Source organism: Zonotrichia leucophrys, chromosome 2, assembly GCF_028769735.1.
Source record: "Zonotrichia leucophrys gambelii isolate GWCS_2022_RI chromosome 2, RI_Zleu_2.0, whole genome shotgun sequence".
NCBI classification, from domain to species: Eukaryota; Metazoa; Chordata; class Aves; order Passeriformes; family Passerellidae; genus Zonotrichia; species Zonotrichia leucophrys.
The window spans coordinates 25,082,014-25,226,192 of record NC_088171.1 but is presented as its reverse complement, the minus strand read 5'-3'; the positions used below and the strand labels follow the sequence as shown (position 1 = coordinate 25,226,192).

Sequence of the window (144,179 nt, the reverse complement as noted above, 5' to 3'; positions counted from 1 at the left end):
ACATGGAAATATCAAATTTTTGCTCAATTTTGGAAAGAAAAAAGATATAAAGATGAATCCAAGTCTCCACTATGCTTTCAAGTGACTATTAGTTCCAGATCTTTTATGCCTTAGATATTTGTTTGCCCGGAATTTATACTGACGAGGCAGAAAAACAGCAATAAACTAACAGTCATTTTTGTTTGGTGCATTATATGGAAATGTAGCTAAATCTTTATTTTTTTCTGCTGACATAGAGAAGAAAAGAATGTGGTTCTCAGACAGAAATAATAAATATATGTTTCTGTGAGAATCTTATCATGACTGGAATTGGGAAGGACCAGATAGAAATGGAAGAAATTCCATGAAAACACTTGTAGTTACAACTACAAAAGTGTGTAACTACACCATCACTCAATGGAAAAAGTCTACCTTGTCAATTTAAAAAACCCTCGTTGCCTATATTTAATGATTGTCCTTGTTTTTTCAGTTTGTTAGTAGCAGATTAATTTGAATCACAGTAATAATGTATAGAAAGCATAACATACAGAAAAATATCTGGATTTTGGCTGTAGACCTCATGACCTCGTTTTCTTATCTTTATTTCTCTTTGTTAACTATTCTCCTCCTTTTAGTGTTTTTGGTTGAAATTTGCTTGATTACTAAATATCACAAAAACCCGAAGAAAAAACCTCAAAATTCAGAAATTATTTCAGACTGTTAGATACAACCCAAATAGAAATTGTTCTGAAAAGGATCAGGCTTGAATTTCCCACCAAGTCAAGGTGGCTTTTTCTGTACGACTCTGCGATTTAGGGTTTCTTTTCAAGCTGATGGTACCTCACAGCAAGTGAGTGTTTTCCCCATTAGCAAGACAGTGAAATATTTAGTCCAACTTTGAAGTTGTAGTGGCATAGGAATGAATGCCACTGCTGCCAGTAAGTTTTTGAGATATGCTGCACACTCAGCATAGGAAATGGCCATGCTTGGGCAGACTTTTATGTTCCTGATGATGCACCTGGAAACACAGTAAGTGGAAGGGTTGTGGTGTTGGCCAGCTCTTTCACTAGATGGCAATAAGGGCCAGCCACATTTAGCTAGTGTCTGTTGTGCTTTCCACAGTGCAGAAGTCACTTGATTTTTGACTTGTCTACTTGCTGTTATTTTACAGACACTTGAGCTTTTTTGGGGCATTAGTCAGGTGTATGGGCTAATGGTTCCTATCTTCCTAAAACCGTCCAAGCTCAGCCAGATGAAAGGCAAGTCCAAAACTAGGAATACAACCTAATCATTTTTTGTAGACGGGAAACAAGTTATGTGCAGAGAGGAACGATGCAGACTTCAGTTGCTCTTATACCTAAAATTGGCTCCATTTTAATGTTTGGGAGCAAGTTTTAAATCTAGGCAGGGTACAGAAGCTTCTACCTGTATCTTTTTATACCTGTGTCTTTTTCCTATTATTTTTACTTTGTGATCTGGTGTCTAAGTGGGGTTTTTTTCAATAAGGCTTCTGGCTGTTTCTTCTGTGTATTGGTTATGAGGTTTTTGCTGGTGAGATGCATTACTGAATTAGGTGCATTACTGCAGGCTTTTCTCCATTTTGATAAATACGGTCTCCTGAGGGTGAGCAGAAAAACAGTGTTTACAATCTTCCTACAAAAACATGTAGGAAGATCATAACATTGCAGTAAGCAGAACAGCCACTTCACATCATAAAATATATGCCAGCTTCTCCTGGTCTGTGACAGGAAAGTTAGGAAACTGTCTTAACTGCTGTAATTTGAAGCATATAATGCAAGAACCTTTCATGATAGAGGTAAAGTTCTGCAAGGACAGCTGTGTCCGTGTTGCTGTGTAAGGTTCCATTTTACCTTTTTGTACTCTAAGCACATGGCTACATGAGAAAAAAAAATTGTACATGCAAATCAACAACCCATTCACTAATCTGAAATTAGGATATGAAACAGACATAATATTGGACTAAAAAAGCCTGAAAACTCACAGTCCAAAAATAATTGATTTATCAGACTGCATTATTTTCTCTAAGCTATTAGGGAAAATCTCCAAGAAGTATACCTCGTGTAATATCTTCCCTGTCTGTATCAGAAAAAACACAGAAATAACCTTTCTGGTGTCTTCCTCACAGTCTCAAACTGTGCAGACAAATTTATTTAATAATGACTACACTCATTGTCCACTTTGTTGCAGGAGAAATTCTACGGAAGTTTTTTTCACTTTTTGAACTTTGCAAGGAGTGCAGTGTCTAGAACCATTTATTGTATATGAAGATGTACACTTTTTTTTTAAGCTAATCCATTTCCCATACTTCTGAATATATAATAAACTTTTTATACCTTCTAGGGGGGAGACAAAAATATTGCAGAAACATTTGATCCTTGATATTGCATCCTGTCTTCACCCAAAGTAAACACAAATGATAGGACTCCATGAAAGATCATATTAATGATTTTTGCTTTGTGAAGCCCAGTTAATAAGTATGTAACAGTGGTGATGTTATTGATATTATTTTAGACCTCCTGCTGTCCCGTTAAAAATTTCTCATTACAATTGGTTTCAGTACATTTATTTCGTGGTGCTGGTAATGATATTGATGAGACCAGAATGGAATGGAAGAATAGCTGGTCCTGTTTCAAATGTTTAGAGGCAAGAATACAGATGCAGTCTGCTGAGATCAGTCCCATTTCCAGGGCAAAGGCAACTTTGTCAAAGGCACATTCTATTCCACACTCTTGAGCTGAATGTAATTACAGGGAACATTTCCATAGCTCCCAGAACCTGGAAAAGGCAATTACAAATAACTAAAGTTTGGTCTCAATGAGGTTTGAATAACTAAGATTCATGAAGTAAACTGACAAAAATCTCAAAGGATTCAGGCCTCCCTTTAAGCGTTTCCAAATTTAAATATATTAATTAAAGTAATTAAACTTGAATTAGTAAGCTGTGCTGCAGCCATGCATTTTCCAAAATGAACACAATTTAGTTGTATTACTTGGTTAAATTAGATGCCACTCTATTGCATTGTATTTACGGTAATGATGTTGGATGTTTTGATGCAAATAATAGCTTGTTTATATTAAGGATAATACTTTTATTCCTTTCAGAATGATCTTCTACCAGAAAAGATGCTAAAAGAAATTGCTCTTGCTAATTCTATTGCACAAAATGACACAGCCCCTCTAGACCTCCCTCTCCTTGCGTTTACGTCCTCTGATGCATCAGAAAAGTTGCAATAACCTTTTACTGCCTCTTATTTATTAACATTTAGTTTTAAAAATGGTAATTACAGAGGAATGAAAATCATGAACAATTTTAACTGATGATTAGAAGCATTTATATGCCAGTGGGAAAAAACCACAATATGCCAAAGAAAGTTAAGTTTATCTGGCCTTTCCACTTGTCTTACAAATCATTTACAAGTTAATAACCACTGACAGTTACTTGAAACAGTGTCAATCTTCATGATGAGTGGCTGCTGCTCAAAGAAAAATGAGTGTATAAAAAGGTTGCATAGGCATTTTTTATTCAAAAACAAGCACAGAAGGAGGGGAAGGTAAGACAAAACAATGGAAAACACTTACACCAGATTTTAGCTTATCAAAATAATTATTATTTAGCTTATACCAGTGGAGTAATTTGGCTACATCAAAATGAAAATCAAGATAAGTAATAGTTTACCAGAAAAATTGAGAAATCATTAATATAAAACATGGTGGGCCTCCTCAATAGGATCACTGTATCCCAGTCATTAAAAACTACTGTGGTAAATCAAGGTGATGTCTTGAGATTTTTGGCTAGAGCAAACATTAGGAAGGCCATGCACTTTTTGTCAATGCATCAAAAGCTCATCAATTACAACAGGAAGGCAACTATTTGCATTTGATAAATATTTTAGGAAAGGGCTTCTTATAAGAGCAATGCAGTAATTACCAAAGTGCAGAAATATTGTTCTTTCCACTATGTTGGATTCTATATCTAAACCTTTCTATTTCCAGCTTATCCCTTTCATTCAATTTCATTCTAACATGTCATTAACATGTTTAACCAAATGTCTGAAATTATTGTGAACCATTCCCAGTACAGTGACTATTATCTTAATGAAGACCTGGAAAAGAGAACTCCCTGTTGAAAAAGGAATGCTTGGAAATAAATGGACCTTTCATGTACAATGATTTGTTATGCTAAGCTTAATCACTACCTCAGGGCATTACTATTTCAAATAGTCCTGTGACTGAAGTGTGGCAAGTGCTAAAATTTTGAAGCTGCACTATAGTATTATATTGGATAGAATCTCAATAAAGCCTCCCATTTCCTAACAATTCCACCCATACATGCACAGTGTGTATGAAAGCATCAGTTTAGCTATTGCCTCCCAACATAATACATGTTTACAGCAATGTAAGTTTATATGTAGGAACCATATTTAATGATCCTAAATATTTTTTAAAATGTCTCCATTTATGACTAGGTATTTTATTGGTTGAACTTGAAAATTCCAGTTGAGTTCTGATTCTTTCACAGATAACCCAGGTCTGCCTGGCTAGGATTAAGCTCTGCCCTGGTTTACTACTTGTGTTTGAACTAGCCATCTTGGAATCCCTTTAAATCAGCACAGACCAAACTGGTCCTGTCAGAGTAAAGTGAGCAGTGCTCCTCACCCTAGAGTGCATATCCAAATTAGGTCAGGTAAACCAAATTCTCATGTTTTTTCTAGTTCAGCCAGAAGTACCCACATTGTGATCCTCAGAAGGTGAAGTCAATGCAGGCTCTGACAAGAAGGTGAAGTCAATGCAGGCTCTGACAACTTCAATTCTACTTGTACATATCTGAGATTGTGCAATCCTAGCGCTCCCAGTAGATGCTGTGCCTGTGGAAATGCTGGTCACTTGGGCAACACTTCTGTTGTTATATAAGAAGTATCAAGTTTGACTCACTAACCACTGCAAGAAATAAGTGAGAAAGTTGAGAAGCTAAGAACCTATTTAATGATTAAATCTGTTGAGTAGTGAACTTTTGCATTTACATAATCACTTTCCATGAGACCTGGACATTCAAGAACAGCCATAGGAAAAAAAAATAGCAGGAAAAAAGACTGTGAATAACTAAATTTTTTAAAAATTGTTTTTCCTCCTTTTTATTTTCTTTGCAGCAATTATCACTGTGATAAAGAGAATGAGAATTGCCTGTGGATGTAATTTACCTGTAATTTAGTAAAGCTTTCTGTGCAGTCTCACACAGCATTCTCCTGGAGAAGCTGGCAGCCCATGTCTTGGAGAGGTGCACTCTGGATTAAAAACTGCCTGGATGTGCACACCCAGAGGATGGTGGTGAATGGAGTTACATCCATTTGGTGGTGGATAACTGGTGGGGTTCCCCATGGCTCCCTGGTGCCAGTCCTATTGAAAATCTTCATTGATGATCTGGACAAAGGTATTGAGAGCACCCTCACTCAGTTTGCAAACACCAAGCTGGGTGGGAGTGTTGATCTGCTGGAGAGTAGAAAGGATATACAGAAGCATCTGGATTAATGGGCTGAGGTTCAGTAAGGAAAAGTGTTTTTGGGTCACAACAACCCCATGGAGCCCTGCAGGCTGGGGCAGAGCATCTGGAATGTGGTCCAGCAGAAAAGGACCTGGGGGTGCTGGCTGAAAGTGGCTGAACACAAGTCAGCAGTGTGCCCAGGTGGCCAAAAATGCCAAGAAGGCCACCTTGGCCTGTGTCAAAAATAGCATGGCCAGCAGGACTAGGGAATTGATCATCCTCTGCAGTCAACTGTGGTGATGCTGCACCTTGAGTCCTGTGTCCAGTTTGGGAGGTCACTTCAAGAGGGACATTGAGGTGCTGGAGCATATCCAGAGAATGGCAATAGAGCTGGTGAAGGATCTAGAGAATGAGTGAGATGGGGGCATCAAGGGAGCTGGAGTTTGGTCTGGAGGCTCAGGGAACACCTTATCACTCCTTACATCTACTGAAAGGAGGCTGTAGCAGGGCTGGGGTCAGTCTCTTTTCTCAGGCAACTCTTGATAGGACAAGAGGATATGGCCTGAAGGAAAGGTTCAGATTGGACATCAGCAAGAATTTCTGGTGGTGTTTGATCAGCCTTCTGGTGGTGTTTGATCTGGTGGAGATCTTTTCCAACCTTAATTATTTTATTCTATTCTAATTAGAGAAAAAAAAATCACAAAATGAGATGGTGGGCTTGTGTGATTCTCACACAGATTCTGTCAAAACTGAACTAAAAAAATACTGAACTGGTTGAACTGTTCAAAAAACACTGTCTATGTCCTAATTCTTTGTGGAGAATGAGAATCTTATTGTGTTTTATTTCTAGAGGTAAAAAAAAAGTTGTTTACATGTGTGTCAAATAATTAAAGCATCAGCCTATTTCACCATGGCCAGCACATTGTCAACCTGTCAAAATTTTGCTACTTGGGCAAAATTTTTCTGACTTCAGAGGACCAGTATAGATCCAAAGAACTGGTTCTAACAGTTGCTGATTTTCATTGGTATTATTTTTCTCAGCACAGTACTTCACATACATCCTCACTGAATTTCATTTATCTGCTTTTGAGCCATGTCATGTGAATTTTGACCCTGTTCTCCAAACCCTCCTAATAACTTAGTACCAGATGAAATCCTTATAAACCATGCATTTCATTCCACTATCCAAGATGCTGATGAAAATATCAACCAGTTGTTACTCCAGTTGGGACCTTTGTGGGGCCTCACTTGAGGCAGTCTTCCAGACCAACATCAAACTGCTACAAACTGCTCTCTGTGCATCTGTTTTTATGGTTGTTCAATTCAGATCCCTTTGCTGCATTGCCAGCAGCTCTTTTTAGCTCCAAATGCATAAAAGTCTGCTACTGACCCCTTTCCAACTGAGTTATTTTGCCTGTAAAGAAAGACATTGTTTTGACTGTGTTTATTTCTGACAAACATGTTTAACCTCTTGATTTATCACCTTATTATCCTCTAAGTACTTGTAACTTTGCAGCTTCACAGTTCCATTTAATCAGATGACTAGCTGGCAGACAATATTTTGCTCTCAGAGGTTTTCAAGATGGTATCTAATTACAATAAACTGCTGACAGGCTATCGCTGTCTGCATGGATTTAAGCACAGGGGCCCCCAGGTCATGCTGGAACTAGACCAACACTGCTGAGTAAGCTGCTCTGGAAGTGGCCCCAGTGCAAAGATGAGCAATAACAGAGCAATTCTGACCCAGGGCAGCTGCTGCTGATGGGTGCTGCGTCTGTGTCATGCAGATGCACCTGGTTTTGGAAACCAGTTCATGGTATCTGCCTCCCTGAGGCCAGCAAGAACACCAGTGCACAACCCTGGCCATGCCAGGAGTCCATATCAAGAAGCACACACGAATCAGAAAATGAAAAATACAAAAGAATAGTGTAGTGGCAGAAGCCAGCCAATGCAAGAGCAGTCACAGTAGCTTCTCCTTAGACATGGTCTAAGAGAGAAGAAACAGACTTGAACAACTGAACGCTGCAAAAACTTTGAAACCACTCCCAGACATTTTTCTAAAGAATGCATTCACAGTTCAGCATGGATTTCAGTACAGCATACATCTTGGAGGAAGACCAATTTGTAGATAAAAGTATTCGCTTGTGGTCAACAAAATTATAGAACCCAGAAGAAATAAGGTAGGGAACTAAATTATCCCCAAAACATTTTCAAGTCAATCAGTTTCCTTAGGTGATGATAGTACTGATAACTAATTATGTTCCACATCATATCCTGAAAAATATCCTGGTTTTCTGCTATGGCCTGGAAGTAGTATCTAAGATGTTGTGACACATTTCCCAGCAAAGTTAATGAGGGAATTCCACAGGGCTGACACATTTTTAATGGGGAGCATCTGTCTCTGAATAGAGCTAAGTTCAGTATCCCAGGGAAATGTTACAAAACATCTGCCTTTTTTCCCCCTGCAGACACAGTATCCTTGCTAATATTCTACTCTAATCCTTTGTTTCCTTAAGCTAGAACATGCTCTATGCCTTAAAAGAGGATTTTCTGTTTTCCTTGCTGCCAAAGATCTTACATAGCTTTGCAAGTAGGCAACAGGTCAGTAAAGCAATGATTTTTTAGTTTACAGTGCACTTTGTAGACACCTAATCTTTCCTTTTGCACCTTTTTTGTTATTTCTGAATGGTATTTGAGTAAAATACCCATGTTTTTAGACATTTTAGTAGACATACACACTTTAAGGATATCTGTAGAATCCATAAAGTATTGATTGTGGTGTCTTGCAGAGCTTCCCACTACAATGACAGCCTCAAGAATGGATCTCATGAGAGCTGCTCTGTGTCATTAGGTGGCACTGTACAGCAATGCTGGCAGTTTTAAGACTTCCTCTGCTCAAAAGGGACTTTTCAATTATCTAATCTGATTTCCTACATGCTGTAGGCTATAGAAATCCAAGCAAGAGTTCATGCCTCACTCCAAAACTGTGCTTCAATGAATATATATTTTTAGATATAGCTTTTAACTTCAAGAAAAATTAAAACGAACAATACTGCAAGTCCCTAATTTCTATTTCTGATAACAGAAAATAGTTTGTGTTTCAGATCTTAATCTCTCCCTTAAATAATTTGGAGCTCTCAAACATTACTGAGAAAAAATACCTGTTTTAATTCAGAGTAAGCAAAAGGATGTGTGTTCCTAGCACTGCAGTAAAGAAGACCACCATTAAATTCAGCTTGACATTATAATAAAGTGTCTCCCTATGGAAGCACCAGTCTCAGAAAGGAGTATATGCTTTTTATGGATGCTGATACTCTGATGCCCCTACAATTTCAGCTCCATTTAAGCCACTTTTACTTCTGACTGACTTCATAATCCCCAGCTTGTCCTTTCTGCTAACAGCCTATTTTCTACTTGCTGTGTAGAAGGTTGGGGCATGTCAATTTTTTAATTTAATTCCCCCAAGTGTGACTGCACACAATTTTCACTAGTCAGAATGGCATCAGGCTTTGTGCTTTCCACCAAGAACTCTGGAGCTTCATACAGAAGGGCAGATTATGTTATGCTTTTATATATTGTTGTTTTATATCCACAGTTCAGCCCCTGTCTTTACATAACTGCATTACAAGAGCAAGTGTGTGCTAAAATGTCCTCAGTTTTGTCATAAATTCAGATCTTTCTGTCCTTACTGCCAGTGTTCAATAAATACTTGTGGAAGCAGGTGAGGAGTGCTGATGGACACTGTTACAGGAGCAGGTTGGAAGAGCTGGTTCCTTTGGTGGCAGATGAAAACCAGTGGGACACCACAGGCTCCAATGTTCAGTGGCTCAGCCTCATCCTCATGCAGCTGCCTAAGGCAGCCTTGATGTCCAGACCTCAGAAGTGCTTCAGAAAATGGCTTTTGGGTGGAATAATGACCAAAAGCCATCTGATGGTACGAGATAAAAAAAAAATACTCAGTGAGTTCCTCCCACACACAAGAAAGAGAGATTCAGTATGTATTTATAGATAAACAACACCTATCAGTGAAACTGGAAACTGGACTTGGTTGTACACCAGTTTTTCTTAAATTGAGATAAGCTGTACAAACTATCAAAATAAATAGTCAGTATTTTACAATAGACATGTTTTTAAAAATAATTTTTAAAGTAGCTTTCAAATAGAAAGATCAAGGCATACCATTCTGGAATGTCAAAAGTGGCATGTATGAAAATATAATTATATTTTCCATTTTGAAGTGCTTTGTGAAGTCTACTACCTGGTCTTAAATCTTTTTCCTGAATATTTTAGAGCCTTCTGGCTGGGTTAATCAGCTTTTATGACCTTCTCACATACAAAGTGAAGAATTGTCTTTGATTTTCTGTCCAGAAGATATGAGAGGGGTTCCTCCCCCTGGTGATTAGCAAGGGAAATCAAAACACTTTGAGTTACACTTTTCATTTCTTCCTGCGTAATTTCCAGAGCCACGGTCTATTTTTGTATGAAGTCCCTGTGGATATCTGTGAGCTAAACAAATACACATTCAGAGCTTGCTTATTGTCAGTAATGAATTAAAGGTCAATCTTTATATGAAGCCAGTGCTTGTGACTGTCAGAAAGAAAAAACAGCTTTTATCATATAATATCAAAAGCAAGAGATGGCAAATAAAAAGGTGTGCTAGGAACAAACTCTCTTTCTCTCGCTTGAACTAAAAGTGTGAAACCTGTGGGAGCCAAATCAGAGTCTCTGTGTTGTCTCTGTGATACCTGGTTCTGGAGGAGCACCCTAGACAAGACTGATATTTTCTGGCTGGTTCCACTCAAAAAAGCAAGTGGACCTGGCAGGCTGGAGGAAGCAGCTGTTGGCATTCCTCAAGGAATTAAGGCTGAAAGCACAGCAGGAGAAAAAAATCAAGCCTGGTAAAAAAAAGACCTTGCCCAAGAATCCTTGGGAGACAGAATCCCATAGTGACCCTACACATTTATTATTTTCATCAATGACCCTGGCTCCATTAGAAATAAGGGAACAAAACCGGCTGATGACAGAAAATGCAAGATACTGTGAACACAGATGAACATCAGAGTATCTTTCCGCAAGAACTAGATGACTCAGAATGCAAAAATAATAGAAATTATAAATGTAGCAATGCTGCCTGCAATGCCATGAATTTAAGAGTAAAAATTTTTTGTTCTAAGTGCGAGAAGCTTATTAGCTGAGAACAGCAAACACAAAAAGATCAAATTACATGAGTTTATCAAAAGATACTCAACATTTGTAAATATAATGTCATGTGAAAAAAACCCACATGATAATAGGATGTGTCAAGAGAGGGGTTTCTAGCAGAGCCAGGGGAATGACGGCATGCAAAATTTCAAAAGCAGAAAGTGGAATGGAAAAAGGAGTGTAGAAAATGTAAATATTGAAGAAATATAAGCTCAACATAATGAAACAAGATCTGCAAAGAATAAATATTGAGACAAAATCCATTGATGTAAATGGGAATAGTTATTCCACTGAATTCAGTGGAGGATGGGGAGGTCTCCAGACTCATGGATGAGGCTTCCATATGCCACATATATCACATGGAGAAAAATCTCATGTAATGTGTTTTAATCAAAACCACCTCTTTTTTATTTTAATCCAAAGTTTGCTTAAATCACAATATTCCAGTAGGGAATATAGGCTGGTTTTTTCAGTCTTTCTAATAGTCTGACTCAAAAAGTTTATGAAAATGATGTCCTGGAATGCACTATGGTATTTATAATGCCTCATGTTCTCTCTTTCAGCATTTGCAATTTGTCAAGCAATAGCAAACTGTAAAAGGAAAGATCACTGATGCTCTCCCAGCATATTGACTGACCTTTATGTCTACTTTTGCTATTTATATTGGCAGGGAACTATGCAGGACAAAAGTAGGCAGGAAAATTCCCAAGTTTTAGGAAAATCCTTTAAAACCTTGTGATTATATTGACGTCGCTTCTTACTTTATCTCTTCAATTTAAAATTTACTTGGTAATTTTCTGTTTGTAAATATAGAAGTTGTTTGGTTTTTGAGTAGGTTTTATTTTGCTACATATTGCTGTACTGGTAAATAGTTTCTAGGATGAAATAAATAACAATTGCCAGTTTTGTTTTCTTGGGCCAGAACAGAGCACAGTACCTTCTTTATAGGCAAAGAGCAATGGAACAAGATATGAAAGTGTAAAGAATTTCATAATCATTATTGCACATTGTTATGTTCTATTTGCCCTATACAAAGATATAAAGCAGAAAGGAAAAAAAACCCAGAAAACCTGAAAGTCACAAAGTTCATTTTCCATTTTTGTGAATTATTATCTATTACAACTTTTAATCAATTTCTAGGTAACTGAAATTATAATAAATTTTATCTAAATAAATTGAGTTTTATTGTAAGGTTTGGTGAGCGTAACTAAGCAGCAATTGTTGCTTCATTAAAGAGAAATGTCACAGTGAGTATCACCATCCCTTTCTCTTTTTGTTATTTCAATTTTTGCTTTCACTTTTAAGCTGGCGATATTTGCTTTGAAAAATGAGTGAGGTGGTACACATCTTTGCTTACTTTCACTTCTTCCACTGCAGATCAAATCTTCATTTCCCTATGCAATCTGAGCACAGCAGTTGTGAAACTGAGCCCTCCTTGCTTTGCACTGCATTTTATGGCTTTGGATAAGCAGGCTCTAAGGGAGAAGAGGAGCCTCCAGAGCCTGGACTCTGTAAGGAGTGAGTGCCAAAGGAGACTGGAAAGCAAAGCAAAGGCTGACTGAAATACTGTGACAAACATCTGGGGCAGTAGGGAGTAATCTGATACGCTATAAGGATGGAGGAGGAGGAAAGGAAAAACAAAAGGAAATTATACCTCTTTATATCTAGCTTTAAGAAATGTCTTAGTCTTCCCTTACTATTATTTAGCCTTATGTAGAACTACTGTAGATTTAACAGGGATGGACAAAGAAGAGGCCTGTACCTATACATGTGGAAGAGGATGTTATAGAGAGTCAGCTTTAGGCTGTAGCCTGTGTGACAAAAGAACTGAGAAACTGTGAAGTAAAATTTTTTGCACTCTCAGCAAACCAATTTGTTTTTATGCCTACAAGGTATAAACTTTTAGCTTTGAGATGTGTCTGGGTGGCTGTCATGGGCAGAAATAGGAGCTTCAGACAATGTTTATGAGAAGCCCTCCAAGATGCAATCTAAACTCCTTCTTTGGCAGGAGCCTAAGTGTGGCTGAATTCAGTATTAGACTCAAACTTTTTCAATGTTTTATATTTAAAGGAGTATATAGGATTGCATAGGTGTAATTTGTCCTTTAAACAACTTCGTTCTTCAGGATTAAGGATGACAAACCAGATATATCTATATAAAAATAAATTATTTATTATGGTAATGACTAGACTAAAAAAATCATAACCAGAATTATTTGCTACACAGCATAAGTTGCTATAACTAGTAGCATAGTGCACTCTTTTTGAAGTTATCTTGTGGCAATAAAAACCCAATTATTAAACAGAGATTGATGCCCACGACCATAGGAAAATCTTTTTCCCTCAGCCTTGAGGAGTAACCTTGGGGAGCATCCCCACTCAAGCAAGGGAAGAATCTCCACACACACTCCCAGAATGGGTTTATGAGGAGACCCCACCATTAAAGAGTTGGATGAGACTTTTGCAGTATAAAGTGATTGACTGTCACTCATGTGCCTCTGGTCCAGCTGAGTGAGCTCAGCATTTCTAGATGAGTTATCAACAGCATCAGATGTGGATTCCTGTATCAGGTACTTCACCACTTCTGTCACATCTTCCCCTCACTGTCAGGGTGCCTGACTTTGGAATTGAATCAGGCTGGTTTTAGCAGTATTCAGCACCAGAAGCAGCAAGACAACCCTTTCTCCATTCACCACTGACAGATTTGCAAATTGAGTGTTGTTTGAGTTGTTCTACCCCAATTCCAAGCAGACAATACTGCTACAATGGCTTATAGTTTAATTGCTTTAGTTTGCACATTTAATTCAGAAAGAGTGATTCATTGTAAATTTATATCTCTCTAGGGCTGTCAATTTTGTTCTTCCACTTAATGAATACACAGTATTAATATAGCTACAATTTTCAGTGTTCTTAGGAGATTTCAGTAGATTATGTAAGTATTTTTGTGTATGTTTGTTTTTATAAGAAGTTCTGAATCACTGTTTAGATCTAGATGAATAATACACACTTATTATGATATTTTTTATGGTATTTAAACTTCCATTAAACACATGGACATTGAGCTGCAATTTTCTCAAGCTTTCACTGTCAAAACCAGTCATGCAGTAGCTAAAATGGGTGTATATATTGTGTGCTTGTATCAGATAGCCAAGATGCTGGTTTGTATATATGCTGCAAGCCATTTAACTTCTACTTTTTTTTTTTTTTGGATGTATGTTTCCAGTATGAATGTTTATAGGTTTGGAGGCTTTGGCTTTTGCATGTATCCAGCCAGACCTCATCAGCTGAGTCCCTAATATTCAGCCTAGCAGGTTATATTGGTGATGATGTTCAGAGAGAGAGCATAAAGTAGCCAGAGCACTACAAAAGTTCAGTCCTTAACACACACCAGTGTTCTTGCAGCTCCTCCTTTTACCTCTGCTGCTTTTATCAATGGCCAAGCCATATACTGTGCAAATATTTAGAGGCTTAAGGCTTTCATTTTTTTTCTTTCCTGAATTGTCTAAATTACAGCACTAAAAATCCAAAAGAATTTCTAGGTTTCAGCACAGTTTTTCATACCCACATCTATGTAATACACAGAAACCTGAGAATCTTGTCTCGACATGTAAAAGTTATGAGCTTGCACATAATGAAGGTAACCCCAAAAGCTATTGTCACCATTGGTAAATATGATCTCAATTAAAAGATCTTACTCTTCTAAATGTCAATGCACATTTTCACTGAAGCTGTACAACTAGAAAGGATTAATTTTTAAATTTAAATTCAAGTTCTTTTTACCCAATGATTTGGCTGTGCTAATAAGACAGTTTCATTAGGATTCATGTGCTAAGACTACAGTCTCTTAGAAATTTACAGAATAGTGATTTTGTATGAGACAGGCTATGAAAGAGCTGAAGAGCCTCATTCAGATGCCAAATATATGATTCCAGGACTCAATCCTGCATTTTTCAGCAGTCTTTTGAACAGCGTTTGCCACTTTGAAACAGGTTCTTTCCATCTTCTATCTATAGATCTAGGAAGCTAGTGAAAATCTCCATGTATGTGAAAAACAAGCACTTAGAATAAGCCTGATTTCAAAGTATACACATTGTATTTTCATGATGTTCACCATGTCCCCAGCTTCTCTGTTATCAGAAATATTTTCTAATAACTAGATGAATATGTACAGCCTGGAAATTTATTTAAAAAATCAAACCAAAATCTGTTTTCTGTTGTTTTTGAGATGAAACAGTTAAACTTTACCAAGCATTGTTGCCATTCTGCTTAAGGTTTCCATTCTTGCTCCAAGATCCTAGGTGAAAATGCAGAAAACTCAGCAGGGCTGTCTTGTATCTATTTAATTCCCTGTATCTTGTCATGTTGTTATTTAAGGGCCAGGACATTTCCTGGATCACTTAGCATGAGGTTTACAAGGCAGCTACATATCACAGCAGCCCTCTCTTAGGGCTGCAGCTAAGCTGCTGAAAGATTTCTTTTCATTAGACTATTAAAGTAGCGTAGCACTACGCTGACAAGAAATTTCTCAAGCTATCTCCTTTGCAATTTACTTTTTCAAATTTTTGTGCTGCTGTTCTGAAACTTAATGTCATTCATATCAGGCATCTTGGAGAATTTATTTTATTATTCTTTGTGTTTGCTAAATGATCTTTTGTTTTTCTGTGACTGACATCACAGAAAAACATATCAGTATAGCTAAAAACAGGTATTTTAAATATAGAGGGAAGGAAGAGGTATTTTTCAGGTTAACTAACTACTGGGCTTTTCTGGACTGAGTCCTCATTCACCTTGTATCAACACAGATATACCACAGAAATGCTTCATCATTTGAATCTTCTGTATTCTTCCAAAAATATTACTTTGCAACAGCAAACCCAGAGGATATGACACAATTCGTGTTGGCTGAACCGAAGGCTGAGGAGGTGGGTATTCAGTGATGAAGGAGAATGAAATAGAGGCAGCATACAAACACATTTGCAGGTGATATTGTAAGAACTGAGTGGGATTGGATTAGCAGAGAGAGTAAAGGACAGCAAACTTCTCAAAATGTGAAAAGATTAATAAATTATTGTTCTTTAACAAAGCTGTTTTACAGCATCCAACTATATTACCAGAGAAGTGAACCCACAGGTGACATGGTGACCTGGTCATGACAAGGAGATGTGGAATGGAAAGTTATTTATTTTCTTCATGGAAACTATAATATGTTGTGGCTCCATGAGGAGTATGTGAGAAAAGGCAAAATTCAAGGAGAAACTAATGTTTAATGTTCATTCACTTTAGCTTTAAATTTAGAAGCTAGAAATACTAGAAAAAATAGGAGAAATGGAATAGCAGAAAGCTATGGAATGCAAAGGAATTGTCATTCCACAAATGCAAAACTAATTAAAAGTCTTCATTTTTATTCCAAGCTCATACAGTGTGACAAATGGAGAAGGATCTGGCCACCCCTGGGACTGTAGGTCCCCGTGAGTTCAGCCATATATATGGCACCATATATGCAGCCACCATATGTCCTTGAACCCAGGTTCACATTTTGGCAAAGTCTGTATCAGGCAGAGATAATTTACCAGATTCATGCTACAGATGTGACATCTGCCCTCTTGGGCACTTTTTGATTGTTGGACATCATATTGGAGTTATTTAAGCAGTTTCCCTAAGGAGTTTTTCAGTTCTTTATACAGTGTCTGCTAAAAAGACCTGTTGCTACATCTTTGGCTGATTCTTGTTGAATATTCATTTTCTGTCTGCAGTAAAAGTTTGCCTGCCTGTTGCACTGAACTTCATGGCATCCCCTAAATAAGCTGTCAGCTTGACTACTACAAGCACTAAAATCAACCTAGCTATGTATGTCACTCAAATATGACACATTCCCTGCAGTATTTAAGATGTCTCATTTAGAAGCAGATTAGGTACCTCTACACTGTTATGCCACACAGACAATTTGTCAGTACTAATGAAGCTATGGGAAATGCCAATATTATCTTTTAAACACAGGTACATCTAATATTTGTCTTTTTAAGGGTGACAAGAGACCACAGTTATGTCATTAAATGCAGAGATAGGAAGGTAATTATTTTGTCATTCAGGATAATTATTGTGTTACTCTCTGTTGCTCCATAGAAGCAGGTTGGCTGCACAATCACTGCACCATGGTGATAGCTGGTTGCATGTGGTAGGCTGGAATCATGGAAGCAGTAAGGTTTTGATAATGCAAATGAGAACTGCAGTCAGCTTCTTTAAAATTGAAATTAATTACAGCTGTGAGAATTTTTGCAGAAGATAGCAAATCTGTGGTCAAATTTTTGTTGCAGAAATAGATATGCTCCACTGACATTTCATAGAACCATAAAAAAGTTTCTGCTGAAAGGTACCTTTAAATATCATCTAGTCCAACACCCTTGCAATGTGCTGGGTCACCTTCAACTACATCTGTTTGATCAGAGCTGCATTCAACATGACTTCGAATGTTTTCAAGGATGAAAACAACCCCTCTCAGGGAAACCCATTCCAGTGTTTCACTAACACCATTGTAAAAATTATTTCTTTATATCTAGTCTAACTCTATTCCTTTTTAGCTTAAAATCATTACTCCTTGTCTTCTTGCTACAGGCTCTGCTAAAGTGTTTGTCCCTACTTCCCTATAAGCCCCCTTTAAGGTCATCCTGCAGCTTTCCCTTCTCCAGGCTGAACAACCCCAACCTTATCAGCCTTTCCTCATAGAAGAGGTGATTCATCCTTCTTTTCATCTTTGTGGCCCTCCTTTGGACTTGCTCCAGCAGGTCCATGTCCTTCCTGTGCTGGGACCCCAGGGCTGGGTGCAGCCCTGCAGGCGGGCAGTGCGGAGCGGAGGAGCAGAATCCTCTTCCTTGACCTGCTGGCCATGAATCTTTTGATTCTGCCAGGATGTGTCTGGCTTTCTGGGCTGTGAGAACATCTGTATGTCCAGCTATAATTTGGCTTTTAATATAGGTTTTCATAATAGCTCTTAATAATAGCTGTTAATTTACCTTAAGGTTTTTCAGTTCTAGAATAAGTTTTGTGGTATAAGACAGATACAAGCACAAAACCCTAAGCAGGACACTGTGACTCCTCTGCCTGTGACACACACTCTGGTACAAAAAAGTACTTTGAAATGGAGCCTCTTCCAAAGGAAAACACCAAGCAGTGCTGACTTGGATAAACATGCTCCAGTTCTTGTAGTTTCTGAAAGAACTGACTTGGAACCTGATGTGAAGAGGGTTTGGGTTTGTGTCATTTAGAAATCAATTCTTTTCATTAAAAGGAATTTCTTATTCAGACAATGTATAAAAATTTATATTAAATAATTTAAAAGGTTTTCAGAGGTTTTCCTGCCATCAAATGTTCAGAAATGTGCATAATTATAACTGTGTATAATATCATCAGAAAGTCCTTTCAGGATCTCAGGTTCATATCAGGCTAGACAAGGTCCCTAGGTCTTAACTTTCATATGAGACTATTTCCAACAAAAACATTTCCAGGAATGATTTCTTCACAGCAGCTTTTTGACCTGCAGTTTCATTCCTTTTGGTATCTGACCTTGTTCTATCTATCTCCTAAAAATCCTCAAACTAAACCCTTCAGACTGATTGCTAAGCTCTGGTAATCAGAGATGGCATATGACAAATTTAATTATGTTGCATTATTACTAGCACAATTTTCTGTAAGAGGGATTGTACATGGTGGAACACACAAAAGAAGAATGCTAAGCAAAATGAGATAAGTATTTGATTGTTCAGCACAGCTAATAATTAATCTACCCTTGTTGAAATTAATAGAATTGCTGCTACAGACTAACAGATATGAAGAGTCTGTCCTGATCTAAATAAAGGGGGGTAAAACCATATTGCCTAAAAGGGCCTGAGACTCTCACAGATGCTTTTCTGTCTATGCTGCTGATAACACAAACCCTCTGTTATTACACTGACATGCTCTGCTTGTTTTTCTTTTCAGAATAAAGGAGATTAAGAAATGTATAAATTATTGCATTAAGGGGAAAAGAGTAAAAACAGGTGGTAGGAGAATAATTGGTATCAGTGACTGACTTTATAAAGCTGACTTTACAGGCATACAACTGTGTTGACAGAGCCTGATCTTCACAATGGCAATGACTTTTTTAGCAAAAGCTTTACTTTACCTTCACTGCATTGTCTCTTGTCCTTCTTTTGCAACTATACATCAAATAAAATCCAGCAGTTTTAGTACTTTATTTTTATGTTACTTATACCTGAAATCATTGCTGTTTCCAGTTCCTTTTTAAAATGGTGGGTGCTCCCTTTCTGTCCTTGTGCTACAGCCACAGGTTTAATCTACAGCAGAGCTCCCAGCCCAAATTCATCTGCCCCTGCTGGAGAGGCAGCTGGTCCCACTGCTCTCTGCAGGATTGGCCACATCACTGTGCTGACAACAGGCCTGGAGCTGCAAGCCTGCTGTCCCCAGCAGCCAGGACAAGGTACATGTGCAAATGGATTTATTTTACCTCATATCTGAACATCATAGATGTCATCTCCAAGAGCAACCTGTGATGCAGAAAGAAAGAGAAGTTCTTAATTCAAAGGGTTTTGCAAAATGAATTTGAAGGGAGCACTAAATCCAAGCTCATGGTGAGGTACGTACCTGTATTGATTAATGTGCAGCTACTGATCCTTCCAAAACCTGGCATTTATCTAGGCATTCAGCAAAGAGCTCCTCTGGCAGAGGAAGCTATTGCTCCTTGTATCTTTCAGGACAGTATCAGCACTTCTATAATCACATTTGCACGCATTGTTTCGGAAGAAATTAACTATTTATTCTTGAAAAGGAGAAATATGTTTGGGCACGTCCAGTGAAAATTGAAGTTTTATCATCTGTTCCAGTGCAGTGAGGCTGCCTTCAGGCACCAGTGACACATAACCAGTAAATACACAGTGAACATGCTGATAAGAGTGTCTGCCACGGTCAGGTATGGAGAAGCTGAAGAGAGACTACAGACCATATTTACTTCTGTTTTATTTTACTGTAGAGGGTTAAAAGCCTGAATCTTAATAATCTGTAGTATCTTTTTTAAAATAAGAGAAATATTTTGTTGAGCTTGCTGCCCAATTTTGATCAGAAGAGGTAGAGAACTCAATGATAATTAAGTGACTACAAAATTTATAAAAGGGAGCAGACAAAAGGACCTTGTGTGAATATTTGGAAATTCACTCCATCATCTTTTGGGTGTTATTTTGCTGGCCACTCTCCTGTGACTGCAGCAGCCTGTGCTCTACAGAAGGATGCCACAGGGGCATGGGCATAGCCAATGGCTTCTGACCAATGCTCCCATCAGATCTTTCATCAAGGAACAAGCCATGGTCAGGTTTCATTAGGCTTATTGTACTCAGGAAACCAATTTTTTCCAGACACAATTCTTCTAAATTCAGAGCTCTGGGAGCAAGAAAGAGCTCTGAATGGGCTTTGACCTGAGGGTGCCATGATGGGATAAAGGTTCCCATAGCAGCTGGACATTCCTTTGCCTTCACTACCCCTTGGACATCCTTGGGACAACCTCAAAATGTGTCTTATCTGACATAGCTATGCTATTTATCACAGAAGTTCCCTTTCCAGACTGCTTTCCATAGCCCTGTAGATAACTTCTTACGTTGGTGTTATGGTTTCCTTACTAACCAGGTTCTACTACTTTCCATAGTCTTGGAACCTCTGGTAAACCAATCTTGCAAATAATGGACCACTGTACAGTTTATAAAACCCTTCTATTAAAATACATTTAAATATGAAGAGCAAGAAAGATATTTGTAAATATTTTTCCTCTTTGAGTGAAAATAAAATGTATTTTTTGTTATTGCATCTGTGAAAAGACAGCCCTTCCTAAAAGCAGGAAAATCTCCTTGGTTATGTTATAGTGAGAGAGCACTGTGTAATTTTTTAACATAGATACATATTTTGAGTTATTATCCTCTTTTCTGTTCTTAGTTTCCCCTTCCTCCCACCACTCCCCCATAATTTTAATATCTTAATTGCTTGGATATTTCTGTCATTGAGTGAATAAGGAAGCATAGCTTGCCAAGAATCACAGATAGAAAATTAATGACATTCTTTGCAGTTAATAGAATTTCAGTATTTCCAGAATACCTGATGTTTTAGTGACCTCAAAATTTATTGCATTCATGGAAATAGCTGTGATCTCTTCAGAATACCTGCAATGGATATAAAAGCTTAATGATGTTCATATATCTGCATAAAAATAAGGAAGAAAAATTTGATTACTATGTTTCTTTTATTTTAAAGGGTTTCAAGTAGTACTAGAATTATCCTGTCATACTTTTTCTTTTTGGTTGTTTCAAAGCAAAAAAAGTTGATTTATTAAGGAATAAAGTCTTTCCATGGAAAGACAGATACCAGTTGCTACTATTTGAATATTCAGAGTACTCATCTTCGCATAACTAACAGAAGAGATTATAAGAAACTGGCTGGGGAGATAATATATCTCTCCTTCACACCCTGGTTTTGAGAGGAGGAAGCTTTTCTAGACATACTGATTTAGCTTAGTGGTACATGAAAAAATGAAATGAAAACAACGTAATAACAAGATCAAGAAATTCTATAAGGTATGGTTATCAATTGTAACTTCTAAACAACATAAAAATTACAGAAAATTAGAGCTTGACAAAACACTTTAAACCTTTGAATATTGACAGATTTTTTGTGGTAATTGATTTTGGTCTGAAATCTCTTGTATTTATGAATGACCAATGAACCATATTGCCCTTGCAGCATAATGAGTGCTACTTGGTGTTATCTCACTAGGATAAAGGATTGATGAGCTTCTTTGGTGTCACTTTATACAGATGCAGCCTAATTGTTCTGTCTCACCTACTGAAACGTTTTTGGGTCTGTTTCATTCTGACATTCTGAGAACCTCAAAGGAAACTGAGGAGAAATGAAAAATGAAGCTGAGAAGAGAAGCAGAATTCGTGACAAAAGGCATTCCCCACAGAGAACTCAAGGCAGAGTCTGCAGCCCCACCAGTTTCTTCACAGATTGCTTGATAGACACAAAAATTACAAAACTAATTTGATGTTTGGCTGTAGTCAGCCACCCACAGATAACAAGGAGTACCAAAGCTGGCTGAAAACAAGCCCAAAATTGTGTATGTAGGTACATTTTTTACATGACATTTTAATACATTATGTGTCTTTGTATGAAAAATAGCCTCACTTCTTTAATTTTAACTAATAGCCAAGAAAAGCATATATTTGTACAATTAGCCTTTTTTTTAATCACAGAATTTTTCACCCATTCCTAGAATTTGTGCGCTGACAAAAGACAAAAAAAAGATTGTAGACAATGAATCATCACACAGAGGTAAAAATTAGTGATGACAACCTACACAAATGGCACTATTAACCTTCTGTAATGAGAGGCTGATGAATGATAACAACATAGGAAAAATAAACTTGTTGGTTGATTTATTCCTTACAGTAAGGTAACACCTCTGAGCTATAAAACCATGACTCCACTGTCTTCAGCACATAGCAAAGACTATCATCTCTGGTCCAGAATGCCTTTTATCAGTGATATCTCATAAGATCTTTCATCTTTTTCTTCAGCAGTCATGCTGAAACGGTTCAGCAGCAGGTATCAGGTACCAAAAATGCTCTAGGTATTACCTATTGTATTACCTGTAATCTATGTAAATTACTTATAACAGGTATTATAGGTATGAGTAACACCTAACGTCCTCTTTATATCAGTAATTTTTCACTGAAAGGCAAAATAATGGATGTACAAAATACATGTACATCCTTATGTATGTATCCTCATGTAACATCCCTTCTGAAAGCTGTCATGAAGGGAACTGCAGAATTGTGGACTAAGATGGATATTTGAAATTGAGCTCTGAAGAGACAGTAAAAATACATAAGCTCTGATTCCATAACACTTAGTAGGGAGAAAAAAACCCAAAAACCCAAATACCAAAAATCAAGCAGAGGACTGTGTTAATGAGGAACACTTTTCAAATTAAAAGGCAAACACTGATCCTCAAAGTCTCACCCAAGCGACTGGCTCAGCTTGTTCTGAGCAGAAGCCTCTCAGCCCTGAAGGAGACAAAAAGAAAAGGGACTGGAAACCATAAAATTAACTCTTCTGAAGCACTAAGGACCAGCTTCTATTTCTTTGAGGAACAATCTGACATTCAGTATTCCTGTAGTAAGAAGTTACTGGCCTGCAACACTTAACTACTGCGCCTGAAGCTCTCCATGGGACACTGAGGAAACAAGAAGCAGACAGCTGGGGAGCTGCAGCCACTGCCAGAGTACAAAGGGGAGCTAACCTTAAATTGAGATAACTGAAAAAATAAAGCCAGGAGTACATGCCTTCAGAATGGAAAGACTTCCTGGAAAAGCTGAAATAGAAAATCCTCTTGGGCATTAACAGTGCTGCTTCAAAATTGTGAAAGTAGAGCTGTTCACAAGAGACACTTCACTTGTTTGAGTAATGCGGTGTGAAATGTAACATCACCGATTCTCATCACATGGGCTCCAGCATAAAGAAAACTGCCTGATGGAGAAATTGCATAATTTTCAATATAAGATTAATAATTAAAATGAAAGGAATTACCTAGAAGGACACTATTTTATTTCTTTTCCTCACAATTAAAAAGGAACAGGTATGAGCAGTCAGGAAAACACTCATCTGCTACAACTGGGAAAATCCCCATGTAGAGTTATGTACTGTCAGTTCTAGAAGGTGAGGCTGTTTTCAAGTCACTCAAGACAAAAGGCATATCTCAGGCAATCAAGAGAATTCTAGGTGATAAGGTATTAAAAAATTTCCAGTAGAAGATGAAAGCAACAAGAAGGAAAACACAAGGGAAAAATACTCCATGTGTTGGCAAGTGGAAAATTGCAAAGATTAGAAATGAATGTGGATTTATTTGAGAAAAGTGTACTATTCAAGGTAGGAGACATAAAACTTTTTTCTCAAGGGAAACAGAGGTATAAAAAGCAGACCAATGTCAGGGATAACAGAGATGGAAGTAAGTGCAAGAGAAAACCATTGGTTCTTCCCAAGGCTACCTCAGTTACCAGAAGTGACCATGATGGGAAGAATTAGACCTCCAAGATAGAGGATGTACTTGTAATACAATACAATAAGCCAAATCTGTGACAGTGACAAATGCATACACAAATTTGCTCTGGGAATTTGCAAAAATAAATCACACTACATTCAATTTTGAATATAATACATTAGGAACCAAAAGCCATTTATCACTGTAACCAAAAAACCTCCTTCCAGACTTCCCAGGCCCTTCATGACTTCCAACTCTTTGATTAAACTGAAAAGTTTTCATCTGCAACTTCTGCTTTCAAAGTAGAGTTTACAGAACTCAGTGTGTGGTTCTCCAGTAGTCATAGACTGAAGGGCTGGTAATCTGAGGACACAGAGTACTTGCTTCCCTATTTACTTTGCTTTTTAATTCAAGACTTTGTGATAAGTCTGCCAACATTTTTTCCTGAAGACAGTTTTTTTCTTCACACCAAGAACTGGGCCTTAAAACAGAAATTCTGAAAATATGTCCTGCTTTTGACTGAAGAATACCTTAAATGTACTGTTAATAATAACCCATTATTTGTACTCTCTAAATATAAGAATATACTAATGTGATAAAGTATTGCATGTACTTCTCAAAACTTATTCTTAAATGGAATATTCTCTTTTTTGTTTCCTGAAGCCTTTTTTTAAAGAGCTGTCATCTATATATCCTTTAAGTCCCTTGGTGCAAGGTAAAAACAGTGGCATTGTCTTCCCATTCTTCCTTAATCCTTACAGGATTTTTCACTTTTGTAACAAAATTTGGCCCCTAATAAACTAAAATATTACTACTTCTACCTTCCCTATATATTTTTATGCATTCATACCAGTATGTATGCAGTACCTAAATTAATCTACATAAGGTGTTTGCTTCTTCAGTCTGTTCTCAGAGATAAAAACTTTTTCCTCCTCAACTAATTATTCATCTATTTATTTTGATAGAGAAGGAAATAAAACCTGCAATTTTGTCCTGGTTCCAGCTAGGGTAAAGTTACTTTCTTCTCAGTAGCTGTTACAGTGCTGTAACAGTTTTGGATTTAGAGGGAGAATGGTGTTGAAAGCACATTGATGTTTTGGTTTTTTGCTGTCGTGTTTATCGTAAATAAAGGACTTTTTTTTGGTGTGTGTGTCCCATGCTCTGCCAGTGAGGAAGTATGGAAAAGAAACTGGGAGGGAGCATAGCTGGGACAGGTGACCCAAACTGATATTCCACAGCATAGAAAGTTATGCCCACTGTATAAACTGGGGGGAGTTGCCTGGAAGGGCAGCTAATCTGGGTTTGGGAAGGGATGTCTGGCATCTGTCAGTGGGTGGTGAGGGAATTCATTGTTCATCACTTGTTTCTTTTTCCTTTTTCATTCTCTTTATTATAAAAAATTTACAATTGTTACCATATTTTATTTATTGAACTGTATGCTGTGCTTAATTTCCATCTGGGCTTAAATCCCAACAAATGGCCATAAATTACCTGGAAGCACCATTCAATCTTGAACAAGAACAAATCTGTCAGACATTTTTCCACGTGTAATAGAGGTGATATCATTGCAAGGAGTTAATGCTGATTAGTCCTATGACTGATGTTACATGGAAAGTTACAGTGCTCTGCTGTGACCTTATAATGAAACAGAGCTTTAAACTGACACACCAAGAGTGGCAGACAACTTAAAGACCATCATACCTCTCATTATGTTCTGTTCCAAGTTTTCTTAATTGTCTGATCAAATGCCCAACGCTTGCATAACAAGGAAAAACTGTCCTCCCAATGAAAAGTAAATGGAATAGCAGTTCTTATCAGATACAGGTGGAGTAAAAGTACTCATAACAATACATCAAGGACATTACACAAGGCTGTGTAATAAAATAAGGCATCCATAGGCTGCAAAGTAGAATAAAACTGAATTAAATAGTAATTGACACGTGACAAAGCTGCCCAAGACCTCTTAAGGAAAGTGGAAGAGAGTATTTCGGAGCTTAGATATTTCAGTCAAGGGCACAGAAATACACTTGTAGTTTACATTTGACAGTTGTCAGAGCCTTCATTCTTGGTCCAATGAATCTCCTGACACCCTGTTGACGTGCTCAGGCCATGATCTGTGGCTATGCCTCAGAAGGCTGGCAGAGTGCTGTTTGTGTGCAGCTCACTGGTCCCACAGCACACACCAGGGAGATCTCCCTCATCACACCTCCCACTGCAGGGTGGGCTATTTTGCTAATATCCTGTTCTTTAGATATCAGTCTTTTCAGGCATAATCTTACAGAATGACAGAGGACATCAGCCTGAGGCAGGGCAGTTGGCTATTTCAGTGTCTCATTAATTAGAGCTTTAACTTGGCAATGAGAGTGGGCCTAATTGTACTTGGTGGCAAAAATGAGGCAGTAATTCATTGGACTACATTAACCTGAGCCCAAAAGACATCAGGAAGGGAGTAAAGAGTCCAATCTCCCCACTCGAGTGTCAGGCTCAACTTTTCTCATCTCATAGTAGGTGCTAAAGAGTTTACCTAATTGTCTTTCTTGACTATAAACTGATCTTAGCATGATTGACTTAGATGGAACGTGTTATATCTGAATTAAGCAAGATGAAGGCCGCTCCTCATTTCAGAACTCAAGGAATTTGGTGGTTGATCTGTGCTTAACACAATAGTGTTTGCTTCAAACCCATGTGCCTTCCCCTTCTCCATGGCTTATTGTGAATGCAATAAGCCATGCATACATACACTATTTGTTGAGTGGACATCCTCAGCTCCATCTGAGTTATCATAAACATCCAAATTTTCTCTCTGGGAGGTGTTCAAAATACTCTTATTACTTTTCATAATAAAAAAAAAAATGAAGACAAAGACAGGATGGAAATTCTGATCTCAGTGTCTCAAGAAGCAGAGAAAACCCTTGAATGGTTCTAACAGCTGTTAAAAATGTTAAAATCAAAATGGACAAGGAGGTACTTTCAGCTGTAAGAACAAACCCATGACTACTACGCAGTTCTGCACATTGAAAATATCAAAGACCCAACAGCCTGAAAAAGGAGATGTCTTCCAAACATCTGAGCTGAATAAACTTTTATTCAAAGAATTCCTGCTGAAGAATGTCAGTGAATAATGTGCAATTTACCTTGTTACATTGTATAGGTTTTTCTTTGCATAAACTGCCATTTAAGATGACTGTGAATGTCATTCTGGCAATCTCCTGCTCTGTCCTCTAATGTATCTTGTTCTTTAATAGTCCAAATCTTTTAAAGTTAATTTTACATTTAATCATCAGTCTAATGTTAATATATTCCGGTAGCAATGCTGCAGTCATTATTGCAAAGTATATTTTAAAAAGAAAACCTATTTCCTAAATACATAATGATCTACCACCTTTTAAATTATTTATATTACTAGGCAGGCTTATGATTTGTTTTACTCACCATGCTTTGCTTCCACTGCAACTTCTTAAGCAGTTGCCAGAGTTTTATGAAAAGCTATAACAAAAGTGTGTTCCAAATCCCTACTGGTGAAGGATTTCTAACATTTTGTGCCTTGTAACTCTCAAAGAAGAAAGTTCTGGCAGTGTTTATTTTTCCATGTCTATTTTTTTGAGAATTGCACTGTGATTTTGTCTTACAGTACAAATAGTATGAAGAGGTTAGGAATTCTTTTGTACATTACAAACTCACTCCACACACCGGTTTTCATCCTGATCCAATTAAGTTACTGCTTAAAATTCAATATATTTTTTAAGCGTTATTGCTATACTGGGATGAATTTGACTATTGCCTCCGTACACCTGTGTAATACTTCCCACACTTTTTAAGCCTTTTCAATTTTTTTTTTAATCTTCTCTCAGATAAAAGACAGTGGAAGTTTTTTCATAATGCCATAAAAACCTTTTCTTTAAAGACAGCGAGAAAGAAAATTCGGTCACAAATATCTTGGTTCCTAAATTACAAATTAATTAAAGAAACTACATTTCTTGTTTTAAAGATTTCTTTTAGGCAAATTTTTTACTTTTCAAAAGTAGAATTTACTTCCAAGTTCTGACTTCAGCTCAGCCATTTAGCATGCAATTATTCATTAATTGCCTTATCACTTGAGCACTAGGTTATGCTTCCTTAGCTAGTTTTAAAAGCAGCAGTTCTCAAAGTCATAGTTCTTTCATATTCTATATTTATTTTGAATTGATGTCTATAAGTAGAGCTTGCTGCTTTGATTCTTTATAATTAATTCTTTACCTGCTCCCAGACACCTGAATAGAGTCAGCTGTAACTTTGGTTTGCTGTCAATCTTAAAAAAAAGATGATTAACATTTATAAACTGAGATGTTAGTGAGATGCTGATGTTGAAAAATGCAAATATAGGGCATAATTAAAGTACATCCAAGTAAAGTGACTTTCAAATGCATGAATATTCCTTGCTTCTAGCAGAAATTTGTGGAGTTATTTGCCACAATTAGCACTCAGTGACAGCAGAGTAGCACAGTGTACTCTGAGAGCTGATGCAAGGTCAGGAGTGACCCCATTGAAGCTGAAGAAAGAAAGGATTACACAATGTTCCTTTTAAAGAGCATTGTAAGATTACATACACTCATACTCTTGTATTTCTAAGTCACTTATTAGCAAATTAAAAGTCCCCATTTTTATTAGAAAGCCCAGTAGAAAAGGGCAAGTGGTTTGTTAGTCCAAGGCAACTCAGTTGAAGAATCATTACTGACTAACCCATTCGTTAAAAGAAGTTTTCAGAACACATAGAAAAAGGTAGGTAGCTTTTTAAAAGTGACAGTGTCAGGGGCTGTACACCTGTCATAACAGAAAGCAGTGATAATAGCTGCTGGTCTTTATTGCTGGCTATTTCTATGTTTCCCAGGAGATTTTAAAAAAGCAAAAAACACTGATAATGCCTCCACTCCTCTGTGCATTAGGAAAAGAGGAGGGTTGGCTGGAATAAACAAGTCTAGATTTTAGAAGAAAAAACAAGAGTTTTTAATGAGAAAGACTGTTGCAAACTCTCATTACACGAATGGGGCTTGAAAAGATTAATTGCAGCCATTCAAAATGGCAGTGACCTCCCTTTCCTGGAGGCAGCCCTCAGTTTCCTCCCATACGGCCAAGAACACTTGCAGCCTTGGCAGCCTTGTTCAAACCCTCTTGAGCTGCCACTTCAGACTTCTTGCTTTGGGGAAGGGCTGTCTGGAATGCTAGGGCTGGATCTACACCACATAGCAGCCTGCTCCCTGAAGCCTACCTGGGCTCCTGGGGAAAAGTAAAAGGAAACATCATAATGCTGCAGAATATGCATAATCCAATAGAAAGTAATTTAATTGGAATGTTCTCAATCAGCTTTAATTACAAATCCCTAGAGTACATTACAACACAACCATAGAGCTAATTTTATTAAACCCTTGGTATTTCTGGGTGAAATGTACTATTACAAGGCTATACTAATTGAAGCTTAGGCTAAAGATGCTGGAAACACTACAGAAACATCCAGAGGAATATGTAATTCTTCTGTATGAAATGGGGTTTTAACCAGGTTCTCACCTAATCCTGCGTTGGCTTTTACTACTGTATGAAAGCCACTTGTGAAAATAGAGGACAGTGACTTGTGAGATGTAATAGGAAGCCAAGTACTCCTCAAAGCAGAGGGAATTCAACCCTTCTCTGAGCATTTGGCCCAGTAGAAACAGCAGATCTGTATTCTCTCTTTATCTCCAGTCGTGTCCCCAGCTGGCCTTCACATTTCTTCTGCTTGTAGAGGCCCCATGGTTTTGAGGAAATGCTAATTTTGTTCACTCTTCACAATTGCTTTGTTCCTGAGGAGCTTCATTCACAGCGATCTCCTGCTGCAACATGCCCAGCAGTGAAACCTGAGCGCATACTTTGCCATTTAGGACTCTTTTATTGCAGTGTGTCTCTGTGTGCACCTGTGCAGTAAAAATAGGCAAATAGGACCTGGTGATGCTTTAGAAAGCAGGTATGGAAAGAGAAATGGGCACAAATGTCCACAGCATCAGATTCTGCAGATTTGCTCCTCACACTGTTTTTCCCTAGGTCTTCAGCTCAAGCCAGTTGCTCTCTGTCCTTTGCACCCTACCTGTGGGCAATCAGCAATGCTACTTTTGCAGAAAGAGGCATCTCTCAGTTTCTGCAAAAAGTATCCTAGGAAACAGCAGGATATCTCCCAGGACATAAAAACTACCTTTTTTTTTTTTTTTTTTTGTAAGGGAAGTGGGGCCACGGTAATAGTGGTAAACATAGGAATCATTGGAAAGGCAGAATTCAATTTGTGCTGGGAAATGGAAAGAAAACTGATAAATTGGACTCTTCCAGTAAGTATTGTCAGAAAACTAACAACTGCAGCACATAAATGTGGAAATGAGATTTAACTGAATAGCCCCATGTTCTGTGGAGGTGCTCAGTACCACATCTCCTTGCCAGATGTTCCAAACAAAACCCAAATCTTCAGCTAAAATAAGCATTTGAATGTAGAAAGACCAGGCATAAAGGAAAGTAGGAAACCCAGAACAAGCACAAAACCACTTTATTAGCTGTTCAGAGGAGAGAGCTTTTTTTTTCATATAGAATTGTGTTGGCTTCCTGCTGCTAGGTTAGAGGGTCATGCAGTACTGTGGAGAGATAGGGAACTAAACAGTAGATGCAATGCATGCTTTAAGTCTAATTCTTCTAGACCTGCCTGAAAGAAGCCCTCTGTTCTCATTTTCAGTATTTGGCTGCAGGTTTGTTTAGCCCCTGGGGAAACAAAGAGATTGCATTAAATATAATTAAATGAAGTATAGCAGAGTCAGTACTGCAGCAAGGTCCTGATCCAGAGCTAATGAGAAACTAACTAAATTAAACCAAATAAGTTTGGAAACAATACTTATAATACAATTATTGCATTTTAAATATGAAAGGGAAAACTGCACCATGGGGAAGGGATTATAGCAATGGTAGTGAATGCAATAAGATTTCAGGCAATGGTACCTGCTAAACCAATGGATCTCGGATAACTATTCACAACACCCACATTTGTAGTACCACCACAAGGCAATATTTCACAAGATAGGCCAAGATCCAAGGGGGACTGTTTTCAAGCAGCCTGTACACATGGAGAAAACATACACAGATATTTTATTAATAAGAGAAAGAAGATAAAAGCATGATGTGGTCTCCTCAGATCGTGTGTGAGCATGGGCTGCTGCCTCTGTGGACCTGATGACATCTCAGCTTTAAGAATGATAAATCTAGAATTTTTCCCCACACCCTAGTGCTTTGTTAATGACTCTAACCATTTTCAGGTAGAACAGGCATAAAATTCTAATCAGCTGTACACTAAACCAAGACAGTCTGTGTTATTGACCTTGATTTTACTTTACAGATGAGCTGCACGTGTTTTGTTCCAGCATTGAAGGTGTGGTGAAAACATCCTCTATCAGCTACTGGAAAACTCAAGACTTTGCTATACAAAGACCAGACTAACACAGTTTGTGGTGCTGTTAATAGCAAGGAAAAAACACACACTACCTTCAGTTTCCACTAAAAACTAGATTTTTCTCCTTAGCTGAACTTTAAATAAAAGCTGATGTCACACTTCACAAAGGCCTAAGTAAGAGGTTTTTCTTGCAGTCGAGATTATCAGTAGTAGAATTGTATTTCAAATGAAACTAAGTACTGGAGAACAAGATAAAATCCAGAAAACCAGCCCAGTTATACTCTGTATGTTATCACATAGTGCAAGTTTTGATGTCAAGGAAAACAAATAAATCAATTCCAGTATTGAAATAATTCTAAATTCCACTGTGCTCTAATTATATCCACAGCAGATGTATCACTGGCCAAAATATTAGAAGATTCATTGCAGTCTGCCTCCACCCACTCTCCAGCTAGATATTTCTTTTGCAAAATGAAACAAAGAATGTAACATGGCAGAAGGAAATTACGTTCCAGTGGAGAAGCTGTTACAGGTTTGCTTGGGATAGTTCTACTCAATGAACATCCAAGGAAATTGAGTCTAATATTCAAGATATATTTGACCACTGTACAAACTTATTTTCCTGCAGTATATGTAACTACTTTTTAAACTATTGAACTTTTTTGAAAAGTGTTTTCTTGTTTTCTGTCAGAAGAGTGGCTCATTTCAAGGCTTTCTCCACCAACATAAATCCCCCTTTTCTGCCTACATAGTCAATATTATTAACTTTTTCTTGTTCTGCTTGGGGGTTAGGAGTCAAGGAAATGAAACCAAACACAGGAACAATTCATTTTACTAGGATGCAAGATATGAAGTGCCAGTCTCCGGTATTCAAGTGGTACTAGTGTGATGCATTAAAGCAAAGATTTTGGGAGAGAGACAGGAATTCTAGTCTCAGGTCCTCATGTACTTTCAAGCAGAAAATTCAGAGAGCAGTCCCCAGGTTTCTGGCATGCCTGGACACAGAGTGGGCTGCTGAGAATCCAGCAGCAGGCTCCTGGCTGCCTCTGCCACCTCCAGACCTTTCAACATACACATTTCTGTGATGTTCACACTCCAGCTGTGCACTGATTCAGGCCTGCTATAACAATTTAGGATTTGATCTTGAATTGTTAAATGCAAATGTTTTCCCATTGGATGGAGATTTCATCGTGAGCAATGAAATATTCATATAAAGGTTAAAAATGATCCTTAGAACTTTATGTGCTGTTAACTTCACTTGAGGCTGAATAACCTCAGGGGCAAATACAAACATCACTTAGGAAGCATGCTTAAAAGAGGGCACAGTAACAAGTTAAGTGCAGCGTCTAAAATATGAACAAGTTCAATTCAGATGTTTCTGTCTATTAAATCCATGCTATTTCAGCTTTCCAGTTAGCTACTTTTTTATCTTGGCATCATAGAAAGGCCTGTATTTTTGTATTCCCTTGAGCTGCACAAAATCTGGATGGATACAGAAAATGCTATGTGGTTTGAAATTACTAACTCATGCTTCCTAAAATAAATAGTATGAGACCACTGCAGGAATATAATCATTCACTTCTCTATAATTTATTTTAATCTGTCAGAAATAGTATCTCAAAGCCAAAGAAGACTTATACTTCAAGTCTTCATATAAAAAATCTTCTATCAAGTATACTGATAGGTTTCTTACCGTTACAAATGGACAAAAATTGCATTTCAGAGATCCCAGCATTTTAGAATCATTAGATAAATTAGGCAACACAAGAACCTGTCCTGTCAAAGACAGAAAAGTATCTGGAAGTTATCCTGCTTCAGAGCCAACAGGAGCTCCTTTCAGACTGTTTCTCCTCTCTCCCATCCCAAGCAACATCAGACACTCCTCAGTGTCAGGCCCCCAGAACTAACTTTCCAAGAACCTCCTAAATAGCCCAGAAATTGGTTTTCTTACCTAGGATTGATTCAAGCCACCAACACCCTTCAGGTACAGAATTAAACCTGTGTCTCCTACAAATGCCAAGTTGTTGGTGGTTACAAGTAGTAGTTTTTTGATCAAGCTTCTTCGAGGCTATACAAAGGGGAAAAAACTCTAATGTAATGATTACTACACTTACTTTGAAACCTGATGTTGAGAGATTCCTAATTACAATATAGCTGTCAATTACCTTTAAAGGCATTACATAATCATTTGATGCAGCAGCTCTTTAAGATAAATACCTTTGAAAATATTCCTGAGAACTTAACTGCTCCTGTTAAACACATCCAACATTCATATCACCAGGAGGGTTCTTTGAATAGCTGTAAAATAATAAGCATTGCGATATTTTTTTATTCTGAAGCATTTCAGCCTGTTGGCCTTACTATGAATCACCTGGGAAGATGAAACACTGAAATAGAACCAGGTTCCTAGGCCTGCATTACTTTTCTCTGCAGATGTCTTCTGGAAGGAAACGGTTTCTGCAGTGAGAACAGCTGTCCCTGTCTTGGAGAAACATACCTTGAAATGCTCTAACACATGACAGAAGACAGCCTCCAAGTGTCTTTGTACAAACTAATTTCTCTCTAAATTCAGTTTTCCCAGAATGATGCAGTGGAAGAGGCTGGAGCAATGTCATACAGCTGAGGTCCTGTTTTATACTTCACTGCAGTGCAAAACAGTTCAATGTACTGGCACCAAGCCACAGCCCACGTTCCAATTAAAGAGAATTTCTCTGCAATAAGGATGTATCCCTTTTATGCTTTTATGCTACTAATTTCCATGAGCTCAACTTCTACAGAAACATTGCAACTCAAGATTGATGTCGAAGCATTAAAACTCAAGTACAGTTTCTGGATAAATGCTCATGTTCTGTAATGTTCTCTTCTTAGAGAATCTTATACTGAATCACAGGAAGTGTTGTGAGAATAGCGCAATACACCACCAGAAGGCACACTGGGCCCAGAGCTTTCTTAGAAGGCTCACATGCACAGGGTTTAACACAAAGATGAGAGAGAGGCAAGGAGAGGGAGATAGATCTGTATAGGCAACTCTCAACAGAGATGACTGAACATTTTCAGGGCCTATCTGGCTTGTTTGAGTCTAAAGTTAGACACTTCATTAATCTGTAATAATTTAATGTGAGATGCAGTTTTCCAACTACAGCAGACTTTCCTTTAAGGACAGGGGAGTTCATTACTCATCACAGAACCACAGGATGAGGGAATGGGTAAGGCTGGAAGTGACCACAGTGGGAATATGGCTCAATCTCTCTGCTCTAGCAGGGTCATGCTAGAACACAAGGCGCAGGATTGTGTACAGATGAATATCTGAATATCTTGAATATCTCCAGTGAGGGAGACTCCACAACATTTCTGGACAATTTATTCCAGTGTGTGGTCACCTGTGCAGTAAAGTTCTTCCTCGTGTTCAGGTGGAACTTCCCGTGCATCATTTTCTGCCCATTGCCTCTTGTCCTCTTGCCCTGGCAGCAGAGAAGAGCCTGGTCCATCCTCTTGACACCCTCCCTTCCAATACTGATAGACATGGATGAGGTCTCAGCTGTCTCTTGTTGAGGCTGAACAGACTCAGTTCCCTCAGCCTTTCCTTATAAGAGAGGCTCCTGTCCCTTAATCATCTTTATAGCTCAATATCCCTCAGCAGCTCAATGTTCCCTCTCTACTGAGTAGCCCAGAACTGGACACAGCACTCCAGGTGTGGCCACACTAGGGCTGAGCAGGGGGCAAGGATCACCTTCCTTGACCTGTTGTTGATGCTTTTCCTAGTAAAGAGCAGGATGCCATTGGCCTCCTTGGCCACAAGGGTGCTGCAGGATCATGGACAGTTTCTTGTTCACCAGGACTCCCAGGTGCTTCTCCACAGAGCTGAAGTACAACAATGTAACTCAGGTAATTATACTCTTTGACTAAAGTAGATTTGGCCTATTATGAGAGAAGAGGTTTAAAAGCATGGAAGTTAGCAGCTACTGCTCACCATCAGATGTTTCCTTTATGCAACAGGAGAATCACCTGTTCCTTTAAGGTATGGTGGGCACCATACCTGCCCACTCCCCACTTTTCCCCTGCTGTCTATGTGTTATGACTTTTTGAGGGTTGTTATTTTACCTGATTTCATTTGAAGCTACCTGTTGGGAAGCATTAAAATTAATATTAATAATGTTAATATTAATAAAGTCTTTTCTTCAAATGAGAGAACTTCAGTACAGATCACCTTTGGATCAGTTTCATGACTAAGAACATGTACATTATTGGGTGCAAGGGTTACATTCCATGGACTTGTATTATTCTAGAGCACCTAGGCAGTCCATGTGTAATGGAATGCTACAGCAAGAGCTCTTCAAGCAAAATATGCATTGAAGCTCCCAATGGTCACAAGCAATAGCAGGCTGGAAAAGAGCATTTATTAAAGCAGGACAACAATATAGATGCAGATCCAGGATGGTAATGCTGTCCTAAGTGGAGACAGAAGGTTCTAACAGGGACTCCCCAGTGCTTTGTAGAATCTGCACCTCTGATCCTTTCTTTTGCCTTTCCTCTACTTCCTAATAAAAACTGAAAAAAACTTCTTTAGAAAAGCTGCTACAGAAAGTATTGAAAAATGGGAACTTCATTATCAAAACCAGGAAAATTGAATCAGATAGGCAAAAGTTGCAGAGAGTACCAAGAACTCAATAACATGAGCTGAATCAATCTCTTGCCATGAGCTGAGAGAAGAGTGAGTAAAGGCCCTATGCAGAGGTTACACAAATATGCTCCTACACAAAAAGCACTTACTCATGCAAGATGCGTGGTTTGGTAGTAACAGGACATTACCATACATAATTATCACTTGCATGCTCAAGTGCCTATTTCTTTAGGCAGTCATTACACACACAGAAATAATTTGCCTACATGCAACTGAAATCCTGTTATCTTTGCTCTTATTTGTGGAGCATTTAAGACATTTAATTGCCTAAATTTCTGTGAGGAATCCTAAACAAACATTCACCATTTTGTAAGAAGCATAAGATTAAAATACCAATTTTCTTTTGAATGATTTCCCTTAAGACTTTGAATGGCTTATAATTTCTAAGATGCCTCAGCTGATACACGTCAGAAAGCATTAAAAAAACACAAAACAAACCAAACAAAATAAGAACCCCTTCCCCCTGATTCTGTCACCTGTATCACATAACTGAAGGGATGAAAAATCATGACATTATTAACTGATCAGGAAATTACTACAAGAGCATGTAGTGGTAATTCACAAGCAGGAATGACTTTAAACTGAGAGAAGGTAGATTTAGAAAAGATATTACTAAGAAATTCTTCACACTGAGGGTGGTAAGATCATGGAACAGGGAGTCCAGGGAAGTTTTGGATCCTAAATCGCTGGAAGTATTCAAGGATATTTCGATGGGGCTTTGAGCAACCTGGTCTAATGAAATATGAAATGGTCATCATTCTGTGACAATTAATTCTGTAACAAACTTCTTCAGGATGTGACTGAAGTAGAGTATATGGAATTTTGGACTACAGCTGTCTAATTAATATGTTCTGCCAAGTTCTGCACAATAGTGCTCCAGTATAAAAACTACATCAGTTAGTCTTTAAATTTTGCATCACAACTATTTTGTTGTTCTACAGTGCAGCTAGGAAGAAAACAGCTATTTAAATTAAAGAAAGAGTTGAGCCAGTAAAGCAAGGCAAGTTAGACATCTTTTTAGTCACTAGCAGAGTGACACTCAATACTCTTCTAGCTCATGATGGGATCAAAACTTCCACATGAGAACCCACTGCACTTGCACAAGGTCCACACCTTGTGCTGCTCTTAGCTACCTGACAATGGAAACTGGTATTTTTGTTTAGAGCAGCTAATGAACATATTCTGCTCCTTAAGTGGCCTCTGCTAGCCTTGCTTACAACATTAATATCTATATAAAGCAGTTCAAGAATTAGAAATACTGTAATGACTTTCATGGGCAGTGAGCACCTAAGGTTTAAAAGTTTGATGAGGAAACAGAGCACTGCTTTCTACTTAGAGGTCTGGAGTATCTTTTCTTTATGGGGTATTAATTTTGCTGCATGATTGCACTGATCATCTCTGTTTCTCATCCCCTTTTTGTCTTGTGATTGATCTATTAGATCTATCTTAAACTATTTTGGAGAATCAAGTTTTGTGACTACCAAGACCTTCTCTTTAAGTCCCATACTTTGCAACCAATGGAACACATATCAAAAAAATGTTGACTGAAAGAAGTAATTTTACCATAAAATGGTGCTTACTGTTGCAAAGCCGTCAGTGATTCTGCACTATGGGCCTGCCTTGCCCAGATGCTGAGCGCCTTAATCTGTTAGCTATGCTTTCAGTGCTTTGCATATAAAAACCAAAATAGACCAGGTGTTTCTACTCTAAATAGACACTAACACCTTTGCCAGCCATCAATGAACCTCATGGGTGCTTTATCCTGATGTTATTGGATTTTTCTCAATTGGCATTAAATTGAGGACTTTCTGGTGAAATAGACTTGAGCCATTTTTTTGAAAGCTTATGGAAACAGCCACAGGGGACTGTTTCCCAGAGACATTATAATTGTTTATCTTAAACAGTTCTGAGGAAACTATTATTCTCAGTAGCTTTTTTTCTGCTGCTGGCTACAGTGTGATCAGGAGCTCTGCAAATAGTCAGTTACAATTGCCTTGCCAAAATATGTTTTGACATTTGAACTGCTTCATTGCTTGAAATTCTCTCTTCTTTGTCACACAGGTGAAAGAATGAACCTGAGAGTGATCTCTGGGAGAGTGCAGTTCAGATGAAACAGTTGCTGAGAGCACAATCAACCTAATGCTTTCAGTCAAGGTTGCATTTGTTACAGAGTGGTGAGCACAACGAAAAATCATTTCTTCATATAGGTTTCAAGCAAGGCACCTTTAGAAAGCTAGAAAAGCCAGATGATGACTTGCAGGAATTCACGCTTCAGCATAGAAGAGGGAAGCACTGAAGAAAACCACACTGTATCACAGCCCATGCTGATAAGCAAGAAGGGATTTGCTCAAGTAGAGGGTTGTCTACAAGAGTGTTAGTGAGTAGTAGGTAAGTACAAGATGATGAAGTTGTGTTCTCAGAGGAGCCTATGGAAGTCTTCAATTTGGATTTGTAATTTCTGATACTGACTGCACTGAATTGGGAATTGCAGCTGTAACTGTGTTAACTGTAAAGCTCTTCATGGGGAGAAGAGCTTTTCCATACTTGACAGATCACCAAATATTATGAAAACTTATATCTTTTGTAGTAGGAGCTCTTAAATTACAGTTTTCCATTGATGTATGCTGAGAAGAAATTACAGCAGAAGAAACAGCAAAATTGTTTACACAAAGAGTTAAGTATTACTAAAAATTACTATGGAGATGAAAAACATTGCTTCCTTCATATGAGCTCAGTAGGCCATACAGACCATTCTTCAGAAAAATTAAAACATTCCCTTTATCAGCTCTGCAAGGTCAGCAACAGGCCATACTGTCCAATACTGGCACAAAACCCACAACAATTAATTTTCAGCACAGTACATAAATGACCTGATCTAAGTACAAGCTGATTTCAAATATTCTAATCTGAACATTACCCGCTGTGACCCTCTGGATTTGAAGATAACATAGTGGTGTTTTGTTATGAACTCTGTAGCAAAAGAACACACATGGTCTTTCACATGTAGAACACACTCCAACAACTTGAGATCTTAAAAAAGCAACCTATTCATTTCCAACTCTAAGTATTTTTAAAATGAAAACTGCACCCATTAAAGCTGATGCACTTTACTAAAAGTATTTAACTCTAGTAAAATAATAAAACATTGAAAGAGATGTTTTAAGGTCATCAAATATATAATTTCTGACATTTCTGTAAACCAGAATTCAGCTATTTTATGTTTCAAACAGTTGTTTCTTCTATAAGTCAGACTATAATTATAACTTACATAGGAACAATGGAAAAAGGTCAACCATTACATAAGGCAACCAGTTTTTGACTCCCAACTCATTTTTTTCCTGCCTCTCAGTTCTGGAAACCCTTATGCATCTCTGCCTCCAAAATGAGAAAAGGAATTAAAAAAAGCAAATTTCCCTCTTTAAGAGGAGGTTTGTTCTGCTTCCTTAAATGCCCCCATGGAAATGCTTACCCTTCACCAGTCTGTATCCAGGGGTGCCTTAAGAACCATTTCCTACTTGCACCAGTGGCTCTGCTGCTCTAATTTATCCCTTCCTCTATCCGGGCTCCTGGTCAATACAAGCTTCTGCCACAACTACTGGATTTCCTATGGCCTTAATCTACCTTTGATTTAGTTACTTCTGGCTTACAAAGTATCCAGGACTTTTTAATTATGCTCAGGTTTAAGAAGAGCCAGTCTACATGTTTTCTAGCTGATGGCTGGCAGGGTAAGCACAAAGCAGATGTTGAAGGAGAAGAAGATAGAGGACAGTGAAAACCTGAAGTATACCAGGAATACCAAGTCAAAGCAAGGCCACATTTATTGCTCTGCCTTGACTGACAACAGATTAAATATCTTTCCCCTTGGGTTCTCCCCAGAATAATTCATCAGCTTCTTGCTCTGCTAATGTGTTTATAGACACTACATGGAGCTGAGTCAGCCATGGTCCCACTGCCAATCTTGAGGATTACTCATGGGTTTTGAAATCAGCAACAGAAGATTCTCCTACGTATCATGAACTTTTCCTTCACACATTAAGCAATTAACAATCATCTAATTAGGCCCCAAACCACAGTGGATTCACAGCCATTGTTGATTAGAGCAAATGAAATCAGACTTTTTCTTTGCTTGCTGAGGGCACGTATGTCTCACTGCAGGCACACCTCTGCATGTCTGAATTATCATGGGGCGTACGTTTCTAAGCCGCATTTTATTTTTTATTAGTATCTAGTTGAGGTTAACAAAGGAAGATTTTCAGCTAAAAAGAAGAGAGAAAGACTTTATGAAAAAGAAGCAAACAGAATGTCCTAAATTAAGCCTCATTAGCAAGCTACAGTTGAACTCTTCACCCTATATTCAGTTTTCACCTTTACTGTTTTTACTGGAATCTTAAGACGTGAAAGCATAAAAAGTAACATTTTTCAGTTTTATTAGAGAATGCACAAATTATGCTTGAGCAGTCCAGAAAAAATATCTGGTTTGAGGGTAGCTTTTTCCCCTGAATAATAGATTATTCTGGAAAATCATAGATTATTCTTATTTGGTAAAGGATGGGAACTCTCTGCTTCGGAATTTTATTCTATTTTTTTCCCTGTGACATTTTAAATAGGCCTGAACAAGTGATTTGTACATTATGTGCCTTAACTTGCTGCAGCCATAGAACTCGTACCAAATACTGTCAGTAATATTCCACCAGCACACTGCTTGGACATACTGCAGACATTAATCAGGTTATAAAGCTGGAAAACACTCTTCTGCTCAGGCTACACCAGAACATCAAGAACACTGAAAATGTGAGTCCAGATTTTGTATGATTTTTGTTTACAACTGACTCTAGAGTCAGAATTGACATCAGCTAGTAATCAGCTGAATTTCATCCAGACTGCAAGTTGTGAAATTTGGCAACAATTAATTTGCCCTATATTCCATACTGTTTTCTGCTAATAGAGAGGGAACAGCACACCCGGGAGGGAAAAAGAATATAGAAAGAAAACCAAAATAAAACAGAGTTAAGCCTGCACCTTCAGCCCTGGAAACTCCCACCCGCAGCCAGCTGTCTCAGTATTAGACACTGGGAAACAGTGAGGAGACCAACCACTTCTCACACCTTCCTGTGGCAAAAGAGGAGCACTGATAACACAGCCCCAGGTTACCGCAGCCCTGCTGCCTCTGATCGCCCAGCAGGGAAGGCTGGAAGGGATCAAATCACAGAGCTGGCGAGGAACCCCAGCATGGGTTTGGTAACACTTTGGTAAACTTGGCACTTCCAGACTTACACAATGTCACTTCTTGCAAGTTCTTTAAGCCTTGTGTTTTCCCTCTCTAGAGCAACTGTTCCAAGTAAATGCAGAACCATGTGGTTCTTTACATGCATTTAATTTACCTGCTGTTAGCTCCTGACGAGTTGCTAATAGCCCCACCTTGCAAATCATAAGCACATTGATGAGAAAGTAAATAAGCTCAGTAATCACAAACATGCACCATAATACTCCAAGGAAAAGCACAGGTTATTTTATGGATTCATAAAACATACACATAGACAAAATCCCAAACTCCCAAAAGCTGGACTTTATTGTTTTTCCTTTTATTTTAATAACCGCATTTTAATGGTTTCTCATTTGAATTAAATAACAACAATTTTTTTTCTTTAAAAATAAAAATCATCTCCCATTACCATCTGATATTTCTACAACATTTTAAATCTACAGGAGGATATTTCTATAATAGTACTATCCACTTAGAGTCAGTCACATGACAGAAAACAAAAGCTCTATAAGGTTTTCTGTTTCTGAAAATAAGACATCTCTTTTTGAGAATGAAAGCTCCTCATATGGTAGCCTAAAACAGATTTTTTAAACATAGTTACATGAAGAATGATTTTTAATAGCTATTTTCACATTTTTCTTCTCAAGTGTCATCTCTTTATAACTTCTCTTACCCAAAGGTACAAACATTCTCAGAGAAAAAAACCTTCTGATTCAGACTTCACTTAAAATTTATTATATGCCCACAGATTTTGGAAGGTGTTCAAGATCATAATATAGAGATCTGTCAAATTTGAAATATAGTATTTGGTTAGAAGAAAATGGAAAAAAGTGGTGGATTCAACCAAATTAGTAAATGTTACTCTCTTTCAGTGGCTGACAGAAATATGCATTGTTTTTGTGGAGTATATTTCTGGCTTTGTGAGAAGATACAGTGTTCTTGATCCTAATTAGGATATTTTTTTTTTCATTCAAACTTTGAGGTATTGTTATGTATATTCTTCAAAGCATCTATTTATTTTTTTTAATGAGCTCTCAAGCCTTGAGACATTCAAGACAGCCAATCTTTTGTCGCAGTGAGTTGCTGGTATATACCCCAAATTGGAATGAAGACTATGTACAAGGGGACTTCTGCATCTAGAGGGTTTCTTCTGTGTGACTAAGGTTTCACCCTTCCAGCAATTCACTTTTTCATAACTGAAATCTGCTGTCTTCATAATGATTACTCCCTATGTTTGATTCAGCTTATTAAAAGTCAGAGTACCAAAAATGATACCTGCAGTCCATGAGCAAAAACTTTGTCAATATCAACAAGAATTGCGAAGAAAAACGTGGGAGGAAAGAACCTTTTTGTGAGCTCGTATATATTAGCTAATATTTTCAAACTACTGAAGAAGAAATGAGTATTTTAGTAAAAAAAAATCACACTTATGGGTAAACATTTCCAGAAATTATTTCATGGGTAAAAACACACAAAGGCAGGGGGGAAAAAAGGTAATTACATTAGATTCACTGTAAAACCTAGGAGTGGTAATATGAGATTAAGTATTCCATATAGCAGTCAAAAGAAGTAGCCACATCAGGGTATTGATTGGTTGCTAGTCACCAAAATTCTTATGTACCTGATCTTTAATTTGAAAAATCCTGAGGTGGTCAGCCTTGTCCAAGCAGAAATGCTTTTGAGTCTGAGTAGAAGAACTTAAAAGTCTAGAGGACTGGGGGGCTTGGGAGTGTGTGCATTATGAGACAGAAGGTGTGGAGAGGTTCTTGAAATTGCAGCTTGAGATTTGAGAGCTAAATATTGGCTAAATCCCTCTTTCAGATACACACTTTTTTTTTTAATATCTCTTATTAGACTCACGGTTTTTTATTTTCCACCACAATGCAGAAATACCAGAGTTTCCTGCATTATTCAAGAAATAGTAGGAAAATTATTAGGGCTGCAAGAAGTTTCAGACACAGCTGCAGCCTGCCCTGTGTAAGGACTGAAGATGAACCAATTCACCTGGAGCAGCTCCAGCCTTCGGAACACCTACAGGCTCAGACACTCCCTTCAATGTGTGAAGGTGCATAAGCAATCCTGTAAGTGTGCAGAAAATGTGATGGTCACTCTGAACAGACATTTAACACTCCACAAAATATTTTTAAAAGGCCTCAAAAGTAGTGAATCCTAAATAAATAAGGTGTAATTTACATTTACAGTTGAGAAAAGCAGAGGTCTTTGTGACAAAATATTTATAAACACTTAATTAGATGAGATACTTATGTCCTTCAACATTCTTAATATATTCTGAGATTGTTTCAGATTAATTGCTATTGAATGTGGAAGCCTGACACCAAGAAACAATACTGCAATAGTTCTGTAAACCACAGAACAGAGATTCGCAGCCTGGGCCCTGAGCAGGTACAAATAATAAATCAGCTATGATTTCTGAATTTACTGGACGAATATTAAACAGACACTGAAAAGGCACACAATGTAAATGAACACAAACCCTCAATATTCAGTGGACTCTAACAACAATAATTCTAACAACATATCTATGCATATCTCTAATGTGTAAAATAGTGAGATATTAAATATCAACAGAGAAAACAATGTATTTCCTTTTAAACCTAGTAGCGGTAAAAAAATCTTTGTGTGTGAGAGCTCAAGAGATTACACTTGTGCAAATCCAAAGACCAGAATAGTCATAACTAACTGAGAGCATAGCCCTTAATGAGTTAAATTAGCCCTCAATGAGTTAAATTTGATGATCAGTGCTGACCCAACCATGGGATACTCCTCCTCACCCCCTGATCTTTGGACTGGAGGGTACTGCACCAGTTCTGCCAGTTTATTTCATAGGAGGGATGTGAAAAAAAGTGATTGTAAGTTTTCAGCACGTATTTTACTTCTAACACTTCCACTGACCATGTGGATCTTTGTGGTCCATGGATCTTTGTGAGTTAGCAGATGGCAATAAAACAATAGTTTATGGGAGATGTAACAGACACACACACCCCTGCTAGGATACTGTACACACAGTATAAAAGGTCCAGATCTGTCAAATGAAAGAAAAGGTTGCCAAATTCTGTGCTAAGAAACAAACAGCCTAACAGCTTGGCTTCCCCTCTCCATTTGCCATTATTAAATGACAAACTCAACTGACATAGTTTATGAAAAGCAGAAAATAAACACATACAAAAGAATTGTATATTAAGTGCTATTTATTTCTTCACATTGGAGAAATCCTCTGCCCTACAATCAGTGTTATTTCTTGATGCTATCAGAAATTGCTGCTAAATAAGTTTTTGATTGCCATATTTGTCTGTAATAGATGTGTGCAAGCTTTCTATTTGTTGCCATATTGACTAATACATACTCAGTATTAAGATAGCTGTTTGGTATCTCAGATTAAGTGTTTTCTAAAAAATAGATAAAGCATCCAGCAGAAACCAGGTGATAAGTGGAGCATTTGAAATGAAGCAGTGAATTCTGTCAGCAAACTGCTGTGTGTTTGATAAAAAGGCTGGACTGGAAATACAATTGAAAACTCAAATAAAAAATAGAACTGCTTATGAAATTCCTCAGCAGATTTCTCCCAGTGAAGCATATGAAACACAGCAGGCGGCAAATATTAAACTTCAGACATAACTGAGCCATTCCAGTGTGTCCACTTGAGATTCCAGGAATCTCAGCCCAGCCTCTCAGGTAAGCCCTCTGTACAGCAGTGTAATCACTGTGTATTTCACAGCTCTCGAGTAGGCAAAAGTGTCCTTGAGGCTTTCTCAAAAATGCTAAGCCTGCTTTCAGAGTGCCTGTAAGTCATTAAGAGGCACAAGATAATCAATACATTATCCCCATCCTTGGAGACATTCAAACCCTTCTGGACATTGTCCTGGCAGCTTTCTGGCCGTGAGTCTGTTCGAGCATGGGGTTGGACCAGTTCACTTCCAGAGGTCCCTTCCAATTTTTGGTACTCAGGCAAATTTAATATTACAAATAGTTTGTAGTAATTGATGCAATATCTCAGCTTATCTGGAAACTTTTCATATTGAAGATAAGGAATGCACAAACATGACATGTTAACAGTGAACTGACAACTTCTTTAAAATGCTCACAAAAAAGTTAGAAGATAAACATTTTATGAAATAATAACTAATAAGCAGCACTGGCCTAACAAGGCTACTGTAATTGCCAACTTCTAAACTAGCTATGGTTCACTATTTTTATGTATCTTGACAGAAACTATAACTCATTTAACAAAGTTCTCAGCTTTTCTGAATCAATAGTTTAAAAGAATGAGTAAATCTTTGAAGAAAGCATCTAGGACAGAGTCCTCTATTCCTCACAGAAGGGAAACGTGTCTGCTGGAATTGAGGAAGGTGTGTCTTTTCATCTATGCTATTACATATGTACAAGCTAAAATCTAACACTTGGATTTGCTTCACATCAGACATCTTTCTGATCCTCTTTTGGATCTTCTTTCAGCTATTTTTTTCATTTCAGTATCAAAATTCTGTGCTCTTTAAGGTCCTAATACCTTTTGGATGAGAAATTCTACCCAAGCTGTATAAACACAGTCTAAATAAAAACTGTTCCAGGAGCAGCAATTGCAGATTTTACTGAGTTAAACCTACTGAAAGACATTGAGTAATAACGTCTCACATGACACTATGTGAGAAATTAATAATCAATGACTAAAGCAAATTCAGAGCAGATGCTCATGAGAAGCCTGTAATGAAATGGATAAAATAGCAAATATTAGCAAATATTCAGGAGTTTTGAAGGAAAGAAAAAATTTACATTTCTTTTTGCCTGTCTACCAGCTTTCAAATAATTCAAAGTGAAAGGCTTCAAGGATTTTTATATTTCTTTCCAAATCTTTGTAAGAACCAGCTACCACTAAGGAGCATGAAACATTTATGGTATTAATTTTAAATCTATTTCCCTTTGTAGTTGGGTTTTGCCAATCATTGAGGATATACTTAAGAGTATAATTCTTTTTACATGAGAGGAAATGTTCTGAGAATGAAAAAAAATACTTTACAAGAAAAGAGGATGAGCAGAAGAGATGTCCTTCTCCATCCTTGGCACTCCTGAAAAGGTTAGTGAGGTCTCCTTTCCTGCCTCTGGTGGAGCTCAGCTGATTCTCCAAGTCATGCTTTACAATGCTTCGCAAAACCACTGAGTTATTTCTTGTACTTCCAATCCTGTACAGTGTGGTTCAGGTTAATTTGCATAAACTATTTTCATTTTTGGAACATATTTATAAAGTCATTTACATAGCTGACAACTGCATTTCAGTGAAACATTCAGAGCGTGACTTCTGATCTCCTGCTAATTGAGGCTAGAAAGGCATTACTGATGTAAAAATAATAATGATACCCTGCAACTCAGTACAAACCTACTAATAATTCAGCTGTGGAAAGAAAATAATCTTTTCAAATCCATTAAATGTCATTTAAAATCCTTGTTAGTATTCCATTAAATAAAATCTTAACTGTCAGTGCATTATGGTCTCCTAGAAAGATGTTTAATTGTTTTGCTGATGGTTCACAGTATTTGTAAACAGTTTTATTTGACTTCAAGGTAATATTCTCCAGAGTCTTAAGAAAAAAAAAAACACCTCTTAAACAATTGAAGGCAGTGAGTTGGACTATTTTGAAAGCCTTGGCTAGAATTGATTACTATCAAAGTTCATATAAGAGATGCCTGAAAAACAGTTTTGTACAGACCAGTTAATCGAAGAACATCAAAGTTAAGATGTAAAAACTCATCTAATTAAACTCTTAGCAAAAGTCACCCCTAAAGGAACATACTCTCATTTTCAGCTGCCTACAATATTCACATCCTTTACATGTGAGTGTCCAGCAGGATTCAACATCTTTTGAGAATTCTGCTGGGTAGGGAGAGTTGAACATCTCAGCTCCCTCAGAACATCTCCTACACAGCATAACTTCCTTGCTTTTGTATTTGTACTAACCATGCACAAGGCTTTAATTTCTACCCTCCACATATTTTCTTCTAGTCTAAGGAGGTCTCGCTCCCTTCTTCCCCATCACTCCTCCAGGAGAGGAGTTTTATCCCAGGAGTCCCCCAGTGACACTGCATTCTGTCCCTGAATCCATTTGAGCATGAGCCCTAGGTAACTGCTGTCGAATTTTAACAGGCTTCTGGCCTTATTGGTGTTGAATTCCCACAAGTGTCCTGCAGACACCTGACCAGTGAACAAGACCCTAATAACACACCAGTGGAGGGAAAGGTGTTTTGCAAGTTCTTAAGCTTTATAACAACCAAACCAAAACAGAAGAGAAAGATTTCATTGCCTTCATTGCTCACAGGAAATCTTGCAGTTGATTACACACCAGGCAGTTCCCAAGGTCCCTCTCTTGCCCCTTTCTTCTCTTTCTGTTCCTTGGGAACAGCACCAAGGCTGCTGCCTGACACGGCCAAAAGTGGACACAAATAGGTGTGCTCATCCCAGCACCCTCACCATGGGCACCTGAGCATCTCATGCTGAAGAAGCTCAACCTGAAACAGCAGAGAAATGTGCAGCTTTTCTGTCTTCAGTTCTCCTCCTGTAGAAACCCCTGCACCTGTCAGCACATCAGGGTGCAGGCATCCCTCTGAATGCTGCTGGCTGCTTCCCTCCCTGTTGGGAATGCCATAAGGGAGAGATGAATTTCCTCTTTGTGACAATCACTGGGTGGGGGATGCAGGGATGGTCAGAAAAAAGCTTTGAAAAAATCAATTAATAGTATACAATAGAACAAATCTGCTTATTTTTAACTGTCTTCATCTAAATTTTTAAAAATCCTTATGAATTTGTTAAAGGATGATATCAAATATTTTTTTATAATTTCTAAAATGAGCTTTTGCTCCATGAATTATGTGATTCCTAAGAATAGATTCTTATTATCAGTAAGGGCACGCACAGAATTTGTATCTATTCCATAATAAACATGACCTTGAAGAGCTTCATGCAAAAGCTCTTTGTATACGGCTGTTTGGTGATGTGCATGAACATGATTTTGCAACCTTGTCTGCACATTCTGTGTCTTTTTCATAAAACTGGAAATTACAGTGCAACATTAAAATAGATCATATAGCTTCTTTTATCAAGTATACATTATTTCTAGCAAAAAAATATCTACTTTATTACAAAGATATATATAAAATATATTTTTATATACTATGTTATATTAATATATTTCTATTCAGTTTGCACTTCTAGATGTTTTCCCTTCAAATGGCTTCCTTGTTGCTAGAATGAGGCATAAATTTAATGCTCACAGTAGGATAAAATACTCCAGGGACCATAAGAGTTATAAGGCATCTAGGAGAGCTGCCGTGCCTTTCTATAAAACCTACAAGATGAACCATATCATCTTACCCTATTGTAATGCAAAAAAGGGTCATTTCTCTCCCACTGACTCTGAGGAAGGAATTATGTCTCCCTATGTAATCTCCATGATAGATCAGGTAATTGTTTCTACTGCAGCACAAATAGTGGACATTATTCTTTTACTGATAATGAATAACACTTTTTTCTTTCCTAAGCCCCATTTCAAGACATTATAACATATTAGCAAAAATGATGAAATAAACCCCTTAACATCGTTGGCAAGAAATTAACATTCTAGTGACAGGGAAAAAGAGGAACAGAGATGTTTTTGGCTCCATCCCAGAATTTATTTTCCAAGCTTAGAATCCAATCATCCTCTCTCTCCATCCTGCATATCACTTTCTAGGAACATTTTCTGAGCTGTCATTTGCACTTTGTGCTGCAAGAGGAATGAGGAAATACTGCCCCTTTCCCAGCAGCAGCATGGGAGCACACACTGAGTATCACTTCTCATGCACCATGTTAGGAGGCACAAACCCAGAATTAGAGCCAGACCTGCTCTCCTGGCAGGTCACCAAGATTTTCTTGGAGACTTGGCCCAGGATATTTTGTGTTTCCTGTGATTAATGAAGAGCATGAGTCATATCCAAGAGAGGCGCATTCCGTGCCATGTGCACACGCACATTGCCTTGCACACACATGACACACGCTGGATATGTCACACTTACATCAAACTGCACACCAGCACTGGCTCCAGCCCTCCAGCCTGACATCTGGCACAGGATGAGCTGGCCTGTATGTGCCAAGCAAATGCTAGGCACAAGAGCCAGGTGCCTCAGATCTGTCTTTTTTGCTGTCTAGTTTTGCTAGGCTCCTTTCTGTTGCTAATTTCTTAAGATCTGTCATCTCTGGAAAATGCCTGAAGCAATTTGGACAATGTTCTCAGGCATGGGGTGTAATTCTTGGGAATCCTTGTCCTTGTGGGACCTGACCCTTTTAACTCAGGATATTCTGTGATTAATATACAGTCAGTCATATTGTAGTTGGTCATGATTTGTCAAGATACAGAACTGCATCTTGTGAAACATGATCGTGTGGCCGGAATCACCCCTACTTTTGCTGTGGTCTGTGATCTGTGCTGACCTGTGAAAGAGAAATGTGGTCTAAAGTTTATACTGCCGACACTAGTGAGAAGGAAGCCATCAGAGAAACTTTTGAAGCCAGATCCATGACTATGTATCCTGTCAGGAAACAGGGATTCTAACAGGAGTACTAGTATACCTCATTTAGTAATTCCTAAAGCATAGCTTTTACACATATATGGAATACATAACTTAAAAGACAATAATTTTGAATAATAACTTTTAATGAATGAGGTTATCCTAGTAATCCTCTTTAAATAAAAATTATCTTTATAACTAAAGATTCATGAGTATGAAATTCAGATATGCTGTCTACATTTTCTTTTACACCAGTGGAGTATATAGACATTCAGCATTGCTCTGGTAAACTAACATTTGTATTTAAACTCCGTGAATTTCCAACCGAAGTACAAGTAATTAGCATTTGGAGTCAACTCAGAAACATCACTCTGAGTAGAGTTTGTTGTGTCTAGTGTCCTCTCCATCCTTCCTGAACCCTTCCAGTAAAATATATTCTCCAGAAACCACCAGCCTGATCCTTTGCCCTGATTCAGAATTTCAGGAAAGAGATTTAGACAAAAGGGTCCAGTTAAATAGTTGGATTCTTGGTAAAAGGATTCAAAAATACCAACTCATATTTACTCGGCTATGAAGAAATACAGATTACTCAAGGATTTTCTGAGCAGCAGGGATATCAAATGGTGTTGACTAGGATGGACAAACTGAATAAGGTCTCCTTAGCAAAGGGTAAAAGAGAAGGAAAAAGTATCTAAGAGTCAAGCTTAATTTGTCACATGTCAAACAGCAGGGAATGGAGTTCCAGCAGGACAAGGCCAGCGCTGAGAGTAAAAGACAAAAGAGCAGTCCAGCAAACTTTGAGCTGTAAGCCAAGACCCAATCCATTAAAAAAAAGCACCAGCTGGTGGACCTTGAACCAAGGAGCAACCCACCACTGGATTTCCTGGTCCACCAGCAAAGCACGAGCTGGTGAACCTGAAGCCATTCACAATAGCATAGGTTTTGTGCACTTGAACTGGCAGTAAATGGGGTAGAAACATTTTACCCTACATCCAGACCTTTTGCCTAACATGGTCCCTAAAGTGACAGAGGGTAGTGGTTATTGTCCAAGTACAGGTTTCTGAGCACTGGTGTCAATGTAGATGGTTTGATGTCATGGCATAGATGTACATAATATAATTTAATTTGAACTCATAAATCATGTCCTTTTTGACCATAATTTGACAAGTGACAATGACTTTTCAAGTTATTTTCAAGTAAATATTACTTCTGTAGGTGAATGGTCTGCAGGAGATGGAATCTTTCTTCATGGGTGTAGCATAAAATATAACCTAAGTTTGATTTTAGCTACATTTACAGAAAACCATAAAGAGAATCTATGACTTTTGATTCTGAAACATAGTGATCCTTTCTGCACTATAATTACCTCAGTCTTTGACCCCATGCCATAAAAATGATGTAATTTTTTTTTTAGCTTCATTATAAGTTAGATATTGTGCTCAGATTTTCAGTAAGTTAAAATATCTTTTTCTTACAAGTGCATTGACACATCTTTGTGGAGAACAATGTCACGCTTTCTTCCATGATTGCTACACTGCATCAAGCAAACAATATAAATACAAGAAATTAAATATGTATTCTTGTGGCCCAGTGTAGGGCTATGCAGAAACACACAAAAAAACTCAGAATGAGCCACCATGGGACAGGAAGTCACATCATCCCATTAGCACTGTGCTCTGTCCAGGCAATTAACCCAGCTGCTGCAGTCCATGCAGCAGTCTAAGAAAATTATCTTTATAAAGTTGCTTTGAATGGGCAATTTGCTTATAATGGTCTTTCTGGAAAACAGGTGGCTTGCAAGAGTTTTTGCAGACTTATACTCAGGCACTAGCTTCCCTAATTAATAATCAAATAAATTGGTTTGTGCATGCTTTGTTGACTCATGGAAGACTAAAGAGAGTTCTCTTAGGAAGGAAGTACATGATGGTTTGTTTTTTCCTTCTTAAGTAATTCTTCAGTGGCCAAGCACAAAGGTAGAACAAAGCTAGCTCCAATATCCAGGAATCTTGATTCACATTCTCAGTTCTGCCTTGCTGGAGAAACAAACAAGCATGATGTCTGCTCCATTTGTCTCGAAAAATATCCTGTAGGAAAATGCTCTGCAAGTCTGCAAAAGAGCACTCCCTTCACTGAAACTCATTGTGCTCAAAGTCTCTGTTTTTATTGAATTCTCTGCTTTAACTGGTGAAAGCCTTTCCCACATATTTGAAAGGTCAAAATAAACATAACACAAATCATCAAATTACTATTTAATTGCAGCTTATGGAGGATTGGGACTGTGTGCTCCATTCATTTTTTCTACTGAAATGAAAAATTATTTGACTTCCATTTTTTATTTTAAATGTATTAGTCCTCCTCTTTAGACATTACAGTTATTAATGCTCAGGCTTCTGCCATGGCTCTGAATTCTTATCACTCACTCAGCTGATATTATTACCCAGTCAAAGCTGACATCAGAAATGGTACCTTAATATTAGAGAAAGAAACCATGACTGGAATTATTCATAGATTACACAGTGTACACTACTTGGGAAATAAATAATCAGTAGAGGTGTTTTTACAATAAAAATTTATAGCCTGATCCAAAGTCAATAAAAAAACTCTCCATGACTTCAGTAAATTTTGATTCTAGCCTTATGTAATGAAATTTAGGAGAGAGACAGCAGTTGTGTCCATAATCTCTCTTCTTTATTTTGATGTAATTTAACAGCACTGACAAGAAATTTATAAAAATACATCAGAGATTTCTGGGTGGGCTCCCTGAAGAATCAAACAGGAGCCAAAGCAGTTTACTAAAAAGCAACTGAAGCAGAAAATGAGAATAATCAGAGTATTTTGCAACTAAGTAATAATTAAATTAGATGGTGCATGAGGTAAAATAAAGCTCAATACTTCCCTAATACAACTTATATCAAAGTGAGAAGAAAGATGCCTTCACTGCTAACAAATTCTAGAAGTGTTGTAAAGGTGAAAAAGACCATATTTTCTCACTAGACACTTTCTGCTGATGCAACTACAGATATTGTTTCTCTTTTCCCCCAGGTGGTTCTGCTGATGTGTGTCTGAAAAACCAAGCTCCCTGAGGGACCTCTACTATGACTGTAAAATGGAGATGATACTGAAATCAAGAACAAGAAAATAGCGTGGAAAGTGTTCCATCACAACTTTGTATAAATACAAACCTGAAATTTTGCTCTAAGCATATTTACTGAGTTGAAAAATGCTATGATAGATTTATGTGATTTTTCAACCTATAATCATACTCATATGCAAAGCTATGAGATAGGAAGTCTTTATAGCTACAGTGTTAATGATCATTTGACCTTGTGTATGGAAAGGCTTAGGATGACCAGGCAGGGATAAACACAATTACATATATTCAAGGAAGCTCCTCTGATTCCCAGCAACATGGTTTTATAAAAGATTACAGGAGTTCTCAGAATCTTGTCCAGGTAGATATCTTCTTGGTTATCTTCTAAAGACAAAAAAGGCTATTTAGGCAGATACTTGATAACTGTCCTATTAAAATAACATCATAAAAAAATTGTTAGAATACAAAATGAGATTAAATGAGTCTAAACCTTATTCCAGAAGGAAGGCGCTAGCTATGATGGAATTGCTTTTAGACCAGAAACAGCCATTGTTCTCTTTGGCAGTATTTAATAAAGATTTGAATCACCATGATGGGTGACACCAGCAGGTTTGTTGGTACTTGCAGTGGTTTACATATGTTCTCATGATTAAAGAATTTGTGATGACTGCATGTACTATTCCTCTGGTGACTTAGATGTTTAATTCTTCGCTTGACAATCTGGGTGGCAATGAGCATCAGACCCCTTCAGCCATTTAAAGTCTTACAGAAGACTTACAGCTTTGCACAGTATTTGGTTTTCTTGCCAGCATCATTTGGAGAATACAACCAGGAAGAACAAGGCTCGTGACACACTAAGCCCACTATCAGTTTTGTCAGTTTTACAACATGGGAGCAAAGTCCTGAATGGTTTCACTGGGTTTGTTAGAACAGAAGCATTTTCAGAGTTCCATTTTGCTAAACAGTCTTAGAACAAACTAAGATATTAATTGACAAGGATACTAATAAAAAATGCTGACATTACTCCTTTTTGAAAATACTGAGGGTAACTAAAATAGTCTGCGGTTTTGTGCTGCTTCTTTGTAAATAATGTTTTAGTTTTATTTAGAAATGTCAGCTGTTACTTAATTGCACAATGGATCAAGATTTAACTAGCAAGTGGTTTTTTTAATAATTGAAGATAACTGCCTAACAAAACATTGATTGAAATATTTGATACTAAACACTATATTGTGTGACATCTGCTTTTCAACTTGCTAATGATGCCTGTGACTAGTCAGGCTGTTTTCACAATCTGTAATTGTTGAAAGTAGCAAGTTAATAATGAAGACTGTAAAAATCTGTTTTTAAAGACATAAAACCATAAAGACATAATAATTTGATCAAAATAATGTCATTATTGTATCATGTTAGTAAAAGTCAGCTGTGTATTGAAAGACTGATTTTACAGGATGTTTGAATCAGATTCCCTGTGGTTTTGGGGTTTTTCTTCCTTTTTATTGCTTTTGCAGTGGAGTCATGGAGTAATCCACTAATATAATTTTTATTGCTTTTGCAGTGGTCATGGAGTAATCCACTAATATTATCTAATGTAATCTAATATAATCTGTAGGCTGTTTGCTATATAAATCTATTAATCTCGTTTAATTTGAGTCAGTAAAGAGAACCAGTAGAAGTCAGTAAAGAGTCAGTAAAAACTGTAGCAGTGACAGGACAGCTGGTAGGACATGTGGAATGCTTCTCTTACAAAACACATGATTTTTGTTTTTTTAAAGAGTAAATTGTTCACTAATATTTTGGGGAAAGGAGACTGACATGCACATTGCCTCAGCAGGGTCTCTGACAATGACACACCTGTAGCAGGCTATTGTTAAAAGATTGTAAAAGCATTGACCAAATAGGTAAGCTTGCGGACTTTATTTATTTTTTTAAAGGTGATTTTTCTTCCTGTGTGTTGTCACTGGCAAATCAAACATTGATGAGTCACTCATCGAAAACCACTTGCTGACTACTCACTTAGGCTTCCTGGCAGGAAGAGCTGCAGATGCCACGGAACAGCTGCAGCCACAGCTGCCAGCGGCCCATGCACAGCTGGGCTGATGGCTGAGGAGCTCAGGGCACGTCTCCATGCAGGGAGCTGCCAGGGAGAAAGGCAGCAGCAGCACAGTTAATCACATCGACAGACAAACTGTGTTTATGTCACAGATGTGTTCTGTGAAATCATTAACGTGAGTACAAGCTGTTCCATGGAAATGTAACATAAACATATTAATGACACCCAGAGTTGACCTCTGTGTGCAGCCTCTGCTGTAGAATGTAATCCTGATTTCCTTATTGTAATGCCAGGAGACCTACAGAATTAACTAACTTTCCTATGAGGTACTTCCAGTGTATGAAAAACCATAAATTCAGTATGACTAAAATAGATTTGAAACATTAACCATGTCAGTATCATTTTCATGCTTTGCTGTAAGAAACTGTAGAATAAATGTGGTATTTGTAAATTGCGTATAGACTCAAGATGCTATTTCACAACATCATAAGGAGATTATATATCTATACACTATGAACTGTGAACATATTACATATTGGGATTTTATTTTGCAGAAAATGTAAGTGAAAATGGAAAATGAGCTCCTTAATATGAATAACTACAATCCTTGTTGAGAGATATACATTTTACCTAGTTATATATAAACCCATGTTTACTGAAAAATGGAAGATGAGTCATGTGGGAAAGAAAAAGGCGACATATAATATATAAATACTGTAAAGACAAATATTTTCATACAGCAATGTCACCAAATGCAATAATTTTCTTGGATGGTGTATGAAGACAAAAATATAAATAAAATTACACCTAACAAAGAGAGAGAGTCAGGCCAGCTGTTCTGAAAAGATATTTCCTACTGCCTCCTAAACCTTCAGTTTTAACTCTCTGATTACTTGTACAGACAGTCACACTAGCCCTTCTGCAAAAATTCTGATGATGAGGACATTCCTTCTAACAGAGCCCTAGCTCAAATCTGAAGCACTCAGGAAGAAGGTTTTCTCAGAATCTGTTAATTTTCTTTGCATTTTCAACATCTAGATTTTGCTGCTCTAAGCATGAAATCCTTTAAGAGACCTCTTTGCCCCAGCCAGGTAAAAATCGGCCTGTCTGTGAACTTCAGATGGTTTTACCTCAAAGGGCTCCATCTTTGAGCTTCAATCTGGTGACAGCACTTTTCCCATCTTTGAAACAACAGATGCATTTCCCTGAACTGCTGTAAATCAAGTCTCAGGTGATCAATAATGGCAGCTAGCAAATTCCTGTAAGAATTGCTGAGCTCCAGACAGAATCCCATGACAGGAGACAGTTCTGCAGCTCATTTGTTCTCCTTGGCCTTCTCTTCTGTTTTAGATGAGCAAATGATGCTTGAAATTTTGGATAAACTGCTTAAATTATCAATAATTAAATAAATATTTGTTTTCTGCATTAATTGACTTTACTCTTTGCAATGTTCTTTGAGACACAGGCTTCCAGAGGTGACAGAGAAAGAAATAAATCAGCTTCTTAACATCTGTCCAGAACTTGGACAGATACAAGACTAAGGTCTCCAATGTACTTCCACAAATGGAGAGAAAAGACATGCTGCAGTATTTGTGGGTTTATTCACTGGAGACTTGGGGTGTCTTACAGCAATTACACAGGAGGACAGCAGGATGCCATGGGCCTTCTTATTGACCACTTCTATTGACTCTTCCTTCTACAGCTCTGCCTGCCTTGGTGAAGGCCCCTGGTGTACTGCAAGCTTCCTGAAAAAGGAGCTGTGGTCTGTGTTTAAATACTTTGTACAATGCAATAGGTGCTGGTCCACTACTCAGGGTCCCAGTTCGTACCAGAAGACAAACACCAGAGCAATTAATGCAAAGACAGCCTGTTGTAGCTGGAAAGGCAGTTCAGCTTCTTTAGTCCAGTGGACACCACCCCTGAAACAGCCAATTCTGAATGGACTCAATGGTGTTTTCTTTACATCCTTCTGGTATCATCCTGGCAAATAAATTAAATTCAGTCAATCACATCCTTCATATAAGCAGGAAAAACCCCTATGTGCTAAAGCATTGCAAGGGGCGAATGAATGAATGAAGGAGAAATTATCTTTGAGAACAAAATTTAAATCACATTCAATAATACAAGTGACTATATTCTTCAAGTTTCCAGTCTAAGTGTCTGTATGCTGCAGTGGCACGCTTGTTACTTCTAAACAAACAGTGGAGGGAGAATGTGAAAAATGCGTATTTTATAATTGGCTTCTCGCAAATATTAAAATGAATATTATATGTGTTGTGTTAGAAAGAAATGCTGTATTAATTCTCTTGAGTAGTGTCTTAAATATAGTTTTGGGTTATAAATAAAAGTTGGAATAGAAACTACGCTGCGTAAGCTACTTTTTTTAAGGAAAGGACTTGCAGCAAAATAGCAGCCACAGAACACCTAAATCTTTCAGAGAAATAGAATTTATTGCTCTCTTATCAGAAGAAACGAACTTCTTCCCACCTCGAAGGTGCTGTTAGGATTCAGAGGAAGAAGCTGACGATGACCAGACAGAATTCTGTATTTGAATGGAATTTATGCATCATGTATGAGGTATATGAATATGCAACAGGTTCTTGTTTCTAAGGGTTAATCCTCTGTTAACGTGCGTCCTTTTTCGGGCTCGTACTGCCCAGAAAAAGGTACCCGGACGTCCGTAACTCTTTGTCTCTGTAGTATTATATTGTCCTATTTCAAATTGTCCAAATTATTACTACTCGAATTGTATTACTATTTTTATAACGATTTTGTTCCTATTAAACTTCTAAAATTTTAAAAACAAGTGATTGGCGTTTTTCACAGAAAAAAAAAAAAAAAAGAAATTAAAAGCTCCTCTCAGCACTTAGTTTTAATTTTCTTGGCATTCTGTTGCGGCCCTAGGCCAGGACTACAGCTCCCAGCAGGCCCCGCGCGGCCCCGTCGCGCCCCGGGCGCGCACCCAGCGGGCCGCGCGCGCAGCGCTGTCGTGGCGCTCGCGGGTGAAGGGTCCGCGGCCGCCGCGCCAGCCCCGCCGCGTCCCTGCGGCGCTCTGGCCTCCTCCTCATCCTCCTCTTCCTTCTCCTTCTCCTCATTCCGCTCCTCCCGCGGCAGCTTAGGGCAGAGCCATGAGGCGCGCGGGGCTGGGTAAGCGCGGCGGCGGGGCCGGGCCGGGCTTCGACACGGGCAGGGCCCGGCCCCTGTCAGGGCTGGGGGCGCGGGAGGCGTGAGGGGAGCTGTGCCCTGGTGGCAGGGTGCTGGCTCTGCCCTGGGTGCCGGGTCCTGGCAGGGCTCGGGAGCTTGGAGGGGAAGGGCCGTCAGCCCTGCCTCTGCCTTTCCTTCTGGCCCGGCTGGATTTACCGAGCAGCGACAGGTTTGTGTTTGTCATAGGATTTGGTTTGGAAGTGACTTCAGAGACCATCTAGGTCCACCCCCCATGCCATGACACCTTCCTCTAGGCCAGGTTGCTCTGAGGCCCATCCAATCTGGCTTTGAACAAATACTTCCAGGGATGGGAGGGCATCCACAACTTCTTTGGGCAGCCTGTTCCGGTGCCTCACCAACCTCGCAGTAAAGCATTCTTTTCTAGTATTGAATTTAAACGTACTGTCTTTCAATTTAAACTCATTTCCCTTGTCCTGTCACTACATGCTCTTGTAAATAGTATTGCCCCATTTAGTTGTGCTGTTATTCAGTTGTTCTAATACCATGTTAGTTTGAGCCGTCTTCCCATGAATAGGCAGATTTATTGCTCTTTTGTCAAGTCCTTCCCAAATTCAGAAATTGTTTGTTTGGGGTTTTTTAAAGTGCTTCTTTGTTTTCCTGCCATATTTAGGGAGTAAAAAACCAAGAATCCCAACTGTTATAAATTTATTACAGATATAATCTGGTGCAAATTGAGAACTCCTTGCAGAGTTCCTGCTGAGTGTTTTGAGCAGCTTAGGCCTCAATTTTCAGCCAGCAGTCATGTTGATGACTAGAAGGAAACTTTGAACTCCCACATCATGTTCTGCAACCCCGTGGGTGCTGTGACGGCTCTGTAAAGCTGAGGAGAAGTTCACACCTCTGAAGTGTATGACTGAGTCCAAGGACTTCCTCCTAGAAAGTATTTGGGGCTAAACCAGGTGTGTCTGACACTACCTTAGATTTACTCCTACACTTCAGATTTGTATTGTGCAGTGGTATTTTCATGAAATCAAACAAGTCTTGGGAACACTTCTTAGGGAATCAGGAGAGGTGTTAGGCAGTGTATCATTAAGAAGTGGGCATTTGGTAGTGCTTAGTGTTCGGTTCTTTCCTTTGTCAGACTGACAGCTCCCTCTGAGCAGAGGCTGCCCAGCTGCGTGCTGTTTCTGGAGAGGGGATGGGTGTTTATGCAGGGAGTTCTGAAGGAAGCCTGCCTGCTGACTGTTGTGTTTGCAGGTGATGGAGCAGCTGCAGGGAGCTATGGCTATACCAACAGTGGCTACAGTGTTTATGAAGAGGAGAATGACAGGCTAACAGAAAGTCTGCGTTCAAAAGTCAGTGCCATCAAATCGGTATGTATTTAACTGCAGTGGTGTCACCACAGCAGGAAATTCAGTTATGTGAATCAGGGAAGCAGCAGACTTAGTTTACAACAGAAATTTAAAACTGATGTGTTAACCTGGCTGGATGTCAGGTGCCTGCCAAAGCTGCTCTGTCACTCGAGGTGGATGGACAAGAGAGGAAGAAGCACAATGAAAAGTTTGTGCATCTACATAAGGGCAGGGAGAGATCACTCACCAACTACCACAATGAGCAAAACAACTTGGGGAAATGAATTTATTGACAGTCAAATAAGTAGAGCAGTGAGAAATAAAAGACTTGAAATGGTTTGCCACTACCTTTCCTTTTTCCTGGGTTCAGCTTCACTCCCAATTTTCTCTGCTTCTTAACTGTCAGTGGTACAGGGGAACAGGGAATGGGAGTTGCAGTCAAAAAATAGGTAATGTGAAAACAGCTCTTAGAAATAGCATGCTAATATCCTCTGAAGGAGAAGTTTGGTGCTCTGATGATTCTGATTCCTTTCAGAGATTGAGGACTTCTTTCAAACAAGTCTAACTGAAAGACAGCTCTGAGATTAAAGTTCTGTGGATTTCTTGTTCTTAAAAACTTTAAGTTTTATAAACCACATTCCAGTGAATTTTTTAGGCCTGAACTCACTCAAAGTTTTACTGCTAATACTGTTGCTTTAAATTGGTTTTGTCTCAAAGAGAAATTAAACAGGTTTAGAATAAGAATTTGGAGCAAGTTAAGGGGTAAAAAAAAAGCTTTGACCTTTGTTATCAAATTTCATTTCTTGTCTCCTGCTGTGGTATGCTACATTTCAAAATCCATGTATATCAACAGAGCAGTTCATGGTTCCCCAAGGAGAGCTTTCTGTAGTTCTGTCTTTTAATGCAATGGGATAATCTTTGCATATGGAATAGCCTTCACATAATCCAAGAAGCCTCATGTAAAACCAGTTTCACTCTTGTTTGAAATGCATCAGTACAAGATAATGAGACTCAAGTTCTGACATGTGAAAACAAATGGGTTTTGGCTAATCCAAAGCATGGGGGCCTGGAGTGCATTTCCCTCCACCCCAGGAGCTGAGCAGTTGTTCAAGGCCCGTGTGCTGATAACAGTCAGGCTAAGCCACTAAGAGTCAGGCTCAGTGTCAGTTCTCCCCTGTTTACCTCCAGAGCTGCTTTAAGCCAAGGCTTTTCTGGCTGGCTCTCATCTTTGTGATGTTGCAGCTCCAGCTGTGCCTGGTCTCATTCCTCCCTGGTTCCAACCCTAACCCATTCCTCCCTCACTTCACTTTCTGCCTTGGCCTGGGTCCTGTCTGCCCAGGCTGTTGCTGGCCCTGGTCACTGTCTCAGGATGGCTCCAGTGCAGCTTTCCTCCTTCTGTTCTGTGACATGAAGCAGAGAAGGGCTACACAAGTTCCCTGAGGAAAGGCCTCCTGTTTATAGCACAGCAGCTTGTCAAAGAGATGTGTTTGTAGGTTACAAGTGTCAGCTCCAGCAGCACCTGGAGTCAAACCAATGCTTATGGTTCTCTCTGCTGTGTGCCAGCAGTTTTAACAGTTGTTCCAGGAATGGGTAATTGCTACTTGAGACTTGACTAGATCTTGAGTTTTTTTAAGTCTGTCCAATAATTCAAGTAAGACATTATCTGGAAAAGGGGAAGAGGAACATCGAGTACTTCCAGTGACTCTTTAGACTCATCTAGTCAAATGGAAAATCTTTTATTTCCCTAAGGGTTATTGATAGAATACTGTGCATGTTATTTTGTTTTTTGAAAATACCAGGTATTGCTTTCACTGGGGAAAATGTTAGTCATGTCATGTATTTTTTGAGTGGATTCTCTAATCTGTGTATGAACTGATTCTTCATATTTAATACTTTTTGGGTTTGGTTTTGTTTTGTTTTGTTTTTATAGCTTTCCATTGAAATTGGAACAGAAGTTAAAAATCAGAATAAAATGTTATCAGAAATGGTAAGTATTGAATAACTGACTTTTTTAAATATGGGTTAGGATTAAAAGTTTATAATGTAAAGCATCCTGTCTTTTAGTATAAACATTGGTATTAAAATTTTGACAGCTTATTGTTGACTGCAACATGTGACTGATTTGTCAGCAGTATCAGTATTTCTATTCAAAAAGATAAGATGTGCAAATACGTTACTCCTAAGGCACAACCTAGATCTTTATGCTTTGGATACAAGTATAGGTTTTATACTTCATCATTAAAAAGGCACTTCTATATTTAATTGTATTCAAGAATAGAAGAAGGAAGAAGCAAAAAATAAAGGAGTCAGAAATGCCTTTTTTGCTTACACTTTGCTTTGGCGTGGGGTAATAATAGCACTGGATAAACAGGTATAAGTTTTTGCCTCTAAAATAATTTTAGTTTTGAAAACTTAAAAAAAACAGGGAAAACTATATTTAGTGAGCTGTAAGGGTATTTCTTTATCAGAGTAACATGTTTTTCTTTTTTGCTCTTTTGTTTGCTTGGTTGTTTCTTTTTTAAATGTAGGAGAATGATTTTGACTCTACGGGTGGACTTCTAGGTGCAACTATGGGCAGACTGAGAACACTCTCCAGAGGAAGCCAGACAAAGCTATTATGCTACATGATGCTCTTTTCATTATTTGTTTTTTTTGTGATATACTGGATTATTAAACTGAGGTGATGCATGTTACCTCTGGTTTACATTGTATAATTTCAACTGTAGTCTTAGTTAATGAAGACATTGATTTAAAGTGGCACATTTTATGGATAAAACAGTGAAATTGTTGTAAATTGCATTAACAATTAATGCGAAGTTATATACAGTTTTCTTAATGTATCAGAGTTCTTCCATTATCCCCTGTTTTGGGGGGATTATTTGTAAATATGCAGAAACAGCTACCATAGCGGGATGGATTTTTTTAGGGGAAATAGTTTTTAGAATTGATTGAAAAAATTCAAACAGTGGTTATTTGAAAATGAAGTAATTGCAGAATTTCAAGGCTTTCTTTTTCATTCTGCTTTTCATTCTGGGCCATGCTCTAAATTAGAGCTCCAGTTTCAGGCATATAGTCATTTCAGTTGCAAGAGCACAAAGAATATGTAGATCTTTCTAAATAGATCTTACCTGTGGAGTTTTAAAGGCTGGCCTGAAGCTAGCAAATGTAATACTGGTATTCCCAAAAATTACTTTTGTGTTTAGATTTGTTAATGTGTAAGTAACTTTAACTGCGTGTTTTGACAAGAAGTTACTTGTCAAAAAACTGGATTTTTTATTTTTTAATTTAAATGTGACAGGTCATGTTTACACATCTACTCTTTTAAGCAAATGCCTTTCATCGTTGGGACCAACCAATATGGACACAGTACAAATGTTTTCTTTATATTTAAAGTATTTAAAACTGAAATGATTCAATTGAATCACTTAAACTTTTACCATTAGTATGCTTACTTTCCAATTAGTAATAGTCCCTGAATCTACAGTGCATGATGTCTGAAATACAGTAGCAGATCTTTTGAATTTTATATTAAAGTACATTATGATGCATTTATTGGAGATGCAGTCACATGAGGGTTTGAGAACTTAGTTTTGGCTCACCAAGTAGTTCCTAATCATTGAGGCTATTGTGTTGCTGAATTTAACATTCAAAAAAAATTTAAGTTTGCTAGATCCTGAAATCGCATCTACAATTTTTGAAAAACTTTTTTAGAAATACTGTATGATATGTTACCATTAATAAGCAACTATGAACTTACAAATAAAGTGTCCTGTAGTATTATCCTAGCTAGTGTTGTTTATATACATTTTTTTCTACTGTAGAATATCAGTGTATTTTTTTGAAATGGTGCTGTATTTAAGGGCCAATTTTTATTTTTTTAATCAATAATACAGGCTGCCTCTTCCAGTTTAAATGGCTGTTTTAGGGAGACTTTCAGTAATTATGCACAGTTTTCATATAAATGTGTTTATTTTTAATATTTTTCTTAATAATTATGCATACAACATGGTACATTGCTGCTGAAGTTCAGCCTCTGCAAGCTTCAGATACACTTAAACAGTTGTTTGTAGAATTCTGCAAATAAAAATTTAACACTACTCCCATCACCAAAAGTCCATGACAGAGCAGAGTACAAATTGAAACGGATTTGGCAAAGATGACAGAGCTCATTTTAATGATTGCTTGCTAAAAGTGAAAGATAGGGAAGGTACCTTTTAATTGAGAGGAAAGGCACAGTTCTGGGGTTTCATTATGGCAGGGAATAATTTGTGCCATGATTGTTCATCTTGAAAGCAGAACTTTACTGAGATGAGATTAAGCTACATAGCCTCCATTCCTATGGAAGTTCTGTTGCGTAATTATCAGCTTAGATGCTCGGAAGTGTGGATAAAGCTCGATTAAAGAACATATTATTTTCTGTGTGCTTAGCAAGGGTCATTGGAAAACTTGGGTCACTCACTGAAAAAAGGGAATTCAGGAGGCTGCAAGCTTTCAGAGTGCTTCATTTCAACAAGAATTTGACATTGGAAAACACAGAGTGGTAATGGTGAAAGACTTTGATGTGCTTTCTGATGGCAAAATTACTGATCTGTACCCCTTCAGCGTGCAGCACAAGTCATGCTCTTGCTTTCTTCATTTTCAAGGAAGAGTGCAGATGCATCACTTTCTTGGAAGTATGTCCATGTATTTGCATATGATGGAAAGCATGGTTTCATCTGAGCCACCTCCTATTGACATCAGTCTCAAGTCCCTGCAGAAATATAAAGAGTAGATTTAAACTTTTGCATGCTGTTCTGATGGTGCTGTGCTGGACAGCTTGCCCAGAATTACTTACAAATTGGATACAAATGCTACATGCCTGCAGAACACCTCACCCACTGGCTCCTGGGCAGGTGGGTTGTGATGCTGCCCACAAGACCCCTGCTGGGCCTGTCCCAAACCTGTCGGTGCCTAAGCCTGCAGTTAAACTGTAGGAGGGGAAGGAGCTTTTGCAGGGCCAGCAGCAAAAAGCATTGCAGCACTTAAATTGGCTTAACTGTGCTCAAAGAGTCAACCAGTACATGAGGTATTGGAGAATTGCACAGAAAGGGTATAATTTCCATTTAAGGTTTATAACCAATCCAGGTTTTCTTAATGACTATGTAAGATCTGGTAAAAGCCTTATTAATATTATATGGTACTTCAATGTTACATCAAGTAGTTCTGTATATAGTATTCTAGGGTAGTTTTATATAGAGCTTTTGTGCTTAACAAATTAATGCTTCAGGAATATTTACTCTTTATTTGATATTTTGAATATCACTCATTTAAAACCTGCCATAACCATCCCAAGTCAACCCTGACAGTATTGCCTAAGTTCCCTGTGCTAGCCAGAGTGCTCACTACTGCAGCCTCGAGCAATTTTACTCACAAATATTTTACCTCAGGGGAGAAGGAAAAAACACCACCAATAAAACTACCAGAATAATTCTAAACTACCTCTGCCCACCTTCCTATGGGCCTTGCTGAAGGCAGCAGAGCTGGAACAGTGGTAGGTTGCTTGTTCTTACTGTTGTGGTGCTGTCTGCTTTGTCAAGCTGAAGAAAGCCCCTGCCAATGCTCAGCATTTGGCATCTTCATTGTAGCAACAGTAAGTAACTAATCCTCAGAACTCCTCTGTGATGTCAATAGAAATCTGCAGCAGGAATCCTGGACACATGGGGCTTGTTTATATGAAATTATAAATAACGGTAAGATCTGGCTTTGGTGGTGTGTGTGACAGACAAGTCAGGCTGTCACATATAAAGACACATCTCAAAAAACCAGAACACCTTTCATATGTTTTGTGCTTGTCCAAATCTTTAAAACCTAGCTGATAATTATATTTTTGTCTCTATGGGTGAGATAAGGAATATTTCTTACACCATCTACAGCCAGGTGACTAATGCTGATCTCTCCTCTGGGGAGCCAGGACAGAAGGTTTCCTCCTAATTTAAGCGGATTAAGATGACAAAAGACACAAATGATTTTAATCCAGCAGCCCTCTTCTGGGAAAAACTTGCTTTCATCATAAGAAGCTGAAACCATGGAATTAACTATCCTGCCAGAAACTCTGTAAGGAAGCTGGGAAAGAGCATCTAGTGAAGTCACCTTCTGTATCAGTTATTTAATGTATGCTTATGGCTTGATAGTTTATCTTATATCAAGAATGCATTATTAATACAGCACATGAGTATTTCAACATATATACATATTGGAATTCGATTGCTTTTGTAAGGGACACTGTTAGGCTACTGCTGTAAAGGCTTTTGATCTGGCACAATAACATTTTGCATTTGATTTCTGCATCACCATTTTGTTGCCACATGACAGAGCAGCACATCCTAAACTACCTGCAGCCCTCCTGCAGCCACCAGCGTGGGGTGGCTTCCCCCTAACCAAGGACCATGAGGAACCAGCCTGCAGCACACCAGGCAGTTTGTAAAGGTGTCATTTTGAGGGACCAAACCTCTACCTACTTGTTGAATGTCATTGAATGCTGTTTTCTTTAAAGAGTGGGAGTTAACCTGAGGAAAGAGAGAATCCAACTGTGTTCTGTCCCTCTAAAATATTCCCTGTGAAGTGTTTCCTTACATTCAGGAAATCCCATGTGTCTGAAATACTCACTGTAGATTGTAAGATTTCACTCAACCAAATCAAGAGAGATAAATGGTAAAAATCCATGTTTTAATGAATAAAAGCAAAAAAATCTTCAATGTCAAGTTAAAAAACAGCACTTAAGAGGGAGGATGAGGAACCATTCCCACCCACCAAACTCAATCCAGGTGATTAATAACTTATGGTTAGGTAGCAACAAGAAAAAAAAAAAGGCCCTCCACATTGTCAAATCATGTTTCCCGTCTCCATAGAGGCCATGTCATACAGCCTTCAGAAATGTGTCAAGCACTGCTTGAAGGAGAAAAAACAAGCTCCCTTTAATCTTGGACTACCCTAATTTGAAGGTTATGAGATAACAAAGTTGTTCTAATGATTAGGAACCCTGTAATTTACAGCCTGAAAATGTATTTCTGAATAGTGTAATCCAAAATAGTCTGCAGTTTAACATTCCTCTGTTGGCTGGTGCTGACCCATCTGCACCCTGAGTGACATTGGACCTCGTTTTGCACAAGCTAAGCCATGTCTACTACCCTGCTGCTAAAACTTTTGGTCCCAGTTTTCCTGAAAATCAGGGCCAGTCCTTATCCCAGTCTGATCTCTCCCTTGTGTGTGATTTCCCCAGCCATAAAGCAGGGACATTCACAGCACAAGCAAACTGTTAGATCCTGTAATGTGCTGTATGCAGCTCATGGCACACTACATCTGTCTGTAGCTTCAAGCTGGTAAAATGTGATCATGCTTGCAGTTGTGCCTTCCAGTACCATTTATTACCTACAGCTGAGAAGCTGAGCCTGCTGTGGGAGCTGCTCTACACTACATTTTCCTCTGGGAAACCATATGGAATTGGACTGAAGCTGTTTCTGTTCCCAAACAAGCTGAGAGGAGCCTGCTGCACTATCTATGATGCAGGTGTCTTCATGAAACTTCAAATTTCCTGCCAAAATAAACTAAGATTTTTTCTCTTTTCTGGCAGTGATCAGTGCCAGTCAGGGGGCAGAAAGTGAGTTTGGTGATTTAAGCCCTGGGTTCCCCTAACAGCCCGGCATTATGGCAGCAGTCCCTCAGAGATGCTGCTCTCCACTTCCATGGTTAGAAGGCCATTGGTAAAAAACCTTACCAAGGTTTGCGTGGCTCAGAGTATCACTGCTTCCCTGGCCATTTATACACTGCTTCTTTTCAGCACAAACTGCACTTGATTACAAAACCTTTACCCTTTTTTTTCTCATAACTCACTATTTAAGGTTTTAACTATTTTAAAGTTTTAGTACTGGCAAGAATTTTCTCCAAAAAAGGTACTGATGAACCCTCAAGCCTAATATTTTGTGACTTCTTCCATGTTCAGACTCAGCTAGATTACCTGTAGGCTGTCCAAATTAAACAGAATCTGAAGGAGGCTTTGTTCTAGAGAGAAGAATTTGAGCTGGTGCCACTCAGTGCAGCAGACCTCTGACCGGGCTGGCACAGCCCACAGCCGTGCCTGCCAGTTCCCATGACCCTGTTCCTTCCCTCTCAGGGACATTCTGAAGGGCAAGAGGAGGGAATGGGCATCACCTTGCCTGCTCTGAGCATAAAGCAGAGTTGAACATAGGTCTACTTTAAAGTCATCACTGCCTTGATTTGCTATCTTAAAGGTAAACGTCATGTGCTTCATCTCCTAAATTCCTTCTTAAGGTACTCGTAAAAGTCAAAGAAAGTGGTAGACAGGCATCTGTGTCAAAGCCTCTGCAGAAAAAGGTGGAAACTGCAGATTTTGTTTCACAGATGACAGCAGTTGGTATTAAGTTTTGTCTCAGCAGTTAGGTACAGACATCAAAGCAAATTGTCAGCAGAAATGGATAGGTTTCATTTTGTTTGGTACGACTATAAATGACTATAACAAAAAAAGCTGATTAAAACCCCCAGTTGTCTGGACTCACTCAAATTTAGACATGTTTTATAAAGAATGAAAGACAATAAACAATGAAATAGAAAATGAAAGTGAACGAAGTATTTGAACTAACTTTTGTAATATGGGAAGGAAAAAAAATCTAGATGGAAATACATTACTTATTAAAAAAATCCACTTAAAATTATACAGAATTTAGTTTTTTAACTATCCTCAATTACAAATAGACCTTCATATTTCAATAACTACACGACTGTTGAGGAGTAAAATAAAAATGTGTTTCTTCTGCAGCTATGCATTTGCAATGTTACTTACACTTCTATTTCACATGAGTGGTCAATATCTTTCACTACTGCTTTCTTAAGTCTTTTACAATGTAGCAAGTAAAGAAATGATAGCATTCTCCCCATCACAGCCCATAGGAGAAAAACTTTTGAGAACTGGAAGCAGTTAGACATGATGTTTAGCAGTTAATAACAATCTGAATTTAAAATAAACCAAACAAATCAAACTACTTTAAGAAGACCATATAAGTTCTTCGTATTACAATTGAAGCACACATAATTACTATTAAAATATATAGATCACTACCTGAATTTTTTTAAAACTCAGGAAGTCTGAACAATTGCAATAAACTTGATTCAAAAAGGTTTCTTTCCTCAGTCTCTCATAACCTTGAGAGGTTTTTCATGAAAATGATGGCTTTGTTCTATAATAGATTTTTGCCAAGTCACGATGTCTTTAAGGCCTTTCAGACAGAGGAGAGAAAAATAAACAAGCATGACTCCAGGCTAGTGCTTTCCTTCTCCAGAATCCTGCTACTAGGGTACAGTTTGGAAATACAGTCATATTCTTTATGGGTTTATATTGTCTTGTATTTTTCTATGAAACCTTTTGATATTTGAGCTCTAAGCTTTTCTTTTCTTTTTTTTTTTTTTACCTATTCTTCTTATTAGAATCTGTACAAGTGAGATATTTACATATCTAAAATCAACCCAGTATAGACACCTATTCGGTGAAGCAGCTCTCTTCATGCCTTCTAGAGAATAGGAATTAAGACGTGCCAGTTGTTCTACAAAGTTTAAAATGTTACTGATTAAATTACAGATATCAATAAAATAAGTTGGCAGTTTTGTGCTGTTTCTGCTTATGATCTCTAACTGACCCTAATAACTAAAATTCAGAGACTTCATTCACTAAGTATGCATTGTACTGTATGTTCTTTGCGGAGTGAGTAACAGCCAGAAGTGTTGAAGGTTAACCTACATCTCTTTGGGAACTTCATAAAGATTATGCTACAAAAATGTTTGAACATTAGGACTAGATGTCCTGCTGTGCAATGATACTGCAGCTACTGGACAAACATCACCGTGACGTGAATGGTTACTCAGACTGCTGTAGTAAAAGAAGGGCTTTAGGGAAGTTGCTGCTTTGCTTATTGTCACAGATTAACAAGATTATATCTTGAACATGTAATTGTTTATTTAGGTAAAACTCTCCTTGTCCCTTCCTGGACCTTTGGTTACTCAATGGTGGAATTATTACTGATTCATAGAAAATTTCAGAGTATAAATATCACACTGTCCTTAGCCTCATTTATAAGAGTATTTGTTTTAGAGGTAGAAAGATACATTTCTTTAGCCAGCTGACTGCGTCCACCAACAGGAAACAGTCTGGATTTCTTCTAAGGAAAAATGTGACTGTGCTGTTATACTTGGAAATCACTCTGGAATCCACACAGAAAAGCCCTGCTCACAGTTAGCACTATACTAGGCTAGGAAATCTCAAACAAAACTATGTAAAAGCATGTACACATTAATCTGTCCAGACTACATAATTTACAGTAAGTGCTGTAAGGACAGGGATTAATTTTATTTAGATTACTTACTGCAGTAGTTCTTAACATCTCTATCACCAATGACCATTACTTGTTAAAATAAGGCTGTGACAAAAATAACCAAGGAAAACCATCATATTGACAGCTAGTTTAAAAACACCATCATAAAGCTGTCTGTACCTTTGTAAGAAAATTTCAGGAGTCCACTTGTAAAAAATATTGAGGATCTGTTCACTTACTGCAATTACATTATTGTTCATAAAATGCTATTAAAAATAGAAAAAGGAACTCGACCTACCTAAGAAGAAACTAGCTTTTTGCAGATTTTCTCAAGTGTTCTGCTCTCACTTTACTCAGACACATTTACCAAAACTTTCAACTAACTGAACGACTGATTTCTCTAACTTTGGAATAGGTATTGTCTATGTAAGGGCTGAACAGAAAGCTGTTACTGCAAGAGAATCTAAGGTCAATTTTGGTCATTCTACAGAATAGAAGACACTGAGGCCAGATACCAAAAAAACCTGTTTCCTTAAGGAGAATTTTGCTCTAAGTAGATAGTGACTAAAATCTGAAGGGACCTCACTTAATGTGTAAAAAGGCCTCTGGACCATTTTAATGATCTAACAACTTTCTGGAAGCGATTACATCTCTTGTATGTCTTACATGGTATCTAGTGTGACTAAAAGGATGGAGACTGCTATCAGAACAGGCTACTGCAGAAGTCAAGTGGGGAACTCCAGTTTCACACATATCTGGGGAAAAAGACAAAGCTGATTTTCATTCATTTTAGAAGAAAGTTTCTGGTTTTATTTCTGTTCTTGTAATCAAGATTACAATCAAACAAAAAGCAAAGAGAAAGAAGTCACTGGTTGGTAGCTCCCAATTTTCCCACCTTTTTTTCTACTCTGTGACAGATACCAGAGGACCATCAGGCAAAATACTGAGTTTTCCTCTTCCAGTTGACATTTAAGCTAACCTGTGGGCAGTTCAAACTTCACAACTTTAATGCAAAGCCAAGATTTGTCAACAGAATAGTTAAGTTCTGACACCTGTCTACTCAAAGTTAATTGCACTGGGTGTCCTTACCTCCACAACCCCCTTCAGAGACATGCTATGAAGTGGAACAAGACCATTCACACTGGTGAGAAGCTGCTGCTCTTCTCAAGTAGGTGATTGTTTAATAGGACACTTAAGAGGCTAAATTTCAGTTAAAGGCACATTGTATTTTCATCACTCTTACCTGTAAAGCCTGCTCACGAGAACTTCATTGGTGAATCCCATTCCTCCCCAAAACTGGAGACAGCTATCAGTCACTTCACGGGTCAGACGACCTGCCTTTAGCTTAGCCATGGAGGCAAATTTTGTCACATCATTGCCTTCTACATAGAGAGCTAATAAAAAAAGAAGACATAAAAAGTCAGTCACTCTGGAAGTCACCTCCCCATGTTCCTTTAGCCTGACAAGTTCTTTGCTCAAAGAGAAGCACGTCTGGGAAGCAGATGTGGGAGCTCACCCACGGTGCGGTGCAGCAGCGAGCGCAGGAGCTCCACTTCGGCTGCCAGCTCGGCCAGGCGGAAGTGCACAGTTTGGTTGTGCAGGACAGGCCGGCCAAACACCTTCCGCTGCCGTGTGTAGTCAATAGTTTCTTGTATAATAGTTTCCAGTGGTATCAGGGCTGGAAGAAACCAAACACAGAACAAGACATTATTTTAGCCAGATCTGTTTAGCTTCTTGTTGAAAAAGAAGGTTTTTTCACATTGGACAAGCATCAAACAATCAAGCAACACGTTAGGTTTTTTAAAGGAAATTGTTCTGTACACTCAGTTTGGGGTGAAGTTTCAGTTCTGAGAAGAGTCTGGTACTTCCTTGTACCTTGAAGACATCTGTCTTATTTGAGCCCTAAACTGCCAAAACCTGGAAGAGAGGGAAGAGAAGTGTGTAGGAAAGAGGGAGAGTCATAAAAAGCAGTACCAACATGATGAGGTAAACTTTATGCTTAGTGTCTCATTTAGGGCCCTAGCAAAACCTTGTGGCAACTCCTACTTTCCATGCTACCTGTGTGCTGAAGGTTTGTTAAATCCTGGAAACAAAATCTGAAGGCAGACAGTGTAGTGTGCTTGGTGAGGAAGACTGTAGAAATGCAAATTGAAGGAAGCCTTCAGGGAAAAGGCAGAAACCTATTCTGAGATCAAGGAACACAAATAGACTGCTTATTACATCTGTGTTCTGTGATCCCAGCTTAGAGGAAAAAAATTCATACCCACTTTAAAAACAACATTAAATAATTCTAATGGAAACAGCATGAAAATAGGGTACTGCTGTAAAACAGGTGAGAGAGGCAGCAGACGATGCTTTAAAGCAGAGCTAGTTTGCTGCTGCTTTTTGCGCAATCTCATTTTAAACAAGAAAAAAAGGGGAAAGTTTCTCTTCCAAGGCAAACCAGCCTTGAAGTGAATGACTAAGCTATCAGTCCCTTGCAGTGTAGCTGGGATAACAGCAGATACAGAATGTGTGGAGAATTTTGTTTGGCAATTATGGACTGGACTCATGTTACTATGACAAGCAGCAGGGCATGATTTCACAAAACTATCTGTATGAGAAGGGTCAAATTTTCTCTTTTCAAAATATGCATATCCACATCCATTTGCATTTAAAGTCTAAACCACAAAACTCTGAATGTGAAATGCAAAATAAACCCAAGCCAAACTAGTATGAAATCCCTTTTCCTACCTGAGTTACTCACATGATAGTCCCTTGCAGGAGCCTGGTGTGGTTCCATGTACCTTTTTACTTTGTTTTCAAGATCACTGCAATTTAAATTTCATCTCTGTACTGCTGTCCTGTGTAGACTCTGCATCCTACCAATTCTCCCTGCCATGATCATTCACCATCACTTCCACAGAGCACCATTTTTCACATGATGTCTCTACATTCCATAGGGTGATCAGCTTTTTTCATTATCTAAATATTTTCCCCTCCTTTATCATACAACTAACTGCAATGGTTATTTTTCAGAAGAGCATATACAGTAATGTCCTCATTTCTTCTGTGTTAACACACTATGTTGTCATCCAAATGCTGGCTTTCTGGATAGGAAAATAAATTTCTGTTTTCAGGAACATCTCTTAAATAGAAATACTCTCCTTCCAAAGGACAATATCACACAACACTGAAGCATGTGTAACGCCAACAGCTTTTTTACTTGTATGTCACTGGTGTCCAGCTTGAGAAATGTAAGGAAAGAGCAAGGAGTATCCAGGCACCACTTGTCCCTTTCCCTCCGACTGAAATCTGGGAAGAATACAGTGCAGTCTGAGCTGCTGGGTGGGAAACTAAACAGTAAATGCTTGTGCTAGGAGAGCAGAAGGGAGGTGGAAGGGATAAAGACAAGGCATTCATCTTGTGTGGGTCTGTCAGTGCAACAAGCTCCAGCACAGCTTGTGTGGTTCCCAGCACCCAGCACCAAGGAAAGAGGGATAGAAACAGCAAAGAGGAGGCAGGAGCAAGATCAGGTGGGAAGAAACATGACAGAAACTGTTCAGGTCCTGCTTGCAAAAGGTCTAAAGATCATGAAGGCACTTTGGTCGAACTCCATTCAGGCAGCCACCAAACATCATGGCTCAGACTGGGGTTCTGGGAAAACTGCTCTCATAGTGTCCACCTTTCCAATTCACTGCCTCCTTCCTGCCCCTGCTGATCCTTTCTCCTGTTTCCTTTGCTGCCATTACTGCCCTCCTTCTTATTTAGGAACTGTCATTTGCGAAATCTAAGGACTGTCCTGGGCTACTTCAAAAGAGGCCATCAGGTCAAGGATCGTGATTGTCTCCCTCTACTCTGCTCTCCTGAGACCTCATCTGGAGTACTGCATCCAGCTCTGGAGCCCACAATACAAAACAGCCATTGATCTGTTGCAGCAGGTCCAGAGGAGGGTCCTGAGGAAGATAAAGGGCTGGAGCACCTCTCCCATGAGGACGGGCTGAGTCCTGGGGTTGTTCAGCATGGACCAGTGCAGGCCTTATTGCAGCCTTTTGATATATAAAGGGAGCTTATAAGAAAGATGGGGACAGAGTTTTTACCACACCCTGTAGTATCAGGACAAGGGGGACTGGTTTTAAATCGAAAGAATGTAGATTTAGATTGAACAAAATGAAGAATGTTTTGGAACTGGAACTACATGATCTTTAGGGTCCCTTCCTACCCAAACCATTCTGTCATTTCATGATTGTAAGAAATGTCTTATGAGAGTGGTAAGACACTGGAACATGTTGCCCAGAGAAGTTGTGGGTGCCCCAAGACACATCCATTCCCTGGACATGTTCAAGGCCAGGACGGATGGGCTTTGAGCAACCTGGTTTAATGAAGGTGTCTCTGCCCATGGTGGAGGGGTGGGATGTGATGAACTTCAAAGGTCCCTTCCCAAACCATTCTGTGATGCTGACGACAGGTACTCAGAGCTCTGAGCACAGCTCTAACATGGCAAAGCCTGGCTGTGTAGCAAACAGCACCAAAATGCAGCACACCATGAATACCATGACAGCCAACAGCACACAACACTTTCCCAGTCATACCAATTCAGAGAAATGCCATTCATAACAGGGAACCCCCCTCTTTTTCTGTGTATTTGTTTCCTTTTTTTATACAATGTTCCCCACATCCTCAGACAAACTTAGCCCCATGGGTTTCAATTGACAGCACATGCAGGAAATGTCACTAGGGCAGCCTAAGGAATGCGTGGCCTACCACACAGCTGAAAATTGTGAAAGAACTTGAAGTTGCCAATGCAGAATAATCTTTTCTTCGTATCTCCATCCAACTTATATAATTCCACTTAAAATTTCTGCTCACTGTAAAGACACTTTGTCTTATTGCTGTGTTTCCTCTCAAAAGAAAATGAAATTATTATGTTTTTCCTAGGCTGTGACTGATCATTCTCTAATGAAATGAACAGTGAGCTCTAAGCTGAGCAATCTGATTCTAAGGACGTGTGTTGCCCATGCAAAAGGATCTGTCATCTTGCTTACTGGCCATGACTCAATGGTGCTCATAAAACTGGAGTTGCAGGAGCAAATAGAATTCATTAGAAAAGTGCCATTCTGCTCCCATATGTATCCTGAACTCCCTCTTTGTCTCTGAGTTAAGCAATTCACAGGACAACTGTTTGCTTTTTTTTGCCATAGCAACATTCTTTTCCTGTGATCAGTGCAACAGGCCCTCAAACGGACAGTGTTTACCAAGTGTCACAACACAGGAGACTCGTGGCACCTTTTTTCTTTCAGTGAAGCAAGAACCACAGTGACTTTGGCCAATGCCTTTGATGATGTGTCACTCAGAAGAAGAGACCACACCTGGGAGCAAATTTTGCAATTCCAGGAAGCTAGTTTTCCATTTGTATTTTAAACCTGTTTGACTGAAAATAGATTTTAAAAGAAAAAAAAAAAAAACAACAAGTAAAGAAAGATACTGGCCACCAAGAAGATAATTAATAAACAAAAAAGAAGTCTAGAGCATGTGATACTTGAAACTAAAAATACATAAACCCCCCACCAAACAAAGAGAAACAGAACAAAGAACCCCAAACACAACAAAATAACTCCCAGAAAGGAAAAACAGACTAGTCAACTGCCTTTTTTTTCCAAGTTAAAGGAAGCAGTGAAAGTGAGGATCCCAGGACTGGTCCCTAAAGTGTTTAAAAGCAGACTGATGATTTTCAATGTCATAGTCATGAACTGGGAAGGAACAGAAATATCCTACTGAGGGGCAGAAGTGAAGACCAGGATTAAACATGCAGACCTAAGGCACTTAAACGCACTCAAATGGTTTCACACATCTGAGCCTTCACCTGAGCAGTCATGGTTGAACGTATGTGAAACTATTTTCAGGACCTCTTGATGCTGTGATACAACCAACTGCACCCATTGAGTACTGGGCTCCCTTCTGAACACTGGTTACTCTTTTTCTTGTTTACCACAATTGGTGATCTCTGAAGTTTGCAGCTTGGCCCAAACCATGGGTCTCGTCTCTGCTGCCAGTGCTTTTATGTATTTTATATCAGGTAGTTGAAAAAAAGCAAACCCGAGGGGTCCAGCAAGGTTCACACAGTAGCCACTGCAGAAAGCAGCTCCCTCTCCTTGGTGAGCTCCCAGACTCTTCTTCCCTGCTCACCCCTGCCTGGCCACAGCAGGCAAGGAGAGAGGCCCTTCCCAGGCTGCTCATCCAGGGCAAGGGTTCACCTGCTCCTGCTGCATTGTTGTGGACAAAAAAAGGAATTGAAACCTGGTGTTCCAGTTCCTGGCAGAGCACAGTGACAGCCAGGCAGTTGTGCAAGACTGGACAGTACCAAGCTGCCCGTGGTTTTAGCAGGAGTGATCTAACCTGCCAGGCTTTGTGCAGTGATGCTGTCAGTGCGCGTCACTTTTGCCTGGGGCATGACTAATGCTGCCTGGGGAGTCTCACTGCAGCCCAGAGCTTCTCATGGTTTGTTTAATTTTGACTTCAAACTGAGCATAGAAATGCACAATGCACATCCTTGCAGTCGGTATACACCTCAATTAAAGGAGAAGCAGTGGTAGGATCACAACTCCTGCTTGCCTGAGTCTGCAGTTACGCCCTTGGCAAGTGTAACCTCCTGTCCTTTGCTAAAACTACTCTCACATGTACTATTTATCTCAGGCTGAACTAAGAACTTTAGTTCAATAAACAAGTTTTTTTTAAAGGCATTTGAAGTCCAAAATATTTGGTCTGTGATGAACCCAAAACAGTGAGTGATTTTATTTGTTCACTTAATCAAAACACCACTTAGAACGCTTAATTCCCCAGCCACACACAGACTGGGACATGCACAGCAGCATGAATACAGTGACATTATTTAGACAACCTTGGAATCTAAAGAGGACCAATCTTCTTACTGTGAACCACATTCTATTTAACTTAAAGAACCAAACACTGAGGGGTAGGGAAAAAGTTTGCAGGCTGAAAGTAGACAATCCAGACTTGGATCTGGTTTCCTGGAATATCCAGAATCCATATAACCCAAATACATAGATTTGAGTACAGCCTGAGTTCTGAGTAACATAAACTCTGTGACAATATGACTTCAGGGAAAGGAATGTACCACTTATGTCCAAAGTGTACAAAGGTAAAACAGATTTGCAAAACAAAGCTCTGACACCCTGCAAGAGCCACTTAACTTTACACAGCCATAAGTTACCTTTCTAAAATCCATGATCAGCATCATAATGCACTGTACTTCAGGAAAAGTCACCATCTTTCTATTTCATGCTGATGTTTTGATAGCCTTTGCACTATATTTGTAATAGACATAACATGATGCCACAATTTCTTTCCAGAGTAACAACAAGAAAAATAAACAAGGCAAAAAAGAGCATCTGCAATGGCTCACAAAACATATTCTGCTTAAGGTTTTTTTAGCGAAAAAGGAATTTTTCTACAGAAAGGGAATGTCATCTGTATCCAGGCTATGACGGATTTCGAAAACAGATCCTAAAAGATCATTGCAACTTACAAGAAAAGAAAAGTGCTGTTAGTCATGCAAAGAGTGACCCCTGTGTCCCTGCAGAAGCACAAATGATGACTTACCACTGGCTACTCCCCACAGCCGCTCTTCTTGGAATTGCAACATCTGGTATGTAAAACCGTTTCCTTCCTCACCGATGAGGTTCTTGCAGGGGACCCTTACATCTTCAAAAAAGATCTGAGCTGTGTCCGATGACCTCATACCCAGTTTGTCTATCTTTTTAGCAACATGAATGCCTGAAGAGAAAGGTGCATGAGAAAGACCACAAAAAACATAAGCACTATGAACAAATACAATGTTTTCAGAAGGAAAAGTCTGCAGATGTGAATGTATGTTCCAAGACAACAGTGCAATCTACCTTCAGAAAAAACATAACAGTATTCTGGAATGAAATGGCCCAGATCCTATTTTAAAAGGTTTTTCCACTTTATTAAACCAGCAAATCAGAAACTTTAAATGTAAAAGTCCCGCTTTTCATTATATCCCCAAAATAATAAATATTTATTAGTCATAATAATCTTACTCCACACAGGTCTTCAAACAATGCAATATTTATTTGTTTGTGTTTGAATTTTATCTAGCATTACAATAAAATGCTGAAATTCAATTTGGCAATATTTGCTGAGCGCCTGCACTGCTATGAAACAGTACACAAATATTCAGTAAGGACAAAAACAGCTACATTTTAAGCTGCAGCTAAGAGTATTTCTCCTCCTGGAAATCCTGTTCCTTCCCTCTCTTCTTCATTTATCCTCCCTTTCCTAGCCTATGCTGATTTTTTCTGGTAGAGTGATCACTCTCAGTTTTCATGTGTGTATGTTTGTGAGGAGAGTTTGGGTCCCCACAGACTCTCTACACAGCACTGACTCTGACCCCACGTGCATTGGTCTGTTGAAGATGAACCTGGTTCATTCAGGTCTGGCCACATGAGGGTTCAGGTACCTCATCACCCTGGGCAGGACTCCTTCCCACTGTTTGTTTTTTCACAGCTACAAGCTCTTCCCTGCTGTTGTTCAGATGCAAACATGGCTCACCCCTGTGCCACGAGAGTTTAACAGGCACCCACTGTTTTCCCCTGGCATTTCTCCTGTCTTCAGCTTTTGTCTCCCTGTTGATCTGGAGCTAATTCAAATATTCTGGGTGAAAGTCAAGAATGTTTCAAAAGCAAAAGGAGGACAACAACCAGGCATAAGGATTTGTGCATAATACGTTAATTACATCTGACAAGTCTGTATGTGTAGCAAAACAGTCCTCCAACTCAGCATATGTATCTTTGTCAGATAACCAAAGCTTTTTACTACTCATGTCCATGTTATTCCAACCAGCTTTGTGATGAGAAGGTATTCTGTTGTTATTTTCCTCTTTATTCATTTTCAGTCCTCTACTGCTCTCTGGCATGGCTCAGTAGAACCTGGTTGGTCACCACACAGACTGTTCTTGTTCTTCTGTCCTTGTTCATATCTTGCTATTCTTCACAACTTTCAGAAAATATCTCTTTCCGAACTAATACAGACATATAATCCTTTACTCAAAGGAGGTCTTCAGACGTATGAAAATTACTTTGGTTTTGTAGGCAGAAGAAGTTGGCAGTCATTTCCTTCAAATTTACTCTCTCTGGCTGCACTAAATAAGGTTATGGAAATTTTCATCTCTTCACAGAGATGAAATACTGACATTATTTACAAATGCCAAGACTTCTCTGAGAACTCTGTGAACATAGACTTCCACAAGTTCCACTCAAGATTTTTTCTCCACCAACCAAGCTGTAAACAGATTATGTATTAGGAAGACTTGCTTTGATATATGATCAATGCAAGAGTAAAATCAGGACAGCTGTATAAGAATTCTTGACTTTTGAACTGAAAATTATCCAGTAATTTGTACTCAGTCAGACAAAAAATCATTTGTGGTTTGTTTCCATATTAAAAACATAGCTAAATAACCATACACTGAGCAATTTAGAAGCCCAGATAAAATCAGGAGCATTGTTTCCCACTGGAATACTGTTATTTGGTTTCTGTGAGAATTGCAGAGATCATGTATGGTCTAAAGCCAACTGGCTTTATGTAATCACTGCTCCTCAGCCACATGAAGACGCACTTACTGCTCTTGTTAGTGGGTGGTTTAAAAGGTCTCTCCTCAAGAAAGCAAAACTGCTGCCAGTTCACTATTACATTGGTAAATTAATCCCGTTGTTTACTTCCCAGATCCACATACAGCAAATACCACTGAAGAAAGCTCTTACAAGCTTGGTTAGTGAGCTAAATGTGCTGATGATTTCTATCTGTAATTCTTCCAGACTGGGTTGTGGTTCAATTTTCCTGGGTCCAGCAGCATCCCCCTTTGTCCTGCCCGACCAGTTTCACTTGCTCGTAATTCATGGTTCTCACCCACAAGGAGACCAAGCTGCATCAGTCTCATGGGATGCCCCTTCTGAGGCTATGCTTTACACCATGGAAGACAATCATACATAATCATCTCTTTGGCCACTATGGGGGCATCAAAACCTCCCTTCATGTAATTATCTTCCTTCCCTTCCTAAGGGGTACTACAAATGAGAAATTACCAGCAGCAGTAGAAATTACTGGCCCAGATAAGTCCTGGAGTTCATCTGTTTTAAATAAATTACACGCAATAACTCACAAATCTGAACTTAACAAGGCCAAGCACATGACTTACTAGAATCACTGTAACAGAGCCATTTGAGCTACTTGCACCAGTATCATTGAGATGGATTGCTATTTCTCTGCCTGGGCAGTTCTTCCCAAGCATCTTTGATTTTTCATTTTCTCCCATTCCTCCAGCCTTCTGACAATCTCTTTTATTTCCTGTATTCTATCTTAAGAAAAAGGCAGTTGCTCTCTCCTGACACCATTTAGTGCCATTACAAATGGAAACAGACACATTTTAAATTGCAATCCAAGAAACACACCCTTTCTCTTTTCATGGTTGCTCTTCTCCTTATTAACTCCTCCTTGCAATCTCCCCTAGAGCTATCTGAGGACTCAGAGGACAAACCAGAGGACAAAACAGTTACCATATCAGGGCTGCAAGCCATTTGTCTATATACTTTACACACAGACATTTTGCAATGTGCTAGATTCTCTTTCATTATATGAAAAATTCAGCTGCTTTTTTAAGACATTGTTATTGCATGAGGAGTATTCACCTAATTTGGATATTTATTGTGGTCCATGGTGCTGTTATCCAAACTTCCTTTATGAAAAATGTATTCAGCAATGTCTGTCAAATCTAGACCATGATTTGCTTCAGCCTAGATTAGAGAGTATATATACCTAAAATTAGTAGAAGCAAATCCTACTTTGTCTATCCAATAAACTATCAATTGTTGAAATTAGTAATTCATTTTCAAACTTGGATTTTTTTTTCTCTCTCTTTTTTTTCCCCACCTCACACAATATAAATACAAAACAACTTAGATTTTTAGCAAAAATACACTGCAGATTCTTTCTTCCCCAGCCATATAGGCTGGTGCCTGCAGAGGTGAGTCAGACACAGCACATTTGCTCTCCATTGCAGCGGTTTTTGAGCTTTGACACACATACATCCCCGGACGTTTGAGAGTGCATCATTCCGTGATGTCCTCCAGACACTTCCCGTACAGCCTTGCTCTGCTGCCCTCCACGGAGCACAATCTTTAGCAGACAGACATCCTTAGGATGTATCAAACCAGATGGAGTTTCCTGAAAATCTCACTTCTGATATGACTCACCCACAGAGCACAATCAACAGCCTTAATACTTCATTTCAAAAGGTCACCAATCTTGGTACTGTGACCCCTTTGGAGATAAATATATGTTCATCACAGAAGAATTAGAACACATGCATTTTGAGGGGCACGAATTTTGTTCCTAGGAAGACTTCTACACTTCTGCATATCAGAATAAGGTGTCAGACAAATTTTCCACTCTAAATCTATTTAATGCAGGTAAAGAAGGTCTGCATGTAGGCTGTGAGATCTAACATCTCCCCACTCCTAGAGCTATGACAACTTGTGTCTTTTTGGAATAAGCCAAGTAGCTGAAAACCTTAATTAAATTTCTGTGTATTTTATCTGCCACCATCTGTGGGTCAGCTGCTTTGTTGTTTTAGGAAGACTGATCTCAGAGAAGAGTACTTCATTTGCATTCTGACCTGTCCATGAAAAATCACAAGGACTTCATTCTTTTATCAGCAGATGGCTGAATAGTGAATTTACCTGGAAATTCAGAGCAATTCAAGTTACATGTTTGCTCATCACTTCTCAATAAGGATGAAGTTCACAAGTAGTGGAGCAGCTCAGGTCTGTCTTGCATGATCACCCATTCAAAGGCTGTCTTGCTTGAGCAGAAGTAGTAGAAGCTCACAGTTCACTCAGAACCTGCTTGATTCCAAGGCAATTCACTTGCTTGACTTACTCCATGCTTAAATTCATTTAAAAGACATTCCCTTAAGAAGCTCTCATCATCCTCTTTTGCAACACTGAGGACCTGGGTTTTGTTCTCGGTCTAATCCATTATGTGAACATAGATTCATTCCCTTCACTGTTGTGGTGTTCCTACATGTGAAATGCCAATAATGGCACATACTTTGTGTGTAAAATACTCTGAATTGAATGAACAAAAGAGAGCCCTGAGTATAAATATCTTATATATAAATACATTAATAGATATTATTCTAGATTTAATAACTATTAAATTGTATTAAACTGTTTGTTTGCATAAAATAAATATTAAATTTAAAAATTAAGTATCAAATATACTATATATTGTATAGAGCATAAATTTATATGTTCCATATTTTTGAATATTAAAATGAGTTAAAACTGAAAAGGTTTAAAAATTTTTGAACAGGCATCAAAACTGCAAAAGATCCCCACCAGCACAATCTTAACTGCATCCTCTCTGGATATGTTCTCTATGCATACAGCACTCAAGCATTCTGTGAGGTCTGCAGGTTACTCAGGAACAGACACAGTGTGGATGTGCCACTGAAACTGGTAGTCTTAGCTCAGGAAGTATTTCTTCCATGTCTTTAGCGGAATTGCTTGTCTTATTCAAAAACAAGTCCTTACTTCCAGGATATTTGAATCTTTCACTCCAGCTCACATTTAATTCTTATACCATTTTTTTAATTTAACTGGTAATAGAGCCCTGGTGAAGGGATCCCTTTGCACAGCATAGCCATGAAACACTCTAAATATGCCTACAATTCTCTTCAGCAAGCCCACCAGGCCTGAGAGGTATTTCCCCAGTTTGAAATCTCTAAACTCTTAATCCTTTTATTTTCATATGGATATGAATCATTGCCATGAAAATGTATCTGAACAACTTCTCTAGATGTATTTTTGGTTAAACACCTTTCCTGCTTGTATTAGGCATACAAAGAACACCAATAAAATCAAATGAGAAGACAAAGAGTTCTGTGTTATTACCAGGTAGATTCATTGGCAGACATATGAGAGATTTATTTTGATGGGGAGGTCCTTCGCTGGTGTTTGCCAGGAGGCACATCCAGTCTGCCTGGCTCCCAGACGTAATCCACATCTTACCACCATTTATGACATACTCATCGCCCTTTCTCACGGCCGTTGTCTTGATATCTATTTCAAAACACAGGAAATGAAAGGTTATTCTTGTGAAGGAGGGGTATATCGATCCAGTTATGACTGGCAGGGTCATTCCCTTGCTCTCGAGACAGAAGACTATTTGGTTCTCCCGTATACTCCCCTGTCCCATAACCCTTTCAGGCCATAAGGCAAACTAGTCTGGAAAACTCTTGGAAGGCAAGCCAGGGAAGCAGGACCACTTCTCCCACCTTCCTTTAGGTGGAGTCTTCATTCCAGTGGATGAGAGCAGAAAACTTCCTAAGTAAATGTGGTGGTCAAAAACTTGGGAGAGAAGCATTTCACTGTGAGGTGATCTGTTACAGTTTCTCTTACTGTGTGCCTTAGTCCTGAGGAGTCCATTAATTCCAGAGTCATGACTTAAACAAACACAAGCCTCGGTACCTGTTAATGCATAGACATAAATCAACATGCATTTCCTGCATGCTCTTGGTCACATTTCTGCAATACCTTCAAAGCTAGTAAGCTACTGAAGGGCAAGTCTGAATGCAATGAGTGCGTGGACATGGAGGACTTCTAAATACCTGCTATTTATACACCCTGGCAAAAAAGAATCTTATTTTCATCTGCAATGGTTCACATCATGCTGCAAACAGCCCTACCTGCAACAGCCAGCCAGAGAGAATCATTAGTTATTATTTATCCTCCAGCAGAGTTTCCAAAGGGCTCCCTTCTTTTCCCTGCAATTGAACTTTGACAAGAGCCCCCAGTTAATGAAGACTCTCCAACAGACATCCAGCTGTAAGTAGGGGATGGTATAAAAGAACCTAGCCACACTCCTAACAGCACCTGTGAATCTAACAAGACTATGAAATTCAAGAGAGACCATCCACTGAAGGGGGATCATAGACTTGGAGGGTAGGAGTCAGACACCAAGTGGAGTGGGCAGGCATGTTTAAATCATCTGGTTACACTTTCACACACAATCACCTCAGTCTGCACCTGCACATTCTTCCCTGGGGCTCTAAACATAAACCAAAAGCAAACCCAAGTATCTGATCTTCATTTAGGAGGTAAACTGGGACTGAGGTCAGCACAGCTGAAAATTTTTCTTGTTAAAGAAGGCACAGGAGAAAAATAATGGGAGAAAATTAAATAAGGTATAAAATAAGGAAGTATGGGATTTAGCTATGGCTAAAGGAATGTAAGCAAGGGAAAGAGTTGTTAATCATGTGGATAAAACCAGCAGACACAGAAAAAGACTGTGGCAAATCTGTCCAAGGGACTCAATATGAAATCTGTATAAAAATGAATGCCAAGAAGCTTAAGTAATCTAAAGTACTGGCACTCATAATACATGGACACAGACATTGGACACTCACATACATGGAGACTAAATAATAATGGAAGGACACGCAAGAGCTGGAATAAGGAATATGACTGTACTGAAATGGTGTGACAAGGATGGGAGCATACACAGTGATTTACATCAGGCATCCCTTTGTTGTGGAACAGCTACTGAAGAGATTAGATAGAAGTCCCATAGAAGGCCTGCAAAGGAACAATGAGCACTGTGATGTTACCACAAATGTAAATAGTTCTTGCAGGCATGGCGTCACAGGGGCCTAACCACCCAAATATAGATTAAAGAACAAATGCCTTACTAATGAGAAACTTCAAGTACTCCAGATTCAATTGTTCACAGTTTGCTTCAAACACTTGAGAAACAACTATTTCAAATGATCTTGTGAATAACTGATTCTCTTTAATTAGAGATGATTAAGAAAGATGATCAGATCAATACATAAGTTTTATGTTTAAAATACAGCAGGCTCATTTTTGCAGGCACACACCACTGACTCTCACAACCTCTTGCACAGCATTCTCTGAGAAGCCCTTCTAGGAAAGAGCGCAAGGCATCACCAGAGGTGAATGATACAGCTGGTGCCCTATAAGCAACGAGGGCTGGTCACATCACTGTTCAAACCACACTAACTCAAGCCTCAATTTTCTTCTCTACTGCACTCGAATCCAGCCATGCACTCAAATAGATCTGACTAAAGGTAAGGTTGGCTTCAACTTTTAAGGTCAATATTACAGTCAAAGATAAGCAACACACATCCTTAAAGTAAAGTATGAAGAACACATATCTTAAATTTTCATCAGCATAGGAAAAACTTCAAAGAAATACCTTCAAATCTAACTGAATGAATAATCACGTCAAAAACCAGGAAATGACTTGCAGGAAATGAACAAGATTAATGATGAAAGTAAGCTACAATTTGGAGTTTGGAATACAAGTATTAAAATAGGTTGAACTAGGTTAAATCTTGCAGATGAAAACCAACAAAATCAAAGAAGACTGTGGTGGCAAACAAAACTGTTTCAGCCATAGAAATGACAAGAGAATGGGGAAAAAAAATGAGGCACATAGAGGATACTTAAAAAAAAGAAATATTTCACAGGAGACAGATTCAAATATGGTTGACAAAGCAAAACACCTACAAGAAAGACTGAAATTAGTGAAAACAGAGGTTGTTGGTTTTGGCAATCTGCACAGCCTCAAAATACATTTGGAAATAAAAGAGAATTCAATTTACCCATGGTATCTTATTTAAACCCAACCTGGTTTATTACTAAATAGGATTATCTAGAGAAAAATCCTATTGGACCCAAGTAAGTGAAATTGACACTACTAGGTAACTATGAGTTAAAATTTGAAAATATAAGAATTAGGACAAAAGTGGAAATGCGCATAAGGAACTTGGCAAAGCAGAAATTGCACCAGGTTACATTAAAAGAAGAAGTTCTGATGTGCAGGGAGAGTACTAGTTAAGTCCCTCCCTGGATATCAGCCTCTGGACAAAACCTACTGAATATTTGCATTAATGATCTTTAAAAGGACAGGAATACACTAATTAAATTTGTCTGTGACACAAACTTGGGAGACATCACCAACACAGACAACTGAAGTATGGCCCAGAAAGAAAGGAATGATCTTGAGTTTTCAAATTCAAGATGGTAAGTACAAGTATTCAGACACGAAGTAGTAGAAGTGATTGCTAAATCCTGCAGTGTTTCAATAGCAAACTGGTAATGAGGATGATCCACAGTTAATCACAGGATTCACAAGCCTGCAAGCTGTTGTGTAACATCATGTATTGGAGAGTAATACTTCTGCCAGGGTTGGAAATGTATTTGTGCCATTACAGACACCATGCAGAATTCTGGGGTTTTATGCTCAGAAAAGACAAAGTCAATCCAGAAAAGCAGAAAGGCTGGATTCCACTGAGAGAAAATGGAGCAGGATATTTATGTAGAAGAGGTAGACATGAACAGTGTTGCTAGCTGCAGATACCTGAACATAACCTGAAGATAGAGGATGTGTGTGAGAAAAGTGTTTTCCATGATGTTGTTTTATATATACCCACAGATTACATTCTATAAATTGTGGAATCGGGGTGAGATAGAATGAGACAATATCACTCAAACTGACACAAATGTTTATGTTTTTGTAGTACCAGAATCCTGAAATTAAAGACACTTTTTGTACCATCTGTACTGTTCTGTTTTTCTTCTCAAGCCAGCTCTGTGCTAGTTTTGGTGCACATGGTCACTACTATGGACAATATAAAATTACTACACTTGAAAGCAGACAAGTGTTCCTTCAAATTGACGTGAATTTTGTATTAGACTAATATACACAGTCCTTTTTGTTCTATTGAATTCTGAATAAATTAGTTTGAGGCACATTTCAGTTCTCATGTAAACATTGTTTTTGTTTTCTGTGTTCATATCACCTTCGGTAATTTTGGAACTGCAGGAAAAAATGTTAGAGATACTTTACTCTGTGTCATTCTTCAGGTTAAAATACACTGGCTCACATGGCAGAAGCACATCCCTGACTTTCCCATGTGAACAGCCGCCATGTCCCTTCACTTCTCTTAGGGACACAAACATCCCAATGGCATGAGCAACAAAAGGAAGCACCAAGTGCAGTTTCTCTGCTTTACAGCTGGGCCATCTGGACATGGCGCAGAATGGTGCAACTCAGAACGCAAACTATTGTTGCTCATACCTAAATTGTCCCTTTAATTGTCCTTCAGAAGCATTGTAAACTGGATTTGGCATTTATATCAGGGATCAAATCTTCCAGGACAGGGGAAAAAGTATTTTCATTTCATCCTGCAGTGTGTCTCCAAGCTGCAGCATAGATTCAGTAGATAATCCTCTTTGATTCAAAATTGGTTTTTAACTGCATTCATCTAAGTGTATCATACCACTTTAACTAGATGATAAACAAGATGTTGTTCAAGGAATATTTATGTTATTTATTATCTGGAACACTGCATCAAAAAAATTAAATTCCTATTTAGAATTTTCTGATGATAATCTAATTAAACTAGAGAGGCGTTTATTAAAATAAATGATGTTACATTTCTTATATTAGCAAAATTCAAATTTATAATTAATATACAAATTATTAGGTGCTATTATAAGTTTTATTATTTAAATCCTAATAATATTTAAATTATAATAAGCAATAATACAGTTTAAATAATAATGAAATTTAATATTTTAAGTTTATTGTTTATAATTATTAAGTATTATTAATAAGTAATATTTAATAAACATGTCTACTAAAATTATGGAATTCTTCTTATGAATAAATTCAATTAACCCAGAAAGGAAAACAGCAATAAAATATGCAGGAAGATTTAGTGCCATTATTTCATTATCCACATTAACATTCTTTAAATCTACCTGCTGCAACCTTGCTTGAGCACTGGATGTTTATCTGTTTGCCTTGAAAAAACAACAGGAGTTTGCTCATGGAGATGGATATAGGATTCCTTGGATAAAAAATGTCTGTCATGCATTGGCAAGCTTGTAAGAACACAATAAGGTCAACTTGGCCAGGCTCTGTCCAACAAGCAAACCTCTAAAAGTGGTCACTTATCATTCCCTTTTCTGTGAAGTCCATGGTTCATCATCAGAGGAGACATATTTTCTTTTTCTACTGTATCTGTGTTGATTTAATTTTTCAAATTTTTTACTGCCTCAGATGCCTCAGAATAATAGTTTCATTTGTCCTGGTTTCTAAACATATTCTTGCACTAAACAAAAAAAAAACCCAGTTGCATGTAAAGTAACTAAATCATAAAGATAATAGATTTGACATTGCAAATTCTTCATTAGCTCTAAATAAAGCAATCACCAATTGAGAGATATTTTTCTTCACAGGAATGACAGAATGGGGACTGAGGTGAGGTAAGAATGAACAAGGGGAAATCATTCTGAAAGTGATGCCACCATTTTCAGATCAGAGAGGCTCTGCAGTTTTCCCCCATTCAGTGGAGAGGTCTTTGTCAAGGCAGCCCCAGTTCTAGTCCAGCTGAACAGGTTCTGTTCCTGTCAGTACATCCAGAGTTGCATGACTGAATGTGGCTGTGCAGATGATGAGGTGCTGGAGTGCTCCTGCCAGCTGTGAGCCTGGACAGGGCAGGACAGCACTAGAAGAAAACTGGGGCCACCACGAAATCTGTTGTGCTCAGTCTACAGGGTGCATGAGAAGGATGTGTTGTATTCCTGGAATGTTACTTTTTGCACTCACCACACCAGACTTTCCTTCCTTTTGTTTCATACAAAGGATGGGGCAAAGTGAAGGGTCAGGAAAAACAGATTATTTCCATTAAAACATCAGGCTGTCTAAAACTGACTGTTTGCTAGGTTAACTTACTTGCGACATCTGACCCAGCTCCAGTTTCACTGATTCCCAAGCAAGCCACAAAATCACCAGCTATAGTTGGTACAAGGAATTGTTTTTTCAACTCATCAGAACCAAACCTGCAATAATATAACAAAAAAAAGATACGATATTAAAACCCTATGAAGGTAAATTTTATTAGAAGTTAGTTACAAATTTTGTTCTACCCACAAATTTTCCTATGACTGGGTAAAAGCTGTCCTAGAGCCAAAAGATAGAATAAATACCCTCCAGAGCTGTGATTCAGTCTTCACCACAAGTGCAGTCACAATCATTTCAAAGAAGTTTTAAAAAGTATTCAGGCATCTTATTCCCACAGAAACTTGTGGTCTAGATGGCCAAAATTTACATGACTGTTGCTGTAAAAGTTCCAGATCTAAATAAACATAACCCCTGAGGATTCCTCTCATGCTCCTGCACTACTCTGCAACCACCAGGATGGAGGACCTGGTCTGTTTTCTTGCACCATCTCTTTGCCAGGTTTTAGTGGTGACTGAAAACTTTTGACATGTGATGGCCACCATCTGCAAAGACCTGTATTTCAATTATTTGTACTTCACATCTACATTTAAATCACTCAGTAAAATCCATTAATGCTTCTTCCAGCTATTCTTTTATCTCCACAAAAATAAAAAGGGAAACAGCAAACACTGGATGGTATTTTAACACAAAAATTCACTTGGCTGTATTTAAATTCAGTTAAGAGGCACACACTGTTTTCCTGCTGTTTAGAAGACTGTATCCATCCAAGATATGCTACATCTCATTTCATGCTTGATTTTGACCTAATTAAGATTCACTGATTTCTTCTTGCAGTGTGAATGGTGAGTTCATGGTCTTTCTTGTGTGACTGAAAAATTCCTTGGGTCATGAAATGTCTTATGTGTCCAGGAATCCATAAATTCAAGTTCCTCCTCAGCCTCCTCTTTGTTGTGAGGCTTCTCAGCACATCATCACCACTCATCTCCTTAGGCTCCTGGGGCCTCCTTCTAAAACATTGTCCCAGTATTTCCAAAGGAATGGTGCCATTCAAACTAAGACTAAGTCATCCCCTCCAACCAACCCTGGCACAAAGGATGTGGGACAGCCAGGGAACAGACTGGGATCTGGCAGACACTTCCATTTGGTGCGCACAAGGAGCTTAATTCCTAGTCCTGTCCCTGCTGAAAATCACAGGGGAGCCCTAAATAAATACAAGAAGTAAGTTTGGAGTGCCTACTCCTTCCTCTAGCATACTGGAACAAAGTATCCATGTCTGTTAGGCAGAAAACTTTGATTTTTAATTTTCCATGGGGCTTGATCAAATATGATTTAGATTTAGATTTAGATTTACCCATAGCTGCATATTCATCAGTCAAAAAAAAAAACCCAAACAGTCCAACCATCAACATGGAAAATCAGATTATGAGAGCAGATAGTGGTGATTTTTGGCAATGCTTTCTAATGCTTGAAACTTCGCTAACCTTTAGCATTTCAACAGAGGATTTTCACAGCAAGACTTTGCTTAGAATAATATTTTTGGTTTGATGTCTTTCTTTGTTTTGAGTTCCAGAAAACAGTTGAGTTCCTTCCAAAAATGTGGTTATAGAAGATGTTATTTTGCAATCAAAAAAAAAAAAAAAAAAAGTTGGGCAACACTATATTCAGAAGATGGTGGGTCTCTCTGCCTTGCAGGAGACAGCTAGCTTCTTGCTCAGCTGCTAGGTCTTGTGTTAAAAATATGCCACTTTTGCAAAATTCTACCCATCTTAAATTTGCTTACTATTTGCCTACAAACAACACGGGGGAAAAAAAGTAAAGTTCACTGCCTACTGCTGAGATAAGCAGCTCTACACTGATTTGGTATGACTACAGATGTGACACCCTACAGGCATGTCCATAAACTGGGAAATGCCTATCATTCACTGCCTCAGCTAGGAGCTGCTTTCTCCACTCTATTTGTGGGCAAGAAGGGCAGTATTATATCTGAATGCATTTGAAAGACCTGGCAGAAAGTGATGTTCCAAACCATCAAAGGTCAGATCACTGCGGACAAAGCGTTTTCTATTTAGTTCTTAAATTTAGAAAGATTCCTGTATTATATATTACATATCTATATCCTGCAGAAAGATTTAGAAATTCCTGTAATTCCCAGAATCCCCTGCTTCACTTAGGGGATTCTGGGAATTACAGGAATCACATTCATGGAATTAGTTTGTAGGTACACTCAATATGTGCTGGATGAATGCTGAACAAAGCCCAAGGTTATGAAAGCCAAAAGAGGCTTTTTTAGGGGTTGGTGGTTGATTCCCACATCATTGTTTGATTTGTGCAACAACGCACAGCCAAGATGCAAAATCTGACGTATCTCTACGAACATGTTTAGGATACCCACAGTATACAGATACTTTTAAAGAAACCACCCAGGACACGAGTGCCATTTGAATCCATGGCCCAGGACAAGCAGTTGGTCTTCCCACTACACAGCATGAGGTAAAGAGGCACGCAGGCAAAATTTCCTGTAGCAACCCGCTTTCTCTTTTCATTACCAAGTTTCACTTTTACATGTGTGTGGGGGGCGTTGTACTGTATAAATAGCCAGTGGAATTGGCTCAGCAGTGGGGGAAAAATTCAATAATGCAGATACAAACTCAATTAAAGACTTCGTCAAGTTAACAACAATTTCACTGTTATTTTCCAAGAACTTCCACTTTAGGATTTCACTAGCACAAATATGCATAATTTCACTGTTTTACTACAGCAGAACAGAGTAACAGAAGGCCAAAAACTGCAATGGAACAAATTCTCATTTTCTTTACCCATAGATTTTCTTTAAACCCCTGAATAAAAGGCTGTCATGGGGTCAAGGTAGTACTGTCTGAAGTCTTTTAAAATACTGTTCTTATACTCAGTTGGACTATAGCTAAGCCACTGTTGCATACTGAACTTCATGCATTTAGCAAGCTTTTGTTGCATTACACAAAAAAGAAAACTTTAAGAAAAATCTGTAGTAGATGAGACCTCCAAAGTCACACATACAGCAAGATAAGCAAATGTCAAGGGAATAGAGCTTATATTCCAGATTCTTCAGTAGATTTACAGATATTTCCATTCAGAATGGGAAAAAAAAGTCAACAACCCCCTAAAAATTATCAAAAAATCCCTAAAATATTCATCTGAGTACAACTTCCCTTCTTGTATATCTGTTTAGTGCAGAGAAATTTCCAATTTCAACATAATTATTAGAATTTAATTCCTACCCTCATCTTCCAGAATTTTAGGTGTATCCATATTCCAGGGACAAACTGCTGGATCAGCCAGTTGCCCCACTCTAGTTTTAAGAATTTCTGTTCTAACACAGAATATCTGCAAAACTTCTTCATGAAGAAGTTGGTAACTTTTATTGGTGGAGGAAAAAACCATAACAAATCAGATTAAGAAAATGCAGAAGCCTAAATGATAGTAAGTGATTAAAATGGGAATACTGACATAGATGATGAGAAAAAGAAAAACTATTAATAGCCTAGAATGGGCATATTTAGGAAGCATGATATATGTGCTACAACTTTAGGACTGACACCTTGCAAAGCTGGAAAAAGAGCAAGTAAATTATAAAGCAGAATTAGACTGATCCTAATCCTTACAACTAAATGCAGCCTTGGTATTACTGCACTGGGATATAAGAAAAAAGACAAACACGAACAAACTGGATTCTGGAATTAATTTTTTTTCATTGATTGTGGTACCAATATTTCAAGTTTTTAAACATATCATCTACTACTCAACAAGGTTTATGTTTTAACATTTAATCAATATAACTCTAGCATCAAAAAAAAAAATAAAAAAGAGAAAGTATTTTCTCCCCTAAAGCAAACTGGGAGAAGTAGAGAGTAGTTTCTTTCCTCAGGCATTACTGAGTAGCAACTAGGCATTAAATCTACACAGTATTGTTTTTTGTTTTTTTCTACTCATGACAATTTAGTTTTAGGCTAAACCAAAGTTTCTGAAAATTACCTTGTAAGGGCAGGGGTAGCCATGCCCGCTTGCACTCCAATGGCCATGGGAATACCTCCACAACGGATACTTCCCAGCTCTTCTGCCACTGCAATATTATAGGAGAAGTCCAAACCCATGCCGCCATATTCTGAGGAAAAAACAAATCTGTGATTCTCATATTCTAGACTGGCATAAGCAACAAGAAAAACAGCAAAAAAAAGATGTTGTTACTGCAAGGATTTGCCAACTGCCATTTAACTGTTAATTTTTAAGTATTTGACAATTACCAGCTTCCCTTTCACAAAAGCAATACCACATTATTCTCTACAATATTGAGAATTGAATTGAGAATGACACCTGCTCTAATTATCTCTGTGCACATCAGGTCACCTCAGTATCCTACGTAGCCTCATTACTTTCACTGGAAACAACAGGAAGAAGTGACATGCTGTTTAAATTATACCAGAAAGCAAAATTATTCTTCCCAACAGCAAGGTCATATGAACAAATCCCACCACAAGGTAATAAGTGCTTTTATTTCCCCATGATAACACCTGACACCTGCTCTCATCACCCAGTGCAATCCTCTTTCTCAGACACAGCAGCCAAGTCAGCACGGAGTGTGACCACACACAGGTTGTGTTTCTATTCTAAATTACTGCTGTAGCTCAAAATTCATGTTAGACACAACTGCAGCACTGAATGCATTTTTTCCACACCCTGCAGCCGGTCTGTGCAGTGATTAAAGCACTCTTGTTCACAGGGAGCTGACAAGCTGGGGTGCCAGCTTGGTGCCTGCACAGCCCATTGCTGCCCCTCTCCCACCAGCATTCCAATCTGCAAAGTCAATTAAAGAAGAAATTATTCTCTACCTCATTCCCATGCCCAGTGCTGATAAACCCACTACATAGTGAAGCACAGAAAAAGGCTACATTGCTATGATGGATGAGGTAATTTTTAGCTGTGTTAAATAGCTTATAGTCCAAAGGAAACACGGTGAGAAAGTGAAGGTTAAGGTTACTACTTGACGTCATTAGTTGACTGAGCAGCTTTGATTAGACAATGCTGCCTCTTTTTTTTTTTTTTTTTTTTCTTTTAGCTCCTTTGAAGACCAGCTAAGAAAATTTCAAATAAATAGATACAAACCCTCACCCTCACACACACAATAAGGGGCAGATGACCCTTGCCTGTTTTCACTTGCTGACCTCAAACACTGAGCACACCCTTCACCGACCTGCTCTGAAGTTTTCAAAAAACACCATTAAATAAAGGTCAAAACACCACAGTGCATATAAACATGGGGCTTTGCATGCTATCATCTGTTTCCTAAACCCACAAAACCTATCTTTGTGCATCCTTTCTTTGCTGAAAGGAAAAACACAATAGGAAAAGCAAAGCATAATGTTTGGTTTCCAAAAAACATTTGTCCTTAGGTCATATGGAATAGTCTAGACTGTCAGAATTAAAAAACTGCTACTTCTCCAAACTTTTGCTTGAAAACAATGTTTCTTTAAAATACAAAATAAAATTCCTACTGGGAGCTTAAGCAGTACAATGAAACATCAGCAATATGGAAATGTGTTTAACATAACAGATAATCTAATTTTCTTGCCTTTTCACAGCCCCCATCAATAAATAAATGCTTTGAGGAGCAGTAATGTATGTGCCTGTAAAGGCAAGACTATTTAAAGATATCTGGCATGAGAGAGATTTTGCTAATCTGGAATGGATCTGTAGCAGAATTATAACAGATAACCTCAATTCTGGCACCTCACAAATCCTTTTCATTAGATTTTTTAAATTTTATTTTAAATCTGTCAATGCTTTTATCGTCAGACTACTGTTATTACTGATTTTATCTTTAGTTTTGTCTACCAGGCAGTTATATTCCCATCTTTCACTTAAATTTCACAGATCAAAACCTTAGTTTCTTTTGATTTATCCAAAGTAACTTCCCAGGAGGAATGTTATGCACAAAACTGACCCAACTTAGGCTACTTTATCCTAGTATCCAGCTTAGAGACATTCTTTGTCCATACCACAATCCATTGTATATTACCTCATAACAGAATCTTCTTGCTCTCATTTGAGATAAATTACTAAGCAGTACACTTTAAAAACAAAATACTGCAAAAGGCCAACTTTTAAAAGGATAAGAATGAAAGAATTTCTGACCAAAGGGAGTAAAGGAGCAGAATGAAGCTTTGGGAGCTGAAGGTGGAGAACGAAAGTCCCGCTGGGCAAAGAGATTACAAAATCCCAAGATTTTATAATCTCAGGATAGATAACACAAGAGACAACCACAGATGCAGACAGGAAGGGCAGAAGCAAATGGTAAAACCATTAATCAGACCACACCTAGGCTTTCATCAGTCCTGTTCCAGGAGCCAAGAAGTTAAAGTTTCATGGAGAAATGTGAGTGATTTGATAAACAATGATAGGGAATGTATTTTTGAGCCCCACATACTTGATCAAAGTGGAGACTGATTTGTCAGTTCAGTCTGTACCATTATTACCCTGGTAATCCAGGTAACTTGGGCTGTGGCTAACCACAGTTGTGTCCCATCTCTTTGGAGAACCAGCCCTCCACACTGAGCCACACCAAAAAAACTCCACATCAGGAATAACATACTATATTTAAATACTCACATGTAAAATATTTCTGGGGTAAATATTTCATTTTACTTTAAAATGTGATGAGGGACCTTTAGAGAATTGTTTGGCTACATTACCAATTTTAATCTGCAAGAAAATTAAAGTAACAAAGCACAAAGTAGACTAACCTAGGCAGAAATTCCAATGTACTATTGCCTTTATAGCTGAAAACAGGTAGAAAGAGGCAACTCAGCTATGTTCAAATTGTTACAGTTTTGATAATAGTACAATTTCCAGCTGTTAAATGGCCTAATATAATATCTTATCCATTGTCGGATTTCAGGTTCTTTTATGAACCAATTAAAATATAAGACCCAAAGCAGAGAGCACAGAAACATACAAATAAATAAAGATTTTGCACTGCAGCCCATGGGCAGGACCCAAGCTGCAGGAAGGAAAAAGTGTGAGGAGGAAGGAAGAGCAGAGAGGATGTGCTATGGACTGACTACAACCTCCCATCCTGCTGTGCTGCTTGGGGTGGGGAGTGAGGTAGATCAGTCAGGAAGGAAGGATGGAAGATGAACCTGGGAAGAGGATGGTGGAACATCTTGTTTTAATTTGCTGTTGCTTCTCACCACACAAATCTACTTTGACTGGCAGGAAATTAAAATAATTTTCCTCAGCCAAGTCTGCTTTTTGCTGTGATGGTAACTAGTGGCCAGTCTCCCCGACTTCCTCAACAGCCAGGCCTTGGCATTGTATTTTCTGCCCTGTCCTGTTGAAGAGGGGGACTGAGTTAGTGGTGGGCCAAGATGAACCCACCACACCATGGTCAGTATATTAACCTCTTCCTTTAAATTGGATTTCTGCTTTTCTACTCATCACCACCATCACATTATTTGAACACTCAGCCCACAAAAGCTCCTTATTTTATACAGACCAGCAAACTTTTACATGTCATGTTTGTAGATCCTGGCAGTGGGGAATCCAAAAGAACACAGTGAATCTTAAAAAACATTGGTTTTAAAAGATGCAAGTGTAAATTCTACTAAATCTGACAATTGAGGGTATCAGGAGTCTTACATGAATTTAGGGTAGACAGCACAAATGATGCCCAAAACTACAAATAAAAGAGCAAGACATGGTGTCTAGTTGCAGCAGGTCAAAATGGAAGCACTGGTGACAAGACCAGTTGGAAAAACAAAGGCACAGAAATTCTATGAAAAAGGAGTCATAAAGGAAAATGAGAAGCTGAAGTCTCTCATATAATCATTTCACTTTTGTGAAGACCAGAGCATTTCTTGCCACTTGTTCAACATCCCTGTTCAAATATGACTGTTCCATGATGAGATAGGCTTGAGGTCTCTAGTCAAAAATTTGTAAGAGTTTACATATGTCTCTATTTGGAATTTGCTTCTGAACCCCATCTAGTAGCTGATAGTGGGAATGACAATATCTGTAGTGAAAACAGTCTGTAAGTGAATTGAAGCAAGGTGAAACAGGTGGTCCTCACATTATTTTAAGCATGTAAGTGAGCCTGGATAAAGGGATGGTGATAGCACAATGCAGCTGTATCCAGAACTCCATGTTAAATTCTTAAACTTATATAATTTATCTTGTTTACATACTTTCCAAAGTTTCAGTGATGTGTATCTACACCAAAGAAAATCACTCAGTATTATTTCTACTCTGGCATCTACCTCAGTGCAAAAAAAACCCAAATATGTGGTCTCATATTTGTCAAAGACAAAGCATGAATCAAATCCCAGTTTGGAGATAGGTCTGAGAGACTTCTATATTTGACATTAGGATGACAAAGCTAATTGCTATTTTTCATCACAGCCAACAATTTTAAATCAACAGAAGCAAAATTTAAGTACTCAAACCTTGTTCACCCATCATAAATATGGTTCAAGAATTTCAACTCCAGAGAAGTACAAAGAGCGTTGAATCTATATAACTGCAAATGTCATCAGGTTGAACAGTACAGAAATCCATATCATAATTCTTTTCCTCTGCTTTATATTGAAGGGATTGAAAGAATTACCAAGGGTGTACTCTCTGTCTTGTGAAATTTCCCATAAATCCATTCTGAAAAGTTGAGACTGATGACGTTCAGAAAACGCCCCCTGCCTTCTTGGTTATTTGCATCTGGCTGGGTGTAGAGGAAAAAAACTCTCATTAAAAGTAACAGAAAAATTGTGAGTCCATTTTAGTCTTGTTGAGATTAAGACATATGTATTTTTGGGCTATCCTTTTTCCCCAGATCAATTCACCAAAAAAAATCAAAACAAAACAACAAACCAAAAAAACCAACAAAGAAAAAACCTCTAGACACAAATAAACCATTGTAACCGATGGAAAGTTCCTTTTAACAGATTACCTTAGTAAGAGAGACCAAACACCCCCAGTTTGAATGATTTTGTCCTAAACCAGGAAAAATTATAGTGCTTCATGATTTTATTTGGTTGATTCTAGAAAGATGATAGTCGCCTTCAGTACTTGCTCTCTCACAGAGCAAAAATTTCAAGACAGATAAGGACTTACTCTGCTAACCAAACTTTTAGTATCACTCATCACCCAGTAGCCCTTGGAAAAGGAAAAATATGGATTGGCTTCTCATTACTTTTCAAGCACTCATGGCTGGCACCACAAGTACAATCCCAAGAGCAATTAACAACACATAATGTGCGTTCCTGCAAAACTCCTTCTGTATTCTGTATTATTCTGTACTGTATTCTGTATTCTGTTCCTTCTTGGTACAGACGTCATCACAGTTGTCACCACAGAAACTAAATTTACTAAGGCAAATAAAGTGATTTGGTCTGTGCAGGACTGTTTCAGATTAAGACAGATCTACACTATAAAATAAAGGAAAAACTTCTCACACAGTGTAAGGATAAAAAGTTTCCTATAACACCACCACAAAATACCACAGCAGAACTTGGCAGTGCCTGCCACTGAGCAGATAAATACTGGCACTGAATAGATAAAGATAAATGCACCATAGAGACCTGGCCCCAGCTAGGGACAGCATGGACACATTTAAAAGGCTTCAAAGCTGTATAGGACACTTTAAAAAGCCAGAGCAGTATATTCTAAATCACCAAGCTGCCAACACCTGCACTTGCTACTCTCTAAAACATCCTCAAAAATTTGTAAGTTTTCTTCATTTTCTAAGTGGTTATGCAGAATCACCCAGTGACATTGAGTTAGTAATCACATTTGCATAAAACTTCAAACTCAGAAGATTATCAGAGCTCTTAAAAACAATATCACTCAAACCCCCAAAAATGTGTACAAACAATGTTATGGGGGAAGAAAAGCTAAGATGCCTGGTACAATAGAGTAAAATGTACACATGGCATTATAAGAAACATCAACAATGTAAAAGATGTAGTAGCCAAAAAAGAAAAGAGGAAAAAGAAGATCCAAAGTGCACACAGCCACAGGCACCAGCTATTGCATCAGCTCCAAGCCAGAGAAAAACTTTAAGCAACCCCTGGTCACATACTCCTCAGTTGCCTTTTGCCTGGAATTTTAAATGGAGTTTATTCCCCTGCCCCTCCTCCCCTCCCCCAGCCCTGATCCAACACCTGTTCCAAATAATTGGAATTTAATCGAAATAGCTTACAGCTTCTTCTTTAAGGTTAAAGAGCACAGATCTCAATTATTGTATATTTGAAAGTGTCAGTCAAACTAAATGCCACAGCATAAAGAAAACGAAATAAACACCAAACACACAGAAAAATGAAGTCAAGAAGTATAAAGGCTGACTATCACCCTTCATGAGCTCCAGTGGAAAAGCCATGCTGCTTCTCATGGGGATTCTCTTTGGGTCAGCTCATAAATCACAGAATGCATTTCAAGGATATCACCTTTGCAACCTGCCTGCTGCTTGAGATCAGTCAACCAGCAACAGCTCCCAGCCTCCTTACATCGAGCACACACATGCTTGCAGATGCTCAAGTAAATTCTCTGAGTCAGGCATATCTAGCAGTGAATGCTTCTCTCCAGCTTGAAGGTAGGCACCCTTCTGATGATCAGGCCACCCCTGCATCAAATCCTCCAACAACTGTCCACTGCAGTCCTCCTGACACAACTATAAGTCAGCCCTCAGAGGCACCCAAATCTGTCATCAGCATCTGTCAGGCCCATGTAAAATGCGTTCTTCTTCCCAAGAAAATGTCTGAACAGCTGCTCAGCTGTCTTAAACATATTTGTTCACATTGAACAGGTAATAATTAGTCGCACACCTGCACAAGGATGAAGCAGGTACGTCACATTTATGTGTTGCTGGTGCTTCTATTCAGGACTCATCCTCTCACATGGACTGCCACAAATTCCTACAAAAAGTTCATGCTACTCTGCAAATTTTCTTCCAGTAGGATCTTAAGTGTGAATGCACAAATAGATAGTATAAGGAACATACAGTAATGCACAGACATTCAACCATCCATAGGTCAACAGGGAAAGAAAATGGGAATTGACTTATCAATGGGTAACCAACAGACACCCCAAAGAACATATCCCAGTTTAAGCACAACAGAGAGATGAGTAACAGGACTGAATACAAGTATGTGCATTTGTAAGGAATTTTTAAAAGCTGGATGAAAAGGAGTCACTGTACTCGGTTTTGTAGCCCTCTACAAACAAAAAAGCAGACTTACTGCTTCATTTCTTTCAGGCATCCAATTACTTTGTTTCCTTTACGGTATCAGGATATACAGTCAATATTAAAAACATCATTCTGTTTCTTCTGAGTTCCAAATAAATAAATCAATTAAATAAGAACCAATACTAAGTGATTTAAGGATTACAGAATTATTACATTTGCTACTTACTAAAATTTCTATGCTAAGATTTAATATATAGACTAAATATTTATCAGTTGAAAGCTATGTTTCATTTTCTTCCCTACAAGATCTTTTATTCCAGTCCAAGATAATAAATCGCTTGTTGGAAATTCACATTTGTCTGATATGAAAACTTTAGACACTTAATATGTCACACCCAAAGACATAAATTTTACTAGCTCACACTTTGCAAAAATTGCAATCTACAACAATTTGCAATAACTTAAAAAAAAAATATTTCATAATGTGTGCAGTGAATAATGAAATAAACTTCGGACACGCTCTAGAGCTAGCCTGGCCAGCACAGAGGTTTTACTTCAGTAGCAGCAAACTTGGAACAGGAGTGCACTGCAGGAGGTTTCCACAGGAATTCCTGATCAGCACAGACTTAAAGGACTAAATGAATTTCCATTAGAATTTCCATTCATGGCTGACTTCCTAAGTCCTTGAGATGTTGGGTCAGATACTGAAAAAAGGTAACATGCCATCCCAGAATGCCTGCCACATTGCAAGTCAGCACAGTCCCAGCACAGCCACAGCCAACAGATTATTAAAGAGACATCCATCAAGTAATGCTGCAGCCAGAAGCACACCCTGTGTCACTAGATAATTTCCTTGTTTATAAATTCTCTTCAGCTGGCAACATCTGCCTCTGCATGCTGACACAGCCTTCAGCGTGGGCAGGGCTGGGGCCACCAGTCCCACAGCTCCTTGTCTCTGGCAGCTCCCAACCACTCACCCTGTGGACAGCCCATCCATCATGCTGGAACCTCCACAGGTTCCAATTCCCAAGGACAGCAGAAACCAAAGGAGACCACCTCCTGTATTTGTGATTGCTGAGAAACCTGGCTGCTTTTGAAACTGCTTTCTGCTAGCAAAAGCAAAGCAATAAAAAAGTATTTCTAGCTCTGAGCAATGGATTGTGGTGAGCTCTTCAAGACAAAACCCAAATTTGCAGTTTTCCAGGAAAGGCAATGGGTTTGATCTCAAACAGGGAACAAAAGTCAAATAAAAATTAAACAATCCAATTTTTAAAACAGTAAATTGTATGCCTCTGTCAGGTGACCTTAGTTTTTTTTTTAAAGACACACAAAGGAAAGATCACAATAAAAACCATTTCTGGGGTAAAAATGAAAGCACTTTTGCAATGTCAGAACAATGCCTTTCCGTTCTTTTTCTCCAATATAGTCAACATTTCAGTAAAACTGATATGTTTCCATGCTTTCTCTATTCTTGATAATTTTAATGTAGAAAAAATTTCATTGACAACTTTTATTTGGTTTAAGGAATGTGGATAAATGTTTTAAGCCATATTCTAGAGCTGCAAATATCTGGCTCAGTTCTCATTTTTGCCTAGGATTCTGTGTGCATCCTTGTCTTAAAGATTTGTCAACCAGACCATATAATGAAACAGATTATTCCTCTCTGTTTCTAGAAGAGCTGACACAACAGGATTCTGATCTGAACTGCTATCTCCAGTGTGAAATGTGCTATCTACTATTTTTATTTATGCTGATGTTGTAGGGTGTGCTTTGTATGTGTTACTGGCCAAAAAAAAAAAGGATTTTCAGTATAGTGCAAGCATACCACCAAAAAAAAAATTCCCCATTCAGTATTATTGTCTTCAAAAGAACCTTCTGCTCAGAGTGTTATATTATTTCCATAAGAATTTCATCACACAATGTTGTCTCCTCCAAGAAATTATTATTGATCAGGATTATATTTTTTCTTCTTATAGATTTAGTTCTGAAATCAGTAACAAATCAGCTTGCAAAGCAATGAAAAGCAGGTTGTTCCAAGAGAGAATAACAGCACCCTGCTGCAGACCAGATAAAATGATATTACAGTTTGCAATTAAAATCACATCAAGCTGCCTATTACACAGTTCCCAGTGTGACACACTGGGGTCCACAGCATACCTAGAAATTAATCCAGGGCAGAAGGGAACAATGACATGGCTAAAGGTATCTGTAGAAGACTGAGATGAGTTCAGAAAACCAACAAAACCTCCTCCCCAGAATATCCCTGTCACCTGCCTTGATTCCCAATCCTACCTGAATTATAATTAATGATCCTAAGAATTCATGCACCCAGTAGTTAAGTGCCCTTTTACTATACAGTTTAGCTGCAATTTTTTACAACAGAAATTGAATATAGATTTATCCATAGCAAATTAAAGTCTGCAGTAAGGATGCATTTGCACCATTTGCTATTTAAACACTTAAGACTAAAGTCAGACCTCTCCCAGTTATGAATATTTACAGACCATTCAGGAAACCAAGAAGGGTTCCCTTCTCATCTCAGTAATTTACTTTTATAAGTAGCTATACAACTAATTTTATTTACAATTCTTGTTCCCAAAATATCATTCTAGAGTTACATAGCAATAAATGTGTATTTTTATTCAACATACTGAATATGTGGTCTCATAGTAAATTTGTGAAGGAATTAAATTTCATTGCTTTCTCCAATAAATTCTGAAAGGCAAATTATATTAAATCAACATGTGCATTGTATTGTTATGGGATGTTCCTGAAATTGAATTTAAAATATTTATATTTTAAAATAAGAGAAGCAAAACGATTTTTATTGAGGGAATAAAACCCCCACCTTCTTCATAGAAATTCAGAAATTATTCCAGGAGATATTTAAAAAACAATCTTAAAAGTATTGGCAAATACCTGAATAATTATCTTCATGGCTCAATAATCTAGCCAATAACACACCTTCCTTTCAAATTAAAACAAACAAATAAACAAACAAACAGGAAAACAACAACAAATGAGGGAGGCTGGAGTCCCCTCCACCTTGCACCTCCCAAGGACATAGATTTTCCAGTCACCATGATTTTCCTATCTCTCCCACACATCTACATGTAGACAACAAGTGGGAATAATGGGGGAGGAAAAAGTAGCCTTTCATGCAGGAAAAAGCTTTTGTCAAAACTATACATTACCACTAATTTTAATTGGTCTTGTATGAAGGACTTTCTATTAGATCCATCTAATTGCAAAGAATTTTTAAAGCACTTGCAACCATCCATCAGACACCTGGTGTTTATACAGTGTTATGTGTTTCTAAATGAGTAACTGAATCATCTGAAATAAAAAATAAATACCATGCAATTTATTGACAAGTAGTATAAGAATCTCCAGAAACAAAACACACATTTAGAAAATTATTTTAATATACTAAGGCTCCTTGTCATGTTTTTGAGTTACATAACTCAACATCTCATAAGAAGCACTATTTTAGCAGGACAATCACTAGTCACAAACTATTTGCCTAATTTTCACATCCATCCTCTATTACTGCAGGCTTCTGTGGTCACGAGACCCCAGTGGGCAGCACAGGCCTGTAAGAAAGGGAACTGAAGAGGATTTTATTACCATAGGCACCTTTTATCACAGTTAGCCATCTCACTGTGCAGCCACTGTAAGTAAGATTGCTGATGAATCCTTTGTTTCATGTGGTCTCCTGGACATTTCTGTTCAGAGAGAGAAATATTTTCCACCATCTCCTAGTTACTCTTAAACAACATCTCCAAAGAGCTTGCAGATAAGCTTTCCAGTATTTCAGAGGCACCCAAAGGAGGTGCTGGGCTAAATTAGTTTCCTCATTTATGGGCAGCACATGACACGGGAGGTGGCTGAGACTGTGGGGATCATCCTGATGACACACTAAGAGCCCATTGCTGCTGGACCCTTGCAGTTCCCCGACAGCTGAGACACTGTGGGCTTTCCATGCTGCACACCAGAGGCAGCAGATGGGCAGATGTCTGTCCTGGAATGGTTCTGGCTAAAAATGCATTTCCAGCACACATCTGGTATCTCACAGTCATGCAAAATACAACACGATCAACATCTCTGAGTACCCTTAGTCTGGTGGAGACACTGATCCCACACTGACTCAGACTGTCTTTATAAACTGCCCAAGAGCCAGGAGAGCTGTTCAAGGGTGCAAAGCTGCTTTTTCATCAGTGTTAGCATGGTCAAAGTGCAGAGTGAGATGCTGAAGAAACAAAGTGCTATATAAGCACCTGTAACGTGACCCATTCTGAAGCTTCTGCAATGTCTCAGACAAAACTATAATAAATGTATTACAATTTACAAGCTTCATGATCCTGAGCATACTGCACATCCTTTCAGTGCTGCATTATTATAATCCTTTTCCTCCTTAAGAACAATTTGCTAACTCATTATGATTAATCCAGTGCATAGCATCTCTCAGCATGAGGTAGGCCCAAACTGAGTGATTCTGGCAACAGCAAATTAATGGTGAGCAAAGCAGCAGTGACTGTGCCTCCTTTTTCCCAACTACATCATTGTACAGAACCACAAAGAATGAGAAAGTCTACACCAAAGACATCAATTTATGCTCAACTCTCACTCTATGTCTAAAATAGTTGAGGAAAGGACAAATACATTATTCATTGAATAGTGAGCACTAAAAATTAGCAGTAAGATTTAAGACCATGCTATACATTGTTGAAACAATGAAAACTCACATGAACAATTCCTCACTTGTAAAGCTGGAATTCTTTTTCCATTAAAAAAGAAAACAAACCAAACCGACCTACCAAAAAAAACAACAACAACAACAAAGGGAGGGGGAAGTGAGATGAGTTTTTCCATCTGGAAAAGATCACAGCATCTTCTGGGCTACAGCCTCATCACTTCAAGTCAGGTGACAAGTAAAACATGAATGAATGCATATCTTCTATCTCAAAAATCTCCAACACAGAAGCAAAGGAAAAGAAAGAGCTTATTTATTTAACTCTCATTTATGCAAACATGGTATAACTGTAATGACTGAGCTTGTTTTCCTTACACTAGCAAGCCCCAATAAAGAATTGTTTCTTGTTTGAAATCTCTCTCAAACTGTGGTTAATCCTGTTTTCTAAATCTTGGAGTAGCATTGATAAAGTATGAACTGAGAGCAATTAACTAAAGCAAGAACATGAAAAATTCAGCAAATACAAATTCGCCTAAATAGCATGTTAAAAGACAGACCTTAGCAATTATATTTTCAAACCTCACCATGTGACTATTCTCTGCATTTTAAGGAGGTTTACATGAAAGACTAGACACATATTCCTGTTGCACAGATTTTTCTTATGTGTTAGAAGCATTGCCATGGAAAGAAATAGAAAATCCCACAAAAGAAATCCCAACCTTTTACCGTTTTAGGGAAATTGCTGTTTGGAAGCTTTGCTGCTGCAGACTGAAGTCACCCACACTAATGTTTTACCACTGGAAAATGTCTTCCACTTGCAATTTAATTGCAATTCACTCTGTGAGATTTGGCTTGCTTCTGACTTTGTGTTGGAGTAGTTAGTGCTGTTGGAGTTCTGTTTAATCTTGCCCTGCAGTTGAGAAGATATGTGCAGCCTGTCAGCTTCCAGAAAACTTTAGGCTAAAACTTTAAGCAAAAGAGAAGAACTAGCAAGTTTAACTGTGTTGGAACAAAGAGGTGTAAGAAACTGTCACTCTTCTTTGAAGATGAATATGCTTGAGTAATTAAGCAACAAATTTTGATATGATTTTTTGTTTGTTTTTCATCTCTCAGTGTATCCTTCCATGCCAGCTTTCCAGAGCTAAGATGTGTCTTCAGACAAATCCCATTCTCTGGTTTGTGTTTTCCATTCTAACCTGGGGTGAAAGTGCTCCCTAATTTCTTCCTCAATGAAAAGTCTTTATCAGTGTAAATGTAGCTTTGGGCACTGTGCTTCACTCAGTCCTGTTTCTTATGCTAATCTTTTTTTATCTTTATCTTCTTTATCCCACATTCAGGATGTTTTTGGAATATCTTAGCAAGATGAATGGGCCTCATTGATCTGATTGTTTTGTTGATTACAAACACAGAAAAGGTGGAAGAATCCAAACCAAATTCATCTAGGTTTTACAGCAGGATCAGAAGACGTCTTTGTTTAGCCTGCCAGCCCTGGAGAATGTGCTGCAACAAGGTTATACAAAAACTAATCATATTGGAATTTAATTATTCCAAATGTTTCCCTGTTGACTCAATTTTAATTTTTTTTTAATCTGACATCTAGCTAAGTTTCTCAACTGCTGTCAACAACAGCCACAGTGCTGTGCTCTGCCAATTGTTAAGCAAAAAGCCCTCAGCTCCCCACACGGCCTTGCTGCCTCCCCATGTCTTGACAGTCAGATTCCACTTAGAGATACAAGGCACTACCTGCTATCAGGTCTTTCCTGCGAAGGAAGAGAGGGGCCAAACAGTTGTATTTCTTATCTTTCATTTACCCATTCATCTACCTTCATTTTCTTATCTCCTTGCATAAGCATGGAAGCATTTAATATGTCTTCAAAAGAAATGGCCAGTGAGGCAATACAGCCCAGATATTGTACTATGAAATTTCTTTTAAAATGCCTTACTACTTACTCAAAAGATGAAATTTTTTTTCCCCCTAATGATGACAGCAGGATTTACAACACTAGTAAAAGACATGGAAGAGGATGGTGAGGAAGGACAAAGTAATTTAGAGATAGTACATTACCTACAATTCACTATTGTGATTTTTTGGTCTCTATGACAAAGTAGATGCTGCAAGATAACTAACATGAGTATAAAGAGTAAGTCTCTTGATACACAAGTTAGGATATTTTATCACAGTCTCAAAGAAGCCAAAGGAGAAAAAAAAAAAAAAGAAACCCTGAAGCAGAGAGTAGTATAATTAATTAACAAGGAACACAACAGAGGAATAATTTCAGGAAAGCTCATGGAAAGGAAGGTGGACATCTGGGAGGAATGATGCTCACCATTGCAACAAACAAAGGAGAAAGAAGTTTAAGAATAAAAGTACTTTGTTTAAAACCTAATTCAATGAAGCAAGGGGTAGAAGGAAATATGAATCCTCACAACCAACCTGGTATGTGCTTTAACTGAAGTTTCCTCTTGGAAAAAGCAAACAGTAGAAAAAAGCTTCTTTGGGGGCAGGTAGAGACTGGAGAAACAACCCAGCTCCACCACTCAGCTTTAACAGACCAAGACTTTTTATTGCCATTCCATAATCTTGTCTGGTATAAGAATGGCCCCCATGGAAATGGGCATGTACAGGACAAACCTAACAATGGGTGAGGGCTCACAGCTCTACAGAGACTGCAGCCCAAAACAGGTAAAGGTAAAGGCTTGGGACTTTCACCAGCTGGGACTCTCATTTTCCTTATCCCACGGTGAGGACTGGTTTGAAGATAACAGACCATCCCTAAGTGTGAACCACTGCCCCATCTGCAAGCAGAAATCAGCAGGAGAGGGGTTTCTGACTCCTGGAGCAGCCACAGCCACACTGTGGTGCTGCCAGCAGCTCTGCAGTTATTCCAGCCTGAACATAATTTGTCTCTGGCTGTTTGCTTCCCCATCCCTCAGCCACACAATCCCAACTGCCTGGAGCAACAGAAGAGTTATGAAATAACCAGTGCTAAAAAGTGGCAGATTGTTTTAAATTATACCTCAGTGTACTTCACTGGTTATGTTATCTCCTTGCACAACACTTTTAACTATTAGAAGAGTACTTTTAAAAATCAATTTGTAAAATTTACACCAGCTCTTTAAGAACCTTTATGGCATGAAAGTATGCTTCCACTTTAAAGCTCCTTTTTTTGTAATTCTAATGGCCACCCTACACACTCTTTAATGAGTGCCACCAATCCCAACAGGGCTGTTGGAATAACATAAAACCAAACTAGAAATGTATGAAAAACAAGTTCCATGTGTTCTGTCCCATACCCAAACTCTATACAGAAGTTTCATATTTGTCTGTTTAATACTCTATCTGGGTCTTTCACATGACAGAATAACAAAAGACATGAACAAAACCACAGCAGTTTTGGTGGTTTCTTCCCCAAAATTTGCTTTAGAAGTCTTTCCATGGCATACACTCTCTAACTTCAATGTGACTTAACAAGCTGTCTAGAGGGAGCAGAATGAAACTGAAGACTGATGGTTTCCCTACTTATCTTTTTCTGTTTACAGTTGAGATTATTTTCTCATTAAGATGATAAATGACTTAACATTTTTCACTACTTTCAATGATGACATAAGCCAGGTTTATTTTACAAAGAAACAGAGCAAAACTTTTTTATAAAATAAATATATATGTGATTGAAGTGTGTATAGCAAATAATTTGCAGTCAGAAGTTGTCTTTTTGCCTGTTTGCTAATAGACAACAAACTTATAAATGTGCTTGAAATTGTTTAATAAACACTTTTTCTGAACAAATGTATGGAGATTCTGAAGACAAGCTGCCTATTAGCAACACCAACCTGATTTTCTTCCATTATTCATACTCTTGCACTGTTCACTGAAAAGAGACTTTTTTATATCTGTCTTATCTATAAAGATGCTCTTAGTGATGATTAAAGATGTGAGGACATGAGAAAGCAAGCCAAGAACCTCTACAGAAGGCCCCAGAAGACTGTCTCAGCTGCATATCTTCTTCATGAATACAACTGGTATGCCTTCACCAGCAAGGTTTCCAACTTTTGCTGAGAAGTGATAATCTCAGCATTTCATTTGCTGGCAATTTTTCAGTCTATATTTCTCACTTTCTTCCACTGTCCTACACGGATCTCATTTCCTTGTTTATGCCAGACACTTACATGGTAATCACATGACTCTAATCACTATATAGCTCAGCCAGAGAGCTCCTAAATTGTTCCTACGGATCAATCCTTTGAGCTTTCTTAATTTCTTCCTTGACCTCATTAGTTTGCCAAAAACTTTCAGGCCAAGACATGCCCAGCTATTAACTTCCATTCCAAATCTGTCCTCAATGTTAGTAAAATATGCAGTTAATTTAGTTTTTGTCCTAAGAGCTGTAGATGAAAATTCCCTGAAATACAGAAAAGATTGATTTCCTCTTTTTTGAGCTTTCACTGGTAATTAGAATGATGACCTCTGCAACACAAGTGGTAAACAGATGCAGAAAGAAAAGCAGCCTTGTAGAAAAGAGAAAGAAGAAAACAAATATTTAAAATGAAGAATGGGATCAAATTCTGCTCAAACATAAAGGATAACTGCAAAACTCTTACAGCAGAACATGGTTCAGCGCTACTTACTAAACTCAGGTCTTTCACTGGCAGAAGCAGTCCAGCACCAGAGTGAAGTTATTCCAACAGTCAAACAAAAAGACCTCCCAAAAATGTCTTTCTGGCTGATTAACAGAAGGGTAAAAAATAAATCAAGATCACAGACCAAATTAAACTAAATAAAATGCATTGCTTGTCTCTAGCAGCATAAAAAATAGGTTTTTTTCAGTATTTAGCATTTGGGAAAAACAGAAGAATCACAGGTGAGTGAGTTAACTAAGGCGAGTTAAAAAATTAAAAACTGATCTAACTTTATTTTTTTTTATTAATATTGCCACTAGACATGGCATGTGCCAGGAAAAGGGCTCTGTTGTTTCTACAGTTTTAAACAAATTCCCCACAGCTTTCCTAGCCAATAATGCACACTGCATTAAGTCTAGATAACAGACTAAAAGACACCTTACTTAAGAATATTCTCAATTGCTACTTAGGATTTAGAGAAACCAAGTGCATGAAGATCCAATTTTACCCCCAGTAAGTCGTCTTACTGTCATCAGATATGAAGGGTGACAGAAACTGCAGGCACCCTCACTACTACACACTCAAGTTTTCAGTCTGCAGCTCCTCATGAATATTCTCGTGAAAATAAGATACACTTAATCTCCTATGTGTTTCAGGAGACAGCCTGCTTCTTTCATTCCCTCCTGCAATGGCACTGTGATTTAACAGCAGCTGAGGGTCTCTGAAAATGCAGGGCAGCTGCAGCAGCTCATTTGGAACCCCTACTGTGTTGCAAACACAGAGAAATAAATCTTGCTAGTATTTTCCTATTATTTACTGCAGTATATACTGCTGCACTGACTTTAATCAGGCAGAAGGAGGATTTATGCTGCCATTTGAACAAATGATGGACAGAAAAATCTAATTCCCACTTGGCTGCATGCACAGACCCTACAGCTGCACGGTGGTTTCTCAGACAGGCTCTCTGCTCTGCCAACCATACCTTTTGCTGCCTATGGGAAAACAACTAGCTGGGCAGGATTTGCACAGCACACTGCAGCAATGCTTCCATGCCTGCAAGTCCACTGCTAAAAGTCACATCGAAACACTCAGCAAGACGCAAGACCAAAGTCTAAGGTGAGAACCAATGTACCAGCAGGAAAAATGGACAGCATTGTTTTGGAAAATGTAAAAAACCCCATAATTTTCCTTTTTTATTCTTCTAAGAGTGAGATCTAAGCCTCTGTGTCTTTACTGAAGTAACAAAGAGACTCAGGTATATGCTCCTTATGACAACTTGAGACTGCTTAAGAAATGTTTATACAAAACCACAAGAGTAATGAAGCATGAGCAAGCTTCCTCACTTCAATCAAACTGGCAAGTTTATAAATCTCAGTAACACATTTCATGACACATTTATTGCAAGATTACAGTAATGCCCATCTGCCCAGAAGCAGGAATGGAAAACTTAAGAGTTTGTAATGCTTCACTGAAATTTCACTTGCTGATTATCAAATGAGCATCTCCAACTAGCAGTATGTCTACTTCAGGACATTGAACCTCTGAAAAACAAGACCTCCTGTACAGACTCCCATATCTGTAAATCCAGTCAGGAAAGAGCCTCAGAAAAATACAATGTTCCACAAGCAATACAATTATTTCACCATTTAAAATTATGGCAAAATAAAAATTTTTCATTAATTTAAAGACTGGAAAATGCATATGTCTGGATGATTCCCTTAGTCATATGGTTTAGTTTTAGGTAGTCTGAGAGGGGCAGGGATCTGAACCCTGTGATCTTGGGGGTCCCTTCTGACTCAAGATATTCTGTGACTCTGTGATGTGTCATGATGTGCATATGCACACACAAACATGCATGTTCCATAAGACACACACCTGGTATGCACATCTCTGCACCAGCAACAGGTCCTGCCACTCTGACTCATGTTTCGGACATGACTGAACACCACTGCTTGGGGCTGACCTGGTTCTCTCTGCAGGACACAGGCCAAGCACAACATTGAGGTTGTTATGCCACTCCCCTCTTCCCTCTTTCAAAGGACAAAAGGGGTACAGAGAAAGATTTGGAGAGATTTGCCTAAGTCTGTACAGCCACACCTGAGAGTCAGCCTTGACATAAAGCTGCACCCAGTGTCTTCACTTTGACTGATCTCCTACCATTCCTACATCTGCAGGTTTGGGTAATTAATAGTCAGGGAATTGGTCTAATTAGTTTCAAATTAAATATTTTCAAAACTCACTGAGAATTAGTGAGTAGCCATGCTAATTAAATATTGAAGGAATAAGTGAAAATAAGCATCAGGAGAGGTGTCCCTGTGCTCTACTCCCAATGCACAAAGGATTTAAAGGTATTTACTGGAACTCATTAATTGGATCTATAAGCTTCTGCTTGACCTCTGATTTTTCTTCAACATATTAAGGCTGTGTAAAATATGTATAAATGCAAGGCACAGCTTTGAAAATGGATTTATAAAGATTTTCTTAGAATAAATAAACCAGTGAAGGCTTTGATAATATATCGAAAAGAAGAAAAAAATACACTCAACAATAATAATGTACCACCTCAAAGCAATACAGAAACACTCTATTACCAGCATGCAAAATATATAGTAAAAAAGCACTCCTGCAAAAACAGTATAGTCATTCTTCTCACAGATATCTGAATATATGCAACATTGCATTAGCCCACAAGTGTAGAGCGATGAAAAATGAATCAGGTGGGTGACCTGACAACAAACAGAGAAACAGTGAGGATAAATACCTCAGTGAAAGTGGAAGATGGAATGGAATTTTTTTCTATAAATATTTATGGCATCAGTGATGATCACCACTCTGCCTGGTGACCCAGCAAACAAAAAATAATTAGACTGCGGTGTTTTTTGCCATCATGTAGAGGGAAATCCTGTCTGAGCTCCAGGTGCTCTGCTCCCCCTGTTCTGTGTCCAGGCTTTGCACCACCAGCTCCCCACTCCAGGCTCTGGGGCTGCAGCCGGGAGAAAGGCTGGGCTGTGTGGGGTAACAGCTCTAAATGCAGCTGCCCCAGCTGGGCAGTGGGCAGCTTCAGCTCACACCCCATTTCTTTTCTTGGTGGCACGCACTCTTGTCTCTCCTCTCACCCATTAAGGACTTTGCCAGACACTCAGGAACTGCTTATCTATGGGACTTCAAATTAATCTGGCTGATCTTCGTAATTTCCCAAAGCATTAAAGGAAACTGAGCATTTAATAAAGTAAGAGTTTTTTTCACAAACAAACTCTAACCACATCACAGCTTCATATAAAAACAGTTTTCAGTGTCCCCCCCTTGCTTCCAAAGACCACTGCTGCAGACCAGGTAGCATTGGTGTTATTTCATCACCAGTATCCCTCTGCCCAAATTTAAAAAACTTAGAAAGGGGGCATGGTGACATCTGCCCATCCCCTGTGTGACATCTCCATGAGTGGCTCAGGGAGTTTTCCTTTATTACAGAGAAGTTGCATAAGATGTCTCCTGCCCTTTAATCCAGGGCATATTAAAGTCAGTGAGGATGCTGCCTTTAAAATTGCTGCAAGCAGTGATTGCCACCTCCCCACCATTCCCTTGCTGGGCTCTGCAACACTGAAATCGTTCTGGGAGACAGGGGAGCTCTGCAGCAGACACACACCAGCACAGACTGACTGATCTGCTTACATGCTTCCAGGTGGCTTGAAGCCTTTAGTAGAAACCAGCAAGGAAAGATGTTCTAAGGAGGCAAGCAAAGAGAAAGCTATTTATCACATCATTTCCTTTCTCTCATTACAATCTCAGTTTTCAAAGAACTAAAGTTGCATGTATGGCCCCAGTTCTCATTGTAGTTCAATGGAGTCAAACCCCAATAATTAGCACTCAGGCCTTTTATTGCACAGAGCTTATTTAAAGAAAGGTGATATTTGACCTATAACAGCTAAAAAGACACAGGCAACCAACAGGGATGCTATATGCAATTATCCAAATCTCAGCCAGCAGCCTGAGTGTTGAAAATACTGCTGCATGAAGAAGATGTATGTTGACATACGGTTTTAACAGAGGATCAACTTAAAACCAATCTTGACTATAATCCCTCCAGTTTCATCCTTTGCAAATGACACACATCTCATACACCAAAAAGAAGAGCAATGTTTTGATTGTGCTTTCAGCTCCACAAACATAGTGAGTTCAAAGCCTGTGTTGAACATGGGTGTTTTCATCTGGCCCTGTGCTTTAGAATGACTTCATATCATTGAGATATTTTTCACTCTAAATTATGCCCTGATTGGTGCAATTTGTTACTTATTATAATTGCAGCTGACCATTAAAAATGCATTTGTGGCATTCCTCAGATTCTCTAGAGTCAGCTGAAATAAAATCACCCCCGCCAAGTGGTTTCACAGCATGATACCTAAACAACAAGAACATTTTCTACTATGTTCTTAAAACATTCACCTTTTTTTTCTGAAACTTACCACTCTCAAAACAAAAAAACCCCAAACAACCTTGACTCAAAATCATCACAGACAAGAGTGGAAAGGGTGGTTGAAAGCTGAGCAGGGATGTTGGGAGATGCTGGAGGTAAACACTTCTCCACAAGGTTCATCTGTTGGGATCTTCCAAGTCTTGGACTACAGTAACTCCCTCAGGACTGTCCGAGAGCAAGCACAAACCATCCTGATCAGAAACCTCCTGTCTCCCACATTCATCACAGCTACCGAGACTCCCAAATTTAGGGTTCATTTTCTGGCTCTGCTCCAGACTTTGCCATCTCTGCATTTCAGCTCCCAGCTCTAAAGCCTGGCTCCAGGCGGGCACCCACCATCCACCAGCATCATGGACCTGGTTACACTGGTGGCCTCTAATAATCCCAGAAGCGTAGGTCTTGGAGCAGGTTGGTGGTTTATTTTCTTTGGGTTTTTTGGTTTTTTTGTTGTTTTTTTTTGTGTTGGGTTTTTTTTTAATAAGATGGCATAATTAGAGATAAAAAGGAAACATGTAAGAGCTTGTACCACTCCAGAGCCAGGGACAATTACAAAACACAAGTCTTACCTCATCACTGTCTATTTCACATTTTGCAACTTTAGCCATAGACAAATCAGTGGCCATGTTATGTTTTGATTTTTCCTCTTATTTGCTGCCTAATTTTCTTATTTCTTTTTAAACAATACCTCAAACAAATGATAATCCTTTTCTTTGCAAGCTTTTGTTTATGTATGCCTGTGAAATTAACTGTGTAGAATCATAGAATGTTTTGGCTTGACCTTTAAATGTCATCTAGTTCAAGCCCTCCTGTGCTGAGCAGGGACTCCTTCAACTACATCAGACCTCTGTCTAACCTGACCTTGAATGTTCCACAGAAGGGACATCTATCACCTCTCTGAGCAACCTGCTCCAGAGCTTCAGCACCTTGATTGTAAAAGATGCATCTAATCTTTGCATCTAATCTGAATCAACCCTCTTCTAATTTATAACAATTACTCAATATCACTGCAGGCCTTGCTAAAGAGCTTGTCCCCACCTTTCTTACAAACTCCCTTAAGGTACTGAAAGACTGCAACAAGGTCTCTCTGGAGTCTTCTCTTCTCCAGGCTGAACAACACCATCCCTCTCGGCCTTTCCTCATAGGAGAGGTGCTCTGTCCTTCCAATCATCGTTATTACCCTCCTCTGGACTTGCTCCAACAGGCTCAAATCTTTCCTGTGCTGAGGACCCAGAGCTGGATGCAGCACTGCAGGTGGGGTCTCACAAGGGCAGAGGAGAGGGGGACAATCACCTCCCTTGACCTGCTGGCCACATTGCTTTCCATGCAGACCTGGACACTTTTGGCTTTCTGGGCTATGAGTGCACATCTACCAGGTCATGTCCAACTTTTCATCCACCAGTACCCCCAGCTGCAGTGTTGTTCTCTGCAAGGCTACTATCATATTTGCAGCTCATGGATATTTGAGACTCAGAGAAGAACTCAGGTATTGTTCCATTTCACCTTTTCTGACCAAGCTCTGTTATGACCAGAAATTAATGATTTCAATTAATCCCTTTATTATTATTCAGCAGAACTTATATTTAAATTTCCTTTCCTCTTAAACTTACTTAATATGCTTCAACAACTACCTCTAAGGATACTCCCTTACAAGAAATTAAATTCCAAAGCTTTGTGATTGTTTTTTGAATGTTGTCAGTTCAAACTTAGTATTAAATTAAAAGCTGTTTCATATGTTAAAAAGAATGTTCTGTATAATAATCTGCCTTCTGATGGTAATTTTGTATAATTAATGCCACCTTTCTGTGCAACCTTTTGTGTTCTAAAGTTTATTCTGTACTCCCACATGGAAAATTAGATCATTCAGCATGTGGAGGCATTTACGGAATACAGCTCACAACTACCCACTGAATAAATAAAATAGTGAAATGAAGGGAAAATTATGTTAAAATATCAGCTGTTTTTTTCTTTCAAGCACTACCAGTATCTTCATTCAAACGAGAGGAAAGGAGATGATGGTAGCACTGTGAGAGACCACCACCTTTCACATGTGCTGCTTCATCTCTCATCAGGACATGGAAAGTCTCTGCTGGAGGCTTTTTCCACCTTTCATTAGAGACAAGCTAATTACAGAGCTTGCTGGAGTGGTGGGAGAAGGAAGCAGGTTCAAGCCCCAGATCTCCTGGCCATGTCCATGTACCCACTCTCTGTTCAGCTTCTCCTGACTAAATCCATCAGTGGAAGACTGTGCAAACCTCAAACACACATCTACCCAAATCCAGGCAAAATATTTCAAAGCCATGCTGGAGAGCCTATCCACAGAACTCAGCATGAACCCCAGACAGCTTCAAACTATGACAGAAGACCTGAGGATGCCTCCTGAATAATTATCATGCAGGCACAAGGTACAACATGGAACGGGCCCCTCTCTCCACCTTCCACACTGTGCTGTGCATTTTTCCTCGCAGAAACCACACTATGCTATAGATCTAGATCGTGGTTTCTGCAAAGGTAAAAATCTCCTATAATCTCATCACTTTAGTTTTTTCATCTTAAATTGTTTCAAAGTCTGAAACCTGGGAGCAATTAAAACCTGTCAAACCTTTAGCAAGATCAAAGTTGGAAGATTTTTCTAATCCTCAGCATTTACATGTTTTTTGTTTCAGACACCTAACTAAACTGCTTGAAAAATATCTTTAGGGAAAGTCCAGCTCATTATCTTCTTCTGTTTTTCCAATTGCCTTACAGAAAATGGATATTTTCCCTCCCTTCCCTAATTTAGCAGGCAGCACCAGAGAATCTGTGTAGTAGCCAGATTCTGATCCATCTCTAAGATGATACTCTGAAGTCCCTGGAGCTGCTTATGGGTTATACAATACAGTGGCTTTACAGGCCAGGCCAATTCTTGCACAATCAGTTTGCAGAAGCATGTTCAGTGGGCACCTCCAAAACTCAGGATTCCTTCAGTTTTAAATGTACCATCTAGCAGAACTTATAGCATCTTTCATGTGCATTAAAGATCTGCTGGAGACTTTAAACTGATGATGAAGCAAACTTTTCAAAGACCAAAATACTCATCCATCTTCCAGGAAAGAAGAAACTGGATTCTCTGTAGAAAGAAATAAATGCAAAAATGGAATAAAGTGAAATTAGTGTCCTGAAAATAGTTACGAAGTTCTACCGGAAGGAGCAAAACATTTCCTGTCAAAATGAGTTGTATATAAAGAATTTTACTCCTGGTGTTTGTTTCCTCTTGTATTCTCCTCTTTCCACATCCTCTTTTGGGGCTATGATGACACACAGTTTCAACCTGGGCAGAGACAGAGGATGGGATTCCCAACATTGTGTAGGGAAGGACATGGGTTTAAAATGTAGGAAACTCCCTTTATTCTTGAGAGAATCGAGTTTATCTGGGCATCTCATTAGTGTGGTGCCAGGGAGTCCAAGTAAGACCTGTCCAAAGGTAACAAGCGCATAATTGTTTCCTTTATAGGTCCAGTAGCTCACAGGTTTTACAGGAACAACCAGAAGGTACAACTTACACAACCTTTCCCATGCAGAAGCATGTAAAAGAATAATACAATCCACAAAGAGGTCAGAGGACGCATCATGATCGGCTCAAACACCCCCCAGAATACAAAGATGCCAAAATCTTTTCTGAAATGCATCACTGCTACAAGTATCAGCTGCTATAATTATTTTCTTTTAGTAATGCAGAATCCAACGTGCAGAATATGAATTAGCGTAAGGCTTTAGAAACAAATATATAGAAATTTTACATGGTTCCTTTTTGTTCTTCCAAACAACCCCAAGCACAGTGTCACTCTCCCCCCAGCAAAACTGTCCTCCCTCAATGGTGCAAAAGGACCTGGTTAAAACCAAAAGAAAAAACAGCTTCAGTGTGATTTTTTTTTTTTTAATCATGTGCCAAGTATGACAGCAGCCTTGTGCACAGGAAGCATCTGGACACACTGGAAAGAATTTCCTGACCAGCTCTGAGTGACAAACTCAACTAACAGCTCTTTCAAACCAGCTACAGAAGAGCAAGTTGCTCCCATGCTATCGCTCTTGGGGAAAAAAAAAAAATAAAAGCGGGGGGGATGGGAGGGGAAAGACCCCCTAATTATTCTACCTAAAACAAGCAAACAACTAAAGACCAAAAAGCCAGTAAATGGATTCAGAGGCCTTTTTCATTACTTTTTCGCAAAATATTTTTATTGCATTCAGTCCTTTCAAAGTCGGTTAAAATAGAAGAAGTAGCAAATAGAGTTTGTTTGGGAAGTTACACAAGGACCCACCAGAATCCTCTCAAGAGGGAAAAAAAACCAAGAAGAAAGAGATGAGGCTCAGTGGGAAACACAAGTAGATAGAGGTGGTTGAAAACAATTGGTAAGATTTAGAAAATAAATATGGATAGTAGTAAAAAACACGTTCACAACCATTCCAACATACAAAGATGGAGAAAAATACAAAAATTAACTTGGCAGTGCTGGGTTAATGGTTGGACTTGATGATCTAAGAGGTCTTTTCCAAACTTTATGATTCTCTGACTAATTAAAGGCTTCCTTTCTTGGCCTGTGGACGGATCCTGAACAAGTTGTAATATGTATTGTGAATGTTTTTGCCAGGCTCAGACTCCAGCACACGGAGCAGTGGTAGATGTGTTATTCAGGGGGGAGTTGGTGAGGCCACAGGGTACAAGAAGCTGTGAAATGGTGTATTCACCTGCTAAGTGAGCAGCTGAGGATCAGAAATACAATTACTCTCCCTGCAGTAACTGTGGATGGTGCCACCATCTGTATATTTATTTAACATTCTCTGGATTCCTGTTAAACTTTGCTCCTTGTGTTTTCCATGAAATGAGTTTCACTGGTTATACATAATGTAAAAAGGAAAAAAAAAAAATCCTTTCAGAAGGATTATTACTCACAGATCTTCTGCTCTGCTGAGAGACTCCTGTTCTTGAATAATAAAGCAATGGTGAGAACAGTCCCATTCATTTCCTCTGACACACAGTATAGGAAGCAGAAGAAATGCTGCCTAAAGTCACCTTCAAAGAATTTTAAAGCATTCAATGATGCCACAAAAAACTCCAATACTTTCTCCTGTGGTACACATCCATGGAAATTTTTCATTAATCCCATCTTTGCTCCTCCTTTCAGGTGTACAAGTGAAGCTGATTTGTAAATGGTTGAGGCTCTGGGCAGGTGCCCATTTTCTGCCAGTTCTCAGGCTCAAGGGGAGTACAGAGGTCGTGCTGTTCCAAAGGTCCCACGCGAGAAGTTCCTGCCCTCCTCCAGAGTCATGCCACGTTCCTGGCTCCTGCTGCCCAGCACTCAAGGTATCTCCCAGGGCAGGCAAGACCACAGAGCAGGTTTGTTGTCTTATGGAAAATTATAGCTACTGCACTAGAGATAACAGGAGTCAGCAATTCTAGGCCACCCAGTAAAGGCACAAAGAGAACAAACAGACACATTCTTCAGGAAATACACAGTCCTGCAAGAAGTACTTTGTTTATCACAAATGGCCTCCCATGCCTATGCTTAAGAAAAAAAACAAAGGGAAAAAAAAACCAGAAAAGAAACCTGACACTGAGATCTTACTTCAAAACTTTTTCTCCAAAACAGAAAACTTATTAAATTTCAGTGTATGTACAACTCTGGTGATTGGAAGAACACTGTCTCTCACAGTTGGTCCACACTTCTTATGTGTACTGACATGTAAGCATAAGAGGTGCATTTATACTTTCAGAAAGCTATTAAATTATTCCATTTATGTATATGACAGATGTCAAGAATCCTGAGGCTGGGAAAAGACAGTTATGTGTAAATTAGATATATTTGTAACACCCAGGTTTTTTAGTATAACCTCATTCATTGGCCAAGCTTTGTCAAGAGACAGTCTTGCTATTTGATCTACAGAAGTAAAGAATAAACAATACGCCTCTCATAAAAACTTCCTGAACAATATGTCATATTTGATAATGTCTCAATCCCTATATTCTTTTCAGGCGTTATATTATTTCATATTTCTTTAATATATTCAACTGTTCTCTTTAGTGTACATTCTTCTCTTATTCACAACTATAAAATCAAGAACATCGGATTTTTATCAGATATATCTCTTTGAAAATCCCCAAGCCCAACAATTTCCTACAAAACTAGAGGGAAGTCAAGCACAACAGAGGACAGACTCTCCTGCACAACCCAGAGTAGAAACAGGGGCAGAACAGTGGCAGCTGCTTGTAACACTCTCATCTCAGATTCTAAGTGCTCCAAGTCAGATTCAAGACACCACGTGGGTCTGACAGTTTGTGCAAAGCCTGTGATTCACGGAAGGGAATTTGGCATGGCAGGTCTGCTGTGAGTGAAATGTGTGTCAAGAGCTCAAGCATTAATTGCACATACATAACTGAGCATTTGCTACCAGTAAGATGCTTCTAACTTTCTCCAGGAAAGAGACATTTTAAATTGCCTTCTGAATATAATTTTGACATAACCTGTACACATACCAGATTTCAGAAACTCCTACATCTGACCCTAAGGCATTGTTATTAGCACACCTAAACTGCATGAAGTACTGCTGTGTTCTGCATTACAAGCCACAAGTGTGAGGATTTGCCTTATCTGAAGCACAAAAGCAGAATCCCAGGAACTAATCTGATCCCTCTATCAACAACACATTTAAAGGAAGATTATCTCTTCTGCAAAGACTGGGTGTCCTTGAGTAAGTCAGTTCTCTGCTGGCTGCTATTGGTAGCTGAACAAGCTATTCCCAGAGGTAACACTGCATTTCCCAACCAGCCATGAAGAAAAGAAACACAACCATTTCCCAAGTCAGATTCATAGTTAAAGAAAAACCAAAGGTGAACTCAAGTGCTCATTTCTCTGTCTGATCAGAAATACCTGATGATCTCTGAAATGTAGCAAACTGTCCCCACCTTACCATGTTCAACTGAATTTCATCATGCACTTGCAAGATACTAGATGGGACTTGAATAGTCAACATTTCACAATAGTGGAGGAGGGGAAAAAATCTCAACTACACAAAACTCAGGTGTATATACACATACAAACCTCTGTTTTCCTGAGATTTCAATCCAATCCACTGAATTAGAAGGTCCAATAAGCATCTGAAATTTCTTATACTTATCTGATCAAGGTCTCCAAAACCCTGCCACACATCACAATTTTTGTCATCAAATTGATTCAAACAAAGCAGTGACTGATTTGGTCTACTGCTTTTTAAGGCCTATCAAAATTATTTCTTGATTGCAAAACAGGTATAGATTATAGCTGGTAAACACTTGAGAGTGTTGATTTATTGGTTCATTGGTGTCTGAAAGCATGGCCCAAAGGCTTCCCTTGCAAACCTTTAGAGTGCAACTCCTATTTATTAATGATTATTGCACTCTTTTGTAAGTGGGAAAAAGATCAAGCAGTCGATTCAGCTGACTATACTTAAATCTGCTAAACCAAGAACAAGTGCTGCAGCTGGTCCATTACTGCCACGCAGGAACAGTTTGGGGTAAATTAATTCACTTCTGACAAATCTATCGCTTCTAATTCTATCCACAGAAGTACCTGAACACCTTCCATTTCCTTTCTAGGTTACCATCGAATCCTGTTTCACCTGAACTACTAAATCCCTTTCTAGTTATTGCTCCTCCCAGGTCCTTCTATGCTCATTCTGTGTAACAACAAGGCTTAGTATTACAGAAAGGGAAAAAAATAACCCCATACATTTTTCCAAGTGATTCTCCATGCCCAAACTCTCACAAGGTCTCATTTTACCAGATAAATGTATACTTGCAAAGAAAACAACAGAATTAACCATAAAGAATAGTATAGATCTATAGTCCCTCCCCACATTCAACACAGAGACACTTGTAATAAACAGACTTTCTGAAGGAAAGTTATCATTTTCCAATTGCAGTGCAATCATACACTTGAAACATTATTTTTGTTTTATTAGATGCTTCTCTGTCTGATGTGACAAGAAGGTAATGACTATTCCTTTCTCCAGTCCCAAATCTGGCGTTTGTCCCAGCAGTAGAGGAAGGGGACTGACAGTGTAGAACTACACTTTCCCATCCATGTGCAAATCCTACCACAGTGACTTAATTTTCCTGAAATATACAAGAACCTATTTTCTACATTCACTGATAGGTGTCTGACAGTAATAAATGCAGGCTACTATTTGGACAAACTTGTCATAATTATTTCTAGATGCTAACGCATTCCACTAAATATTCCTACAGTACCGCCAGTGTAAACACTAATGAAACACCCAGGGCAGGCATCATTATCACTCATGTGATGCCATGGGAATATGCAGGAGAGCAAACATTGCCCTCCCACAAACCCTTCTCTCCCATCCTTTACAGGATTCCTGTGCTTTTACATCAGCTGATAAAACAACTTTTAATCATCTGCATTGGCATACGCAGGCACACAGTACATTTTGAGCCTGCATTTTTGGCAATACATCCTAAAATTTAGCAACAGCCAAGGCTTTGATTCATAGGCCATAAGATCACAAATAACCACACAGATACTTTCCACTTTTAATCCAGTATCACATCTAATCTGCACATAGAACAGTTCAAAGAATATGTCTTGCCCACTTCCCTTAGCAAAACAGACAATGGCAAACGACCAAGACTGGTTAAATATTTCTGCTGCCTGCCCTAACATTCTCTGCCCTTAGTTTTGGGACTGGCAGTAGCTCAAAAACTCATAATTTTATCATTTATGAAGAGATACACAGTAAATACAAATGAAGAATAATAAATATATAGGGATGCTGGTTTTTTCTTCTAAATCCTGAGTGAAGTAAATTTATGCACATTTTGCATACAGCAAAAATACACTTTTTATGCATAAATGATATTCACTTTTCACCATGTATTTTACTAGTAGGAAGAATCTTGCAATGTAACAGAAAACAAACTCTTTCCTAAGGAAAACTAACATATGCACTATTTTTGAGTCATGTAAAGAATACCAGAGCAGAGAAATTGTTCAAAGAGAAGACTCTTTCTCTGGCAGAGAACTGACCAGACAGTAAATTAAATCTACTGATGATCTTAAAAATTCTCCAATTATGGGTGCATGTCTGAGCTTTGCCCACAGTGTTTACACGACCTCCAATGAACATCCTGAACTACAGCCAATATTCACTAGAACCAACTACTGCATAAACAACTGTGAAAAAAATATACAGGAAAAGCTTTTTCAAGTTTGTAGCCTCAACTGCATACAGTGGGAATTGATAGAGCTTTTGCAATACAAATAGTGCCCCAAATCAGTTCTCCACACAGAGAAAGTTTCCAGTGATAAGGGACACATGTAAGGCACGTTCTTTTAAAAACCTGACTCCCATGAAGCAGGTCATTGTTCATAAAGGGAATGGTGTTTACACAGGAAAAAGTCTACTTTCAACAAATCTAAAATCCAACAGATGTTTCCTTCCATCTAAGCAAAACAAGTTTGTGACCCATTTCTGCCCAATCAGAAAATTTCAAAATTATTTCTGCAGGGAAAAAACCCCTCCATATTTGACAGAATGATCTTGGAAAACAAATTCAATAAAACTTGTATTTCAAAATAGCAACTATTACTAAAGTGAACTAACTTTAAAAAAATATCAGTGCTCTTTAAAGAGAATGTCTTATGATCTGGATTTGAAGACATACAAGATGATAATTTTGGTTTGTGAAAGAGAAAGTAGGGCAGACTGTTAACTCACAAGTGCTCTGCATTGCAATTGCTCTCCTCAAATCAATTTACTCTCCCTTCTTCTCCTGCAACACCCCTCCAAAGCTCCTGCCTGCTCTTGGTTACTTCATGTTTCGTAAGACTTCTCTTCCTCTGCAAACAGCAACTAAATAACAGAAGTGGCTGAGCAGAGTATAAAAGTGGATCTTTTAATTCTATTTTACGGTATACATTAATCATACAGCAAGTCTAAGGACTGTGTAGAAGTGTAGAAGACAAAGAATTTCAGGCTTTGCCAAAGTTGTGCAGTTACATACAGTGTGCTGTTATACACCTTACTTTGACTTACCATCAGGAGAAAGTTTCAGGACTTTCAAGATGTACCTGGTGGCATTACACCATTACAGAGCAAAGCTGGATCTGGTGACATCCTGTTGCACAACTGAATGCTGCAAAGACAGCAGCTTCCAAGGAGTTTGTGCACTTTCTGTGCCCAACAATACAGAACTGAGATGGATTACAGGTTGCTGAGGATTTTATCAATTCTTTATACCTTTTATAAAACGTAGCTGCAGAGGTCAAATAAATTATATTAACAGCTAGATGCAAACATTAAAGCTGAAGTTAAAATAATCTTAAACATGAGTACGACAAGTGTAATAAGTACATGCAACCTTCTGTGCCACCTGTACTTCCATGAGTCCCTTCTTCACTGGATTTTACTCCAGTTATTTCTTGTCCAGATATTTTGTGAGTGTTATACAAAGTTCCCACCTCTGTATTGTTGTATGTGCAGCACCTTCAGCACTGAGGATCCTAAACCCAGCTGAAGCCTCTGCATGCCCTGAGATGAATATAAGAAGGCAGAACTGAAATCTGCCAGCCATGCAATGCACCATTATTACACCCAACACGATTATCAGCAATGCAAAGGAGACCCACTGAGATGCAATTCAAATCTGCCTATCAAACAATTATGGCAGAAAGTAGAAGCGGTTTTCTCTCTCCCCCAGTAATCCTATTTGTCCTTTAAATAGATCTTAAGCATAATCTTGAACTGTCAGCATTTCTGTAAAGAAATACCAGCTCAGACCTAATTGGATTTGTCAGACAACCACAGCCCAACAGTTCTCTGAGATCTAACAGCTGAACAGCTGTGGGAAAGGCTTTCACATTATAACATAAGAATTTGAGTTCATTTCAAGAGGGAATATTTCCTCTGAAATTAAGTGATAAAAAGACACAATTTGTTGCACAGAACCCTGTGCCTTAGCAATATCATGATGTGGTGTAGCATAGCCGAGATTATGCGAGCTACCCCATAGAGAAAATTATCTGCAGTTAACTGTTAAACACTTTGGGCTGCTCTGAATGCAGGAAAATGGGGGTAAAGCAAATCACCGAGAATTGTGACTTGAACATATAACAGAAGCATTTGAAAAGAAAACAAGTATATATTATATCACATATTAAAGAAATAGATAGCAGAATATGTATCTTAGCTGAAGAGCAGAAATACCTCCTATTCCTCTGGACTTTTTGGGTCACCGACATATATAAACAAACACACAAAAACCTGCTCTCTGTATCTTCAGCCTCCTGTTCTGTTCAGGCTTCTGTGGGATGGAATAATGCATTTTAAAGACAATCTGGGGATAATGGCCAAAAGGCCACACTATCCTCATCCTTTGAAGTGATGGAGAGGTTGCATGTTAAGTCAGTACAATAAGCCAGATCTTAAAATGCTTCCAATGCCTACAAATTGTGGTTTCTTTAATGAAGATCTGGATTATTTCATACCTATCTGGATGCAGAAGAAAAGTTCTTATACAGATTTTATGTTGAAAATTGAAGTGATGTTCATTTCCCTAATTTTAAAATAATAGTCATACAGGTTTTAACATTTTCATTTAGAAGAATATCAACTTAAGGATGCAACAATGTTATTTTGTGTATTTGCAGAGTTAGTAACTCTGTATGCGACTGAGGAACATAAGCAAACTTTGCACTGAATTCCAACCCATGCCTTGACCTGGGGCAAAAGTGAATTAATCTTTTGAGTCTATCATTATTAATAGTCAGGAGTTACACACTTACTTACCTGTTGGCTTATCCACACCAAGGAATCCAGCCTGTCCCAGGATTTTAAACACTTTATGTGCTGGGAACTGTCCTTCTTCTTCCCACTTATCCACAAAGGGATTAATCTCCTTGTCAATGATCTAGATTTGGAAAAAAAAATTTGCACAAGTTATAAACACAGGCATCCTGCACAACAACTTTTGACTACTTTCACCTAAAAACTGCAATTCAAAAAGAAAAAGAAAATATATATTGAGAAAAGTCCACTAATTTTCTTACTTCCTGATGGATATCCTTATTTTCCACTCACCCACAGCTATTACAACAAATGTAATCAGGCAAATGTAAATAATTATTTTAACAATTACTACTAGAACAGGCCATCAGGGCAAATTTAAGCCTCTCCAAGGTCTATGAAAATGGCTCTTTCCCTCATCCTTTGTTACCTTTTTGGGTACAGTTTCTTTAAAGTGACAGGAAAGGAAATCTGGATTATCCTTAAAATAACCTTGGCAAAAAAGGTTGATCTGTTCTTGATGACCATACACATTTCCAAGAAAGTCAAGTAGAAGAGAATAATTTCCTCTCCCTCTGCCTGAAACACTCTGCAGGAAGTTGGTGCTGTTTGGAGCATTTCTGTATTTAGACTTCCCCAGAAGTATGACAGAATAAGTACTGGAAAAGTATGACCTTCTTCCAGAATTGATAATATTCCAAATCTAGTCCCTGAGCAGCTCTTGTCTGTGCTACTGCTAGGGGTGCACACCTTCCAAAAGTCAGTGTCCTGAGCTGCCTGACTACAGTCCTTTCACTGTTCAGGCTGCAGCGCGCCCTTCCCTTCCCTTTGCAAGCAAAACACATCTGCAGTACAGCCACTACATTCAGCAACTCTTTCAGGTTTCAGGGCACAAGAGTTGGATGTTTCACTCCACAAAGTCCCAGATTTCCATGGCTATGGGAAAGGAGCAAAGAGGGCGGCCTGCAGGTGTGCTCTTGCTGCCCATCATGAGGCGGCTGGGTTGTGCCCACCTCCACCCAGCTCTGCAGCCCAAAGCAGGCCTTGGCACAGGCTGCTCCTGCAGCCAAGGGCACCACACACCTCGGTCAGCCTCACAAGGGGGTCCAAATAGGAAACATCCTCCCCCCAAACTAAACCCTACCAAAACAAACACCAGTTCCCAAGAGAAAGGTAATGCCTTTAACCTGGGACCATGATTTAACTACTATGCTGTTTCATGAAGAGAGAATTTGTTATTTCAAGAATTTACTCCTCTTAGTCTTCTTTCCCCACTAAATAAACAAGTCCTGTGGTGCTAACTATTTCTTGAGCTGGAAATAGAATCCTCTCCCTCCATGACTGCTGTGTTCTTGAGACCAAACTATGTATTTATTACACATTCTTTGGAGAATTTCAGCCCATATATGGCTGCTTTCTGTCTTCCAGCTGGCCATAGAAATAAGCATACTTGAATGCTGGTAACAGGAAAATCACTTTTTCACTTCTCTCACCAAATTCTGAGAAATTCATATACTGAATGTTCAACTCATTCAGTAATTATCATCTCTCTCTCACTGTTATATTGATTAACACAGGCCTAATGATCAGTAGTAAAAAAATACTTGGCAGAACCCTATCTAGGAGAGCTCACATTTCTCTTCAGTATTACCATGTCCCATACGCTCAGACCCTAAGATGCTGACCCTCAGTGTTGAAGGTGGTTACACCTTTTTGGCTGTTGTCTGGTAATGCTCATTGGACTGAAACACCCAGGGAAAGAGCATACAAAAAGTTATTCAAGTATTTTGATGGATCTTGGCAAAAATATGTGGTGAATATGCTACCATAGTTTTGTTTGTTGTAGCTGGTACTGGGCCAAGTTTTTTTGTAGCCTACATACAAAGCTACCTTTGAAGTTAAGCACATTCTCAATGACTAAGCCATGATTTCTGCAGGTTTGCTCCTGTGCCTTTGAGCAAAATTCAAATTGCTTAACAGAACTGATTTATTACCAGGTGAGTTTGCCACATTGAGTAAAACAAGATCTTCCTTGCATGATACAATTAAACCCCCAAAGACAACCTCATTGCATAAACCACAAATTGTGTATGGCCTTAATTTTTTTTTTTTAATCAAAGTCCAGATATTAATAGCCACAGTTTCTTCTTAGCTACTGGACCATTCACTGTGGTTTTATGGAACAACTTTCCTTGTACAACCTCATAAAAACATAAGCCAAATTCCTGAAGAACTACAGTACTCCTCAACTGGCTGGTGCTTCAGCACTGATTACTGGGTATTGTCATCCCTTCCTAGAAAAGCTAATTGAAACAAGGAGAGGTATTTTTAAAGAGTCAAGCCAGCAGTGACAGAATGATCACAAAATTAAATGTTTAAAACCTTGCTGCAGACAGGTCAAATAACGCTTTGTACTTTAACCATCTGATTTGTCCCCTCCCTTGGCTTTAGCTATTTCCTCACATTTGTGCCCTCAGAAAAATACTTTACACTTCAACTTCAGGCAAATACTATGTAGGGATCTTAACTTAAACCCTAATGTATCCATGCAGTGTTTGGCAATTGCACAGAAGCAAGCTTTCAGCAGTATGTGAGCATCTGGTCTGCTTATTTATACGTGCTTTATCATGAGAAACATTGAAATCATGAGTGCCAGCATTTAGACTTCCATTGCCAGCATACCAACTATAACAAGATCTAAAACTTTTAACAGTAGAAATATTTAGCACAGCATACTACAGATGTCATCTGACAGATATTGCTAGCCACAAAAGAAATCTTTCCACCTGATCTAGCTGGCCAAATCTCAATGGCATTTGGGATGTAAAGTTGATTAAGGAGCCATATAACTATCTCACCTGCTGAAGTACCAGTATACCAAAACAAAAAAATGTTCTTTTCCTGACAGCAAGGGCACAGTACATCTTATGTGAACTGTGTGTTGGAACAGTCTGTATGGAACTGGTGTTTTTCTCAGGCTACTTCATCTGAACAATAAAGATGCAAACCTAAAGGACCAGGCTCTGGAGGCAGCCTTGGTTTAGCCTGCATCCCAGCATGAGCTCAGGCTGCTCTCTGGGGAGCCTCCAAAAATGCCCTCAGGGCTCTTATCAGCTGTGAATTATTAAAAACACTCTGGATACTTGCCAGAGTGGAAATGGATCAAGCCAACAAATTTACTTCATGTTGAATGATGGTATGAAAAATAAGTGTTTTCATTAGAAACTGTCTTGACAAAGTTTTGTGAAAACAGCACCTGTAGCTTCCCCAGGTCTGGGGAAATGTCATGGCAGGGTTGGAGAGGGGACAGAGACATAAATTCAGATTTTTTTAGAAACAGGTAATTTTAGTTTTTCTTCGGAAAAAAAGCAATGAAAATATCCCCCCAAATCACTGCCACAGTTTTGACTATTTTTCACTGAAACTTAGTACGTTATTTAAATGAGAAAAGTAACAAAAATACATTATGCTGATGCAGTGTTTTTTGCTGATATTGTAGTTGTATCAGCAACTACCCAGAAATATTAGAAATGCCATTTAATTTTGAATTCTAAAAGAAATGCATTCTACAACTGTAGAAACTGTACCTTAATTAATTTGGGTACTGAGAGTATGTACAGATGACTTCTACAGCAATTAAAGATTATTTTTCATTATTCACCAGCATGTTTACCTCCTATCATGCAATTCAGAAATTAAAGACCACACCAGTTCTACACACAATATCTATTCTAAGTACCCCTTGTAAGACTGCACAATGTACAGTTTCAGCACAGTATTAGCAAGATGATGAATTTTGAAACAAGAAACTGAATTCTTAAAAAAATTACACAAATTTTTACTACAGGTTCCTGTGAGTTACACCTCAGCTGAGATTAGACTAATTTATTAGAGAAGCAAGAGAAAATGTCTAAGAAAAAGGTATTTTGGATTAAGAAGATTAGATGGAGTTTGTGGAGCCAGGATTAGATTAGATGTTAGGAAGAAATTCTTTACTCAGAGGGTGGTAAAACATTGGAACAGATTGCCCAGAGAAGTTGTGGATGCCTTGTCCCTGGAAGAGTTCAAGGTCAGGTAGAAAGGGGCCTTGAGAAAGCTGATCTGGTGTCCAACATCCCTGCCCAGAGTAGGGGGCCTCCAAGTAGATGACTTTTAAGGTCCTATCCAACCCAAACCATTCTATGATTCTATGATTTTATGACATAACTGTTCCATATTATGTTAGGAGCAGAATTTTTTCCCATTTAAATCAAGTTACAGTAATTGAACTTAGCTCTATTGCTATAATAATCAAACAAGACACAGTTAATAGGATCTTTAATGTAAAAAGTAAATAAATAAACAACAAACCACTAATGACAGTTCTTGAGTGGTTATACGTAGATATTAGTGCAACAATGACTCAAACAAGAGGTAATAGACCAGAGATTTCTTTGCTTTCTATATCACCAATAAATAAAGCAAATAATTAATAGCCTTCAAAACTACATTTTCCCTTCAGTTTTAATCAAAACCACACGGAGTAATGACTGCACTGTGAGACAACTCAGCATTGTAGCAACACTGTGCTGAGGTCAAGGTAGTATTTTAGAAAGATGCTAAGGCAAAAAAAAATAAAAAAAAAAATAAACCCAAAGCTGAGGTGGGCAAACCCATGGGCCACACATTGGTGCTACCAAAGCTAGACACCAAAACCCAGCCCAGGGGTGCAAGGCAGCCGGGACCCCACTGGTGAGCTCCTGACTGGCCACACGTGCAGCCTGTGCAGGTCTTCTCAGCTGCTGCACACGAAGACCTAGGGAAGGTTCAACCCCATGATGATATGGGGTTGAAATGAAAAAGTTCAATTTAAAACTAGACATCCATTTCATGACCCTGTGAAAAACATGTGGGAAAAAAAAGTCCCCAGTTCAAAGAGCAGCTGCCCACTTCCCACATGTTCATCTCCATCTTGGTTCCCCCAAGGCATGCATCCCAAGCACATCTGAATGAGTTTCTCAGAATATATTACTCATTTCTTCTCACTCCAGGGCTTGGAGGTCACAGCCCTCCTTGACTCTCTCAAGGCTCTTCCAACATTCTAAATAAAGTTTGATGGACAATCCTTTCCCAGGAATACTCTTCAGAAAGGTAGGGAAAGGCCACAGGGAAGGAGACTGAGGTGTGGAAACATATTAAGGACAGAGCTAGCGAGAATATAGGTGCATGAGAGAAGAAGGTCAGCTCCTTGTGGCTGCTCCCTACTAGGGAGGCTGTGGAGAGACTGAGCTTCTGCCATGGCAGCTCACTGATGAGAATGTCTATGGCAAATCCAGGCAGGCAAATCCACGTCCTGCATTTGTGAAGCCCCTCCAGCACTGGCAGGATGGATGGCATGCTGTGCTCCCAGCCCCCATGACACATGCTAGGAGACCCTAGCAGAAGCCAGGAGCTGCCCCTGTGCCTGGATCACCCAGCGTGGTGGTGGAGAGCCTGGCCTGACAGGCTCAGCGCTGCGGCACAGGAGGCAATCATCCAGTCTGCGATGACATCGGGTGCAGAAGCAGAGGCAGTATGTGACTTAAAACACCATAACAGGCTAAAAATAACCCCATTAAACAAATATGATTTAACCATGCAGCAGCCAGAAAATGTTCCCTGCAGTGCTAACCTTGCCGGCTCACACAAAGTTATTTAGTGCACTTTCTTCTGGCAAGCAAAATCCTTCATTACAGGCTTGCCTGTGGTCTGCAGCAATCTAGAGAGCAAAGCTGCAGCCTACTGCTTCCTCTTTCAGGATGCACTACCAGCACAGGGCAAAGGTCTTCAGGAAGTTTTGCAGGACTGTTTTCTGGAGATTGTTTTCTTTGTGGTTGGGTTATTTGGGGGGTTGTTTGGGGTGTTGGTTTTTTTGTTGTTGTTGTTTTTGGGGATTTTTAAATACTAACTGAAACAAGGGGGATAGCCCTCAATCCTCCTATAAAAACATGAGTTGTTATTATTAGTTAGGAGCTCACCTAGGAGATCTGTGTAAAATATAACTCATTGCTATGAAGGGGTCATGTCCAGATAGCAAATGTCCCAGATGCTGCTGAAACACTTCTCTGCCACACAGACAAGTCTCCTCTTGCCCACAATATAGAAGATTTGGCATTTGCATACAATATGCATCTCTTACTCAATATTCCCAGCTGGCTACCCAGCCAAATATATCATGTGACACACCTGGGGAAATGATCAGCTACAAGAATTGTCAATGAAAAATTGGCCCTATTTGCATATGGGATTTGAGGCTGAGCCTCAATCATGATATGGAAACTTTTGTACACTGAGCTGTCATCAGACTGTTTCTGGAAACAAGCCAAGAAAACATTTTCCATGATGATATGGGGTTGAACTGAAAAAGTTCAGTTTAAAAGTAGACATCCATTTTGTGACTCTGTGAAAAACATGAAAAAACATCCTAGATGTAGAATTTCCTCATAATTAAAATAAAGAACAAAAGCAAAGTAATTTTGACTAAAGTTTTTCAAACATTTTATTTCCCCCTCTTTTCATACATGTTATATGCAGAAGCCAATTGCTCTACTTGGTGCCTGCAGGACAAGGTGTAGCCCACAGAGAGAAAAGAACCTACTGAATATATCACTGAGAAGACAAAAAAAGTGGGTTTCTCCAATGCTGCTGCACAAAGCTGTGGCCAGAACTGACCTTCCAGAGAAGATTCCAACGGATTTTAAACCAATATTGAGTAGGCTTATATAAAGAAAAAACTCAGAAAATTTTCCTAATAGCTGGAAAATATAAGGCTTAAATGGGAAATACATGCAGTTAAAACTGATTAATCAGAGCACAACGATTCATTTTTGTACCTTCAACTAAGCTGTGCCACAGGCAACAAAGTATTCTGCAATCTGCTACTGCACTGGGAACCAAAGACTGCAGTGATCACCAAATACGGCAACAAACAGTTACTAAAGGAAATTTTCCCTTTCTCAGAGGGAAAAATTAGTGGAGGGAAAAACCCCATAATGTAAGAGCTGGCAGTTTCTCATTGCATAATAAGGCATACCTGCCCTTATCTATTTTTACAAAATCTGATTTTCCTGGGGAAAAAAGCACGCACTTTATAAGTATTCTGCAATTGTGCCTGGTCTATTCATTTGTCAGTACCTAGACATGTTTCTGTTTAAATCATTGTGTTTCTTCCTTTTCACTGCAATGCAATTCCTTGCAATAAACCTAATAGGTAAAGCAAGGCTGATTACTGGTTCAGAAATTTGAATACTGATTATCTTTTGGTCCCATACATCTGACTACAGTTTTTACTTCAGGAAACCAAAAAATCCAAACCCTGAATCAACTAAAAAGTTTTTGCCAACACTTACTGAAATACTAAAATGCTAAAAGTTAACCAGGGAGTGCAGAAGCACGTCCTGCCCTCCACCCCATGCAGCTGCTGGCACATCCGGGGGCCCCATTCCTAAGGCAGAGAGGGCACACATCATCACCATGCTAAGAAAATGAAAGGTTCAGCCCCCTACCCTGGAGCTGAGCCCTACTCAACCATTTCCTGAGGAATGAGAGGCTAGAAGGCAGCTCCAGCTGGGAAGGAACACACATGATCCCAGCCAACACCACGTCCTTATGTCATTTTTCCAAAGACAGTTGCAGAGACGAATTCCTCCTGTGCAGACCTGAGTGTCTTGGCAGACCCTGCACACTCACAAATACACTCCTTTCAACTGCCCTATCCAAGGGTATGGCAGAAAAGGGAGGATCCCAAAATTTGTAAAAAACCGAGTGCTGAGGTGCACAGCTATTCCTGGGATCTGATAGCAGAGGCTTTTAAACCAGGGTAGTCCTACAAGACCAAAAATGTGTGCTGTGCCAATCTAGGCACTGATCTGGGACAAGCATTTTGGGCAACAGGGAGCTCTGGCCACTGGAATAGTATCCAGGCTACTTGTATTGAGTTATGAAAGAGATACAAGACTGAGAAAATGACCACAGAGATTTTCTTGCACCTGCAAATCATACTTTCCAGCGCAGAGGTGCTGATTAGATAGAGTGTAATGTCCACCAGAGGCTGGCATGCTGGGGTTTGGGTCCTCCTTCTGAATCTACATCCCTGGAGGAGCAAAACAAGCTCTTTCACTGCAGCCCACACCATCACATTTGAACTGTCAGACTAAACCAGTCTCAACCCCAGTTTTTTTCCTCAGGCATAAAGTGCTTATTAAGACACAATTTTAGTTCTCATAAATGCATAACTGTATTGCCTAATCAAATGTGGCAATGATAAAGCAATATAATAGCTTGATCTGAGGCACAAAAATATCCACTAGGCATAGTTGTACTAAAAACTGTTCACTGAAAAGTCTAACTAGATACAGTGGAAATTTGTTCTAACACTGATATGAGGTAGGAAAAAAAAAATCCAGCGTTAGGACATAACAACTCAATGTCAGCTCTATTCTGACACCAAGTAACAAATAGGAGCACTGATTACAAAATTGCCTTAATTGCACTTTTGCTACACACTGAAGCATTTGTACAGAAAGTGACATTTTTCTTATTATGAGAAAAAGCTTTTTACAGAGCTTGCTTAAATAAACTGTACCTCTTTTTTTTTCCACTCCTGTTCTCCTACACTGATTTAAAAGCACTTCCTGGTAGGGCACTAGTAGATGTACTTGGTGGTCTCTCAGATTACAGTGGTGTATCCCAGCTGCCTCTTCCAATGACAACAAAATTCAATGATGATTTCCTGTCTGATAAATTGCTACCAAAAATTCTTGGTACCAGCACGAGAATTAGCCCCTAAATGTTTGTGCAATGTTTCTGGCAGACATGAGATGAAAAAGACTGCAATACCCCAGAACCTGGGAATACATTTTGCTTCCCTTAGACAGAAGGGCAGTCAGTGCAGAATCTGTGAGCCTTGCCAGACTGTTCTCTTCCAGAAGCCTTTAACTTAGGTGTATGATAAACTAGGTTTTAAAATCGCAGGTGCCAGTCATGCAATTTTTCAGATTCAGCTGCATGTTTTCTCTCTTCCAACTTAGGGAGAAACTGGCATTTAAGGTATTCTTTCTAACACCAACAAGCTATTACTTCATCCTGTGGCAGGGGTTTATGATTTCTTACAATGATAAATAAACCAACTCCATCCAAGGTGCCCCAATGATAATAGTTGTCACCCTTCATTATTTTGCAGGTAGTCAGAAAGAGCCATATTATTTTGATGGAAAATTTACAGAAATTTTGCCAGAAAGTTATAGGAAATGTCAATATTAAATTCAGATCCTGCATGCTCTAATACAAAGAGACATTAACTGCTGCAAAAATCTATGGATATATATTAATAAATAGAAACTCATGACATACAAGCCAAGAGTGGCAAACAATGAAGCAGTGTCCCTTGGTGGAGTCTCATTGTCATGGGGGAAATTCTCATCCTACAGACACACAACACAGTGTAACTATACTCAGTCACCACTGGGCATAAAATGAAATGTCATTTTTACATTACATGCAGCTCTAGCAAAATGTATGCCAAATTTCAACATTTCCCAAAGCTTCTTACTCCTAATGCCAGAGAAAAAGACAAATAAGCAGCCCACATACATTCTGTATGTATATGAATACTGTTAGACACACATATATAGAATGACTTAAACTTTTTTCTTCTAACCAGCTCTAGTAATTACTGAAGCAAGCTGTAGGCTATCAGTGTACTGCAAGCATTGTTCAACAAGTTAAGGAAAAGTTAGGTTTTCAATTTCCAAGAGGAAGGGTGGTGACCTATAAAGCTGTAAAGGAAACCACTCACAGAATTATTTCAATACCCTTGCTAAAAACAGCCCCCTGGAATTATAAGAGTCTCTTCCTCATCCTGCTCAGAACAATTGGGAAATTATAGATCATTTAAAGTACGTTAATACACTAAAAAATAAGATTAATGCAAACAAACAAACAAAAACCCAGTTCTCACTCATGGAATTGCACTGCTCATTTCTCTGATTTCTCTGGTACTCGCATCTGGATTTAGCTACTGGAAAGGGTGCCCCAGAATATATAACAGGTATACTTAAAATGTGTTGCAGATACTGAATGATCATTCTCTCCCAAAGACTTTGGGGACACTTTTCAATTTATTCTAAAGTCACTGGAGAAAAGCTTAACTTAAAACAAACACTGATTGCTAGAAGCTTTGTGTGAACAACATCAGACTGGATTTGATGTAAATAGTGATTTTTCTTTTCTTCCAATATGATCAGACCAAATCTAAAATAAGTGCTATATAAGCATTTTTTTAAATGCAGGGCAATGAAAAAGCAGGTTTATATTGTCTACTGTGATTTATTCTACAATATATTCATCACAGGGCTTTATGTGATAAATGTAGCATCACATTCCCTCTTAGCCCATGATTTAATTATCTGCACTGAACCCAGCAAGGTAGAGCATTCTGTTATCTGCACTTCAGAAGGCATGGAGGGCATAAAAACAAGGGGAAAAGGAGGGGAAGTTTTATTTAAAAAAGCAGTGTGTCACACAACAGAGCAGCAAACACTGCACAAGCAGACACTAATATAGCTACTTCCCCTGTCCTCAATAAATACACAGCTGCAAATACTTGAGATACAAAACAATGTGTGCCTTAACCTATCCATGACAAAGAACCAGATTACCTCCTTTACAAGCTCTGTTCTTGTCCTCTGTGTTTCATAACGTGAATTTTTTACTAACACAGTTGTTGTCCCTGGGCAGGTAATGAAGAGCAGCATGCCAGGGAACAAGTTCATTGGGAGATAGCTCTGCAGATACACAGATATATGGAGGCTCTCTCCAGACAGAATCAGCACAAATTTTACACAATGGTATTAACTACAAAATTCTATACTATCAATCCAGGTGAGGATTCATTTCCAGCTTCTGTTTCTTTCTGTATCATCTCATTTCTGCTTTGCAAAGAGTTCAGGAATGTAGAGTAATGAAAGCAATTTACTAAGAAAGTGACAAGTCATGGGTCTCTTTTCCTCCTTACTCGGATTTCTTTTTTATAACACAGAAGATACATCCCCTTCTCCCAAAGCTCGATGATAACAGATCTCAGTGACAGAAAATCTGACCCAAACACTGGGTTTGGGATATTTTAACACTGGAAGTGTGAAAGTTTAAAAAAATCTTACCTTCAGACGTAACTCCACTACCTTTTGTCCACAGTGGACTGGAGGTGAAGTTTCAAAATAATTAAGCGTATTCAGGGAAACACAAGATTCTGCAAGTAATTTTTAAAAGCGTCCATGAAAGATAGGACATTCTCACATGAAAATATCTGGCAATCCAGAGCATACTGTTTTTAAAAAACTACAGCAGAGCACTGCACGCCAGCTAGAATTTGGAAACTTGCCTACAATCTGAGATAAGTCCTTACATTCCCTTCACCTGAACCCATTGTACATTCTTATGTGGTGGCCACAATAATAGTGTTTGACCCTTGCAGCAGGTACTGAACTCCAGCACTTTTCTCAGCAGTTCCTAGGTTAAAGGTGGATTTCTCTTTCCCACTGGCGCTCAGCCCTGCAGTGGGCACCACACCAGGGCTCCCTACAGCCGAACCTGCTGATTCTCCGCCTTTGGCATGCGCCCTGAACAGTACCACGGAGATCTACAGAGGTGACACTGACCTCACTGACATGGAATACACAGAGCTCGCCAGCACTACTGTTCTTGCAGGTTGTCACTTGGCACTCAATCTACACGCTACGTTACCAGAAGCGCTCCGTTTCCTCTTGATTTATGACTGAGTCTTGCAGGAGACTCCCATTATGTGTCCGTCGTGCGCCTCTAGAACGGGGCCCGAGCTCCCGCTCCGCCCCGGGCAGCACACGCCGGGCAGGGCTCTGCCACCCGGCGGGTCACCCGCAGGCAGAGCACACACGGTTCCGTTTCTGCCCTTGGCAGAGGGAAGTTTACTCATTTAAGCACATCCCGAGCCGTTCTCTCGGCTCGCTGCCCTTGCCCTGGTTCGTTCCCCGCACGGGGCGGTCAGGCCGGGTGTTCCGGGGTCCCGCCGCTGCCCGGTCGCCCCTCGGTACCTTCCGGAGGGCCTCCCGCAGGTCGCGGTGCTGCGGGGTGTCCCCGGCGAACCGCGGGGCGTCCCCGGCGTACCGCGGCCCCGAGGTGCGGCCCCGCAGCGCCCAGCCCAGGCGCCGGGCCCAGCGCCCGCCGCCGTGCAGCGCCATGGCCGCCGCCGGTGCCGGTGCCGGGCAAAGGCCGCTACAGCCGCCGTGTCCCGAAAGCCAGCCCGGGCCGCACGGCAGCCCCCGCCCCGCCCCGCCCCTCCTCCCACTCCTCTCGCCCCGGCAGCAAGTCACGGCAGCTCTCGGGTTACGGGCAGGTTCTCTTTAATGCCAACGAACAGCCATGAAGCGACCGACAAGCGGGTGGCGAGCGGGCCCCGCGCAGCGACACAGGCCGGCCACGGCGGGGAGCGGGGCACAGCCGACCCTGGCCAGCGGCCGGCGCGGGGCTCGGCTGCTTTCGCGAGGGTTTCTGTATTTTTGTAAGGAGAAATAGAAAATAAAAATAAATCCGCTCCTGTGCTCGTTCGACACAGACCGGCGGCGGTGGGGACGCGCTAGTCGCTTCCTACGGGTAAGGGAGGAATGTCTGCTGCAGAGGCAGGCGCAGGGCTCCTTCTCCTAAGCGATGACACAGCCTCCCTTCTCCTTGAAGGGGTTCTTGTCTTCGGGGACCCCCTTCACCAGCGGGTCCTCTCCCGACCGCTCCTCGATGTAGTTCTTGATCTCTTCGGAGCACTTGGACACCTCGAGGGAAAGGACAGAAAAGTGTCTGCGTTACGGCCGTGGGAAATGTTTATCAGTGGAGGAAACCCATGAATTTATATTCTCTCTCATTCACCTTCCCACCAAACATAAAACATCTGGCCACAGAGCACTAAGCACGTGCATACTCAGCTTCCTTCCTCTCTTTTCACAGCCTGATATTGACAGAGCATGTGAGTGTCTCTGGGAATGTAAATGCAACTCCGAACAGCCATTGCTGCATAGTTAAACTTGTGTTCATAATTAGCCGATCTAGTTTCATTAAGCTGGGGATCACACTCTCCCTCAGCACCAGCATGACTTATGGTCAGTAGTTTCAGGGTCAGTAACTTTCAATTCAAAGTATTTATGGCTTTATGTGTTTTTTCACAAACAAAACATTCAGCAATGATTTTTCAGTGGTAATACCAATTCTTACTTTGCAGTTCTACTATGGCAATGATGCACCTTGAATGAGGGTCTAACTAGGAAAGACAACTTATTTACTGGTTACCTGGGGTCATTTCAAACAATGGTCAATAAAAGAGCCTGTTGTGTTCTGAGACCATAATAGTTCCCATAGCATTCATACCAAACTAGCACTGATGTAGGCAAGCCTGCATAGAACCCACCTAGGAAGAAGAAGGGTGTTTAGTTTTGTTCACTGACACATGCAGCACATGTGGTAATGGTGTCTGTGGAGTCTGAGAGTGCACAAGTGAACATCTGGGGCTCCTGACGTTCCTTGTGCACACACATCTCTTGCTCTCTGTGCCAGCAGAAACTGTCCCTAGATGCTCAAATACCTGACATGCCTGAGGACACACTCCTGCTCTGTCCCCACCTCCTCCCTTCCTACCCGCAGGCCCTGCAGTGGTACTGCTGTGCTGAGTCAGCAGCAGGAACCAGCTGCTGGCCAGGCCGCTAGATGATTAGTATTTCTAATTTAAGGCCCCTTGCCTCCTCTGTTAATTATATTTTATTTCAAAGGTAAAACTACAACAAGAGAACCAATGAATTTACTTGCTGCATCACAGACAACAGAGCATGGCCTGTGCAAAATTAAGCTTTAAGCCATCAGAAGGAACAGAGTTAATTCCCAATTAAACAGTGCATAAAATAAGATCTAGCTGCCTTAGAGCAAAGAAGAAGCTACACCTAGAAATCCCATTATACGTGTCTTGTTCTTCTGTGCCTTGCCAACTTTGTTCATTCAAACCGGAGCACCTAACAACACCATAGCACAGTTGCACGCCAAAGTATATGAAGGACCAGGGTTTTACTTCAGTCAGCACTGCCAGGATCACTTTAACTTATAAGAAAAAAAGTCTGCTTAAATATACATTTAGAAATTTTTATTCATTCCAAAGCCCATTTCCTTTTTATTTTGTAAAGTTGTTAGTGGGTGTCAAGAAAATTTTGTCTGACGTTTTGCTTTTGGTACCAACAGTAATGTGGTTTCTGCATTTCCCAGTCCCTGTAACACCCATACAGGCACCAGGGGACTGTGACAATGACAACACCGATTTTATTCTCACAGCAAAACTTCTGTTACAATGCACTGGTAGAATTAAACATGCTTCACTATAGGAAAATTGAAAAATACCCATTTTCCTAAAGTGATCAGGGTTTTGGTTTATTCCAAAAATGTAGACAAGTATTTAGAATTATTATTATTTCCAAAACTTTATGTCCTGCAGAGTGTATTTCAGTTGTCTACGAATTATCTTTGAGAGATGACATAGGTATCAACACTAGTTGGACGTTGAGCCCTCAATACTGCTAGAGCTTTAGACTATAATGTAATATCTACAATCACTGATACCCAACTCACAGCTAAAACATAACTTCAGCATTGGCATTTTTATTCTTGGGGTAAAGCCTAGACCTTCAATGTAATCAACGTGACTAATGCTACTGATCCCCACATACAAATGTATTTTTGGTCCTAACTTGAAGGGTTTTATTTAGGTGTAATTTGCCTCTGCTAGCATGCAGAATTAAAAAAAAAAATTAGTTTCATCATAGAGTATGATCAGTTCTGCACATCTTTCGTCTATAGAAAATGCACAAAACCATAAACCTTTAAGGGGAAAGTAATTGTGGGAAGGAACAATCAGTGTGAATGTCTAGATGTCTATGGAACAAGGCTGGGTGGGTCACGGCTCGGCACGGGCGGTGCTCTGGCTGCTGTCCGGGCGCTGCACGGCACGGGAAGCTGGGCGGGGACGCGGGCAGCCGAGACCCGGCTAGGGGCCAGGCAGGGCGCAGTGCCGCGATGGGGCTGCCCTGGCTGCCCAGGGGAGGGCCATCCTCCCCTAGCACCAGCACGTTCCTGGGCGTTCTGCTACAGAAGGGGGGAACAGCGCGACGCGCTCCTCCCTCGCCCGGCAAGGCGGTCTTGTGCCGGCCTTGGGCGCCAGGGACTCGAGGGGAGGAGAAGTTAAGGGGTGCCAAATCCACCGGGATTAAGTTAAGGGGTGCCAAATCCTGCCGCGGCGGGCCGGTCCGTGCCAGCCCCTCGGGGCGCTTTATCCCAGCGATGATGCGCTCCTTCCCCCGGGCTCCACAGCCTCCCCCGGCAAGGACCGGCGCTCCTACGCGGTGTTAGCAGCGCTGTGCCAACAGCGCCGTCCCCGGCCCCTGACCCAAAGTGGTGGCAGGACCGTCGGTGCAAAGCGCGGCCGTCCCAAAACAGCCGGGGCTCTGCGGACGAGCGGCTCCCACAGCCCCGCCCGGCCCCGCCGCCCCGGGAGGAACGGGCTCGCCCCCCGCTCCACACCCGGCCCCGGACAGCTCCGGCCCCCTCTCCGCGCCCGCTCACCGGCTGCCTTTCCAGCTTCACTTCTTTCCGGAGCTGCTCCACTTCCATTTTCAGTTTGTCCTTCTCGCTCAGGTCCTCGATGTTGATGGCTGGCATCGTCTACACTACGGAGCGCGCAGGGAGTGAGGACAAAAGGTTACGTCTGGGCAGCGAGGGCGCCGGGCCCGGAGCCCCCGGGCGGTGGCGGAGCTGCGGGACGGCCGCCCCCGGCCCGCCCCCGGCTCACTCACACGCTGCCGGCCGCGCTGCCCCGCTGCTCGGCCCCGGCCGCTTCCTCTCCGGCGCACCCCTTCCCCGCGCCGCTCCGGCCTTTAAACCTGCGCGCTAATCCCCCCTAACCGGATTAGAGCCCGGCCCGGCCCCGCTGCCGGGGCGTTGACCCCGGCCCTGCCAGCGCAGGGAGGTCCGGCCGTCCCAGCAGGAGCCGGGAGCTGGAAGACCCTCCTGTGCTGACCTCCCTGGCTTCACCCTCTGCAACTCCAGTGCGGGGCAAGAGCAGTGAGGTCGGCTGGAGCTTTTGGCCCAGCATGAGATCTTTCTCCCCACCATCTTCTCCCCATGCACCTCCCGGCCATAGAAATGACTCAGGCTCTGTGCCACCTGCATCCTTGGGCTCTGTGTTCTTCTCCCCCACTGCTAAGGCAGAAGCAGGTGGTGTGCATGGGTACCTTCCTCAATACTTGTTCATTATCACTACAGATGAACTGGACTAAGTTAGAGAGGGGAAGAAACTGCTCCCATATAAAGTGCCTCAACAGGTGGCCAGCCCATCAATGCCAGACATTGCAACTTTTTGGTAGGTATGTCTGCAAAGCAGACTTGCAACTGCATAAGAGGGCTATTGTGCCTGGCTTGCACAAGGGTCTCTGAACACATGGAGTTATGACAGGTGTTGGGGTGGAGTACTCAACATAAGGGAAGTGATGCATTCAGAAAATGCAAGAAGGAGTTAGGAAATTCTTCTGTGGTTGCATATGGTTTTGAGGTCTAGATCCCAAATAGGTTTCTATGCTTTTAGAAATGGAGTGGTCCCTCCATGCATGCTTGCACAGCATTTAGCATCTGTCATCCTAGTAGCTGTTTTCCTACAATAGCAACGGAAGCACAATTCAGGGCCCGTGAGACTGAACATAGCTACAGGCCATTAAAATGGGCTTGCAGTCCTTCTGTTATCTGCCACTACAAAGATCTTTATAGGCAGTTAGCCCTCCCTCTTTCCTCCTCTGTTTTTTCCCATTAAACACACTCCTTTCTCCAACCTCTACCTACTCACCAGATGTAAGCAGCTGTCAGCAGCATGTAAGACTTACATCTTCTCCAGCACTGCTCCTATAGTTCCCTTGGGGTTTGTATTCGTTTTACTTCAGCCAGTTTGCTAAAATCAGTTTCTCTTCCTCTCCCTATGGCTACTATCTTCCCCTCCCCAGCTGGTGGCATGTGCTTTCCACTCGCCCATAACCTACACTGACAGCTGCATTCCCAACCCCACCAGCTGCTGGTCCTGGGCCAGCCAAAACAGGTGTAAGGAGCTGGCTGTCCAGTGCCCCAGAACAGCCTGGGCTGTTGCTGGGAGCAGAAACATTGTGGTGTGCAGAGGCAGAGAGCATGTGATGTGGTGGAGGCAGGTGTAGGGTGCAGGAGTGAGCTGAAGGTGGGCTCTGGCTCACCACTGACACAGTTTGGGTGGGAAGAATTTGATGTCCATAGCTCTGTAATGGAAAACTTTCCCTGACCTGTCTGCTGATGTGACTGGATCTGCAGATGGCAGTGAGTAATGGACTTTCTACCACTCGCTGTGTTAACTTTTATTGTGGTTCATATATTTTTACAGATATTTACCTGATCTAAGTGAAAGCAAAGGAGAAGCTGAATAGCAGCACTGATGGGTAGGTGGCTTTAAATCAGACTTTGATTTCTATATGTCTGTGCACAGAGGAAATTGAAAATATTGAAAATGGTGTTTTCATTACAGCATTCACTTTGCTGCTATTGTTTAAAGTGGTATTTAAATTTCTTTATTTGCAATTCCAAAAAATGTCATGAAAACTAAAGGGCATCAGTCTAGGACAACATATTAAAGAACATCATATTAAAACTACTTTAGTTTCCCAATATTAGAAGGATGACCTTTTGCTTTCTTTTGGAAAGAGAAAAATTATGTGGTTTGGGTTTTTTTGTTTGTTGGTTCTTTTCTTCGGGAGGGACATAAGCTTTGATATAGCTGCTCTGCCTAATATGCTGAACAAAATTCCTAAAAATGAGGACACCCATTAGTAACCATTGTAGCTATAAGAATCTAAAGCATGGCAGATATGTCCCATCGTGATGACTCAAGCTGCACCATGATTTATTTTCTTATACTTTAGCTACTGGAGATTCTGAAAAAGGGAGCAGTTCTGAAAAAAGAGGGAAAGAGGTGCCATTCATACCCTTTCAGAAGTCATGTAGGTGGAGTAGGAATTAGACTTGCTCCTTTCTTGCCTTCATGAAAAATATAACTATGTCAGGAAGCTAGTTGTAGTCTGACATAAGTAAAGCAAGGAAGCCATGGAGAGAAAGTCAGTTTAAGTAATCAGGGTGCCCTGAAATGCCTCCTGCTTACAGACTGTGTCTTCTTTCCTGCAGGCCACAGATTTCCAGGGCCCTGTATTGCAACCCATCCAGGGCAGTGCCTGCCTGCAGGACTATGGCCCAATGTCGCTGTAAAGGGAGCAGAGAAGAACAATAGGAGATCAGATTAGTTTGTCCTTATCTATGGAGAGCACGCCTAATTTGCAGCCACTCTTATCTGTCTTACTATATTCCATCTGGGGTGAACACTAATTAATGCAATGTGTCTAATAGATTAGAGAGGGAAAGTATGCTGTTTGCTGTTCACCCCCTCCTCCCACAGATCACACCTCATTGTCTGGTGGGGTTACAATCTGTAGAATAAACCAGGTCATGGTATTTCCTGAAGTCCATCCCTCTTTGCACTGCCAGAGTTGTTATCCATTCGGCCCCTCGGGTTTCCCCAGAGTCCAAGCCTCATTTTCTCAAGTTCATCAGCGTTTTATACTACGGAGGTAAACTAATGACGCGGGTCTGTCTCGGCGGCACTCGCTAAGCAGCCTCTTCTCGATCCGGCTGGATCGGGACCTGCAGCAGGACCAGCGTTTGATTTTCGGCGTCCCACCGTCATCTACCCGGAG

The 144,179-nt window shown here is 39.3% G+C and overlaps 3 protein-coding genes across 5 annotated transcripts; 1 reads left to right on the top strand and 2 right to left on the bottom strand.

The window, feature by feature from the left end:
* The first annotated feature begins 57,778 nt into the window (after positions 1 to 57,778).
* Positions 57,779 to 62,031, top strand: BET1 (Bet1 golgi vesicular membrane trafficking protein). The gene is made up of 4 exons (XM_064704330.1): positions 57,779 to 57,968; positions 59,244 to 59,359; positions 61,269 to 61,325; positions 61,867 to 62,031. The coding sequence occupies exons 1-4, from the start codon at positions 57,950 to 57,952 to the stop codon at positions 62,020 to 62,022; spliced, it is 348 nt and encodes a 115-aa protein (XP_064560400.1). The 5' UTR covers positions 57,779 to 57,949; the 3' UTR covers positions 62,023 to 62,031.
* Positions 62,032 to 63,155: 1,124 nt separating this feature from the next.
* On the bottom strand, positions 63,156 to 137,592 carry LOC135443742 (probable acyl-CoA dehydrogenase 6). Of its 2 annotated transcripts, XM_064704328.1 has the most exons (9): positions 137,436 to 137,592; positions 125,353 to 125,473; positions 92,560 to 92,689; positions 88,540 to 88,646; positions 82,668 to 82,835; positions 77,296 to 77,469; positions 71,213 to 71,374; positions 70,940 to 71,090; positions 63,156 to 64,088 (listed from the first exon to the last, which is right to left on the bottom strand). In XM_064704328.1, the coding sequence occupies exons 1-9, from the start codon at positions 137,580 to 137,582 to the stop codon at positions 63,998 to 64,000; spliced, it is 1,251 nt and encodes a 416-aa protein (XP_064560398.1). In that variant the 5' UTR covers positions 137,583 to 137,592; the 3' UTR covers positions 63,156 to 63,997. The 2 variants fall into 2 exon arrangements, with proteins under 2 accessions (XP_064560398.1, XP_064560399.1); XM_064704329.1 differs by lacking the exons at positions 125,353 to 125,473; positions 137,436 to 137,592 and adding an exon at positions 109,573 to 109,704 and having other exon boundaries at positions 63,158 to 64,088.
* A 135-nt stretch (positions 137,593 to 137,727) lies between these two features.
* On the bottom strand, positions 137,728 to 141,323 carry LOC135443058 (guanine nucleotide-binding protein G(I)/G(S)/G(O) subunit gamma-11). Of its 2 annotated transcripts, XM_064703298.1 has the most exons (3): positions 141,219 to 141,323; positions 140,989 to 141,092; positions 137,728 to 138,167 (listed from the first exon to the last, which is right to left on the bottom strand). In XM_064703298.1, exons 2-3 carry the CDS (start codon positions 141,082 to 141,084, stop codon positions 138,042 to 138,044), a joined length of 222 nt encoding a protein of 73 aa, XP_064559368.1. In that variant the 5' UTR covers positions 141,085 to 141,092; positions 141,219 to 141,323; the 3' UTR covers positions 137,728 to 138,041. The 2 variants fall into 2 exon arrangements, with proteins under 2 accessions (XP_064559368.1, XP_064559367.1); XM_064703297.1 differs by lacking the exon at positions 141,219 to 141,323 and having other exon boundaries at positions 140,989 to 141,212.
* Between the last annotated feature and the right edge of the window lie 2,856 nt (positions 141,324 to 144,179).

Bases quoted from the DNA above. Each gene is read 5' to 3' on its own strand.
- BET1 (XM_064704330.1), top strand. The intron at 59,360-61,268 runs GTATGTATTTAA...TTGTTTTTATAG, and splicing joins AAGTCAGTGCCATCAAATCG to CTTTCCATTGAAATTGGAAC. The intron at 61,326-61,866 runs GTAAGTATTGAA...TTTTAAATGTAG, and splicing joins ATAAAATGTTATCAGAAATG to GAGAATGATTTTGACTCTAC.
- LOC135443742 (XM_064704328.1), bottom strand. From the start codon at position 137,582: ATGGCGCTGCACGGCGGCGGGCGCTGGGCCCGGCGCCTGGGCTGGGCG. The intron at 92,690-125,352 runs GTAAGTAAGTGT...TTTTTTCCTCAG, and splicing joins TGGTGTGGATAAGCCAACAG to AATATGGCGGCATGGGTTTG. The intron at 64,089-70,939 runs GTAAGAGTGATG...ATATTTCTGCAG, and splicing joins CTCGTGAGCAGGCTTTACAG to GGACTTGAGACTGATGTCAA.
- LOC135443058 (XM_064703298.1), bottom strand. From the start codon at position 141,084: ATGCCAGCCATCAACATCGAGGACCTGAGCGAGAAGGACAAACTGAAA. The intron at 138,168-140,988 runs GTGAGCGGGCGC...CTTTCCCTCGAG, and splicing joins TGAAGCTGGAAAGGCAGCCG to GTGTCCAAGTGCTCCGAAGA.